Source organism: Brachyistius frenatus, unplaced genomic scaffold (assembly GCF_029030835.1).
Source record: "Brachyistius frenatus isolate BFR_SWC_R1_liver_20210118 unplaced genomic scaffold, ASM2903083v1 Contig_7, whole genome shotgun sequence".
In the NCBI taxonomy this organism is placed as follows: Eukaryota; Metazoa; Chordata; class Actinopteri; family Embiotocidae; genus Brachyistius; species Brachyistius frenatus.
In genome coordinates, this window is record NW_027210606.1 from 1856763 (window position 1) to 2000941 (window position 144179).

At 40.2% G+C, this 144179-nt stretch overlaps 8 protein-coding genes across 10 annotated transcripts in view; 4 read left to right on the plus strand and 4 right to left on the minus strand.

The window, feature by feature from the left end:
- Window positions 1–4183, minus strand: part of LOC138615727 (voltage-dependent T-type calcium channel subunit alpha-1I) — a 230881-nt gene extending 226698 nt beyond the window's left edge. Inside the window, exon 1 of the mRNA XM_069689510.1 lies at window positions 2951–4183. The gene's annotated coding sequence lies outside the window, so the exon portion shown is untranslated. The remainder of the gene's footprint in view (window positions 1–2950) is intronic.
- A 31224-nt stretch (window positions 4184–35407) lies between these two features.
- Window positions 35408–41505, plus strand: grap2b (GRB2 related adaptor protein 2b). Its single transcript, XM_069689391.1, has 7 exons — window positions 35408–35420; window positions 36340–36427; window positions 37957–38048; window positions 38905–39030; window positions 40097–40259; window positions 40355–40465; window positions 41240–41505. The coding sequence occupies exons 2-7, from the start codon at window positions 36350–36352 to the stop codon at window positions 41438–41440; spliced, it is 771 nt and encodes a 256-aa protein (XP_069545492.1). The 5' UTR covers window positions 35408–35420; window positions 36340–36349; the 3' UTR covers window positions 41441–41505.
- A 4452-nt stretch (window positions 41506–45957) lies between these two features.
- Window positions 45958–58590, plus strand: fam83fb (family with sequence similarity 83 member Fb). Its single transcript, XM_069689392.1, has 5 exons — window positions 45958–46532; window positions 50978–51145; window positions 56200–56321; window positions 56686–57422; window positions 57704–58590. The coding sequence occupies exons 1-5, from the start codon at window positions 46053–46055 to the stop codon at window positions 57748–57750; spliced, it is 1554 nt and encodes a 517-aa protein (XP_069545493.1). The 5' UTR covers window positions 45958–46052; the 3' UTR covers window positions 57751–58590.
- Window positions 58591–61355: 2765 nt separating this feature from the next.
- On the minus strand, window positions 61356–74221 carry cyth4b (cytohesin 4b). The gene is made up of 13 exons (XM_069689508.1): window positions 74138–74221; window positions 71371–71453; window positions 71144–71208; window positions 70106–70172; window positions 68945–69063; window positions 68518–68598; window positions 67401–67513; window positions 66992–67140; window positions 65715–65826; window positions 65061–65137; window positions 64610–64681; window positions 64303–64457; window positions 61356–63687 (listed from the first exon to the last, which is right to left on the minus strand). The coding sequence occupies exons 1-13, from the start codon at window positions 74154–74156 to the stop codon at window positions 63606–63608; spliced, it is 1194 nt and encodes a 397-aa protein (XP_069545609.1). The 5' UTR covers window positions 74157–74221; the 3' UTR covers window positions 61356–63605.
- A 2301-nt stretch (window positions 74222–76522) lies between these two features.
- Window positions 76523–94193, plus strand: rac2 (Rac family small GTPase 2). Of its 3 annotated transcripts, XM_069689529.1 has the most exons (7): window positions 76523–76630; window positions 84712–84783; window positions 86378–86495; window positions 87606–87668; window positions 91526–91685; window positions 92122–92255; window positions 93605–94193. In XM_069689529.1, exons 1-6 carry the CDS (start codon window positions 76596–76598, stop codon window positions 92250–92252), a joined length of 579 nt encoding a protein of 192 aa, XP_069545630.1. In that variant the 5' UTR covers window positions 76523–76595; the 3' UTR covers window positions 92253–92255; window positions 93605–94193. The 3 variants fall into 3 exon arrangements, with proteins under 3 accessions (XP_069545630.1, XP_069545632.1, XP_069545631.1); XM_069689531.1 differs by lacking the exon at window positions 93605–94193 and having other exon boundaries at window positions 91526–91689; window positions 92122–92256; XM_069689530.1 differs by lacking the exon at window positions 93605–94193 and having other exon boundaries at window positions 92122–92256.
- A 10123-nt stretch (window positions 94194–104316) lies between these two features.
- On the minus strand, window positions 104317–105857 carry LOC138615756 (trypsin V-B-like). The gene is made up of 6 exons (XM_069689563.1): window positions 105782–105857; window positions 105501–105687; window positions 105057–105215; window positions 104884–104945; window positions 104610–104749; window positions 104317–104516 (listed from the first exon to the last, which is right to left on the minus strand). Exons 1-6 carry the CDS (start codon window positions 105828–105830, stop codon window positions 104376–104378), a joined length of 738 nt encoding a protein of 245 aa, XP_069545664.1. The 5' UTR covers window positions 105831–105857; the 3' UTR covers window positions 104317–104375.
- A 16406-nt stretch (window positions 105858–122263) lies between these two features.
- On the plus strand, window positions 122264–125110 carry LOC138615753 (somatostatin receptor type 5). Its single transcript, XM_069689560.1, has 2 exons — window positions 122264–123049; window positions 124169–125110. The coding sequence occupies exons 1-2, from the start codon at window positions 122264–122266 to the stop codon at window positions 124835–124837; spliced, it is 1455 nt and encodes a 484-aa protein (XP_069545661.1). The 3' UTR covers window positions 124838–125110.
- Window positions 125111–127363: 2253 nt separating this feature from the next.
- LOC138615762 (protein CutA homolog) lies at window positions 127364–132165 on the minus strand. The gene is made up of 7 exons (XM_069689568.1): window positions 132103–132165; window positions 130626–130691; window positions 130390–130538; window positions 130041–130100; window positions 129813–129858; window positions 128794–128843; window positions 127364–127683 (listed from the first exon to the last, which is right to left on the minus strand). Exons 2-7 carry the CDS (start codon window positions 130686–130688, stop codon window positions 127584–127586), a joined length of 468 nt encoding a protein of 155 aa, XP_069545669.1. The 5' UTR covers window positions 130689–130691; window positions 132103–132165; the 3' UTR covers window positions 127364–127583.
- Window positions 132166–144179: the final 12014 nt, after the last annotated feature.

A 144179-nucleotide genomic window follows, 5' to 3' on the forward strand; every position in this document is an offset into this window, starting at 1 on the left:
CCACAGTTTCAAATATTCTGTCACAAATCTTTGGTCTGAACTGGTCATACGTGCTTGGAGAATGAGCACAGACACAAAACTCCCATTCAAAAGCAGTATGACAGGATATTGAGTTGGGATCCCGTTTAAAATGTCCTACAAAAGCCATTAAACATGCAGTTCACCACAAATAAATTAAGAAAATTGCCCCATTCTACTTGTAATAATTAGGGTGTGCAACACAAAAACATGTTGAATTGGCTTTGGCTCATCAAACACATTTTGTTCACCCCAGAGCAATAACCTTTGAGGAGTCCAGCCCTTGAGCTGCAACAGTTTTGGTTTAATGTCAATATCTGACCTTATTTACCACATCATCTCTCACATTTCAAACTCGGACATCTCAACCTCCCATTTGAAGGCCAGTATTTCAGTTGCAGTATGTTGGAGGTTTTTCCCACTGTAGGCTGTATTCATCGTCCCCATAAACCCCAAATGCAATGTCATATTAAGTATGCCGTAGCTGTTATAACATTCATGTCTTACTAGGCAATTTATACGAAAATATGTGAGCACTGATTGGTCCATACAGTTCTCTAAAAACACATCTAACTTCATCCTCAGAAGAAAATGCACAATCTTTCTATAAGGACTTTGCAAAGTAAAATCAGCCTCCGCTTTGTGTGCTTCAAGACAAGGAAATTCTAATGTGACAAATTGTGAGGGAGCAAACATGGAATAGTATTGAGAAAAAAATGACGGGGTATATCATCCATTTATTTATCAACAACCTTTATTTTGTTGCAACAGCCCAAAACAAATTTTGTAGCGAAGATGTCATTCCTATAATGACTAGGGGATGTCCGATTTATAAAAAGAAGGGTGTTCTGGTGCATGCAAAACAGGCATAGTGGTAAGATACATAAATGTAAAATGAATCCCTCTAAAAGCAATGCATCATCGACATATCAACGTTTTAAAGTCTTTTGGAAATAAGATAATGGAGGCAGTACTTACAAAGTAAACGCGTTTCTCGAGGCCACTGATTTTAACTGGCCAAGAGAATCAAGACAAAATGGGTATCACCCGTCAAATGGGTGACTGCCATTAGATAAGTGCAGTTGATTGATTCATCCCTGTCTCAAAATGGTCCGTGGCTAATCAGCTGATATACTGAGAAACTCCCACATGGGAAAGTAGTGACATTATATGTTGTTGTTTTTTATCCAAAGTGATTTAAAAAACAACAACAACAACAACAACAACAACTGGTGTCAGTGTTTCTTGCTCTAAAACGTGTTATAACATATTCAAAACGATAGGATATCCCCGAAAACTCAGTTACTGCCAAGCTGCTCAGCTAAGACAGTTGGCAATTTAATGACTTGCTTGAAGCCACCACAATAGTGCCAAGATGAAAGCCTTAGTCCTTCTCCCACCACTCCCACAAATCTCTGGGGGTTTGCACTGACAGCCTGTGGTCACAAGGCTACACTCCTCTAACTTGCACGGCACAAAACCATATGAAGGTGAAGCAAGATGGGTATAAAAGGTAAAAAAAATATATAAAAGGCATCATGTGCTATCGAGGATTTAAACAATATTTCACGTTGCTGCAATAAATATTGTCCTTATTTAATAGGCCGAGTATGCACTGGGGAACAAGTAATGAGCTAATTACACGGCCCCTTCTGATCATTCTTGATGATGAGATAAAATGTCATCCTCTGGGATTTTAATTGTCACCGTCCTCTTGTATCTTTACTTTTCAATTGGCATTCTGCAGTCAACATAAATCGTTTGGTATATTAGGAAGCCAACTGCAACCAATATCCATCTGTCCATATCTATCAGTTCATATATCCCTCTTTGTTCCTCTATTCCATACATAGTCGGTGGTCTATAATGCACTTGCGTCACTGCACAAGTGAATGCATCTAATTACGTTCATTGTATACTATGACGATCAAACAGTAATTGAAGACTACCGTCACCGGCCATAAACGGTGCACTAACTCAATATAGAAATACATTTAAATTGATATCAGATCTAACCTGCAGCAATAAACCTCATTGATTAAAAAAAAAAAAAAAAAAATGTAATAGGCTGGTTGAAATCAGTTGAAAGAGCCCCCCCCCCGTTGCCCGTTTGATCTCCTCCCTCCTCAAAAGTCAATACTGACAGGAGTGGCAACATCTGCCTGCATACAACGTTAGTGTTACACTAATCCAAGGAAAGCTCAAGCGATCAATCAGTAGGCCTACTGCCCACGGTGTCCACGGCTCTCTCTCTGTTGCTTCAGAGGAGAGAGAGAGAGAGAGAGAGAGAGAGAGAGAGAGAGAGAGAGAGAGAGAGAGAGAGAGAGAGAGAGAGAGAGAGAGAGAGAGAGAGACAGAGAGAGAGAGAGAGAGAGAGAGAGAGAGAGTCGCGCGCCCGGACCTGTTGACTCAGGGCCACGTGAAGAACATAGACATGAATTATCCACTGCGTTTATGGACCGACCGTCGTCATGTAATTAAAAAAAAGATTCAGATGACTCTCCCCTTCGCCTCAATAACCAACATGGGTTTGGAATCCCATGATAATCACATGACGTGTATCCTATACTCTATAACAGCATGCGTGAGGTATAATTAACAGTCCTTGTCAAATTATCTCGAAATAATAGTTGTCGGTTTTGTGTTTATAGGCACAGGCTGTATTGTTGGCTTTGCAGCGCGTATCATGTCTGTTTTGAATGTGTTTGTCTGCAGAGCTGACCAAAAAAAAAAAGGTTTCACGCATGTGTTAAAAAGTGCTTTACTTTATAACAATTTATGAAAAGAAACCAATTTTTTTTCGTATTCAATAGCTATCAATCGTAATATTATGTATCAGCCACATCTGATCACATTTCTGCCGTAATACTTCTGATTAAATGTAATAAAAGCAAGAGGAAATAAGAACAGAAAACATGTTGCTTTCTCCTACCTTTTCAGACATAAATGAAGAGCGCGTCTACAGTTGTTCAGGAGAAGAAAAGCCTTGTAATCCGTAAATACAGGCTCTACTTTGTAAATTCTTCTCGCCTGCTCTCTGGAACTCCAGAGCCTCTGCTGCGTCTCCGCTGGAGAGGTTTGATATCCGAACGATTCCCCTTCAAACCCAAAACAAATATCCGACGCAGAGCATTCCTGCGTTCAAAGCGCTCCCGTCAAACTTCTCCTGTTTCAGGTTTATTTCAGTTTTGCACAATAATCTGTGAGACAGTGGATGATACGTAGCGAGAGGAAACGCGCTGATGAATAGGACACCTGCGCGCATCAAACCCGGATCCGACGCTGCGCCTCGGGAATCCACGTGTTTTGCATCTCTTTCCACCTTTCCAGTCTTTTTTTTTTTTTTTTTTTTTTTTTCAAACTTCACCGAAAAAGAGGGACAGACATCGTTGAAGGGCCGAGGAAACGTATCCAAGTTTACCAGGGAAGTATGGATGTCTCCATCAGCGCAGACTGGTGCGCTGCGCCCGCAGACTGGAGAGGTTGTAGGCGGCTCTATAGGTAGCAGATCGATTTCGGTCCACCGGGAAATATCAGAAGCCTTCGGGAAGAGAATAATCTAAGAAGACATGCAAGAGTGTCTTCTGGTAAGTCCCTGTGTGCTCCCTGTAGCTCCACTTTCAATCCATGCCCCCACGACCCCCGCAAGCTTCTCCAAAGCGATGTCCTCTGATGAATTCCAGGCAAAGCAGCCTCCCTGTCGACAGCTGGTTTTAAACTACCTGCTGGACTCGTCTCTCCAAATTCGGTGAATTCCTCAACTGAGGGGCAATTACGATTTAACTGAACTGTGAAGCCAGTTAACCCCGTCGGACTAGAAGGCAGTGGAGACTCCCTGCCTGTCGCGGCTGTTTGGAGCGTCCTCTGTGCATATTTCTAAGCGATGGGGTTCATCCAGAATTTGCCCATTCGGCGCCTGAGCCCACGCACAAAACATCGACGTGATTTCATCTCAGTGAGAAAAACAAAAAATAGAAACCCTTCAATGCGACTCAACCTCTGAGCCACGGATCGCTCTCCTGTGATTCTTGCTTGATCGGAGGTCCGACAGATCGATTTAAAAAAAAAAAAAAAAAAAAAAAAACTGATGAGATTATGTCAAGTCATCAATTATTCGAGAATAAAAATGTTATAAACTTCAGTTTAATGTGGTTTGCGTTCATTTTCACAAACAACGGGCTCCGGTGTCTCCGCCGGAGGACACAGGTGGGAGGCAAAAGGGCCTTTGAGGTGTGTCGCAAAAGAATATTTTAAGTGGAAGCGTGTGCGCGCGTGCGTACCGTGGAGAGAGAGAGAGAGAGAGAGAGAGAGAGAGAGAGAGAGAGAGAGAGAGAGAGAGAGAGAGAGAGAGAGAGAGAAAAAGTGTGTGACTGGGAAGTGGAAGCAAGTGAGAAAACACTACAATGAAAAAAGAAAAGAAAAACAGCGCATATGACACGAAGATAGTGTGGCAGGAAACAGGGAGCGCGGAACAGAGAGGCAGATTGAGTGTGTGGGCAGAAAACAGATTCTCGGATCAGCACCAAGGACAGCGACCGGACAGAAAGTCGGCGATCTGGTTGCACTGGTTCACATTTTCATGTTTCAATTCACTGCAAAATCGTACTAAGCAGTCCCCTCGAGATTAGGCGAGGTATTTTTGTGACTTTTGCAGTCAAGAACGCTTGATTTTGCGGCGAATTTTCTCAAAAATTGCAGTTTTAGCGTTTTCTTACAACTGTAAGTGTGTATAAAACCAATTTAACACAGATAGTTCACATGAAAAACACAAATTCCTACTATTGCAGTCAATTCCAGTTTTCCCGGTTCTTGTGTTGTTTGTTTGTTTGTTTGTTTGTTTGTTTGTTTGTTTGTATGGGTTGAGATCTGTACAGTGTCTGCAATGACAAACCCTGCAAGCAGAGATCAAATCAATTCATTTACCTTATGACAGTTAATGAAATGTCAGCTACTGTTCTGCTATACTGCCTGCTTCAGTTTACTACCTGACCATATCGATCTTCAACATCTTTGGGGTCCTTGGGGCTTTTGGATTTGGCTAATTCAAATAAAAATCCACTCACAACATAATTTACTTTGACCCATACGCTGCACCACAAACACGATTTTTGGTATCATGACACCTAAATATAATGGGAACATTAGATCGCAAAATTCTTACAAAGAGCTGTTCTACTAGTCATTATTTGATTAACAATGTATGATATGTGATATATTCTCCAAGATTGTCCTGCAATTTAGAGACCTTAAAAGACAAGCATGGATAATTCATACAGTTCCCTCATCTTAATGCTGAGCACGCACAAGGGGAGCTGATGACTGACAAGATCACAGAGCGGATCTCTTCATACTGAAGAAGGGATGATAGTCTTGTGTTTATGGATGTTAGTCATCGTCTCCTTAATTACCATCATCATTAGAGCTATTTGTAATATTTACTTTGCCTTGCACATCATGTGGTTTCAGTCGCTTACTCCTACTTCAAAATCACTCTGCTTATGTAAATATCACTTTAGTACCGTATAATGCTATTGTGTCTAACAATTGAATAGGTACCACTATAAATTTAAAAAAAATTTTTTTAAAAAAGATAACTTCTACATCACATCTCTGCAGAGGTTTTGACAGGTTTGCTGATAAATACGAAATACACAAAATGTTAATTCACCTGCGTCGAATCTTTTTTCTTTCTCAATCGATTTTCTCTGTCCTCAGACTATAAAAATTAACTTTTTGAAAATTCAACAGACATTCCTGTGCCTGAACCCAACCAAATTGCGAGATCCTACAGCCACAAAAACTGGTATTGAGAACATTTTGAAGACTTCTTAAATTTGAGCTTTTTCCTTTAGCATTCATCATTTTATTTTTTTCTAATGATAAATGCAATATAAAAGTTAGAATAGAGGCTCATGCAACCGAGCAGCAGCCACATAAAATGTCCTACAATTCTTGAATGTTTTGCCGTTCACGATAAAGAAGTTGACTGTTTTTGCCTTCAGTATATCAATATCACAATGCAGACAATATCCAAACGGACAGGCTCAGTTGGAATTTGAATACATGGTTCAATGGTTCCTATAAGACCAAACCAGGGGCAACAACGACGTACCTCCAGCAGATGAACCGTCTCTACAGTCCCAGCACACTTACTTTACACCAAGCAAGTCTCTCTCCCTTCGTTTATCTCGCACACGGCCGCTCACAGGAACACACAGAGAAGCACAGCGGAGGCGACAGCATGGTTTATCAAAATCGTATCGGATTTCACCTCGTCCCTTGCTACTGGAAACAGAACACGGAAGGTCAAGTGCCCTCCGAGACGCTGGAGAGCAATCCCACCCAGGAGGCAAAGCAGTCGTTGAGCGCCTCGGTCACGTCCGCGCTGTCCGCTCAATGCCCACTTGTCTCTTTTTACATCAGCTCCTCATACATACCGGTGATGGACCGCAGGGAACACGATGAGGCGGACCAGTGAAATATAGCAAGCAGCATGAAACGGTAGAATACACCCTGATTGATTTTTAGCCGAATTATTCCGCACACATGCTTGTTCAGGACAAACCTACAAGGAGGGCAAAAGCAAAATAAGCTGGAAAGCAACTGGTGGGAAGACCTGTGAATGTTTAAGTGACAACAGCCAGAAAAGAAGACATCAGAAACATCTTGGGAGAGCACTAGGAAAAATTGCATTGGAGCTCGGTGGCTGTTTTTGGCATAAAAGCCAATATGTGCGATGGTGTTTGATTCGTCACACAAGAGAGCTGAATGTATCCTGATCCGATGGACTTGTCACTGTTGCTAAATTCTAGTATTAAGTCTGGTTTTGATTCATGCTAACTGTTTCCTGTTTGGGAGGCGTTGTATGTTTTGCCCAGTCAGCTCAAGTGACGCATTTGTCCTTCCAATGTTATCCCGACGCCTCCCAAGCTGTCGTAGTGGCGCTCAGACCAGTTAACTCAATGTTTTATTTTCTCTTCAATCAAAGAAAAATGCCCTTCAAGAGCTGATGCTCCTCAGGCATGTTGAAGTACAGGAGAGCACGAGGACACACACACACAAGTCAAGCAGACAAAGTTGTTGCTGTGTCTGAGGGTGTAGCCTCTGTTCCTCGGGTGGCAAGTTTATATACAATGGTCAATAATGTGTATTTCCATCACTTTCATTTAATAAATTCAATAATCATGTTATTTTCAACTGTTGTTCGGGATTACTCACCAAACGTGCAAGTCACAGGTTCCGGAAAATATTTCACAATAAAAGCACAATTGAGAAATGGAGGGTTTCTGTTCACTGGGACACTAGAGGGCTCTTAATTTGAATCAGATAGAGGAAGTGTTGAGTTTGGATTAACACATAACAGTGTTACTTGAACAGTGAAAACAGCAGCGGATCAAAATGAGGCTTCGCGTTTACATCGTGACTCAGTCAACACGCCTTAAATGTCAAAACAACAACTTTGCCCAATGTATGTTTTTATCGGCTCTCTTGCATAACATACAGTTTAGAGAGGATTGGATCTTCAAGCACTTAAATAATGTAAAAAAAAAAAAAAAAAAAAATGTCATTTCCTCACTTGGTAAAAAAAAAAAAAAGTCTCTGTCATTCTGGTGCGTTCCAGCAGCGCTACGATGGTGCTGCTGTATAACAAACTGTGTGGCTGCACTGATCTCTTCAATCAGCACAGTACAAACTCTGCATTCTTTAGGGCTCTCAGAAAAACAGTGGGAGACGTTACATACACCACCTGTCCAGCTCGTGTCTAGCACGTATGCTTTTGAGCCTTGATAAATACTGTGTTCCACACTACTTATTTCTAACCATCATTTAGGCTTATTTAATCTGGTCGCTTTATTCCCAAAAGCTACCAACAAAAAAAGGTTTGCTGGGAAATGTTCATTTGTTTGTCCAGTGATCTTGCTTCCTGTCATCTGTAATAAGCTGCGTTGACATTATGACAATGCTTTCCTAAACAGTTCCTCAAATGTTTAGCGAGGAGCTCTTCAGAGAACAGACCGGACGTTTGCAGCAAAGGCTAAATGTGTGCATGTGCTTATTTTGGGGCCTTTTGGCAGCGAGAAATGACCCAAAAAATATTGACCCTGAAGCCAATCACAAGTTACGCTGCAGGGGGAAGAAAAACACGCAGAAATCCCTTTGAAAGGAACATAGATCACAATTGCTTTGCATTCTACATGGAATGACACAGGTGTAAACGATGCTGACATGCACATATGGTATTTACATGCAACACACACACACTGACTATGTTATGGATGGTGTGTAAACAGGGTGTTTAGAGATAGTCATATATCATCTTCCATATCATCTTCACTCTGACATTACTCGCTCATAGACCTGCTGGAGTTTTTTCCTCTCAGAAAAATGAAGTAAATATAAAAAGAAGTTGACATTCCTGGCAGTTTATTTACTTCAGGGAGCTGATGAGAGCCAGCTGTTTAAGTTGGACCAAGATTCATGCAAGCCTAAATTAATGAGCATAACATTAATTACCGGTGACATTTAAAAATATTAGACAATTGGCATCAGCGACAGGGATAAAAAAAAATATATATATATATAAAACACCCATGCCTGCTTATTTTTTATGAACATATGATAAAACTGTAAATTCCAGTAATTTATGAAAATGAATCCATGATCTGAAAAACTGGATTTGGCTCAAGTTTGCTCTGCACATGCGTATAGTATGTCAGTAACGAACAGGGAAGCGGTGAGCACACATACAAAAAGGCCCCCCGAGGAGACACCCTCATCAGAATAAGGACTACCTGCAGTTCGTCCTTCATGAAGTCACCTTTTCGCCCTGCGGCTATGTGGCTGCTACACTCTGTCAGTCTGAGAACTCAACCAGACAAGGCTTTTATCACTGAAGCCTCTTCAAAACTACGCCTTGACGCACCCATGCACGCATTAAATTCAAAGCTTTAGAAATCTTCTGTTGTCATCAAGTGTCTTACACACATTTTTTTTTTTCATTCTGTAGTTAATTTTGCTAAAAAATACAAATGTATAAAACAAAGACATACTTTTGTAACCTGGAAGGATGCAGAATGATGTTGGCAGATGCAGTCGGCCTGATGGACCATTGAACAGCTGCAGCGGGGTGATCTTTGCTGATGCCACATTTCAACCCACTTGGGGTTCTGGTTCACTTTTGACCTTGATGTTGGAGTGTCATCAAGAAATCGGGCTATTAATGTCACAGAAAATGAAATCAAAATAGAAAGAAACTAGAATGAGGCCACATACAGACATGGATCAAATACTTCAATATTTAAGACAGGCTAATGCAAGATGTCAATCACAAAAAAAAAAGTTATGCCCCAATAGTTTGACCTTCCTGGCACTGAACATGTTGCCCCGCAGTTATTTATGTTTTCCAGCCACACAGAGAACTTGTTTTTATTCGACACACTACAGATGAGATTCTCTTCATGTAACGTGATTAGTCAAAAAAATAGACTTAACAATGCAGTTTGGACTGAAAATCAATGACCACCACAAGGTCCACACACACACACACGCACACACACACACACACACACCACCAAAAAGAGCCTAGGTACACACATCCATGCTTTTAAAGGTCAGCTATTCTCACAAACTGCACTCAAAACGCAGTGTCGAGCATCATAATGCACTGTTCCTGGAACATAGAGGCAAGACAGATATGTGGTGGAAAATGTCTTTTGTAACGGTTAAGGTCTGAACGACTTGTAATGGCTGGAGTATACAAGCTACCTACAGCTGCATCAAATTCTAGTGCATGGTAGTTTGGGAAATCATCCTTGCTTCTGTTTTTTTTCTCCGTCTCTTCTATCTGTTTTATTTAATCTGTGGTAGTCCTCTTACAAGTGCAGTACTACGTAGAATGAAATACTGAAAAAGGATTTGGTTAAAATGTCCGTTATCAGGATCATCCATCAGTCAAATAGAAATTACTTGATTTTCCATTTTACTCAGTAGGCGTATTGATTATTTAAGACTTTAAAATCTTTCGGGTAAGAACATGCTCCTTTATCTTTTTGCATCACTCCCTCCTTTCCAAGATCACAGGCCTCTCTCTAATCTCTAATCCTCTCATCAATATGCTGAGTAAGAAAGAAAGGAGAGTTATTTAAAAAATACAACAAAGAAAAGACAGAGATATACAAAACTACAGGGATGGAAGAGGATTTTAGTTTTAATGTGCCACTGATGACAGAAATTAAATGAAATAAAATAAAAACAAGAATTTGTCCGAGTAAGATAAACATTTTTTTTTTTTTTTTTTTAAACAGACACATCTACCAAACATGTTATGTTGTGATTTAAGGATAATCTCTATTACTGATCTTTGCAAGTGCATGTAAAGAGTTCCATGCTCATAACGTGTTTGTGCAATGTCCTCTATAGTCTATATGAGCCATTTGCATCAGGGAAAGATTATAGTCCGGGCATTAGGGTAACAACATCAGCAACAACACATTCACACCACTGTACATGTGGCACAATTAAAGACTGCAAGATTATACAAGGAGACTGTACAAGTACGTTTTTAAGAGTCACATATCATAAACAGTACATTATTTGTTTTCAAGCTTGCCTAAAAAGGCCAATATGTCTTCATTATGCATTCATTTATTGACTTATCCTCCCATGTGTTTTGTTAATAAGTGCTTTTGAGCAGATGTATTATGTTATTTCTGAGTCGAGCACCTCTACACTCATGAAGTGTGCTTAAACTAAAACACCTACTGCTTTTAATGTGTGTTCGCGGAGTGAAACAAAAACAAATGAAAAGCTACTTCAGAACTGTACAGTAGATAATAATGTACTTTTAGGCTCAGTAGTTCATCATTTGTAACTGTTAGCTAACTTTCTAACCAGCCCAACTGCAGGTTAGCTTGGTCCTAGCATTTTCTGTCTTTGAAGTTTAGGTAGCTCATAAATATACTTTAACGCTTGTGCAGGTTTTTTTTGTGACACAGATTTCAGGAAATTCAAAAACATAGCCTGCCATTACCAGAACCAAATTCACATCGTGAACAGATGCAGTGGAGTGGGGATTGTTTCCCGTCCTTGCATCTTAATCGAAGTAGAACTCGGGTTAATTGGAAACTATCGGAGCAGCCTTTAAACCAGTCGGCACTGACCATCATTCATGTTGCGCACCACAACTCACCAAGCGGTAAACAAAGAGCCTTCCCCAATGTGAGCAGAGCAACGCCATGTCAGTAAATGACTGTTGGATGCTTTCCAGACTCCTGCTTCAATTCTGCTGTATTTGCAAGCATTGCTGCAACTGTGCGTATCACTTTGCTTAACTCTGTCACCGCCACCATTGTTGGGTCACGGAACAACACACAAATTGTGAGGGACTAAACTAGTATTCTGTTTTTAAGACCAACCGTTATGTACCAAGATGAGCATGAGGTGCTGTATGAGCCACAGATTATTATAACATGGAAGTTTCAGCACAGAAAGAAAAAAAAAAAAAACCTTGTTTTTCAGTGAAAACATTCACAAAACTTTGCAGTGATTCACACATGCATTTGGATATTCTCCTAAACCTGAAATTGTAATGGTTAAAGCTGCACATGTAGCGAGTAAACAGGCTACACATTGCATAGACTAAAAGCTGCAATGTCTTGCAAGAGTCATCACAAGCCGTATTGTTTTGGTGTACCGTGGAAAGGAGAGGCCGTGTTTACTACAAATTTAATAGAGACACTGAATCTATTATTGTAAAGGAGTCCTTTTTTAATCAGTATAAAATTGAACCACTATATATTTTATTCGTTATTTGTAACTTTTGTCGTAAAATTTAGAGAACTGGACCTGTGTGCTATATGGCCGAGACGTATAACACTTTTAATTACAGTACTATCGTATTATCTCTGCTAACATGCATGCATTAGTTCCTTCAATTGCAGTAAATATTTCCACACAAACACCTGAGCTATAATCAACCATATTATATTTTATTACATATAATCTGTCATAAGGAGGCAGACGTTTGTAACTCCTGCCTGCTCCCCCCTCTGACAGTTTATGTATTCCTCTCTCTCTCTCTCCCTTCTCTGTAATGACACTACGAGACCATTAGGTAGATAATTAAATGTGAGCCTCAATCATCCCCTCGGTGCTCTACATGCCCTGATGGTACTTGTTTGTCTGTGTGTGTGTGTGTGTGTGTGTGTGTGTGTGTGTGTGTGTGTGTGTGTGTGTGTGTGTGTGTGTGTGTGTGTGTGTGTGTGTGTGTGTGTGTGTGTGTGTGTGTGTGTGTGTGTGTCTGTGTGTCTGTGCTTTGTCCATCTGTCTGTCTGTGGTTCCACAGGAGCACAGTTGCTCTTTCTTGGAGCACAGTTGGGGGGGGGGGGGGGGGGGGGGGGGGGCGACTGTTTTCTGCAGCAGGGACAAAACACTATCGGGCTGGAAACTGGCCGACCAATAAAATTAAAGAGAGATGACAGTGTTTCTGTTCTCTGCATAATCGCTATATGGGGTATTGAGGGAATTTGGATGATCTCAAAACTACCATGCAGTTACATCAATTGAGTTTTTGGGGTTTTTCTTTATTTTGTTTTATTTGTTTTTTTTTCGGATTTAATAAATACAAGAGGAATATGTTAAATGTTAAACTGAAGAACAGAGCTCTGCAATAAGTAGGTTCCTGTTTCTCTACAGATTTTAGTCATTCCAATGACACTAAACACGTCTTTGCCCAAATGCAATGTGGGTGTTGGATGTATAAAAATAAACAGCTGGTGGTATTCATTTTATACACTGTGCTGCCATGAAACCACTGAAGAAGAAAAGTGCACATCCAGATGATATAATAAAATAAAGAAGGTTATAATCTCCTCGCGTGTTGCCATTCTATGTCCGTTCAACCGAGCTTTTGACAGTACATTTGTATTTTATTGCAGTGTGCAGATTTAGTAAACTTTTGTAAAGTAAACAAAGTTTTCTTGAATTCTAATTGTCCTGTTTTGAGTAACCAGTGCTGCAGGTGCCGATGCTCGAGGACATCTAGCAAAGCCTGAGTAAAAGATGCTCAAGGAAATTCAGCTGTAAATACAGGAATTTGCCAAATCGACTTCACTTTGATTTGGACAATATTCAAATAAGTTCACCACTCCAGGATCTGTCCGGTTATTGTTTGTTGTACTTCAGTTGGGAGTGTGGTGTTTGTGAGTCACCCCTTTTTGATATATACATATATATATATAGTGTCTTTCTTGTTAGGTCAGCTGGATGTTTCAGTTTATGTTGATGTAGCCTGAGTTGAGTTCTGTTTCGTTTGAGGACCGAGAACTTTAGTGACGCATTTTTTGTAAATTGTTTCCTGTTTGTTTTTGCAGGGAGGTAAATAAAACCCCTGTTCTTTGAAAAATAACAAAGCGGTGAGTCCTCTTGCTCGACAGCCCGCTGCCTTACACAGAGGTTGTAGCGAATAAAGAACTTCACTTCCACTGATTTGAGTCAGTTGTGTGTGTGTGAACACAGTACAAAGGGAAATGCAGATTCCAAAGTCCAAGCTGACGAAATGCTCGCATACAAACAGAACTCCAGAATAATTGAACTTTTTGTTCAGATCAATGAAGATTTTATAATGTGGCAACTAGTAGTGGCAGACTGGTGAACGCACACAAAGTGATTAATAGAAAAACCTAAACCATGACATTGTCTCTGCATAGCAGAAGCTACCATGGACACTTAAGTCATATACTTTGTGTAAGTTACGATCTATTTGTCTTTATTGCAATTTGTTGCATCTGATGTTATCAATCAAAGTCTTTATGTGATATTTTGACGTTTCTCTAATTTTCAGTGTCTTTACTTAGATGGAGGGAGTTATTACATGTCTTTTAAAATACTGACTTTTTATAATCCAGCCAGGAAGGTTATTTTAGATAGAATTTCTTAAAACCATTAAGGCCTCAGGGAATACTTAAACTTAGAAAGTGAGCGGGAGGATAGATTGAGGCAGGATTCAGGTCAGATTGACCAGAGTGATATCTTTGCGGCCGTTGAGTTACAATATCATATTTTGATCTTCATCATGACGGTGTGAGAACCAACTGATGAGCATATATCTAAAGTTTACAAATAATAGATATGTATATAATATGTACATAACTAGCATTTATATCAATTTACTTTAATGTGTTTCATTTCTATAGAGGCAAATCAGAGCATAAGTCATCTCAGGGCACATAATAAACTTAAGACCTTACAATATTATACAGAGGAACCCAATAATTCAGCACATCATATGAGCAATGGTTGGAAGGAAAAACTACTTTTTAACTGGAAGAAACCGCCAACAGAACCAGGCTCAGAGGTGGACGGCCATCTGACTCAACCACATGGGGGGCCTGGGACCTCTGCCATAATGTCTCTTCACCTTCCTCTTTGAATACCGACGGTGTTCTTTTGAGCAAAGATCTTCCACACTGGAGCTACTTGGTGGAAGACTGCTGTTCTGCCGCCTCACAAATTTGTGTATGTGTGTATTCACTTGGGTCAGAAAATGGAGGTTTAAAAATCGACTGAGAGTACATGACAAACGTTGGAGTTTTTAGCCCAAAGATACAAGATATTTGTGTTTGAATGTCTGTGCGCTCAGATTTCTGTCAGGGATTTGAGACAGATTCCGTGGGGGAAACTGCACAGCCATTCAAAGCAGGCAAGAGGTATGATAAGTGAGTGCTTTGCTGCTTTAGAGTTTAGTTATTGCTGCTTAGACAATAATGTGAAAATGTATCAGGGAGGCAGACAATCATTTCTCTATGAGTTCCTTCATATATTACTGTGCTTTTTATGAGTGTGGTGGATTAGCCAGCTGCTGCCTCTGTGGCACCCAATAACTCCTTTTTGTTTCATTCTGTATTCAGCAAAATCAACAACACACACTCAACACACTGATACTTAAAAGGACACTTGTATAAAATTTTGCCCACACACATACACCACATGTAGCTTCACATTCTCCAGCCAACTGCAGACTCATCAACACCTACAGACTTGGCCTACCTGGATGTACACACACACACACACACACACACACACACACACACACACACACACACACACACACACACACACACACACACACACACACACACACACACACACACACACACACACACACACACATACACACACACTTAAACACACACGGTTAAATGGTGCTTTGCAGTAATACTGGCAGGCCAAGTGGTGAGGTTGCTATGTACTCAGCAGCACTGCATTTTTTTACTGACTGCCAGCCAATAGCTCAGCACTTCTATCAGTGTGTGTGTGTGTGTGTGTGTGTGTGTGTGTGTGTGTGTGTGTGTGTGTGTGTGTGTGTGTGTGTGTGTGTGTGTGTGTGTGTGTGTGTGTGTGTGTGTGTGTGTGTGTGTGTGTGTGTGTGTGTGTGTGCGTGCGCTGGCATTTATCATCGAACATCTGTCAACATATGCATTATACCCATGACAGCGAAACACCTGTGTTGGTACATACATTATTCATCATGTCACATGTACAGTATATTATGAAGGACACAACACACACATATGCGAGTTGCTTCATTAGTATGCACACACAATGCTGCTCTTTGTCCACTTTGGAGGAGCTGGACCTTCTCCAAGACCTGCTCCCTGGCCGTGTCGCCCAGATTAGTGGCCCCTGACTGCGCTGCAATGACAGAGAGAGCTGCCTCATCATCCGGAAGGTCCGGAGACGCCGCAGGCCTCAAAGCTCTCCAAACAAAATGAAACACTGTCCTGCAAAGTGTCTATCTCTCTATCGGCAAGTGACAAAACTTGTGCTCCTTTGTGCTTGTGGTGATACTTTAATGGCCAATTATCATGAATGCACAGGGCTTTGGCCTGATTTGCTGAGACATCTTGAAAGTCTTGGCAGTGTGCACAAAATAAGGCCACAATGGCTTGTGTTGACTGTGCTCATCTTCCTGCTCTGCTGTAAGGCCAAAATCTAGACTGACAAGGATGCCTGATGATTTTGCCTTAAAGTGCACTACCACCGAGGGTCACTAGGGGCTCGTGCCGAAATAAACCTTGAGCTCCCATTCAAAAAGCATCAACTCCTCTTATAAAATACAAAGTCTTAAACTTTTCCCACAAGTCATTATAGTGTCATTCGGAAAATTGTCTCCTTCTGATCAGTGTTCTAATGGTCCTACTAAAAGGAGTTAACACTTAATGAGATATGAGGCCTCAAAGATAAAAGATTGATTCAAACTAAAACAACACTGATGGCATATTAAGGGAATCTTTGCATGGGAGTCAACAGAATTCAAGCAGATACTTCTTATTGACTAAAACTATGAGTTTTATGCTAGCATCTTTAAAGCCATGTTTCTTATTTTCTCACTAAAAGGCCAGTCCTCAGGTGGACAATGTTGTTTTTTCCAAAAACTGATTTTTAATCCTGTTGTTTCCTTGAGAAAAGTAGAATACACTTCTTGGTCTTCCCCTTTTCTATTGTTTCTACTTAAAATATCTCACCAAAGAGTAACTGAAATAAACTCATTTCTCTCTCTATCCATAGAATTTATCTGTCCTTGTCTACACTAACATGTTACTGTCTTTCTTCCAGCTTCCTTGCCCTCTCCTTATCTGGTCTTTCAGTGCTGTAAATGAGCTGACAGACAGCCTGAAGCAAAGGGACTAAGCTCCAAGCACCAATCTGGTCTCAGCTCAAAATGTCAACCACTCAAACAAATGCACAGAAACTTTCTCCTCTCACCTTTAACTCTTCTATCTCTGTCCTCCTTGTCTCTTCTTTTCTAATACCCTTCCCCATTTTGTTCCTCCCTTCCTCTCTCACTCCTCCTCCTCCTCTGGCTCTCTTGACATTTAACAGCCTGCACTCGTTTGCTCTATAATTTCTTGTCATCTCCGGCAATCCAGTTATGTAAAGGAGGGTTAAGGATGACAGTTAAAACTGACAGGACGGTGACATTTGCTGGCCTTTTTTAATAGCTGCTGCGGCGATCATAAACACAGTTGATCATTTGACAAAGGTGAGCGATCGTTATGGGACTGGACTTTCAAACCAAGGAATTATGTATTAATTTAAGAATAAGTAAACAAGGCTACAAATCTGGCAGGACATTTGATACCAGTTTTATGAAATAAACATATGGGTCATGAGTCAATCACTTTTGTCGTTATGTCATTATGGCGTCATTCGCTAAATTCACTCCTCCTGATGAGTGTTCTGGTGATCATTCTGAAAATAATTCTATAATCAGTTCAATAATAGGCCTGAAAAAGGTGTGTGTTTGGAAGCGTGTCTGGTTGGATTGGCATTGAGTCAGGTTTCCAGTATTGGTGGACAAGCATACTGTCCTTAGGTTCTCAGTCAAATTCACTACTCGCTCCTCCCCAGCTCTTCCAAACATGGTCACTTCTGGCAACAGATTAAATGCCAGACTGGAGGTTTCAAAACAACAGTTCAGAGTCCAATCGGTAGCCATGGTCAGTTGCCGCTGGGTTTACTATCCAGATCTAATCGTGACTTTAAAAAAAAGACTTTTGTTTGTGCAATGAAAACATCCTTTAAAAATTTCAACAACTGTGTGTTTCAATGCTCTGATAAAATAAAAGTTGGTGAAACAGAAAATGTTAGCCGGGCCCTGTCCGGTCTCCACTGTGGAGGTGTGGAAACCTGTTTGCATTAAGGTTCGCTCAGCAACTCTCAAGGGCTGACCAATCAGTAACCAGTAGGGGTGGCCAAGTACAATGATGATGAAGTAGTTCCAACTTGTGGTGGTGTTAGAGTTTCGATGCACAACACATGGTGTACAGTAGTAAATGCCATTTAGATAAAGGCTACTCCAATAATTTCAAAATTAACCAAAGGACTGCACCCATTAGGATGCAACGACTGGAATCAATACACAGGGGGGTGGTACCAGACCTGAATATTTACGGTGAGTTTGGGTCATAATAGCAGTTTTAGAAAAATATCTACATTGCTCCGTCCTGCCATGGAAAAATTGTAAGATTATGTATGATTTTAGTGAACTTATGCTTAACTTGAAAAAGGACATTTAAAAAAAAAGGTAAATATAAGCATTTCTATTTCTACTTGTATACTATTATTATCAACTAAATAAGGTTCATAGAAACAAAATAAGTAATACTAAATTAGCATAATTTGTTTAGAAGCCAAAGTATGCAATCAAATTGAATCAAAGGTGCAAGTATGTACATTTCAGACTACACTTAACTTCTTAACATTTCTTGAAAACAAAAGAAAAAATGATTTTGAACACAGAATAAAATCAGTCTTCTTGAGTTCTCTTAGCTGTGATGTTGTCCTTGGTACTGGAAAGTTTAGGACATTTGAATGATTTCAAAATACACTTTTGCACCATTTCAAGGTCACAAATCATGGTTGCAGTCATCATGCAAATAATGATACGCTTTATTTAATTTCCAGATGAGAAGGTTTTTAAGTGTACAAGGCAGTGAGAGAGTGCCATTACCATCACATATTCCATACACTACACTGGACATTTAGAATGCAGTGAAATGGGCAAAAATATTCAACAACTGCCTGACTGGAATTGCTGATTGCAGATCCAATGCTGTTTTGCTTTTACTTGTGATATAAACAACACAACGATGGTTTTAGTTTGAAACATATATGGAATTGAATGTGTAAATTCAGCATTTTCCTTTTCGAATGAGCCTGCACAGTGGAAAGGCGGAGTAGGGTGGGTCTCAGGGTGGGCACTGGTGCTGTATGATGGGGGGATGGAGGCCCTGTGGGCAGGCTAACTCCTGTGGACGTACCATCTGGTGCCCCTGGCAAACAAGGGCAACAGTATGACCTGGACTGTACAGACCGACATGCTAAACATGAATTGCTCAACACACACAAAGGGAACGGGAGTGTCCATTCTTTACAAAGCGATAATAGCAATGATTATGAAAAATAAAAATGGATGTGCTCTGATTTAGCAATGCTTAAGGAGAACAAATATAGGCTTAATGTACTACAAAATATCCAGTAACCCCTTCCTGTTACACCACCAGTACTGAGACATAACAAGCAATGACCTCAAATAAGGAAATTAAAATGGGGTCTGAGTGTGTCGCTTTTTTTTAATTTTTTTAATATCTAATTTGACATACTGTGATCTTTCTGCTCTCTTTGGCTCAGTCAGTTGAGCAAATAATAGCAAACACAGTGCAGCAGACAGTGTAATCTGGCACCACTGAACTCTTCACTCCACTGACAACCAGCGAGCCTCTAATGGATTTGTAGCTCAGCTCAGTGAAATTCCTTGAACTGTTCGTCGGTGGTTTGCTCAAAGCAGCCATGAAGAGCCGCGCCACGAGTGACCAAACCGCGAAAAGTGTCTGTGTGTTTCTCTGAGAGCCAGAAAGAAGCTCGATAGAGATGGAGTGTGTGAGAAATAATCAAAGACCTGACTCTGGGCGGGTACAGGCACATGTGCGAGTGTGTGTGCGTGTGTGTGTGTGTGTGTGTGTGTGTTGTGCGTGCGTGCGTGCGTGCGTGCGTGTGTGCGTGTGTGTGTGTGTGTGTGTGTGTGTGTGTGTGTGTGTGTGTGTGTGTGTGTGTGTGTGTGTGTGTGTGTGTGTGTGTGTGTGTGTGTGTGTGTGTGTGTGTGTGTGTGTGTGTGTGTGTGTTTCCTCTCTATTCCCCAGTGTTGATTGAAAGTCAGTCCATCCACACATCTCTGGCTTTCAGCTCCAGCAGTTGCATATTTTTGCCAGACTGCAGCGCTGCACTGGCCCCTACTGATCAGTGTCGGTAGTGCCACAAAGCTCTGCCACCCCCTCTGCATTCACTTGTACAAAACATTTGACATTCATCTTCCCAATATTGAATTCCACTTTGGAGATCCATATTTAAATTATATTGAAGTATAAAATTATTTCTGTCATCAGCTTCATTTTATCTAGATGTCCTCTTTCATGAATGGCAGAGATGTCGTGAAGGAAATCAGTGCGATGTAATATTCCATACATCTAGAGCTTATTGTTATTTTTTATTTATTTTTTTCCTGCATGATGTGCTCAATTGCAGATATTTACAGAAGCCTTTGAGATTCATTTGGGGAAAGGGAAAGTATGAGTCACAAATTATGGAAAATGGGAACTCTTTTGCTCTGCAGCCCCATTTGTATGACTTAGACTGAAAATGCGTTTTGTTTTCTACATGCAAACCTCGCATATAGTATAGTTCTAATAATCAGTCAAAAGGTTTTCTAAAACGTCTGCTTCTTGCTGAAAACGGAGTTAAGCCTATACTATAATGCTATAGTGCTGAACATTCTCATATAATTGAACATCCATTTGATCGCTTGCCAAATGAGTTCGAACAATGCTGATTAAACCGACCACTGCCAGATGAATCTCTCTATTAAACAGTGTGCAGAGTTTTTACATCTGTTGTTGGTTGTGATGTTCCTGCGCTACCACATGAATGCAGGTCAGCTCTCTTATATGAGTGACCTGTCCAAAAAACTTGATTTTAACTGAATTAATCATTTTTTAACTGATAATGACGTTGAGAAAAAAAAACTGCAATAAGCTTTTAGAGCACACAGCACTAGACTTGCCCTCAACAGATTAATGAATATGATCTGATTACAAAAAAAGATTTAATGCCAGCTCTGCTAGACCTTACCACAGCCTTCGATATAAATGACGACTCTATTTTTGTTGACCGCCTGGTAAAATGGGTTCGTCTATCCTCAGTATGCGAGAGCGCTATTCACTACTTTTTAGTCCTTATAGCTTCCGGTTGGTGATGTCATCAGGCAACATAAAGTAAACTCCATAGCTATACTGACGAGACACAGTTGTACATTTCCAAAGATCCTTCAGAGACCGTTTTCATTGACTCACCTCTGGCCTGATGTCATTGACAGCAGATGCAAATCAAGTTTTAAAACTAAATGAAGACAAAACTAAAATATTTCTGACTGGGAAAGCTGACTATTAAAACGATAAGTACAATGTTGGCAACCTGGGTGCAATTTCAGACTGAATGGTCAGAATTAATTTTTAACAAGAAGCACCTGGCCAACGGCGCCCCTATATGTGCTTGACCTTTTCATTCATGCATCTCTTTTGCAGAAAAGACTTGCATTGCTGCTGTTGCACAATTTATACTTTGGCCTCTAATGTTACTGCAGCCCAGTTGGATCTACTCTGATCAGTAGAAATTGCTGATTTAAAGGATTGAAATCTGCATTGACTTTAATATACATCCTATATTTACCCTCAGGACATAAAGTTGCCTGTTTTTTCCTGCTCTGTGCCAATGAGTTGTTTTCATTTTGTTTTCTGTGTCTCCCTGTTTGTAGAGCTATTGTTTCCTATTCTCTTTGATCACACTCTCCAAACCAATTTCCTATGTCCCGGCCTATGTGGAAATACAGATTGTATTTGACAGTGTGGACCAGTTTGTTTGTTTGTGCTTGGTCTAACTGCTGCTCTGTACTACATATTGAATGATTTCCAAACTAACCCTTAATCAGTCACAATCTGTCAAGAATGGGTTGCTTGATTGTTACGTAGCTGAGTGACATGTTTACACCCTCTTCTGAAGAAGTGACATTGTTGATTACATAAATTTTGTTTCCGCACGGAAGAGCAAGAAACTCATTTACTTGTCCTCTCATCTTCTTTTTACCCCATTTTTTATCCGTCACCTCAATTTTATGTTTCCATTTGCTTGCTTTTTCTGCGCCCGATCTCGCTCTGCTCCTTGTAATTCTTTCTGTATCTCCCACTATTCAAATCAACAGCTACTCTAACAAATGTTCAAATCACCCAAACAAATCAGTCAAACACATGGGGAATTCTTAATGCTCTGTGGATGTGCGGGGTCAAAATCTTACTTCTAACAAACAAAAAGTTCTGGTTCTTTGCTGAAGCAAACTGAAAATTGTTCACATATTATTCTACTGTGTTCTTATTGTTGACAGATCCACTGAAAAGACCAAAACCAACAATGCATTGTCCTCTATGCCTTTAAAGACTGATGTCTGTTCCTCTGTGCCAAAGAGCTTTGTTGTTATAGTCTCCAACAGAGGCATTAATTAATGCTGCCTGAGTCATGTTTGCTAACAACCAAAGGGCACTAAAAATGTAGATATGATATACCCCTCTTGAGAAAAAAAAAAAAAGACAATGTGTATCTGCAGCTGTTTTTAAGATGCTCAGTGGGACCCCTTGTGGTTGGGGGCAGGTTGGACAATTCCTTGAGTATTGCAAGATTGACAAATGAATTGACAGTTTTTATGGGATTTGTTGACAATAAAATAATTTTAGAAAATATTGGAGAAAGTGTTTCTTAATGACCAAACCTAGTTTAGCACTGCAGTTTCTTGTAACGTATCAGTTTAAATAGATACGACGATTCTAAACTTTTAATACATGCTTGTTTGTTTTTTGTAGGCGATGTTACTTTAAACCTAAAAAAACACCAAAATTCAAAATATAATCATACTCGATGAATATCCACACACTTTCTTTTGTTTTGTTAAGGCAATTTGGTTTCCTGTTATATTTGGAATCATGTCTTGGGCCTGAAGTACGAAGCAGGTGCCACATAGCCAGGATCTTTTTCTGTTGTCTGGCTTAAGTAAACACAACAAATGTAATCGCGCTAATCGGTCACATGAAGGTGGTTGACAACATGATAAATCAACTCTGGGTTTCCCAATCCAGCCAGAGTGTGTTCACTTAAAAGGGGTGGGGTTTGCAGCATCTGACCAATCACAAGCATTGGCAAGTGTACTGACAGCAGAGTGACATATTTTACAAACGAGCATCAAACTATAATGTTAGACAAATACAAAGAAGTTAGACACATAATGCAGGCTGAAAGTGACACAGCTGCAGCTGTCAAATACGGGAAGGACGGCTGGCAAAAAAACATATATCACAGACCGTGTAAATGTGCAAATTAAAGGCTTTTAATATCACTGCTCCATCATAACAGCACCAGTATATCTGGCTACAATTACGTGTGTATTGCATTAAATTCACATGTTGCTCAGATGTATTTTTCAGAATCCGATTTTTTGCAGAGTACATGTTTACATACAAAGTTTCGGTGTTGCGGTGAGTAAGACAAAAACCCAGTAACTCGAAAATCAATTGCTATATAAATACAATTTTATAACAAAGAAATGCATTAGTGTAGTATGCCATGTGATACTACAAAGAATACTGATGGTTGCGTAATTGTAACACTCCATGTTGGATTTGATGAGTTCACAGATGAGCAAAACAGGATTATAGATTTTAATGTGATGTATATTTGTATAGCATGTACGACCATTTTAGCTTTATTCTTTTAGCTGTCGCCCCAGCGGTATCAAATGGACTGGAGAGGTTTGTCGGTCTGTGAACACCTTCCACAAAGACCCTCTGACTATCAGCACACCGGGCGCCACACAATTTTCCACGATACCGTTTTGATTGGTCAGTGTGCAGTGCTGTTATCTGACTTAATCCGTTATCTGGAAAATAACCTGATCATGTTAGGTCTGCAAACCTTGCTTCATCGTCCAGCTCTCTGGACTTCAGTGGACTGTATGAAAACTGATGAAACTGTCACACATGATGGAACCAGAAAAACAAAAAGTCACAACCACAAACATAATGTCATCATGCAGTTTATGGCAGACTGAGCAAAACAATATGTTCGTGTTCGATTGACAGTCCACACAACACTGCCCTCTGTTCTGTGAATTATTCAACTCTGAAGCCTGGCAGGGAGTTGTGGGGAGTCGGGTGTGTTCGTGAGTGTGTGTGGACATTTGCTCCCATACAGGTCTCTGTCTGCACAGTATCTGTATTCCTTCATCCCTCCATCTATCTCCACCCACTCTGATCCAGCCCCGATCGGTGTGTCAGCCAAATCAGATGAATATGCATGGTATTCAAATGAGGGTCATTTCAGCACTGTTTGCAATCGCAGGACACACATGGGAACTGTTGCCGTGGTGATGAGCATTTTATTAAGTGAACCGACATACTTTGCATGTCAAAAGAGAGGAAACTCTCTTGAAAATCGGTGTAAGAGTTTAAAGAACAAAGACACTCAGGACCTAAGTTTCTTTCAGAGAGGGTAAAGTAAAGTTTCTGCTTGAAGAGAAGTCACAAGATACACGAGTTTGACCCACATTGACCGATCCTCTTCAAGTATTCACTAGCTTCCTAAACGCTAAGTCCACTTTACTTGATGCAATATTTTTGTGATCCTGCAGCAGGACAGGCTCAACCATTCATTTCACAGCTGTTTAAACCTGAAATGCACCGTCACTGTGAAACACAATGATGCATGGATATGAGGCGATGAAGTGTGTGTCCAGTGCATGAATGTGAAGTATAGATTATCGTTGACACAGTCAGACAAAGGAGGTCAAACACTGTGCATCAAACTTAAACCTGAAGTCTGCCTCGGTGTAAGACCCTCGTGTTAATGAGCTTTCCTCTGTCTCTCCGAAGAAGCTGTCTGGAGACAGTTCAAAACTCTGCAGCAGACAAGTGAAGACAATTAGACAAAACTGACCAACAATTAAAAATCAACTTTGCAGCGGACCGTGCAAATAACAACATGAAACCATGTATGTTTATTCACCACACACCTCTAAATGCAGATATTCATCAGCTCCATGGAGACTGTAAGTCCACAAACATAATCCAGTAAAAAGAAGGTCAGCCACGTTTTTTTTACAGGCAACGCCACCTTTCTAGTAGTTGTTGATGAATTACATCCATCAGCGAGCTGCTGTTGTGGCACTTTCGCTGAGGAGCTTATAGACCAGATCATCATTGCCTCATCCAAAGTCAGCTCTCATCACCACGCCCCTTTCTGGCGGAAAACAATCCTGCATACTGCATTGACAGCAACGGTTGAGAAAGTCTAAACTTCTCTCCAAACTAAACGGTTTAAATAATAACGCTATGCTGAAGGGTTGCTGTGTAGCTGGTTGCACCATATAGATAGAATAATGTGAAAAACATTTATCTCAGATTTATTTTCCTTGCTTTTTCTTTAAAAAGATCCCGATAGAAAGGTTTTATCTCACCAAGCTACGTAAAAGGGAAGCCAACGGCACGCTGTGGGTTATGTCACTTGATCAGACGCCAGAGAACAATGCTGTTGTTAGCTAGCATACTGTTTGTGGAACAGGACTGAAAAGTTAAATGTTTCACTGGTAATTCGCTCACCTGGAGACTCAGTAAGGTAAAACTAGATGTCTGTATAGGGCACCTCTGATCACTGAGTGGGGTTATAGCACGAGCTTGATGCTGGCCAGGAGATTGAAAGGATATGACTAAAGAGGTATCAAATTAAACTTATATAATGGCAGGCACAGTGGACATACATGGACTTTACATGGCGAGAGTCAATTGTCGCTCATAATATTGCTGCAAGCCAAAGTTCCCCGATGTGTCGGTCTGATAAGACAATAGGACAATAAGACACTCACTAAAGACAGAAATAAAACACCCCACATCCAATTGTCCACTTCCAACAATATTTTCATCGACGTTGAAATGGTCATTCAATGGGTTTTTTTGCTGAGATATTGAATCAATTCAATATGTATTGAAATGAAACCATGCTGGGGAGAGTGCATGAGTTCATTACACTCCATGTCAGCTCAGATACTCTATGGGCTATATGGATAACATATGGATCACTAAACGGACTCCATCATAGACACAGCAGGCAGTTTTATGGGAATCCCAGCTCAAAGAGGCATCGAGGGAGGAATGACATGGACGTTTCTCAAGCTAAACAACACACTAAAGCATCACAGAATTATGGAGGTAGCTTTCAGCAAAGCTGAGGCTGAAGCAGTTATACTTAACGACATCACGAAGAAGAAGGGAACACAGGATGCCATCTATATCTAATGAAACAAAAAGTGTGGCCAATGAAAAGAATAATAAAAACTTCTGAGAGCAAAAAATATTATATCAAGACTGAGGTCGTGGCACGAAGGGTTAAATAAAGCAACACACTAAATGGGGAGACATCCATCAGGACTGCATGAATGCTTAAAATACTAAAATGAGGAAGATGGCAGTCACTGCCAGAAGTATATATATATAACTTATATAAAGTTATATAAAATAAATGATCATCTCAGAGAAAACTACTTTTGTGCTTCAAACACCAAATGCATTAAATGTATAACAGGCAACAGAAGTGATTTTTTTTTTTTTTTTTAAATACGCACTTACCATGAGGCATCTTCATAGTCGTGATCATGAAGGCAGCAATGATTTAATCCCAGCACAGTTCCTGTGTTATGTCAGTGTTGCGAGCAGACACTGCTTCTCCAAGGTTCCCAACCAGTTTCCACACTGTTGTTCAAAACTGTTCAAAACTGTTCAAAAGCGCCAGGAAAAAAAAAAAAAAGTTTGTAAATCAAGACGCTGCGTCTTTGGACACGTTGCGTCTCATCACGCAAATTGATCCAACCAACTTTTGGTCAGCTTGTCCGCTGATTTCCAAATGCCGGCTTATTTTTGAAAACCTCGCCCTCCTGGGGATGATTTCTAATGTCATCAATAGAAACGTGTCAGCAGCGGTAATCACGCAGGTTCCCTTCTTCATATCCATCGTCCGTCAAGGTTCAAGGTTTTGGATTAGTCTTTCGTTTATGGAGCAAAATTCCAGTAGGGGACTATTATAATACTGCTGCTGAGTTACCTCAATTTGCGCTCTGGCTAACAGGAAGTAAAATTAGGTCAAAAGTCAAAAGGAATCAGATCACTTGTTGGCTTTTATGTAGTCTGAAAAATAAATAAATAAAATCGGTTAGTTTTATGAACTTCCATTTTCAAATGCCTCAGGGTACTGCCCTGCTACAGTCAAAAGGTTATTTGGGACTTTCACTTTTTTCAATAGAATCCGTTAGGATTACAATAAATGTCTGCAAATCCTATACGATGATCTATCCACTCTATGTTTGGGTCTAAAAGCATTTCCAAAGACCTTATGGAAATAGCCTGTATATATTGTTTTCTGGTAGACCTAGTTGTTGAAATAGTTAAAGGTAGGCCTTTTAATTCTTAATTTAAAAAAATAACTTGTTTCTGTAGGACTGCATAAAATGTTTTAATATATTTTATTATTTATTTTAACCTTTACTTCTACACAATTTTTCAAATTCACAAAACACTTAAGGTTATGAACTTAAACGTTTTGTTTCAAGATTATATGTTTATTGTAAAGATACAATAATATGTTTGTTTTCATAAACAAACAAAGGTACAGAATATTTAGATTGATCAAGTCTTCTCATTTCTTTTAGATATAGACCTAGAAGACATCCTGCCTGGCGCCAGCGATTGACACTCAAAATGCAATGTGTCCTTGCAACATTTCCATTTCAACACGTGCTTTTTGATCAAGAACAATTTATATACCATTTTTCTTTAGGTTTTCCCATTTGTACTTTCCACCTTGATGTTCAACTAGCTGAATGCAGCAGGTTTACATGCACTGATTGGGGGATTGAGTAAAGCAGATGTCAGGACAAGAGGAAGCACACCACCTTTAATCAAATCATAGCATCTGCATAGATGAATTAATCCCAGCAAAAGAATCAGAATCAGTTCTTTTCTTCCAATGCAAAATTTTAAAGAAGCTGCTTCATGCTGATAAAACTGTGATAAAGCATATTAAACGTCATCCCGTACAAAAGAGAGTAATGGGCTGCATAGTGATTTCACTATAAAGCAAATAAAGATGTTTTTTTTTTTTATCAATCTTTATCAATGCCAATTTATCTTTCAAATTATCATTCAGAAAACTTGAATGATTTCATAGTAACTTTTTTTTTAGATTGTAATGACTTCTGATGCGAGAGGTTTCTGTATCTGGAGATTCTCTGGATTACTTGTTTTACTTGTGGAGACGATACTGTTAGATGTAAAACTGATGGCCACGCTGTTGTCTCAAAATCGTTCCTTTCTTCTCCGCTTCCTTTCACTCCCTCTTCCTCCTCAGATTTGGATACGAGACAGACTTGGCTGAGCAGAGTTCATTGAGGTAAACCGAATGAAATGCGATGTTTGCTCACAGAATATTTATCAAACCTCTGAGTCTCTGTTGTCAGACACATTGGTCTCCACCTCTTCCATGTGCACTCAGTCACTCTCCTGATTTTAAAGTCCCTCGACACCTAAACGATGCAACTGTGACTGTTGCAGAGTGTTACCACACACACACACACACACACACACACACACACACACACACACACACACACACACACACACACACACACACACACACACACACACACACACACACACACACACACACACAGTCACACACACAGTCTCACACACACAGTCACGCACATCGAACAGAGTTAACAGGACCATGAATGCAGAATGGCAGCTCTGCACCGAGCCATTCACGACTCCTTATCACCTGTTAGAACACATGTTTTATGAGCTCTCATGCAACTAGATGGGATATTTCATGGGCCTCAGCTATCTAATAAAACACAGTCAATAGGCTTCCATACACACATGCAAACACACACACATGGCAATACCTTATTTGAATAGTTACACCTGTACCCCTTTTGTTTTTCCTGGTCCTGCATAATAGGCTGCATAACAATAGATGTGCATAGAGCTGGAGGTCACCTTGGCAACAGCTCCTCGCAAGAGGCAAGTGATTATTTTGGTATATAAAAAATAAAAAATCATGCACATAAACATCGACAAGGGTACAAGGGCTCCATTCATCAGCACCCTCATGGTGGGAATGCAGATTTTTTTGCTGATTGCTGTTGCGCAGTATCACTTTTAATTTTAAGTTATTTAGATTTGCTCTCATTTATAGAAGGGGCACCAGTCCGATTGGACAAATTATCAATTCAAATCAAAACAAAAATCAGTCCAAAATATTCAGAAACATGAATTCTCATATAATATATCAAATCCTTTGATATTTTCAGAAAGGTATCACTGTGATGACATTTAGGTCTAATTAAGGGTATTTATTGAGTACACAAACATATGAATAACATGAAAATGGGATTATATGAATGTGATGAATATAATGAGATTACAAATACACCGGAAACAAACTTTCATGAGCTAATTTGGTAGTGTAATGAAAGAGGGAATATTGAAGGTAGAGCTAAAGAACATAACAGTTTTGGAAATGAATGTAGGGGTTTAATAATCTATTGATACATCATCAATTTGATCAAAGCTACCGTCCTACTATTGATGGAGGTGACGGGGCTGGAGAGTCCCGTCGTTGTCCTGCCTGTGAGCTGTGGTCGGGCCTGGGGTTCAGAGACGCGAGTTCTCTTCTGGAGACGGCGGATCTTAGAAGTTCCCTTCCTGTATCGTCGTCTTGGAGAATCCTCGTTCTTCGATGGTTCTGTCCCTCAGCGGTCCCGGCAAGGCGTTGACAGGCTCAGGAATGTCCCGGTGACTGGTACAATGGTGGAAGACGACTTTGCTCGGGTGATGTCTGGACACCTTAGAATGATAAAAAGATAGCTTCCAGGCTCAAAACTCCAATAGCTAACTGCATTTGGCCGGACGACAGTCTCTATAAAAAAAAAAAAAAATTCACTGGGAAACTACAAAAAAATGAAAAAAATGAATCTTGTAGAATGCTGGATTAACAAAATAACTGATGGCACGTGTTCTTCCTTGGCTTTAACAAACAAGGTTGTGAGCTTTGAGTTAGAGAGTTGTTCTAGTACGCTGCTTTGTAAGAAAAATATATTTAACAAAAATGAAGACTGCGGTAATGATAAAGAAGATAAAGCAGCAATGGAACAAAAATACAATAATAATAATAATACAAACTAAGACTGTGACTTAAGTGAGACTGAATCACAACACTACTAAACACTAACATTACATTAACTGCACAACACTACCTGACTCTAACTGTGACGTAACGTATCTGCTTCCAGGGCCTGTGTGCTTTATGACCCCATGGCCTGCTTCATCAGAAGATGTCCTTGTTTCACTCCACCAACCATTATTTAAACTATCGTACAGATTACATTTAAAAGTGTTTGTTCATTTGAATGAATGTTAACTATCTAATGAACAGAAAGGAAGAGAGAGGCAGGCAGAGAGAGGGAGAGGAGGAGGAGGAGGAGGAGGAGGGAAGGTGAGAATCAGTGTCCTGCATGTTGGGAGGACACTGACATCTTGTTCACATCTCCAGTTTACCAACACACACAGGGGAAAGATTGTAACATACATGATAGCATGATGAATACGGTGTTGAGCTTTATAATAGTTCAATCTTTGCTTATATAAAGTTCATGGGTTATTTTGTAGACATTCTCAACACCAGGTGGGAGAGGGGGTTGCGTGGCAGCAGGGGGAGGTTTTTTTTGCAGGACATCACACTTGGTTTACGGACATCGGTCTGAGAAGAGGTTGTAAAGTCATTTGGTTATACTGACAGAGAGACAGAGGTGATCGTCCGTCCATGTTCTTGGTCTCTCACTGTTAGAAATGCAGATTGTCATTTTGACAGCTAAAATTCCTAAAAGGTGGTAAAAATGATTTCAATCCTGCGGAAGTTTATACTAAAAGGGGGTTTATGGCCCCAAAATTAGGGGAACGTCTGTGGTCCTGAGGAGGAGAGAGGTCAGGCATCATGGCGTATTTGGATGACGGGTTGTAGAGGGGGTAGATGGCTGTTTGACCTGGAGGAAGGAATGGTTGGGTCTGTCCGCTACACTGCTTTGCCTTTTCTGTTTTTATTTACATTTGCTTTTCAGCCTGTAGTCACAGGGTGAAATCCCCCACCGAACACCACATGGGGATCTGAGCATTCATGGCAGGCCAACCACCGAGACCGACTGTGCACATCAGAGGGAAAGACGGAGACAGGAAGTCAGAGCCAAACCCAACTTTATGTCACTTTATTTATCTTTTTTATAGAGAACACTATCTCCTTCCTCTTCTCATTTTTACTTTTTACCTTCTTCTCTAACAGGCATTCAGGTATTTTTTTTTTTATTTCTGTTGAATGGTTGGATGATTTCCATTTCCAATCCCTGAAACTTAGAATTGAACTCGTCTTGTATATTTGACACACAAAGAGATGAGGCATACCGCGGAAAAACATGACTCTGCAATATCAATACTGTGATGTGGAGCAGAAAGATTTTTATTTTTATCTTTTGGAAAATCAACTGCTGGACTATTTATTGATCAAAAATAAGGAATGTTAGACATGATGGCTAGCATTGTATCATATCATATGATGTAATGTCATACCGCAAAGTGTATCACATATAAAATCAGGTTTACATGGATAAAAGTTTTATAGCCGCACAAAAACATTTTGTACATGATATCATCACATTTCCTTTTATGGCTTGATACATCCAGAGATTTAAGAAGGATAAATACGACTATAGAAATGGTTTTGCATCTTTGATGGTCTACAGATTTATTTTATCTCATGAAATAGATGGCCCCATTGTCCTATATGACTTACCATGTCAGCTGCATGGCCATCTGGATGTGCGTCTGTCCACCTGTGCAGACTAAAAATGTTCAACAACAATTGGATGGTTTGGTAAAAAAAAAATTTGAGTTATCATGACTTTATTGCTCGCCTGCCTTTTTTAGTTTTAACAACTCTCAGATTTGCTAAGATGAAAATGTCTTAACGATTCTTCAAACAGAGCTTTCTGAGCATTATAGGGGAGCACCAGACTCCTTACTCTCCAAATCTTGTAGTTATTTCAAATCCGGTCACTTCTCTCAGACAACACTGCGGTGCCCTTTTAAAAGGGCTGAGACAAATCACTGCACCCATCAGGGCAGCGATGTCCTGCCACTTGAATTCGATATCACTGCTCTCTATCTGCCAAACCAACCAAATGAAGACGTGGACAGATAACCTCACAAGAGTCTTACAGCAGTCGGTGTCCACGTGCTAAAGCCAACTGATTTAGTTGTTCAAGTACTCAAATGAAAATGCTTAGCAATTCGGGTTAATTGTCTACATATATATGACATGAATCACCAAGAAAATGCCTCAGATTTAACAGTCAAGAATGATACTGACACTGTTATTTGCTTGACATTCATGATTCATCACGTTTTCCTCCTACTGAAGAACACTTCCTGCATGCACAACATTATAGTGCCAACTCTGGAAGTTTTCTGTGATGTGGGCTGATACCATACAGTATTTGTGATATATAAAAGAACATTTTATTAACACACTATTTTAATGAACAGTAGCAGCTTGACAATATTTATTCTGCGCTGAATGCTTAACATGCAGCGTTTTTTTTTTTTCCGATCAATGACGGTTGAAAAATATTAATACTGCGCTCGTCACTGTCACCAGCTGTCCAATCCCAGTGAAGGAGAGGCGGGACAAATGCGGTTAACCACAGACGCAGTTCGCTGATTGGTCCGTCCTTCAGAGTGGATGTGCAAACACTAATACAAGCCGAGTTACCAGAGGTTATCACAGCAAAGAAAACTGAAGCTGCGAGCCACAGTCTGCTTGCAGCCAGGCTAACAGTTTGCTGCCATTGTGTGGGAAACACAATACCTACAGCAAGACCTTTTAAATTTGACATTCACAGTCCTACCACAGGTATCAACCCATTGCTACATGTTTTTATTGTGTAAAATATCACTGTAATGAATTACTTAGAAACTGGTTGGAGATGAGAAGCCAAATGTTTCCACGTTAAAATAAGATCAAGTAAATAATGAGAGATAATTTGATCTGAATTTCAAGAGCAGGACCACACCTCAAACACGCCCCTTCCGGCCATGCGCCAATAAATACCTGCCCATCCGGGATCGGCTCCACCATCAACCTTATCCTCAATACATCCTTCGACGTCCTCTTCGCCTCAGCAGATGGTCCTCACCGTCCAGCAAACCCACCAACTCCACTTTCTCCAAGGACCGAGCTAAGGCAGTTCACCAGTCCAATCGCCAACATGGAGAGTTCCTGAAAAACCATCTCCGCCGTCCTACATCTGAGATTCAGCTCGAGGAAGATCATCCAATTGCAAAGTCACCGGCACAAAGCACTCTCCCGTCATAAAGGGAGTCTCCGGGCACAGCTGTCCACCTCCAGCCGTATCCACGCCACCGACCATGCAAAACAAAAACAAAAAATCTCTCCAAACTAACTAAGCTCCGTCGCCAAAAGTCCCATCAGAAAGAGGGCCCGTTACCACCACTCCGATTACGAGCTAAAGTATTGGAACTTCTTCCAACTTCAAAACTCAACTTCACAAATCGTTGACATTAAACTGTTTGTTTTTGTTTGTTTTTTTCCCCCACAGGTGTAATCCACGGAATCATCCCCTCCGGTCTCTGCCCGTGACGTCACCACGCACTCCCGCAACTTTGGGTTGCCAGGTCTGCACCTTCCTATCCTCTATCCCCCTCACCTGCTTCTTCTTCTTCTTCCTCTTCTTCTTGGGTTTCATCACTCGTCAGACCAACCTTAAGGTGCATTACTGCCACCTACTGGACTGGAACCTAATCTTCTACAGTTCTGCCTTGTTTCTGGCATTGGGATGCCCTCTCTTCTTCATATTTAATCCCAGCAATTCCCCGTGTATTGTCTCTGGCACCAGGATGCCAGATATCCCTTCTACACTTCATTTTCCGCAAATATGTCACATTCTCTCTTTCCAAAACTCCCTCCATCATTCCTTGCCGCCAACGGAACCATCCGGTGATCGTCGCTTCCATTTCATGGGAGTAGGGGCCAAGATCAATTCTGCTCACACTCAATTGAGGTGGAGGTCCTTGCTAGTGAAGTGATGCTGTGCAAAAAAAAAAAAACAACAACTGTAAACATTTTCATTCAGCTATATCTCAGAGCCTTCGCATCTAAACAGGTAACAACAGGTAGCAGACTGACAGGTAAGTGCTGTTAATTATCATGACTGAAAGATAGCAGAAGTTCCACCCGCGCAAACAGGTTCAGCAAACCACAAATGAAGTCACCTCCTGGAGAAATGTTCTACATCATCATTACAAGGAAAACTTTATTCGTTGACAGGAACTTCCTGTTTTGAACAGAGCTGTCGTAAATGTAATATTATTTGTGTCATTTCAGTGTCTTTATTGCTTTCTTTGATGTGTTGGATTCCAAAAAGGAACATTAATTGTCGGTTTGATAAACTAAAGTAAAATCTCAAACAATATTCTTTAGAAAGCTGTTGTTGGATGGGTTATTGATGTCACGTTGAATTTTGATTCAGTTAAAAAGCCCATTTACAAATTACAAACAGTTAGCAGCATCATCAGATTTGGTTTGGTATTAATTGTATTCACTTTAAGTTTGTTAATAGCTGTTACAATGTGAGCATTTACGTGTAGTTCACAGCTCCATACAACATACTGACATTCTATGCTAACATGCAGATTAATACGGTCTGATAAACTACCAAGTGTTCGATGTTACACGCTCATGTTTAGCATGTAAAAATGTGCATGTTAGTCTGTTTTTTGCTTGCTGATGTTAGCATTTTAGCGTATATGAGCTCCTGCACAATGCAAACAGTTTATTTTTAATCTTGCTGGAAACAATGATTTGACAGATGCAGCTGCCAAAAGTATTGAACTGCTTTTTAGCTTCTGTCAAGAGGTTTGAAGAGTATTTGTTGTCAAATGATTTTGTATGACAAGTGGGAATTTGTACTTATTGTTGGTGCCATATCAAAAGTTGGGAACAAAGAATTTCAAACAATAGTAGGTTTACTTTTGCAGACCAATGTTGCCATCCTGAATGTCACACAGAGAGGGTAATTGGCCGCCACAATTCCCTCCGTCTCAGTGTAGGTGCCAGATCCCAAATCAGATGTGGGTCTTTGACTTATACCCTTTTAAAGCCAGATCATTTTTAGCAAAATGTGTTTTGAAGGTAAAGATTAGCATCCATAAGAGTTAATGATACTCCTGCATTTTGTGAACCCACTTCACACTACATGTAACTGTATTAAAAAATGAATAAATACAATAAATACATGCTTTGACTTCAGATCAAAATATTTATTTTAGTTCAGTCAATAGTTTCCCTCCATTTCCTTTGTGCTTGCAAGTTCGGATGTTTTTGTATTTGTCTTCGCATCTGAATCCGTTTCAGTGTGTGTGTGTGTGTGTGTGTGTGTGTGTGTGTGTGTGTTGGTCAGCAGCGACATGCAGTGTGTTTCAGTAGCTCAGTGTGTTTCAGGATCTCAGTGTGTTTCAGTAGCTCTTTGTGTTTCAGTAGCTCAGTGTGTTTCCTGTGAACCGACAGCAGGATTTTGTCACTTCTCTTTGTGAACTGTACAAAGTCGGCTCTGCAGGGAGACCAAAATATACATGGTGAGTAGCACGATGTTTCTGTCTCTTGAATGAGGCACATAACATGCTGACATTTTGAATTATGGCTTTGTTGACCTGCTGTTTTCTTAACCCTCCTGTTGTCCTCGGGTCAAAATGACCCGCAGCTGTGTTCAACCAGGTTCTATTTTATTTCTATATTTTTATATTTTTTGGGATCATTAGTCATCATTCTTTAAAGAAACCCTCACAGCCTCCTTGTCACCAATGATCCCAAAAAATATGTAAATAAAATAGAACTTGGTTGAACACAGCTGCGGGTCATTTTGACCCGAGGACAACACGAGGGTTAACTACTGACACACTTGACTCAGACTTCAGTGAAGGTACAACACGCTGGATTCAGTTGCACTTCTCATGAAATACACTGAATCCAGGTGAATCCGTGATAGCTTATTGATTTCATCTGTCAGGTCAATTACTTTCTCTTTTTTTGTGAAGAAAAAAAAAAAAGCTAGAAGAGGTATTATATCTCCACAGTAACTGACATAAACCCATCATGGGATTGTATCCCTCTGAAACAAATGACTAAAAACATGACTAGAAGTGCAGCACAAATACTTAAAACATATTTTTGTAAGAGCATTTATGAGATGTATATAGCTTTAAACAGTGCAACAGAAAGCAGTGACTCTGCTATCCTGACCTCAGTGTGGAGCTTGTTCCACCATTGTTTTACTAGAGCAGCACTATCTGTGGTGACTTTGGACCACAAAATGTGTTGTTCCCATGAATGTGGCAGATACAAGAAAAAAAAAATTTGACACCATTTATTGCATCATTGCCGGGTTCTTATTTGATGAGTACATTGCAGAGATGACTGCTGTTTCTACAGGTCACTAATCAGTTCAACATTTCCATTTATAAACACAAAGTATTAATTTCTTCACTTTTCCTTTAGATTTTTTAGCATGGAGGCTACGGCCAAGTACAACTTTGAAGCTACAGATGGTGATGAACTCAGCTTCCGAAGGGGAGACTGCTTGATGGTAAGGCAAGCACACACACACACACACACACACACACACACACACACACACACACACACACACACACACACACACACACACACACACACACACACACACACACACACACACACACACTAAGTTCTCCTTCAGTTTCTATGTATGTTGTGTTTCCAACATTGTAGCTGCACACCTCAGGTCATGAAAAGCTGTCGATATGAAAACCACTCAAACGGCGTCGCCTCGATATCTGGACTTCCATTCATACAGTGTGAATAACGACACTATTTGCATTGTGTTGTTCTCTGCAGCATCTTTATTGGTTTGCGCAGTGTGCTATGAAACCGTATTCTGCTGCTCAAGTTTATTTCCTATTTGCACCGTCATTGCAACAAAAGGACAATGTAATAGCAGAGACAAACACACAAATGCAGCAAACAACTGAAATTAAAGGCAGATTATTCCAAAAAAAACAGCAGTTTTCAGTCCTATCACAGGAGGGTCAAAGCAGTGTTGTGACGAACCTTCTAATCTTTTTGATTTTCATCCACAAATTAGCCATCTTGCTCTAGAAGTATTAGTTGAAGTTACAGTGACAAGACGCAATCCTTCAGCCTTCGTCCAAAGAGCATCAACCGTGTGTGTGTGTGTGTGTGTGTGTGTGTGTGTGTGTGTGTGTGTGTGTGTGTGTGTGTGTGTGTGTGTGTGTGTGTGTGTGTGTGTGTGTGTGTGTGTGTGTGTGTGTGTGTGTGTGTGTGTGTGCTCCTGCTGTAAAGAAGGTCAGGGAAGCTTTTTGAGTTTGCTGTGAAAGTGTGGTCCTCAATACGGTAGCCATTCAATTCACAGTTAAATGTTATCGACATGAACACATTGGTTTTGATCTAGCAATGCAAGGCAAGACTATCTCATGCATGCTGTACAGTGCAGCATATTTCACCTAAATACTCAGTGCACCTCATACATCTATGCAAATACATATATGAACAGCATGTACATCGTAGAGAGCAGTAAAAACAGATGGGTGCAACAGCAGAAACAAGAAAGAAAAAGAAGAAACTGCTCAGCCTCTTAAAGATTTATTTGAAAACCTCACACCAAACATGCAAAGGGAAACCACAAGCGGAAATATACAATGAGAAAACAGCAATTCAGTTTCCCCAGGTTGTCAGAAGCTGGGCCAAAGTAAAAGTGCCTCACCTGAAGACATGAGCTTTGATGAATGTTTTTTTTTATTTATTTATTTTAAATAACTACAATTATGATTACAAAAATAAATAAATGTATTTATAAATAAATAAATATTGCATGGTGCTGTAGTTTTCTTGTTTCCCTACCAGCTTTATTATTTAGTTGGGAAATCTTTAGCTTGACATTGTTGAATAAGTTCATGCTGCAGCACAAAATATAAACAAATATATACATGTATATATATATATATATAGAAATGCATACACTGTGGTATAGATTGAGTTTCAATCGTACTTCAAAATTGGCAGTATTTGTAGTATTTGATATCAACTGAATGTGTGTTGTGTGATTGTGTTTGTCAGATCCTGCAAACCTCCGGTAACTGGTACAAAGCAGAACTCAACAAAGTCGTGGGGTTTGTCCCGAAAAACTTCGTCAACATTCACCTTCCCAGGTAAAACCAACAAGTCAAGCGGAAAATAAAACTGGATAATATAGATACTCAGTCTCATTATTTTCAAAACCATACAAAAGAGAAACTGAAGTCATCATGACAGGAAACAGAATGTGTTTCAAACAATTTTTGTTTGTTATTTATTTTCATGTATCTGGCATAGCCACAGACATTATGGTGTTTTCTGTCCGTATGCATGTTCAATGTTGATGAACAAGATATCTCTCGATTGCCCTGAGGTCATTTCCACAAACCAGGCACATATGTTCACTTGGTCCCACGATAAACTGATTTGATTTTTGGTGGTAAAAAGGTCAAAGGTCACTGATGTCACAACCCTCCCCTATCGTGACCACAATATCTCAGGGAAACCTTAAGAGAGTTTCATCATCTTGCCATAAACATTCACTTCTACTCAAGGATGGCCTGTTTACAGTTTGGTGGCCAGAGGTCAAAGGTCACTGTGACTTAACAAAATACATTTATGTCCATAACTGAATAATTAATTTCCCAATTATAACAACATTTAATACGCATGTTCAAAAGGATAAAATGGAAATTGATGACATTTTATATCCAAAAGGCCAAAGGTCATCTTTCTGTGACATCATAATGTTCTGCAAAAACACGTTTCCCTGCATTATGAAATGACATGACCCTGGAAAAGAAGGGGTGGTTGTGACCTAATTTCACATTCATTGAATCGGTGACAGTAATCTTGGCTATCCACCTTGAAACTGTGCTGATCATATAGATCTTCTGTGCAGGTTTGAAGATGTGGGAGAAGCAGCAGTATTGAACTGGTTTTCATGTTTGTCTCTATTATAATATATAATTCCCTCCTCAATGACCCCAGCTGGTACCAGGAAACCGCCAGTCGCAGTGACGCTGAGGAGAGCCTGATGTCACAGCCTGTGGGGACCTTTCTCATACGAAGCAGACAAAATGCAGCAGCACCCACTGCCTTCGCCATGTCTGTCAGGTGCATTCATTGTCTGTTTGTGCATATTTAGCGAAAAAAGATGTTACCTTTACCTGACTAACTAAAAACTGTGTATTTTAGAAACTGCTCACAGTCAAATAATTAGCGGTTACAGTTTGGGTTTAGGATTAGACTCACCTAGCCCCATATTTCATGCTGATGTTTATTTTAAACACGGTCACTGTCACATCGTTGTGGCCAAGAGCAAACCACAAGACATGTCTATAGCTGTTTGACTGCACCGCTTCCTCCAGCAGATGCACTTTCTTTCTCAGAAACGTTTCTGCTTGCAATTATCTAACATGATCGTGGGATGGCATATTTTTTTTAATCCCAATGTTTACATAGATAGGACAATATATAAACAAATACAGTAAAATAGGTACAGGCTTGTCATTTTTCACTGCAGTATTGAATGGAGCCATCCCTTGGGGGTTTTCTTTTTGTTATTGTTTTAATCGAATAAGAAAATGCTCTGATACAGACCCTTTGAATTTTTTTCACCTCTTACATTATATTTTTGTGGTCTTCTGTGTTTATCTTTTGCATCTGTGTAAACAAGTAAAATCTTCTCTTTTCTTGGCTTGCCTTTCTTGGTCTGTCTCTCCAAAATGCTAAAGTCCCAAACATTATTATTATTGTAACATTATTCCATTGAAAAAAAAAAATCAATTTCTCTTCCTCTTTACATCCTATTCTTATTCACTTTATTTACATCCTGCTTCCTCCTGCCTGGCTGGTAGAGGATTGTGGTTGTTTGTTCAAGGACACAAAAGCTCAACAAGCTTTGTAAATCCAACTATAAGCTTTAGTTTAAAAAGAAAAGACATATAAATACTGCAGATAAACAAGGTGTGTAATCTGTGGAGGAATGTTATAAATAATTATGTCAGTGTTCCTATTTTGTAGCTATGGTCGGTTTGATTCTTGCAATGGCTCACATTTTTAGAAAAATGGGAAAAAAAAAACATGATTTGTTCTGCACCTTTGATAAGAGATTAATAGAAAATGGATGCCGACCCTTGGGAAATAATTGATCCTAATTTTGCTTTACCCTCATTTTTAGGCATCCAGCAGAAGTGCAGCACTTCAAGCTGCTGCGGAACAGCAGAGGGCAGTTTTACCTGTGGTCCCAAAAATTTTATTCTCTCAACCGGCTGGTGGAATATTACAAAAAAAACTCTGTGTCCAAACAGAGTCAACTATTCCTGCAAGAAACACAAACACAGGTGACGCAAATCTTCACGTACACGTGTCACTGTCGAATATTTGAACAGAAACATCCACACAGGTTTAAATGAATAAGTTATTTGTGTCCCAACAGCAAAGAAAGTCAGATAATCCACCAGATCGACCTGCTCCTCTTCCAACTTGCCCATCTCCTGACCATCTACCTGGCCCAGCACCACGAGAGGGACTCGGCAGCACTGAGTGGGTGCGTTTGTGTGTGTGCGCACACTGCTTGCTCTCTGAATGATTGTGTGTACATACTGTGTCCCTGTCTGAATGTGGACTGTTTGCCAATTTCTAGAAGGCTCAACAAATCCAGTGCATTCAAGACACCCTAATTGGGTATGTTAGCATGTGTGTGTGTGTGTGTGTGTGTGTGTGTGTGTGTGTGTGTGTGTGTGTGTGTGTGTGTGTGTGTGTGTGTGTGTGTGTGTGTGTGTGTGTGTGTGTGTGTGTGTGTGTGTGTGTGTGTGTGTGTGTGTGTGGCATTGAGCCACAGTCGTGGGGTGTTAGCACTTTGAATTTGAGCTGATGTGCATTTCCAGGTAATTCTAAAGTGCCAACTCTTAAGAAGCTGAGAATAAAAGGCTTTTTAGAGCGTGATAAGAATGTTGACACGATCTAATGAGATTTTTAAAAGTGTTTTATGAGCATTCAAAGTTGGATAATTGTCTCATCTCAAAAAGAAGTGTGTCATCCTTCAACTTCTCTGAATGCTGCCTGACAAGAATGTGAGAGGTATTTCTAGTGCTTCAAAACACATTAAGATGCCAATAATGATTTAAATTACAGATCCTTTACAAGGCATTTCCTTTTAATGCTTTAAGCCTTTTCTGCCCAATTAAATGGAGACTTGACACAAGAAATGACATGTTAAAACTTATGCTGAGCTAAAACGGGGTGAATTTGGATCATCTTGTAAAGGCCGATGCAATTTAATAGTATTCATGTGTTTGTCTGTATCTCCTCTTGTGTCCAGCATGAAGCATCATCCACGCTGCAGGTCAGAGCTCTGTACAGTTTTCAGGCAGAAGAGACGGACGAGCTGGAGTTCAACACTGGCGACATCATCACTGTGCTAGAGTTCTCCGACGAGGTCTGGTGGAAAGGCCAGCTGAGGGGAAAAACAGGCCTATTCCCTTCCAACTACACCAAACCTTTGAGAGAGAAACACATGTAGAAAAACTCATGAACTATAACTTTTTATCCAAACTTGTGTCTCATGCTTAAAAAAAATAAACCCAAAACTGAACAGGAAGTCACAAAGGCAAAAGGCTTGATGTCTTATGAAGGAATGTGTCAGCTGTCTGGGATAAAAAATGAAGATTAACTTGTTGGTTTAGGCGTGTGCGCACACAGACACTCACACACACAAACACACCTGCTGTACATGGGATTTCCCTTCAAGGAAAACATGCCACTGGTGTCTTTTAAACAAATAGATTAGAATGATTTGTTAATTGCAATATAAATGATTGTTTAAAAGTCTTGAAGTTTTCTAAAATGTATTTTTTTTTAAATTTTTTAAAGCTGAGACAGAAATCCATAACATGATGCATTTAGTTCACCTGTTTCACTTGAGAACAACAATAACATGTGTTTTCAAATTGTTATATAATATTATATATATATATAATGTTATATTTTAATAATAAACAAAAAAGGGTGACAGAATGATGGAAAGATTCTTTTATATGATGGAAAGACCTACAGGTAACCAAGTCAGGGACTTCGGAAATAGGTCAGGGACCTACAGGGAACTATAAGAATAAATAATTAGATACCGTGAGTGTCCTACAGTGTAAAGGAGGGCCGGAACCTAACTGTACACTGTATAAAGACCAGTTGCTCGGGTGAACTCCATACAAACTGGTTGGCTCACAGATCGCAAAAATGGGGACATGCTGTAATAAAATCGAAGAGATACCTCTGGAGGGAGACGTCCCGGTAACATCTGATCTGCCCGCTCCGCCTATTCCGCCTCCGGCTGCTCAGCCAGGTTCTGTCTCCGAACCCACGACACCGTCACCAAACTCCACCCACTCTACTCCAACCCCAGATGACAACCAAGAACTTTTCAGAAGATTTGCCATATGGTTAAGAACCACATCCCCTGGAAAAACCAGATCAGGTAGAGACTATCAGAATCTGTCCAATAATACCGTAAGAGATGCACCCCCTGATAGAATTACCTAATCCCCAAGCAGGAGAAGAGGGACAGGAAGCCACAGTACAAGTACATTAGCGGACATTAGGATGGCTGTGGACGGCATTCCTCATCCAAAAGAAAATTCAGCAGAATTCGAAAATCAGCTAAAATTATTGTGTCAGAGCTACCAGTTAAATGGATTTGAAATAGAAAGATGCATCAGACAAATAACAGGAGTAGATTGGTGCCAATACCAAGGCGATTGGAACCCGCTCGTAAATGGAAACCCGCCCATTTCGGTAGTCACCAAAAACATGCACCTCAGGTCAGGTTACCTGGCGCCGCGCTAGTGGCAGCCTGCTGCAGCAGCTCCCCCCTGAAAGCCCCCCTGCTGTAGCGAAGAAATTTCCCCTCGGGGATTAATAAAGTGTATAAAATCAAAATAAAAAAAAAATCAAATCAAAAGTTCAGATGGAAGCATTACTCCTTAGAATAAGGAATCTGACAGCAGCTAGAGCAGATTTTTCGCGTGTGGCAGAATGTACTCAAGGAGACGATGAGACAGTGGTGCAGTATTTTGCAAGATTAAAGATAGTGTTTGACAGACACAGTGGCATAGCACCAGAAAATCCATATAATGACAGAGGGCCCTATGCACAGCAGTTAAAGAACGCCCTTTTGAACGGATTGTGCGCTCCTATCAGCTCGTTTGTAAAGAAACATCAGAAACATCAGGTGGGCTGGCAGACAGCCGAACTAACAGACGTTAAGGCACACGCAGAAAAAGTTCTAAAAGATAAACGAAAGAATAAAACAAGAACAGCGGACACATACGTATATGAGGATGAAGACACAGAATATTCTGAAGTATATTATCGAAGAGATGATGATCAAGGGGATTTCAGAAGGAGGAAGCGCGATGGATGGAGAGGGGCTGGCGGCCGTGGGGGAGGACCACGAGGGTGGTATGGCGAGAGCTGCTACACTTGCGGGAGGAGTGGACACTGGACAAAAGACTGCAGGCGGTGGAGAGACGCGAGGGACGGGAGAAGCAGAGGAGAGGAAGACAGCTGGCAGTCGCAGACAGGTTCAACATGACTAATCACAACCACTCCAGGATCAGCTGGTGGAAAACCAGTCGATAGACCTAAAACCAGGGGACTGGGTTTTCATTAAGGTGATAAAAAAGAAATACTGGAGCTCCGCCAGATGGGGAGGAGCTTTCGAGATACTCCTGACGACCCCAACAGCAGTTCGGATTGCTGAACGGACCTCCTGGGTACACCTCAGCCACTGCAAAAGGGGGAGACCTCTGCCCGAACCACACAACACAGACATACTGGAAGCCGGCATTTCCCCTGTGGTGAAGTCTGGCTACAAAGGGAGGTGATACCAATAGGGGTGCTTGTCTCAAACCAGTGAAGAAACTAACAACACCCAGGCGGTTTAGTTTCTGGTGAACTTATTTTTGGTATATCTGTGGATGCGCCGAGGCACGCCCGCAGCTGGAGTACTATACCACCCTTTATATGCAGAATTCTACAACTGACCAAATGTGTGAGATCACTAACACAACACCGATTCCACCTACGACTGAATCACCACCCTCTTTGTTTGAGGGTTCTCCAACCTGGAGAACAGGACATGTTCTTGGACACTGGCATATGACAAAATAATGAATCCCTTGCCGGAACTCGAGAGAAGGGCAATGAAGATGATGTAGGGTCAATAACTAATGTCTACCTGAACAATACCTAACAACAACAATTGTGTGATTGTGTGATTTTCCTCATGATTCTTTTTTTTTTTTTTGGGGGGGGGGGAGGGGGGTCCTTTTTGTGTATATGTTATGTTATACTTTGTATAAACAGGAGGGATATGATGGAAAGATTTTTTTATATGATGGAAAGATTCTTTTGTTTTTTTTCCTTTTTATGTACATGTTATGTTATACTTTGTATAAACAGGAGGGATATGATGGAAATATTCTTTTATATGATGGAAAGATTTTTTTTTTTCCTTTTTATGTACATGTTATGTTATACTTTGTATAAACAGGAGGGACATGATGGAAAGGAAAGATTTGTCTCTTCCTCTTGTTTGCATTGTGGCTCCAGAAAGTCTCAGGCCCCGAAAAATGTCCTTTGTTTTCTGTCTTATTTGCAAGTGATTCTTTCTGCATCTAACTGATGACTATCTTGTGACCTACAACCCACTCTGTATTACCATACAAAAGCAGATAGAAAGGGAATGGGGGTGATGGTCTACTGTTTGTCCCACTGAATAAAAGCTGACCTACGGAGGGGGGAAGGCCCTTCTTTTCAGGACACCTCTCTTTGAGGGTTCATGTATGTGTTCCTTCTTGCAAGAATACATGTCCGATGTGTTTGATTTTGAACCAAGCCTCTTGAGTAAATTTTTCTAACACAGAAGTATTACTGAGAGTCTACAATATATTTTTATAAAAGGAAAATTATGTATACACTTAAGAACAATTCAAAGGTACTTGTAATGGAGTGCCTCTTCTACTCCACTACATTCCAAAGGGAAATATTGTTCTTTTGATTCCAAGTGTGTTTTAGATTAGGCCTTTAGATGCAAAACATATTACTTTACAAAATATCAATACAATGCTAATAGTACAAATTTGTCAAACTGGAAGACTGCTGCTTACACATCAGCAGTAATGTTCCAATAATATATCTTCTACACTGCAACATTCTTCCTACCACATAGTGTAACAATCTACCAAGAGCCATGTTAAATTACTGACATTCAAGGACCTTTTGAAGTTGAATGATCAGCCTTATTTGAACTAAAGAGTTGTGCAAAGCTAAAACAAGTGAACCATCATTTTTGTGTGATTCTTTCTGTTTTGGAAACACTGAAAAGTGAAATCAAAAGGTAATGGATCATGTACTGTCGTTTATAAACATCTGTTTGTTTATTTGCACCCCCTATAGTGAATAATGCAGATTTACTTCCGGTATTCAGGCTCAAAGTACAGAGAATATATTCAGATTAACATCGATAAACCCTTTGTCAAATCAATTGTTAACTTTGTTAGGCCTACATTTCTTCAGGAATATGACCTATCTTGTTTGACCCACGTATAAATGATCTGTTTGCTCACTTTATGACCAGGCTGGTCTGATTTTACAAGATCAACCCCTGCATGCTTTCACAACACCAGCCTTTCCCAGACAAGCCTGTGCTGCATTCAGGTTCAATCTGTCATTCTGACAGGAAATTGTAATTTATCATCCTATTTTTCAAATGGGATGATAAGAAATGGAAATAATTCATTCCAGATATATTTGAAGTTCTCTGAATATGTACAGTGGTGAGTTGGGTATGAAGATACATGCATAAAAATCAAATACGGTGTCAGAATGACCAGAATATGTAGGTTATATTTGCATACAAATATACGTAACAACGTAAACAACAACCTGCCTATTCATTCTGGTGACCTTTATTCCAACGGCACGTGAACGCACCACGGTTTCTGCGCCGGGCTCCACCTCAGGTAAGGAAAGTTTGCCAGTTTTGTTTTACCTCTGAGGTCACACATGCCATTCAACAGACCTCACTTGGTGTGACAGTTTCTGACAGTTTCCGACCTCCAGGAGGGAAAACTGCCATGGCCGAATCCCAGCTCATGTGCATGGAGGACGGGCAGATCGGAGCCAAAGTCCCGGACTCCAAACCGGAGTTTTACTACAGCGAGGAGCAGCGCGCAGCTATCGAGGAACTGCTCAAGAACGGCGACGGCGCCTTCAAAACGCGACTCAAAGATGACAAGATGAAAGACTTTCTGTCCGCCCGGGAAGTCAAACTGTTGCTGAACACTTTCAGACAGCATGGAAGCAGCGGCAGCGACGCGTCTCCCTCCAAATCGGAGGGGGGAGCCGCCGCCGCCGCCGCAGACGCGGATTCGGGGGTCCATTCAACCTACTGGCCCCAGATGTCCGACACAGATGTGCCGCCGCTGGATATCGGCTGGCCCAGCGGGGGGTTTTTCAAAGGGGTGACCCGGGTGGCCGTGCACACACACCCGCCCAAAGACAACGGACCTCACATCAAGGAGGTGGTACGGCGCCTCATCCAGGAGGCGAGCAAGGTGAGGAGGGGTCACAAAGGAGGGGCTCGAGCCAGAATATATACTGATATAATACAGGCTAATAATTCTGAATTCATGGCCCAGGTCATTTACAGGATAATGACAGCAAGTTAGTCACCTAGTCTATGGCAGTTTGGTATTGGGCTTGTAGAATTTAAAGACAGGATATCTCTGGACAAAATAGCCCACTGGATAACCATAATTACCTGGAGTAGTGGTGACAGGTGTGCTGGAGATTTAATACACAGAGATTTGGGTTAGTTGGAAAAAGGAGATGGCAACTGATTTATTGGTACAATATAAAATAGAATCTAAACTAAGGGGCACAAACCATGAAAAACAGCCCCAGATGATTGGTGCGGTGAAGATGTATCCATATACTACGGATCATGTAGTTTATGGGTTGTAACTACAACAAAGCCGCGGTCCCCTCTGCTTCATTCTACTCAGTTACATACATTTGAGTTGTTAGCACGTCTTCACACAGAAACGGAGGGCCTGAAGTGGGTCTGTGAATCTGAGCTGCCACTCGTATTGTTTACACTGGGACTGCAGGAGCTAACCTGAGTCATCTGTTCCGCTTGCTCACTGTAACGCAGTGACAGGCTCTGCTCGCCTCACCCTGCCTTATTATGCCTCTTTATAGCTGAGTCAGGGAGGACGACAGGAGCTTGTGGCAAATATTCACTCAGGGTTCAAACCTGCAGGTCAACTGGAACCTTCCTGTGTGGAGTTTCCATGTTTTGCCTGGGCCTGTGTGGGCTTCCTGAGTCCTCAGGCTTCTCTCTTCAGTCCAATAACGTGCATGTTAGGTTAACTGGTGATTCTGAATTGGCCGTGAGTGTGAGAGGTTGTCTGTCTTTATGTGATGGCTCTGTGATGGACTGGTGACCTGTTCAGGGTCAGCTGGGTCTCTTAATTTGTTCCTTTGAAATCCTCTTTTTTTTTTTTTTTTCTGGTGTCTTCCCTCCAAACTGTGTCTTTTATTTTGTGTTTACTTTTTGCATTCCTTTTTGCTCGCTCACATTCTCACACTCTTCCCTTCCCGTCTTTCTGTTTAAAAATCAGTTCATACTCCATCTCAGAAAAATCACACAAGGTCAAACTGGATCACAGGCCAATGACAGCCTGCTGCTTCCTCTCTTATATGCTGCTAATAAAGAAAGTTGTTTACAGCATGCACACCAGTCTGTACACTACTTTCCTTACTGGTTCTTCCACCTTCCAGCTTTGGCCGTAAAGCAGGTATTCATCAGCTGAGTGGTTTGTTTACCCGTTCACTTCCTCTTCTGATACATTTTCAGGATAAAAAAAACCCCTGTAAATTAACTTCATAGTACACTTATTTTCCATGTTTGTGGGTGTTTCCTAAAGTTTTCACGTAAAGAAGAAGGCAAATAAATAAACAGCAGGTTTGTTGTGTGGTTAAACTGTATGAGAGGACTGGAACATACGGACCTACTTTGTTGTTAGTTATGAGAAAGAAAATGGGCTGTTCATAAAATACCAACAAACACACACTGGAGCAACATCTTTTCACACATATTACATTTCCTCTCTTTAGTTTTTATAATTTGCTGCTGATGATCCAGTGCTGAGTCGACCGTCCACATGTCTCAGCTTGTGTCCGTGTTGTTGCCCTCTTAGGTCGACTCAGCATTTTTCTTCAGTGAGACACGGAGTGGAAACAGCAGATCTTTTCTGCCTGACAGACAAGCTTTTGTTCCACTTTTTTCCATGACTTAGCTTTTCAAAGAACAGTGGAAGTTTCAAACAAAACACATTTCCCAAACCTCCACGCTTTTGCTGAACATGTCCCAACATGTTTAATAGGACCACCTCTCGCCTCTTTGGTCCTCTTTTAATCTGTAATTCTCTATCACGTGTGATTATTGTACGGACCCAACACACAACTTGGATTATTTTTGCATATTTAACACAACAAATACTTCTTCTGGCCAGCTCTCTGTTTAGCTGATTGGTTTACGTATCTTGGCTGCAACAAACCAGACTCAAATGAATTTACATTTAAATATTGCAGCATTATAAATGAGGGATCTTAATGTGTGACCGTGTGACCTTTTGTGTCGTGCCACAATGAGGCCGAAATGTCCACTAGATGCATATAAATGACAATAAAATGATATCATGATAGTTTTACACTTTTTTACTTTTGCTTTTAGAAGGAACTTTTAAATTGAGCTTATCTGATGAGCAATTTAGCACAAACTGTGTTGGGCACCAGACAATGAATCCCTTTTTAATGGTAGATGGGCCTTTTCTAGTATTTTTTTTTCATCACTTTTATTCCAGGATCAACCCAAGATATATTTTGGAAATTAATTTTGATGAAGTCAAACTGCCATATTAGATGATAGTAAATCAAAACTATTAATTTCATGATTTAGCAGAAACTCTTGGAGAATACACAATAGACTCTATAGCCAATCATATATTGCCATCTTGTAATCCCAGTTTTATGAATGAAATTGAACCGAGAACCATTCATCAGCAAATGTAGGTGGTAATTACAAAACATATTACATTACATTACATTACATTTAATAAGTGCATTTCAACCATGAGAGTACAAATTCAGAACAACAAGAAACAAGAAAATACAATTTTCTTCAAGATAGTCAAACTTCAAAGTTCTATCAGTAAGTGCCATTGTAAGTGCTACTAAAGTTCTCCTATTCAAGGTAAAGTCGGAAGAGGTGTGTTTTTAGTTTACGGTGGAAGATGTTCAGAGTTTCTGCTGTCCTGATGTGGTTGGGGAGCTCATTCCACCATTTAGGAGCCGGGACGGCAAACAGTCGTGATTTAGTAGAGTGTTTATCTCAGTGAGGAGCAACAAGCCGATTGGTGGAAGCAGAGCGGAGGGAGCGGGCTGGGGTGTAGGGTTGGACCATGTCCTGGATGTAGACTGGACCCGATCTGTTCACAGCACGGTACGCAAGTACCAATGTTTGGAAAAGGATGCGGGCGGCTACTGGTAACCAGTGAAGGGAGCGGAGGAGGAGGAGGAGGAGGAGGAGCAGCGGAGTGGGAGTGAATTTAGGAGGTTAAAGACCAGTCGAGCTGCTGCATTCTGGATGAGCTGCAGAGGTCAGATGGTGCTAACAGGTAGACCTGCCAGGAGGGAGTTACAGTAGTCTAGATGTGAGATGACCAGAACCTGGACCAGAGCCTGGACCAGAGCCTGGACCAGAACCTGCACCTCCTCCTGATGTTGTGCAGCATGTATCTACAGGAACGTGTTGTTGCAGTGATGTTGGCAGTAAGAGAGAGTTGACTGTCGAGTGTCTCCGAGGTTCCTAGCAGTCAGGGTCGGGGATAACACAGAGTTGTCCAAAGTAATAGTCAGGTCGAGGGTGGGAGAGTCTTTCCCTGGAAGGAAGAGCAATTCAGTCTTGTCGAGGTTAATTATATACATGTTGTTAATGTTTTATATTTAAAGGTCAGTTTGCTGATTAAAAAAAAAAAAATCCCAAAGCTTATCAAAATACTAATATTGGCATTAAATATATGCACTTAAATATGGAAGATTTTGGGTTGGTTTGGATAGCCACATTATTACACTGCATGTAGAAAAAGAACATGGATACATTATGAATGTAACAACTCCACTTCCTGAGCCACAGTTGACTTTTGAAAATGCCATTTAAAAATTGCAGGCAACTAACAAATATAATTATTAATTGGTTTGGTTTATGAAATTTGGGGTTCAGTGTCGATCTCCAAGGACATATTGGCATGTGGTTAGCTGGACTTCGGGATTAAACCGACAACCTCATGATTAGTGGGCAACCCGCTCTACCATCTGAGCCGCAGCCTTCCTTTTTCTTGTTTAACAAAAAAAAAAAGTTATGTAGAAGTTTACAAGACGCTATAGCTTTAGATATTTTCTTCTTGTATCTCTTTATAGTTGATTTCAATTAAGAAGTGACTGTTAATGCAACCACAGTGCTGTTGGACACTGTGGCTTTGTCCGAAAACTTGTTCTTGTTATGTTTGTGATGTATTAATGAAATTCATCTTTAGTATTTTCAGCAGGTTTTAACGGTCTCAGTTAAAGGCTACAAGATACATTTTACAGCAGTTTTGTTCTGCTTACATCCGGCTCCTAGAAATTCTTCTATTGGGTAAAAGTGAAAGGAAAACTAATCCCAGCACGGGAGCCTTTTGGGAGTGGCTCGACAGACAAAGGCAGATTTAAGTCCTAAATTCCTCAACTGATCTCCTGTTGTTGTTACAAAGCTGTATCTGTATGATCTGACAGCCTGACTGGAACACAGCAGGAGGATAATACAGTGGCTTCCTCCGCTCTTGTAAGACTGGCATCTTTCATCAGGCCTTACAGTCCTTACTCTACCCGCCCCCCTGCATGTTTCTGTCAATCAGCTGGTGTTGCATTTCCAACAGTTCAGCTGTTTTTGTTGCAGGTCATAGCGATAGTGATGGACATGATCACAGACATCCAGATCCTGCAGGACCTGATGGACGCAGCCTCGCGTCGCTCTGTGCCCGTTTACATCTTATTGGACGACCAGGGTGTCCCACACTTCCTGGATATGTGCACCAGGCTGCAGATTGGCTCACAGCACCTTCGGGTAAGACTGCACCGAACCTCAACGCATTTTACAGACGAACAACTGCTATCATAAGATGTTTTATTTTTTTCTTTTTTTTATAAATCAAATTTATTCAGACCATCCACCAAAACAAAAAATAAACTAAAAAAAAAAAACAGTTAGCTGTCACCTTTTATACTATGTCACTTTCTCTCTGTGGCCAATCAGGGAGGGTCTCTGAAATAAGTGTCACTTAATTCCAGGTGGAATTAATCTTTCCTTATTTTAGAGCTACATGGCACTCAATTGCACTTTTAGAAGAAGCATAATAAAAAACAAAATATATATTGCAAGTGACAGTGCTTCTTTGGGAATGACTATTACAGCAGAGAGCAGAACAAGCATGTGCAGCTTCTGCTCAGCACACATACCAGCAGAGAGTAAAGTGAATTAGCTGCAAATTGGGAGTGGGTGAGGTAAGGCATAACAACATTTGATAATCGAGTTTTATGTAAAAATTATAAGATTCTCCAATTCTATCTTATTTAAAGTGAATCTTTTTTTGGTTCCTTTCAGTTATAAACTGAATATCATGGGCTGTTTGGGACAAACCAAAGCATTTTAAAGATCCATCCATCCATTATCTGTATATACATTATCCTGAACAAGGTCACTTTTGGTCAAAGGCAGAGTTCACCCTGGACAGGTCACCAGTCTACCACAGGGCCAACACATAGAGACAGACGGAAACAAAGACCATTCACACCGAAGGGCAATTCCTAGAACCACCAATTAACCTGAGGTTCATGTTTTTGGATGGTGGGAGGAAGCTGGAGTACCCGGAGAGAACCCACGCAGCCACACGGAGAACATGCAAACTCCACACAGAAAGGCCCAGAATCGAATCCTGACCCTTTTCGCTGTGAGGCGCCAATGCTAACCACTGCACCGCCCCATTTTAAAGATCAACCAGCTAATTAATAAATACTTGAGAGTAATCAATATTAAAAACAATCATGATTTACGGCTCCAGATTGTTTGATACAATACATTAACTTGCGTAAGTCTTTGCTAATAATGGGTGGAGATTTGGGAGAGATTTAATCATACTAAATTGGACTTATGCCACAACCTGTTGGTAAAGCTTACCTCCACTACAGCAGCAATGCTGATTCTAACCTGCAGTGATATAGATGACTGTCAGTAACAACAACACAAACAAGTCTGTGAGGGAGATATCAACACTGGCATTGCTCTGAACAAATCCTGATACATCCAACTGTTAATGCTAGATATAAATAAAATAATAAATAAAAGCTCTAAAGGCTGGTAAGTGATTTTGTTTACCTTTTTGTGATCTGCAGGCACAATTGACACTCAGCATGCATCATTACAATTCATATTGACAGATCAGTTTGTGATGATTGTATCTACTAAAGATATGCTGTTAAGCCGCTGATTGAAAAGACGTCCTTCCACAGGCAGCCAGTCGGAGGTTTAGATGAACTGATTTCTGGTTTCTGTGTTCAGTTGTTGTAGGCTAAGATGGCGCCGCGCTAGCGGCAGCCTGTTGCGGCAGCTCCCCTCCCCTTGTTATTAGTATTATTAGTATTTGTTTAAGCCTTTCTCCTCTTCGGAATTTTTTTTTTTTTTCTTTCTCTCGTGTGTTAAGTTAACGGTCCGTAATGGACCGTAATTTTTCCACGTTTCTGGCTGGGGGCTCTGTTATTGTTTACTCTTGTGATCAGCTGATCGCGCTGAGTAGCCCTCTACTGCTGCTGCCCGGAGCGAGGCCTGAGATCCCCGTTGAACTTCGGAGAAGATGGCGGGGTTGCAGAGCTGGAGCCAAGCTGAAGGCGGAAAGGAGGAAATATAAACCATCGGTACCGGAGATCTTAATGGGGAACGTGAGGTCGTTGGCCAACAAGACGGACCAGCTCGGCGCGCTGGTAAAGACCCAGAGGGAGTACCGGGAGTGCAGCATCACGTGTTTCACCGAGACATGGCTGCACTCACATTTCCCGGACCACAGCGCGGCCGTACCCGGCTTCAGGACTGTTCGGGCGGACAGAGACGTTGTTCGGAGCGGCAAGAAGAAAGGTGGAGGGATTGCAGTCTATGTGAACGAGAGGTGGTGCAATCCCGACCACGTGTGTGTGAAGGAACGTTTCTGTAGCCCGGACATTGAACTTCTAGCCGTGGGGATGCGCCCGTATTGTTTACCGAGGGAGTTCACGTCCGCCATTGTTATCGCTGTTTACATTCCTCCATCAGCTGACGCAGAGGCAGCAGTGGACACCATCCACTCCACGGTGGCTAAACTACAGACTAAGCATCCCGGTGCATTTTTGGCAGTTACTGGAGACTTTAACCAGTCTGGATAAAGTACTGCCAACTTTTCACCAGTATGTGAACTGCCCCACCCTGAACAATAAAACTCTGGACTTACTGTATGCTAATGCCACGGATGCTTACAGTACTACTGCCCTCCCCCCCCCTTGGTAGATCAGACCACAACTTGGTCCTGCTGACTCCCAGGTATGTCCCCCTGGTGCAGAGGCAGCCTGTGACCACCAGGACTGTGAGGAGGTGGACACAGGAGGCTAAAGATGCCCTGCAGGACTGCTTTGGGTCCACGGACTGGATCAGAATACATCAAATTCTGTGAACACTCCACCGTACCATCCCGGACTATAAAATGCTTCCCCAACAATAAACCGTGGATCACCAGTGACCTGAAAGTTCTTCTTAATAAGAAGAAAGCAGCCTTCAGGTCTGGGGACAGGGAGGAGCTCAGGAGAGTGCAGCGCCACCTGAAGGAGAAGATGAGGGAGTGCAAGGACTCCTACAGGAGGAAGCTGGAGGCCAAACTCCAGCAGAACAACGTGAGGGAGGTGTGGACCGGTATGAAGGAGATTACTGGGTTCAAGGGGAGAGAGAGACAACCAGGGGGAACCTGGAGAGGAACAACCAGGGGGCTCCATGGAGAGGGCCAATGAACTAAACTGTTTCTTCAACAGGTTTAGTTCACCGCCCTCATCTGTCTCCTCCACACCTCACACCTCCAAAACACCTCTGCTGCCTCCCCCCCTTCCCCCTCTGCCCCCCCTGGTGAACTGCATAGAGCCCTCAATCTCAAAGGGCTCTTCCTCCATCGACACCTCGACCCCTCCCCCCTCCACACACACACACACACACACACACACACACACACACACACACACACACACACACACACACACACACACACACACACACACACACACACACACACACACACCCCTCACCCCCCTCTCTGTGACAACTAGCCAGGTTAGGAGACAGCTGGAGAGACTCCACCAGCTCCAGGCTGCAGGACCTGACGGCATCAGCCCCGTGGTCCTGAAGACCTGCGCCGTCCAGCTGGCTGAGGTCCTACAACACCTCTTCAACCTGAGCCTGAAGCAGGAGGAGGTCCCGGTGCTGTGGAAGACGTCCTGTCTGGTTCCTGTCCCCAAGAAGACGACTCCATCCGGCCTCAACGACTACCGACCGGTTGCCCTCACATCTCATGTGATGAAGGTGCTGGAGAGGCTGGTCTTGGCCCACCTCAGACCGCTGGTGAAATCTTCTCTGGACCCGCTGCAATTTGCGTACCAGCCTCGTGTGGGAGTGGACGACGCCATCATCTACCTGCTGCAACGAGCTCAGTCTCACCTGGATGGAACCGGTGGATCTGTGAGAATCACCTTCTTTGATTTCTCCAGTGCATTCAACACCATCCAACCACTGCTGCTGAGGGAGAAGCTGCGGGTGGTGGGGGTGGACGCGCCCACCGTCTCCTGGATCAATGACTACCTGACAGGCAGACCACAGTTTGTCCGTCTGGGCAGTGTGCTGTCTGATACGGTGGTCAGTGGTACTGGAGCTCCACAGGGAACTGTTCTGTCCCCCTTTCTGTTCACCTTATACACAACTGACTTCCAGTACAACTCAGAGTCCTGCCATCTGCAGAAGTTCTCTGATGACTCTGCAGTGGTCGGATGTATAAGGGACGGACGGGAGGACGAGTACAGGGCAGTAGTGGAGGACTTTGTGGAGTGGGCGGGAAGGAATCACCTGCTCCTGAACGTGGCCAAGACCAGAGAGATGGTGGTCGACTTCAGGAGGAAGACGACGGCTCCACAACCGCTGAGAGTTCTGGGAGAGGTGGTGGACATGGTTGAGGAGTACAAGTACCTGGTGTCTCCATGACAACAGACTGAACTGGAAGACCAACATCAACGCTGTCTACAAGAAGGGGATGAGTCGACTCTTTTTCTTGAGGAAACTTCGATCCTTCAATGTGTGCAGCATGATGCTGGAGATGTTCTACCAGTCTGTTGTGGCCAGTGCTTTGTACTTCGCTGGGGTCTGCTGGGGGAGCAGCATTGGAGCCGGTGACACCAACAGACTTAACAAGCTGGTTAAGAAGGCCGGCTCCATCATCGGCTACAAACTAGATAGTCTGGAAAAGGTGGTGGAGAGGAGGACGCTGAACAAACTATTGTCCATCTTGGATAATCCTGTCCACCCTCTCAACCACCTGCTGCAGGGACAGAGGAGCACTTTCTCTAAAAGGTTCCTCCAGCTCCGCTGTCACAAGGACAGATACAGGAGATCATTCCTGCCCACTGCCATAAGACTTTACAATAACTCACCTCTGGCAAAATCCATCACAGTACAATAACACTGTTGACTGTGTTTCTTAGTTGCTTGTATATAATATATATAGATATATAATGTACTGTATATATACTGTATATACTGTGCATTTTCTATTTTCTATTTATATTTTTTACTGCTATTTACTGCTATTTTATTTTATTGCTTTTCTATTTCTATTATATTATTCTATTCTATTATTTTATTCTATTGTTTCTATTATTGCTTCTGTATGTATGCTGCTGTGGCGAAAAAATTTCCCCTCAGGGATTAAAAAAGTATATACCTACCTACCTACCTACCTACCTACCTACCTACCTACCTACCCTTCAGCCCTACCGTCCCACCCTCTTTCTGCTGACTGTCGTTTCTCGGTTCACAGCCTGACTGTGACCCTCTTGTCGTTGCAGAACATCAGAACCAGAACACTTCAGGGAATCGGCTTCGGTTTGTCCTCCGGCAGACTCCCCGGTTCACTCTGTAATAAATACATGCTGGTAGACGGAGACAAAGTCATGTTCGGCTCCTACAGGTGAGGTCTACATTTTACGTTAGCAGCACTTGACTTATATTTCATTCATTTTTGAAAAAAGAAACCATGTGTGCATGCATTCAAAATACTGTACTTACTCAATTCTGTATTTCGTAGAATAGTTAGGGAATTCAACTACATGTTTTAGCATCTTCGTAAAAGATTTTGATACTGCTAGCATGGTAAAAACATTGATAGATAAAACTACTACTAATAAAAAAAGAAATGGTCAAAGCTATACAAATATGACCTAAGTCCTTGTTGCAGTAATGGTTTTAAATTTAGCTGTAAAAGTAACGGACCAATGAGGTATCATTGAATATACTGAAGTTGGTAACTGTTGTAAATCTCATCTCTGTCCCAGTTTCTCCTGGTGTACGTCTCGTATGGACAGAAACATGATCACTGTGATGACTGGACAGGTGGTGGACTTCTTTGACCAGGACTTCCGGCAGCTGTACGCCATTTCTGAGAAGCTGGACCTCTACAAGGAGTTTCACGTTAGCCCGCCTACTGCCAGCAAGACCGCCACAGTTCGTTCCAGAGCAGAGTCCAAACGCCCGCCGTTACCAGCGACCACGTCCCGCTTTCAAGTCAGCTTGGGGGATTCACGGAACGCCAACATCCAGGTGCCTGCGCACAAATACTACAACCCCAAATACTCACTGGTGTTTTGGGATGCTACTCGTCCCACAGGATCTCTGCCTGAGGCAGGACCTAAGCAGGGTTCAGTTCTGGCTAAGGTTCCTGAAGACATGGGCCTGATGAGGCCACGATTGGCCAGCAGTGATAAGCTGGACCAGCTGAGTCCACTGCCCTCAGAAGCCCCGAGCGAAAGCTTCAAGAGCCCAAATGGAGTCACGCGGGACAAAAAGGGGCGGTTGACGTGGAAGATGAAATTCCACGGGAGGAAGTCTTCCAGCAAGCTTCCCGTTAACAGCGTTACGTGCCCTTCACCCACAGAAAGTCATCCGACAGATGAGAATGACGACAGTTTTGAGGTGCTTGCGATGTCTCCATCCAAAGGGAGTAAGAAGCCGTCCAAACTGGGCCAGCGTACTGCGTCTCAACAAACTGTCAACACAGCACAGGACAATGAGAGTAAGTAACAAATGAAGGACATATTTATGAAGCAAAATGATTTAATCTAGTGGTTCTTTGTGGGCTTTATTCTCTCAAGAGGTTCTGAGATGGATCTGAAAGAAAGCTCTTTTTTTTTTTTTTTTTGTATTTTTGAGCAAGCCAATGAGTAGAGGTCAACTGCTCTTTGGTTCTTTGTTATACTGCAGATGTATGGTTCATGAGTGGTAAAGTCCACATATCTGCTCTCCCTTCGCCAATCTTGTTTTTATAATGGTGTTCCTCCTGTTTTTGTCTTACAGGTGTTAAAAATCAACATCCAAGAAAATCAGCATGTATAGTGTCCTGAGCTGCAGCGGCTGGTCTCCGACATTCTTCAAATGGATTATAAAACAACTTTCTTTACACTAACGTTACATTTGATTGGACAGTATTGATAAAATAAAGTGTTTTTATCCAGCACCCAACAGAAAGACCAGATGAATGTACAGTCCTTCAGGTACTAACATATGCAGTTTAATGTTTAGTGCTGAATGTAAAATTAATGATCATAATATTGTGAGATGTATGCTGCCCTGGTCGGGTGCAGAGAAGTGTAATATGATATTCTATACTGACCACTGGCATCTTATTTGCTTATTTGTTTGGGCTTCAGTTTCTTCCTTACTAGACACTTAGTGAACGCAATATTCAGTGTTTGGCTGTTTAAATAATACAAATATAAACTTCCAGATGGTGGTGAGACACATTGCAGGGAAGCAGAATGAAAAACCTCTGATCAGGGATTATTTGACACTGCCACACATGTCCACCTGGTTGAGAACCACTGATCATGAGCAACCTAAAGTGGGACATTGTCAGACATTGTATGATTTTTACTTTGAACTCTTCCTTATATTAAACTGAAGAATTCTCCGAGCTTTAGTCCTCAAATACACAGAATAATTATCTATAAAAGAAGATGAGAAGTCGACCTTGGGTCAATAGATGGGTACAACATTACACTGCAATTTATTGTGTCCTTTTTTTTTTTAAATGTAGTTTTATTTATCTGTAAATAAATGTTTGACATACGAATAAGTGTGGGATCTTTATTTCTTTGTGTTTATTAAATGGTTACAGAAAAGGAAATCCTTAACATTACCATTATGTTTTAAATATTTAAATTGTCCAGTGATTCTAGACTGAAAACAACCAATTATAATGTATTCCTACCATAAATAAATCTATTTATTTACAATCTAAGTCATAGTTAAGCTTTTAAAAAACATGTCTGTTGGATTAGATAGGAATTTGCACTAATTTAGGAAACTAAGGGAGGGAGATGATCTTCACAGCAACACACAGAAAACATAAGGAATAACATGAAAAGAACAGTGTTATATAAAAATATATTGAACGTGGGAGGGGCTATATGTTTGTGAAATCCGATGTAAGCTGTTTGCACGACTGTTTGACCATGAGGCGTCGCTTTGACTGCAGCTCCTCCTAGTGGTGACATGCAGTAGTGCTCCAACACTTAAGATGATTGCACTTCACAAACTGACCGCCAGCTGCCTCCCTCTGCTTCTCTTTTCTGGGCGTTTGCTAACAGCTTAGATCTCACAGAGGAACCACAGGCCTGATGGGAACTCAGAGGTTGACTTGCGGATGGAGGCGGGGAGGTGAGAGAGGTGGGACGTTTGTCAGAGGTGTGTGTTGCAATACTGAAACAGGAAGTCAGAGCTGCATCAGGAAGAGGTGTTCTCACACTAATATATAACCTAAATTTACTGACGCATAGCAGGCGTGACGACATGCTATTTCCTGGGATACTTATATCTCAGTGTTTATCCTACAACACTGCAACTGTTTGTACTTCAGTTGACATTTTTCAGAATGGAATTGGCCTTTTTCACAGCAGATGTCTTGACTTGTTTTAGCAGGAAATGCACAGGTGGCTTTAATAATACTCCAATCACACCTGAAGTGATTGCACGAAACCATTTGTTTTCAGGGTACTGGTTTTGTGCAGAGTGGTTCATTGGCAAGGGTCATTTAAACACTTACATGGAACTTAGTCATTTTGAATTTCATTACAGCTGTGTCTTTCTTGCCAAAACAGAATCAAAATGTCTGCCATTAAAACGGTCAAAATACTCTTGTCAGGGAGAGGTCATCTCATTTCAAGATAAATTACACCAGCATTGAACCTGCAGGTGCAGCAATAAACTATAAACATGCAAAAATGAATCACTAATAAGAGAAAAAGCTGACATAAACAATGAAGGTTTAAAATGTTCTAACGGGGTTATAAATGTCATGAGGTTGTAGGAACATTTTATCAAATGAATATAAACATGATAGAAAAAAATACTGCAAGATACCCTTCAATCCAAGCCTGTAATTGTAGGAAGAAGCAATCACAACAGGTTCAATTTTGTAATTTAAAGGTGAAAACATACCAAAGATCAAATCAGGTAGGACACAAATAACTAACTGTTCCAACAGCATTTCATTACTGCATATGTGCAGTTAGGACATGCTCCACACTGAAACAGTCAAATTAACTAGATAACCAAAACCGTTATTTCCTCTTCAACCAAATTTTCCTCAGTATAAAAATCACAAATGAACAAGTCCACATTTAATAATTTAAAGCAACTGAAGGTCTCTTACATTGGCTGATGTTAACATGTGACTCTACCATCAGGAGAACACTAAATGACAATGATGTGAACAGCAGAGATGCAAGAGAGATGTTCCAAAAAGAACATTGTGACCTGTCAGCAGTTTGACAGATCAAAAACATCACAAACTTACAAATCCACATTTAATGTGAAGTAATCATTTAAAATTGTTTTATTATATTGTAACACCAATAACAAGTTGATATATCTAAACAACATATGATAATTTGTCAAATGAAGAAGGCCATAGGAGAATGTACAGTGGGGCTTGAATGTTTGTGAACCCTTAACCCTGCACAATATCTAAATAACATCATACCATTTTTACACAAGTCCAAAAGAAAGACAACCCGATTAAACAAATGAGATGCAAATACAATACTTGGTCATTTATTTATGAAGAACATCATCCAATATTACAGTATCTGTCATAGGCAAAAGTATGTGAAGCTCCAAGATTACTATTATTGGAAGGTGAAATCAGAGCGAGGTGTTTTCAGTCAATGGGATGACAAGCAAGTGTGATTGGACCATGTTTTATTGAAAGAACAGAGATTCATCAAAGACTGATCTTTCCAGCATCTGTTTGTTGTGAGATTTCTGAGAAGCTCAGAAAAAAAGTTGTGGATGCTCATTAGTGTGGAAAAAGTTATAAAACCATCTCTATAAAGTTTAGACTGCACCCATTCACAGTCAGACAGATTGTGCACTAAGAGAAAACGCAAGACTTTGCGCTCACCAGGGATGTGACCAACAAAGTTAACACGAAGGTTTGTAATAATCTGCAAGATCACAGAGGAAGCCAGGATAACGTCTAAGCAACCGAAGGTCTCTCTCATGTTAAGTTGTGAGTCGACCATCAGGAGAACACTAAATGACAATGGTGTAAACAGCAGAGTTACAACGAGAAATGTTGCAAAAAGAACATTGTGGCCTGTCTGCAGTTTGACACAGATCACGGGAACAAGCCAGTAGGCTGTTGGAAAAAAAACATTATTTTGTGGATGGATGAGACTGGAATGAGAAGCATTATGTTGGGAGAAGGAAAACACTGCATTCTAGCAGAAGAACATTATCCCATCTGTAAAACATGGTGGTGGTAGTATCATGGTTTGGGCCTGCTTTGCTGCTTCTGGGCCAGGATGGCTTGCCATTATTAATAGAAAAATGGCTTCTGAAGCAAATTATAAAGGAAATTGGCAAGACATTTGTCAGTGAACTGAATCTATGAAAACATGCCACAGCTTGTCTCGAAGAATTTTTTTTTTTTTTAAATCCTCTTATCTTTGTATGTCCAGTCTACGAGGTGGGGGGTAACCTGGTAGTCTGAAGTACAGAAATGATAGATGTTTTGTTCCATTTTCAAAGAAATTGTAGGCCATGCAATGAGACAACCAACCTAAGCACATAAGTCGTTCAACCAAAGAATGGTTAAGGAAAAATAAAGGATTTTATGAATCGAAGTCCTGACCTTAATCTAACATAAATGTGGAACAACCGGAAACAAGCAGATCATGTGAGGAAATCACCAGCATCCTAGAGTTGAAGATGCTCCAGAACAAGGAAGTAAAATGTCTCCAAGCTAATGTGAGGACTGATCAGTTTGCAGAAACATTACTTTGCAAATATAGCTGTGATAGGTTAGCCTGGTGCGAACCAGAACCCAATTTCACTCTGTGTGAATATATGGGTCTGGGGATTATCCAAAGAGAATCGTTTGTACATGTTTGGGCGCATACCTCGGGTTCATTTTAACCAATCAGCTCGCGCTGAAACCGGCCGACACTCTGCCACCGCTGCAACTACCTACCATATCCACCAAAGTTTTTTTTCCTGAGCACAGCATGTTTTTAAAGTCGATTTTAATGAACGCTAGCAGCGTGATGAGGGTTTATTCTGCGCTGAGCGTTCAGCGTTTTTTTTTCCCGGTCCCCGAGAGTTGCCCTCTTCAATGTCACCAACTGTCCAATCACAGTGAAGGAGGGGCGGGACAAATGCGGTTACCCACTGATATTGATCGATGATCGGTCTGCCTTTCAGAGTGGCTGTGCAAACACTAATACAGGCCGAGTACCCAGACTGTATTCACCGCAAAGAAAGCTGGAGCAGCCAGGCCAGTGACAGGTGGCCACACTAGAAAATAAAATGTTCACATACTTTTGCCACTCACCAATATGTAATAGTAAATCATTTTCTTCAATAATTAAAAGACCAAGTATAATGTTTTCTGTGATATTCAATTCATTTGGTTCTCATTATGCGCTTTTAGGGAAATTATGTTGTTTTAGATGATATTTAAGGTGAAACATAACAAATTCTAAAGGGTTCACAAACTTTTAAAACACCACCATATGCCCTGTCTTAGTTTGAAAAAAAAGCTTGCTAAACGTCTGTATGTGATATCGCAGTGAGCCAAAAATGTGGTTTTGGTGTTTCACCCAAAAAGAACAAGCAAGGATAAGAATGGACATAGAAACAATAAATGTGAGGAAGTGAGGTATGGCTGGATGGTTTCAGAGTGCATTTGACTGAAAACACAGCTGCCAACGTGCTTCTTAGAATTTAAAAACAGGATCCATTTTACATGTCAAAAGAGATCTGAAGACTTTTTTATCAAATAATTATTCCCCGAGACAAATACAGTACTGTACAATGGTAGAATATATAAGGTACGGTAAAAGATTTCTTTCAATTATTACAATATATACAAGCCACTTGCACAAAATCCGACATAATGTATATTTGTATTTTTTGCACTGTGCTTTCAAATGAAGTGACATTAAAATAAAATTGCAGGCCCTTGCATGTCTATGTCGCTCTATAAAGTACAAACAACTGATGGAGGAGTATAAATCCCGAAAAACATATTTACATACTTAAAATGATTTCTCTACAAAATTAAGAAATGCATAAGCAGGTATATTCAGATGACACCTGACCAGGCAGAGCTTTTGTAATGAAATTAAAACGACCCAGTGAATAGAGCCACATCCGTCTATTTACTTGTGTCCATTTTTGAGCCTGTGAGAACTTAAGCTGAGAAACAACATGCCCGTCACCTTTTGATAGCATTCACGAAGCCCTTGAGACATCACACGCTTGATGTGTCCTCCTGACAGTACACGAAGCAACTTCTTATGGCTGAAGTGATAAGAAAGTGCAGTACATACACAGCCAAATAAACAAAATAATCTGTAAACGATTCCAGTCCACAACATTGACTGGCACAGATTGAGATGTCCCAGGCATCGGTTTTCACACAGATGCCCTGTGGCTTGTCACGTTGATACTGAGAGCATCAGCAATGAGTCAGTGAGGTTTTGACCTTTGACACTGTTTCTTCTCAGTCTGTGAAAAGAGAAGTAGAAAGAGAAGTCCCTCTTTTAGACTCAACGACCGCTGACAGTGTGTTTCTGTCAAGGCTCCACTGTCTTTGCTCGGTTGTGTTGCAGGGTGTATGAAGCAACTTAAAGTGGAACAGAATCCCACAGTGGTGCAGTAACATAAATGTCCATGTGGTGGGGCGTCGCACTGCTCAGTCCTGAAGAGTCTGGTTTATCACCTTCTTCTTACGGACCGAGACCAAGTCGTAGAATGGATCCTTGGTGATACTGGCTCTGTTTGAAGTAGAAATGGTTGTCATTAGGTTAACTGAGCAATATATGTCTGCATGTACTTGTACAAATCCCTTTTTGAGACAAAAAGCAAGGCTGCGTTATGCAAAATGTTAGCATAAAGACTTGGTTTAAGGTTAAGGTAGAGTTAGGTTTAGGTTAAGGTTAGGGTAACATTTAGACAAGTAGTAATTGGTTAGGGTTAAGGTTAGGGTACCCGCCCAGGTAATTCATTTAAAGTCAATATCATGTGCATCAACATGACTGACTATCTGACCCCATAGTTTATCTGGAAGCGTTGGGCCCAATATAGTTCAGTGAGTTGGTGCAGAGTCTTTTTTTCCTTGTTAAATAGAATACCCCACTGAGCTTCATAAAACCCACCTGTACTTTTGTTCCCCCAGATGACCAAAAAACAAATAAGGTTCCTGGTTAGGATTATAATTTGAATTATCATTATTGTTTTGGATAACCTACACACTTGTGGAAAAAGTCTGGCTTTTTGTTTGGTTTTGTTCTGCGGTTTGGTGTCATTTGTGTTGTTTTGGCCACAGTTGATCATTTTCAGGTTAGTGTTTACTGATGTATGAGAAAAAATGTCCGTGTATGATGTCTGACCTGATGGCTTCGATCCAGGAGTCTCTCTCTTCGGCGCTGGCAGCACAAATGGTGTAGGACTGATGTTTCCCCTCCACCACCCTGCCGTCCGTCTCTGTTTTACAGGCTTTAATCTTCTGCCCTCGACTGTTGGGGTTGTACAACTCCAGACAGTACTAGACGACAAAAGACCATCAACATGACAGCCAATCAATACATTTATCAATCTGCCAGCTTTCAGTATTTACACAAAACCTCGACAATAAATTGAATTCAGTTAACGTTTCAAACATGTTTGTGTTGACAGGAACAGCAGACAGGATCTTACCGGTTTGCGAGGATATGGCACTTCTCTCACACAGAGATTCTCTAAAGGGATAATGCCTATGGGCTCTTTGTCCTGCAGACAGATTAAAAAGAGATGGATTGAGTCAGGTGATGGGAAGACGGTAAGAAGGAAGAGCTGAGAATAAAAATGTCACTCGCGTCAAGAAAAACAGGAAAGCAGAAGTGACAGAGAATCATGACCTGAAGTATAACAATCTGAGACCTTCTCTGAAAATAAAAACACATTTTGTCGATCAATGTCCAAAAATAAAATATAAACTCTACGTAAAAATGAAAGGTCCATGACTCTTGTGTGCATACATACATATTTAAGATTAAAACAATTTTTTTTTTTTTCTTTTCTGTGCAACACAGGAATGGGCCAGAAGAATGCTGCGGCTTGAAAGTCTTTCAGAAAAAAAGGTATATGAAGAGCACTGTGGGCGCCTTACAGTGGTGAACTCAAAGTAGTAGAGGCAGTTGTCAGTCAGGATGAACCATCGTCTCTTCCATGTCTTCACTCGACCTCCTGAAATACAGAGAGAGCAAAAATACTGACAGTTATTTGTTGTGGTTTCAGTTGTCAGTGAAGGCTGGCTAAACAAGCTAATCCAAATGCAACATTTAGAGGTTGTTTGTGAGAACTTAAAACAATAGCACAACCAATCAGGGACATTAAGTTTTGTTCTAAGGACAGTTAAGCGCCCTGAGTTTACTTTTGTTGTGATTTGGCACTGGATAAAAACAATTGAATTGAATTGAATTGAACTCAATTGAATTTACATTCAATTCAAATGAATTGAATTAAACAAAACTGAATTGCATTAATATTGAAATGAATTCAATTGAATTAAACACAAATTAATTCAATTCAATTGAACTGAATTGAACTAAACATTATTTAATTAAACCTAATTGAATTGATATTGAATTGAATTGAAATGAGTTGAATTAAACGTAATTGGATTAAACTAAATAGAGAATTGAATTGAACTGAATGTAATTGTCATTGAATTGATAATAATTACACATCACCTCTTTGTAACTGAGTTCAAATAAATCTTTTTTAAAATCTTTTTACAACGTGTTCTTGAGAAGGAGTTTACCAAGTTTGAGGAGCCATCCTTCTCTGTCAGGGTTGAAGAAGGTGTGAGTCAGATCATTCCCATCATCCTCTGGGATTTTGAAAGGCTCATTGCGGATGCTCTCGTACAGTTTCTGAGTGGGGGAGGGGTTTGACTGTTAAAACGATTAAATATACCAAACATATGCAACCCGTAAATGACCAGTTTCAGTCAGTGAACACAAATTGTCAGCCAAAATCTTTTAATCAGTTTGAAAAATAAAATAATAATAACAATGACACCCAAACACAACAAAATGCGTGTGATTTTAGTTACATATGACACTGAATCAACTGTTTCCAAGGTAGACTGGCACAATGGGTGGTTCACATCTTTACACGAGCCTATTGTTAGTTGTGACTGAGCTGTCGGAGGAGAGTAGTCACGAGAACAAGCTGGATGTGATGTGATGGTGTTTCTGTGGCAGATGATGTGGTCACTGTGAAATAGTGGCATTATTTTCTTAAGCAAGAAAAGTATTTTATGGTTTTGCTTTCATTTTCCTATTGTACAGTGTCTCACACTGGCATTCATTGTTTGAATTCAATTTACCATTTTCTACTTCATTTTAATTGAATAAAGCAGAAGGATTACCTATCGGGTATACCTTGAATAATCTTACCATTTATTTTTTTTAACTGCAATATGGACACATTAAACGCATGATATTTGGTTCTATGAAAAGTCTACACCCCAGTATCACCCCGTAAACAGACCTGTAATTAGAAACAACAATGAATTTATCCTACTAACAAGTATTGTCTGTGTTGTCAAAGCCTCATAGTGTATCTTCTTCTTCTGCCACGAAGCTCCAGTCTAAAAATTGTTAAAAGAGCAGCAGCACTGTTGCACAGAGGGACATGGTCCTACATTATAATGTGCATGGGCACTGCCAATTTTCAGTCAGTCCCAAATACAAGCTACAGATACAGTGTGCTGCCATACATATTCATAGTGCCAAACGTGTATTAATCTGCAGCTGGAAAAAGTCCTCAGCAAATGCAGTATTTAATCCTGTTTAATTATACACTTTACAATCTTTAGTGTCTAACTGTCAGTGAAACAGTAAAACTGTAAATACTGGATGACAGGTTAACACGTGTGGTCTTTACAAAATGTGCCTCTCCATCGCATATATCCACTGTAGGGGGCTAATAATCAGACTCTCAAGGCCAAACATTGATGATCAATTTATCTCCAGGAGCTGATATGTCAGCTGTGTTACCGCTTGGACACTGTGACTGGCTGAACGTTCTTACCGAGAGCAGATCGTCAGGTAGATTTTCTCCGTTATTGATGCCTCTGTTCATGGAGAAGAAACGCTCCAACGTGGTTTTGTCCTTCACGTTGGGATTGTGAAGGCTGGTGTTCAACATGATGATGGCAAATGACAGGATGTAGCACGTGTCTGGTGGTAAGAGGAAGATCGACACATACAAAGAATAAGAAGAAGCACGACATTACATTTACCATAAACCTTTGAAAAAATACAGAATCAGTGAGATAAAGAAAAAACTAAAGAGAAGAGAAGGGAAATGAAAGGCAAAAAGGCAGAAGCAAAGAGATTATTTAGTCATTTATTACATTCACACCTCCCCCCACTCTTCAGTCACGCAAACTCGGTCCAGACAGGAATTAGACACATACTCTACATGTAGTGAAGCTTACCGGTCGACTGGAAGACATGAGTGTTGCAGTCACAGTAACGTGTGGCGAAGGCCTCCATCATGCGGTCAATCTTCTGGGCTTCACCAGGTAGACGGAAACTCCACAGAAACTGTCTGTCACAGACACACCACAATAACATCTCTGCATTCAGTTCATACAGGCTCATTTTGGCTTGTGATCAGTAGATACACAACATGTCTGGAGTCCACACTTCAGTACAATTCTGATGTTCCTCTTCCTTTTACTTGAACATTTATTTATTGCTACTTTAGAAAAACATAATATTGTAGCATATTGGTTATGTCACAGTGCTCAGCAGCTAATAAAATACTCATTTCCAAAACTGACTTTTCCTTAAAAAGAGCATTCCAGCAATATAGAATAGCTCTTCTATGGAGTTAAAGGACTCGAGGGCAACATACCAGTTTTGTAGCGGCACATTCATTGTGGTAATTTCATCTAAATAATACATTTTGCATACTAAGATGCTAATGTGAGGACGCTACCATGTTTACCATGTTCACAATTTTACCATCGCACGTCAGCGTGTTAACAATGACGGGAAAGGCTGCAGCAGATGCAGTTGCTTTGCAACTTTCTTTTTTCGTATTTTTACATTGTGGTATTGATCACAGTGAAAAATGTAATCTACGTCCACCAGTCACTGAGAAAGGTATCTGAGTGTAACTTTCCACCGCTGTTGACATTCCGCAGCAACCAGCAGCCTCGCATAGCTCTTGTGAGAACTGACTGAAGTTTGTGGCTTGTGTTGGGGCCGGTGACAATTGTGATCAGTATGCAGTAACTGACTGCATTCTGGATTATGCAATCATATTACAAGTGTAAACAATATTACTTACACTTTCTTGATCATGAAAATATTTTTTGATTAAATGTAAAAAAAATGTATTGTGTTTATTTTATTTTGTGTGATTACTTTTGTCAGTTTCAAATTATTTCAGAGAAAATTGTGGGTTTTTCCTTCTTTTCCCGGAAGGGTACCAACAAATTCATCCACGACTGTATATACTGTAAATGTCCCTGCTGATTCAGTTGAAGTTTGGTTTGATGAATGATAATCATGTGATCGACATAAGTGAAGATAAAGTGAGCTGACCTGAGAGCCTGGACCAGGTTGAGGTCGGAGAACTCGTGCAGCTCCACGAAGGCCTTCAGCGTCTGAAGGTGGAGCTCCTCCCTGTAGGATGGAGTGGGGAGGAAGGCAAATGAAACCAAAGGAAGTCATCCATCTTTTCCAGATGAAACCAGCATTCGCAGCTCACCATCCTGTGACTACTTTTTTTTTTCTCTACATGCCTTCACCTCCTCGATTTTTATTCCACGTATCCTCTTAACTTCCTCGTCTACTGGCTGTTTCAACATCCTATCATGCTGTCTCGTTTGGCTCTCTGGCTTACTATATCACAACTCTCTCATTTATGCACCTAATATTCTATTTTCTCCTCCTCATCATCCTTGACCCTCTCCAATTAGGCACCCTCCTCTCTTCTTTGACTTTCATCCTCATGCCTCCTCTTCCTCACCTTTCTCCAAGGAATTCTCCGATGGCTGTCTTGTTGAGTCCTTCCTCCTTGTAGAGAAACTCAGCGATGGACTGAGCACTTCCATTCAGCAGCTTGTTCTCCACCAAGTAATGGATACCCTGCATGAAGGGAGTATTTTTTACAGGAAGTATACCATTTTTGCTTCACAATATTTGTTTTGTTCGATTGGTCTTAGTGCTCCAACAGGTAAGTACGTTTTACTTTATGAAATAGTGCGGGGGAAACATGCAGTAACACATAAACTATCCAGGGTGATCAAAAGTGTTGAGTGTCACAATGATCTCATCTCCAGTCAGCAAAACAAAAGTGAGCTCATAACTTCTGTAATTCCAATTCCTTAAAACGGATTTATCTTCCTCTTTCTGCTCTGTCACAGACTTTGGAGAGGAAAAGGAGGATTAGAAATACATTTGCCGACGCACATCCACTTTTCTTCACAACCCAAAACCGAAAACCAATCCATACAGCCGCAGACTTTTGACAATGAAGTCACGCTATGAACTTATTTCTCACATAATCTAATGGAGTCCTGTCTATCATCTGAATATTAACAATTTCATACAAGTTTGAAGGCACATTAGTGTGAATAACTTAAACATATTCAAGCGTTTCAGTCATCTCAAATATGCACTTTACCAAAAAAATAAATTTAAATATGCAACACCTTGGTAATGCTTTTGCTTTGCATTTGTTGTTGCAAACCTGCTTTGACTCATAACAGTGATGCGCTTGACCTGACAGCAAAACCACGGAAACTGTGGGTCGGTGATGGAGGTTCACAGACTCGGCACCTTTAGTAAGAGAGGAAGTCTGTATAGTGACAGACAGAGCTGCTCGCTGAAGGTGCTCAAGTTGAAAATGTCAGAGTTTTTTTTTCAAACCCTTCGAGAATAGCAAAACGTAATTTCTTGTCAAGCATCATGCTGAGCAAGATGCTTTAACCACATGTTCACTTTGTGTTGATATTTGGGTCTCAACAGACACACACACACACACACACACACACACACACACACACACACACACACACACACACACACACACACACACACACACACACACACACACACACACACACACACACACACACACACACACACACACACACACACACACACACACACACACTTCTGAGCTCACCTTTTTGGGGTCCATGTTGAACTTCTTCTTTCCAATTGAGAATTGTTTGCTCTTCTCTACAGTTTTACTGAAAAAAGAAATGTATTGATTTACTTTTCAACAGGGAGCCATAGTCCCAATCAAGTAAAGCCTTTGTACCACCAGCCCAGTTCATATTTTTACTACAATTGTTTAATAGTGTTTGAGTAACGTCACATCCTATCTTTGTAAAGATAGAACAAAACAATGTATCCAAACATATCTTATTAGAATGCAAACATGTAACCTTCCACAAGGTTTTGAGAGGAAACCCAAAAAGGGTAACCACTAATGGGATTGATCTCAGAATGTCTGCTCAATACACAGCCACAACCAACAGAGTTCGTTTAGTTCAAAACTATAAAAGTCAAGTTATCATCATTTTAAAAGCTCGCTAATAAGCACACTATATTGTCTTCTTTTAGAAAAAAATGTCTCGTTTTATTGTCCCTACTAATTCTCTTTAATAATTAGTATAAACAGGAAACAAAGACCAAAACCCTTTTTGGTTTATCAATTACTTTTAAGATCTAATCAAACAAATAGCAACATTATTTTTTTTTTAGATATTTTTTTAAATGAGGACAGGTTATCTGAGAAACATCAACGAATCATGTATGAGAATAATTATTGTGAAATAAAGTGGTGAAAACGCTGCCCTGGAACTGGGAGAAAATGAAAAGCTACTGTGAAACTGAAACGTGACCACAGCACTGATCACGCCAAAGCGTGTAATACACCTGTCAGACCACTAGAAGATAATACTGGTGTTCAATTTTGCCTCACCTCAATGTGAAAAGTATGCGCATATAAGAAGTCTCAAAGAAGGAGGTCATATGACACAGTACAAAGAATGATAAAGTCAGAGTAGCGATGGGGTAGTTTGACAGAACAACAACAACAGGACTGTCAAACTGTACACATGTGTTCAAGTCCACGACAAAGCAAACGTTAATATGTCTTTCTTTCAAGTAATGTAAGTAAGTTACTGAGATAATGTGAAGTTAGACCAAAACTCACTTTTCTTCTCCAGACTCAAAGCTGTGTATCTCTGCCATGACGTTGTCTATCTCCATCTTTAACTTCTGGACAAGATGAAAAAAAAAGTCTTTAACATTTGTTTTCGTAAAAATCAAAGCAGTTGTTGCTTCTCTTAGTGAACGTCAAAACGTAATACACTAAGAGAGCATTTTTTTAGTGATGGAAACATAAACGTAAACATGTTGTGGTCTGTGTGAATGCACTACCTGGATATCATCCAGCAGGTCCTGCTTATACGTCTTGATGCTCTCAATCTCCATCTTCTCATCTGCTGTGAAATCTGAGGAAACTGTAAAAGATTGAAACAAAAGATGTCAAACTGATTCCCAGTAATTTAAGTTTCAACAAGTCAGTTCTTCAAATTGAATGATCGCCCCACATCTCATATTCAGTTGAAATAGGAACTATATTTTGATGGTCGTTGTATATTTACTGCGACTTCACAATTAGATCTGCTTTACTGTAGAATTAATTGAATTTCAGTGTGTTGTATATTTAAAGACAACCACAGCAGAGGGAGTGAAAGTTTCTTTGGGAGACATGTCAGACAGTTGTGGTTTTCTCATGAATGATATCTGTCACCGCAAAAATATTAATACATTTCCATGGATACATATTTAAACACAGCCTCCTCGTTAAGTTTCCATTCTGTCAAACATTAACATCCTCACCTTCCACATTACAAGTCATGTATGAATCATAAAAAAATGAATAATAATACAAAGTTTTGTCATGATTACTAAATACAACAAATATCAATAACAGGAGGTTGCTAGGTAATAGATGTTTCATGAAATTACACTTTCAGGGTTTAGATATCACTTCCATATGGACACTGCATCACCAGAGCTTAGTTCCCTTCAACCTGATTTTGTAGAAATGATGGCCAGAGGCCCTTTTACACCTGAGAATCAGTATATTGTGCACAGAAATTTTCCATTTTCAATTTTCTGTCTTTGAATTGTGACCTTTGCCCCCCCAGAATTCATGATAATTACTCACAGAATTCAAATTCGCTCTCACAATGGATGCCAAATTCTCCAAACGTATCTTCTTGTTGTATAAGGTTGCTGTAAAAAATGTCCCCTTGGCTCCTTTTGTGCCACATGACGTTACTTTGATATAGACTAGGCTTGTAGCTATCTCTTAAACTGAGGAAAAGTCTACTCGCAACCCCTCCTCTTCAGTCATGATGTCAGTGTGAACAGAAATTGGGCAGAGTTTGACTTAAGAGCGACTCCTCTCACAGAAGATTGATCATTTTAAGGATTTTTTTTTTTTGGCGCCCAAAGAGGTGACGGCATCCAGTACTTTACAAGAACATTTTGAAAAATGTTGAAAAAAAGAACCATCACTTTATGAAGTTGTGTTTCTTATTTGTTGACCCCTCAGATATTCAGAGTGGTCTGAAGCCCAGGTTAGGAACAGCAGACTGGGCCAGAGTCTCTGGAAGCTTCTCATCTATAGTGCTAGGTCTTATTGTGTCAAAATCATGCTATTGTCACATATAGTTTACACAAAGCCAATAGAAAGTAAAAATGATACTGCTCTGACGCATTCAATGTCAGCTTGGAAGAATAACAAACGTATCTCAAGAAGTTATCCAGAGGAATTTACAAGTTGTTTTTAAAATAAATACTCAGTGAAGGACACTGAGTGCAAAAGGATTGCAAGCACACTTAGTGTTTGTCTTCCAGGCTCAATATTGTAGCAGCATTAGTTGTGGATGAAGAAATGCTCCTCAGATCACTCATGTTGCAGCATCCAAAAAGTACACTGACCTTGTGTTTGGCTTGAAAACAGTCCTCTGCCAGCTAATTATGATGTTATTATACTGTCTTCTTATAATGAGAATCAGCTTTGATTATTGAAAGCAGCTCCAGGCAAAGCTAGCAGGCCAATTTAGGCGAGTAAAAAGAAGTTCCCATGAGAAAAATTTAAACAGAAGTGATATAAATATATTTCCTGTCAGCATGGACGATTTTAGAATAATTTCTGACCAGGTTATGAGCTCTGCAGTGCTCCAACATAGTTTTGTATCAAAGATAAAATATGCATTCAAGTTTTTATTCTGATTGAGAAATGTATCTTTAAAAAAATATAAAGTTAACCAAGTTTTAACTGACAACACTTCCTGTACAGATATGTTAGATGATGCTGTGACCACAGGACTTCCACTTCCCCACCCTTCCTTTGCACTTCTTGTGCAATAACACTGGCAAACATACGTTATCACACTGCGCTCATTAAAATAGGTTTTAATCTGAAAAATAACTCCATAAATGTAGTATAAGCAGCTTGACGTGAATACTTTAAAGGAGGATTGTTTAGACATCCAGCCAAAGACAGGAACTTCTGTTTTTAGTTTTTATATTATTATCAGTGATGAGTGTCTCTTCCCCATTTCAGTTAAAGACCCGCTCAGTGTGTGATGCGCATCGCTTAACCACAGGGTGCAGATGGTAATGAAGCCATACACCAAGAACTGGAATTGTGCAACCAAGGCCTAAATATTAAAACCCAGCTGTTCTCACAGTGCACTGGCCAATTCATGTTTAATGTACAGCTATTTCTAAATTATAAGTGTGAGAAAGTAGACGCTGCTAATGCACACAAAACAGCTGTGACACTAGTTAAGATTAAACGTGGAACTGCTTTTGTTTAATTTGTGTCGTGACCTCCAGCTTGTTGATGATTGTACACATATCAAAAACATACAGGGTAATCAAATACCTCATCATATGTAGGAATTCATTAAAAGACATTTATAGTAGGTAAATGACATAACACAGGTGGTAAGTTCATAAACTAATGTCCCATCGCTTATCTTAAAATGTCTAATAATAATTTTTGAGGACATATTGAAAATACAATACCAACAAAAGTTTTAAAGTCTTTGTATAAATCTGAAATTAAATATTAAACATCACAACTAACAATAAAAAGGGAGAAGGAGAAGAAACCAGGACTTACCCATTTGGCAATCAGTCATTTATATCCTAAAAATGTTTTTAAAAAAGGCAACACCCAAATAGTTGAGTATGGTCAAGTGGCAATATCAAGATAAGCAGGCTGCCGCAGCACACAGTGCACTAATAGCTGAATGAAGTGGGTGTTGTCTTTTAACCCCACCTCTTCCCCAACCATCACCGTGTCAAGCTTACATGAGCACAAAGCAGAGAAGGACAAGCAGACCGGCCTTCAAAATTAAATGTTTTCTTAAATGGATTAATCAATGTCCTGCAATCATGGTGGGTCACTTGGGCCATTTAAAACAAATATATCTATAGGTCTAAGGTCAAACAGTCGTGGGCAAATGCAAATGTAAAAACAAAAGAAAAGAAAAGAAGGACAGGTTTTTGTTTATTTACTTATTTTTGATTGATATTAAGATTTTTGCAACGCTAACACATTGGTCCTTGTTACAATGTTGAACCTTCAAGTGGGCTTAAAAAATATAGTTTTGAAACTTGGTTGTTCAATGAACCTTGGCTGCAAAACAGGCCAGGAAGTGAGTTTTGACACCCAAGAATCTTGTCACATGGTGAGGTAGGCACTGAACCGCTGACAACCATCAACCCTGCTGCCGATTCGGACAGAAATATCTTCGTCATTTGCTGCTACACAATAAGACAATAAGACATTTTCTTCTCACTGCAAATTAGAGACATTTATTTTGAAGATGATCTCACCCTCGTGCTTATTGTGGTTTCTTATTGTGATGTACTAACAGGCTGACTTGACAGTTGATGAGAGAAGTCATGCGTGGTTAACAGCTGTCTTTTGGATGCAGCATCCTGTCACCGTAAACTTGTTTTACTGGGTTGCGGTTGAAACTAATTTCAAACCCACATTTAATTTAGGATATGCAGTTACTATAGAAACATTAACAGGAGAGAGTAGCTTCAACACTCTAAGTCATTATAACTAAAATTGATGCACCTCCAACTTCTTCAATGGGTTTTTAATGAGTGATCTTACAAAATGCATAATTTGTTTTCCTAAAAACAAAAACACATTCGGATTAAAATGAATTAAAATCAATAAATGTCCTATATCTAATAGTTGTACAAGTGCTGTGCAAGCAAAGGGTTTTCAATCTGCTAATAACAAGAATAACACTGAAGTGTCATCTAGTGGTGACAAAGCAATATCACAGGTATTATTAGGGCATGCACTTTGAAGATGTGTCTGTGTGGCTTACAACATATTTTCCATTTATTTCCATCGTCTATCATTTTACAGATAGATGAACACATTTTAACTTAATGATGAATTTCAAGGTTTGTGTGTAATTGCATTACACATTAGTCTGTTTTACAATGTAGGATTGTGAGGATCAGGCTACCTGTTGTTGACAGATGTCAGCCTTTATAAATGTAAATAATTAAATATATTAAGGAAGACTGGATTTAATTTTGGGTTTCGGTTGAAGTAGGCAAGTAGTGATTAAGATTAGGTTCAATGTGAGTCTCCAGGAAATGAAAGAAAGTCAATACAACATCCTCTGAAGTAACGGAAACAAGACTATGTGTGTGTGTGTGTGTGTGTGTGTGTGTGTGTGTGTGTGTGTGTGTGTGTGTGTGTGCGTGTGTGTGTGTGTGTGTGTGTGTGTGTGTGTGTGTGTGTGTGTGTGTGTGTGTGTGTGTGTGTGTGTGGGTGTGTGTGTGTGTGTGTGTGTGTGTGTGTGTGTGTGTGTGTGTGTGTGTGTGTGTGTGTGTGTGTGTGTGTGTGTGTGTGTGTGTGTGTGTGTGTGTGTGTGTGTGTGTGTGTGTGGGTGTGTGTGTGTGTGTGTGTGTGTGTGTGTGTGTGTGTGTGTGTGTGTGTGTGTGTGTGTGTGTGTGTGTGTGTGTGTGTCTGTGTGTCTGTGTGTGTATGTGAATTTTAATGTGGTTTATTGATAACTGTTGAAATAAAAATGTAATCCAAAAAGTGTTAGCTAACCTTTCAACGTGTGTTTGTGAGTGCTGCGTCTGTATGCAACAAAGTAGGAAGTTTACAATAAAGAAGTTGTTACTGCAACACCTTCCCCTTTGCAGCCTTTCACAGTTCGCATCTATTGCAGAGGCTTTTTAAAGTATCATTCCCATCAAAAGTTTTTTTTTTAAAATATCATTATCATAAAAGTTTTTTTTTTAAATATCATTATCATAAAAGTTTTTTTTTTAATGTATCATTTGCATGCGCTCTGTATAATTTATGTTGTTTAAAAGAAGATACAAAAAAAACCAAAAAAAAAACCAGGAAGGAGAGATGAGTGCAAAAATGACGAAAGGGAGACTGAGAAAGAAAAGGAGGCAGCACGGGGAGGGGAGGGAGGGAGGTGTGCAACAATTTCCTGTAGTTGCATGCTCTTTTGCGTCTCTCAACCTTCCTCTCTGAGTCGGTTTCTGTTAGACTGAAGAGCACAGGCGAAGCCGAGCGGAACAGGATGCAGGCTATCAAATGTGTGGTCGTGGGAGATGGGTACGCCATTATTTCACTTTACTTTACTTGTTATAAAGCTGCCTTCTAGCGTTGAATTCTGCAGTGTTGGCTCGACGGATGCATGATGGAGATGTTTAGCCCTAGGCTCAGAATTTAGAGCTATTTGATAAAAGGATGGAAGATCAGTGACAGTTAGATCGACTTCCGCAGTGACGTGGCTGTGTGGCATCGTGATCTTAAAGAAAAGTTGACTGCGCTCTTTAGCTGAGTGGAGAACACAATGTGTGCGCTGTTATATGAACATCTTTAGGTGTGTGTGTTTGACAGCACTGATTCACAGTGAGGGCGCTGGAGGAGCGGTGCAGGTCACAACATGCAGGGAAATGCTTTAATGCAGAAAACTCAGAGGAAAGAGGCCTTGCTGTAGATAGAAATCTGAGGAATGCTAAAAAAAGAAAGAAAAAAAAGAAGAGTTGTTTATGAAACAGAAAAGAAAAGACAAGAAAAGAGACAGAAAGACACAAAGGATCTATTTAGAAAATTAGGCCTCATTTCAACTTTTCAGTATTTAAAAACCTGGTGAATTTATTCGGTGTAAAGGCTGAAGTGTGCTCTTTCACGAGAAGTTTAGATAATTTGTCATATAGCACATCAGAAAAGCTAACTTTTTACACATTTGTTATCCTTAAAGATGAGGCAAAAGGGCTGTTTGTCATGATGAAGGAAATTGTGAAGCGGAAGTACTATACTTGTTTCTCCTATACATCAGTAAACAGTTAGAGAATACGAACATGCACAGGTAGCACAAAGGTGCTGCAGCCGGATTTCCTTGTTAATGTTGAGCTTCCTGGTTTGAGACACTGATTTAAAATTATAGTGAGGAAGCGGTGAGGTTGAAGGCTATTATCTGTGTTTACTTATGAACTGTCCCTCTACGACAAAAAGGCTCACTTTCAGATTTGATTGGCAGGTGAGCACGCCGATTAAAACAAGACTCGAAGAAAACAAAAGTAGCAGTAATTTCAACAAACAGCAAAGAATGACATTTGTCTTTGTGGCAAAACTTTGCAGTGTTTTCAGGAATGAAGACTTTTGTCTGTCTGGAGAAAAAGAGGCACCAGTGTCCCACCCAGTCAAAACAGGGGGAGGAGGCTGGTGTGGCGGGTTGAACGAGGGGTGTTCAGTTAGCTGCAATCTGCAACCTCACCTCTAGATGCCACTTAGTCCTACACGCGGCTCCGATACATTTGGACACAATTTTGAAAAGGGAAATTGCAATCCACTTGCAACAAACATGTTTTCTCAAGTCTAAAAACAGTTGACTGACAAGCTCAACTTAACAGAGGTTCTAATGAATCACAGCACTGGTCTGGACTGTTGTCTGGAACTTGACCCTGAGATTTCAGTCACTCCTCTCCCCTTTGTGTTTTTGAAAACAAACCACCAACACAAAGGCAAATGGTGCAGTTAAGCTGATAACATAGACAGAAAGAGTAATGTCAAGGCATTTGACGAAAATAGTTAAGTCCAGTTTTACACTTGTTGTCACCTGAGCAGTCACTACTGCCAAAATATTGCAAATCTTAAAAAAAAAATGTCTCTTTAAAGTGTCTGAGAGGAGTTTCGTCCAAACAGCATCTCTGAAAGAATGGGCAGTATGTTGGCCTCATGACAGCCAAGAAGCTGTCACTTAAAGCTCGTGCTCGTGTCAGAGGTACATTCTGCAATGATTGTTCATTTTTTGATCAACTCTGCTTCAACCTAACAATGCATTGTGGTGCAACACCTGTGTGTTTTCTGTACGTAGCAGCAGCTTGGGACTCCACCTATTTCACAGGGGGTAAACGTTGTGCAAGTGGACCTTGCGAAGGCCTTTTAAGAGAATGTGAGCAGCTGCACTGTTTGTGTGACTTGTGAACATGTGTTTTGTTTGACTGAGTCAGATGTCAAAAAAAGATATATGGCCCCACTTAACAGACATAGAAGAGGAAGTTGGTGTGAGGTTGTGGGGACGTTTTCTGTGTGAGTCTCATTTATACTTGATCTCCATTTGAATTTATAACTTAACAGCACTAAACTCAAATGTAAACCCCTCAACAAGCCTCATTAGTTAAACATTAACCTGCAGTGCTTTATTTGTGATTCTAGCTAGCTCTAGCTCTTTGCAAGCTGTTTATACATTTTGATCTTTGAGGAAACAAAGAACCAACGAATCTAAAAGGGAGGATGCTATGTTGGCTTATTAGCTGTTTTGCACCATCCACCTTTATTGAACCATAAAGTGCTGCTCCAAAAGAAAGAGTTTTACAAATGTGAAACCTCCATGAATTCAAAATACATTTTTAAGTTGCAATACCATGAATAAGCACTGGGAAAAAGTGGCAACAAAACACATCTTAAATGCACTGTGTATTTTACACTTTTCAAGTGTTTTTTTTTTTGCAGTCTTGATGCCCAGAAGAAGATATTTTTGAGGTTTTAAATGTCAAAAACCATCTAAATAGTTTTATAACTCATGGTAACAGGTCAGTGTGTAGGAATTACAGGGAGCCATTTTGCTAAAAATGGAATATACTATTCATATTTATTTGTCATTGGTGTATGATCGCGTGAAAAACCTATAAAATTGTTTTCATCCCCTTCTTATCTGCATTGGGAGCAAGTTCCTGTCCCAAGTTCGACCACCATGTTTCGACAGCAGCCCTTAAGGGACAAACACGGGCTCTAGGGATTCCCTTTTGCATTTATTGTGAGTTTTGCGCTTATCACAGCTTCCCCTACAGGGAGGTTAAAGCAATGGATATTCAGGTGATTGCAGTTGCACACACACACACACTAATGGAGCTCCCATGCAAGGTGATTGCTTGCTATCAGGAGCAATTCAGGGTTCAGTGTCTAGCCCAAGGACACTTCGGCATGTGGATAGCATGTGGACAACCTTACAACTAGTGGGAAACCCGCTCTACCATTTTTCAGACCCAGAAAGATACAGTCCATGGCTGAATCCTACATACGACTCCTTTAAGTTTTTCTCTTGGGGACTCCACCAAAAACAGGCTGTTTTGTGTCTGTGTCTTTAATGTGCATTAATATCAAGGAGCCTCTGTTCTGATTGGCTGATTCTTTCCTTAGTTACATATCCCCTGGCCAATTACAGGTGTTCTCTGGACTTGTAGTTTTCTAGCTCCATGATAGACTTACTGGTCGACATTTTCTTCCACATAATTGGTTGTACAGATGTGCCGAAGGCGGACATAAGCATGAGCTTGTGACATCACAAACTTACACAAGTCCAAACCGCACATTTGCTGAATATACGCTGAGTGTATGTTTGCATGGACAGAGAATTCTGTACCAAGTGGAGGGATTAAGGGGTGTCTCAGACAAAGATGGAATAAAGTAAAGAAACCGAGTTGTCATGAAGGTTACAAAGATCAAACAACAGGCTATTGAGAAACGAGGAGAAAAAGTTAGAAAGATGCAGTTGAAAAAAAAGAGTGAGGTTTAGGGAATGAGAAGGAGAGAAGTGAAAAGTTGAAAGAGAGAAACAAAGACAAAGTAAGAATTTGACTTTGAAGAATTTGCCAAGCTAAAACCGGATAATGTAGGAAGTGTCAGCAGGGGAAAGAAAAGCTGATGGAAAACCAGATTAACAACAAACAGACAGAGAGAGATCTGAAGTAGAAGTCCTTTTTTCTTCTTGATAGCTCAGTTTGACTGGTTCCTGTTTTCAGCTCTAACCGATGGTTCTGAAACAGATCAGTTCCTTTTTTACTCACACAGCCACAAAACACACGTGCACACACTTGTACTTCTATACTTATGAGAACCTACACCGACAAAAAAAAAGTCCCTAGCCCACAACCCCCACCTTTACCAATGCAACAGGCCGTACCCTTAACCTTTGCATTTCACCATAACTATCTTCACCATAGAGTTAAAGAAGGCCTAACCACCGGAAACCTGACTGCATCACAGGCCTGTCAATCAAATAGACACACCCCTAAACATCCCGCTTTTTGAGGCCAAATATATCATTAATGATGGAATTATTTTCAGATGGACCATCAGAAAACTAACAAGAAAAGAATGATTTTAGCTGACAACACCAAAATCACTGATGGAAAACAAAGCAAAAGTTTCCTCTGCCTGTCAGAAGAAAGCAATTTACTCAGTATGGATATTTGATTGGGCTAATACAACTTACATTGGCAAGATTTACCGAGCTAGTCATGTGAGATTTTATGATCTCGTCAGACTGTGAGTTAAAGGAGGTTAAAGAAGGCTTTAACTCTGACAGTAAAACCAAATTTGAAACCTCCGACAACCATTTGGAGAAGTGACAAACAGAAAAAATCAAACTCAAACTAGGCCTCACAATGATAGAAATACTCTCTCACACACACTGCCCCCTTTCTCAGTTGCTATCTCGTTTGCTCATACCACTATTGAGTCATCTTGTTCCTCCTCAAAAATCCAACGTATGTAATGATAGACTTTTTTTTTTTTCTGATGGTCCATCTGAAAATAATTCCATCATTAATTATATATTAGGCCTCAAAAAGCGGGATGTTTAGGGGTGTGTCTATTTGATTGACAGGCCTGTGGTGCAGTCAGGTTTCCGGTAGGTGGACATATATGTCCCCGGAGATCGAGTCAGATCCACTGCTCGTTCTTCCCAGCTTATCCAAATATGGTCACTTATGGCTCAGAAATAGTAAGATGGCGACAAAAAATATTGAACTCCAGGCTTCAGAATGGCAATTCATAAACCAACGGTTGATGTCACAGTTGATTTCCACTTGGCAGTAACTCAGAGGCATTTTATAATCATCATTTTATCCAAGTAATCTACGGACATCACAATTACCATTATGAGTAATGTTCTATCAAAATTACTGAAAATCATCCATTTAATAAAAATAATCACGTCTGACTTTTCAGTGTTGTACCACAAACGAAATTCCATTGACTCCCATCGCTTGCTCATGGGAGCAGACGTTTTCTGTGGCAGATATTTTCTTTGCCATGATTATGAGCTGTAGGGATGCTTCATAATTGCAGGGACTGGAGAACCGGTCAGGAGTGAAGGGAAAATGGATTGAAAAAAAATACAGCTTAGTTCTTGAGGAAAAACATGATTCATTCTACTGGAGATTTGAGGCTGGGATGGAGGTTCACCCACTAGCAGGACAATGACCCTAAACATACTGCTAAAGCTAAAGGGAAATGTCTTGGGATGTCCCAGTCAAAGCTCAGACCTCAGTCCAATTGAGAATCTGTGGCCTGACCTGAAGATTGCTGTACAGCAACACAACCAAAACAACCCATCCAATTTGCAGGAGCTGGAGCAGTTGTTCCTGGCTGAATAGGCAAAACTCCCAGTGTCTGGACCTGCTAAGCTAATGGAGACATACACCAACAGACATTCAGCTCTAAATAACACAAAAGGCGGCTCTATTATTATCTATTATCGTTTCTAGTACAATCAACATATTTTGCACCTTCAAAGTGATACCCATGTTTAAACCAAATCAAATCAAACCCATTGTTGCTTAACCTATCGATGATGGTGCCTTAGAAATGCATTAATAAGAACTGTTATTCTAAATAAACTTGACATATTTTAGGCACCCTTGCACCTTGGTGTCTTATTTTTGAAAGAGAGATCACTCCTGACCACATCCTTTTACATACTTTATCACGCTTTGTGCTTAGTCACCTGACCTCCTTCTTCGGCCCTGGTCTTATACATACGTGTACTTTGTGTGTACAAATGTTACACTGACACTTTATCCTCTAGTTGACTGTGTTTCTTGGTTGTTTGTATATAATATATCATTGTTGGCTGTTTGTATATAATATATATAGATATATACTGTACTGTATATACTGTGCATTTTTTTTTTTTTTTTTTTTTTATTTACTGCTATTTTATTGCTTTTCTATTATTATCTTATTGCTTCTGTATGCTGCTGTAGCGAAAAAATGTCCCCTCGGGGATTAATAAAGTAACTACCTAACCTAACCTAACCTAACCTAACCTAACCTAACCTAACCTAACCTAACCTAACCTAACCTAACCTAACCTAACCTAATCTAGTGGACTGATGGGTGTATTACATGCTTTGCTGTGATAGCAGGCTGAAGAAAGACAGTGGTTGTGGGGGGGAAATGTTATTATATGTCAGTTAATGCAGCAAACTCCATCTACTGATGGAGTATATGAGATGCAGTTTAAAGCTTTAGAAAAGGTGAACGATGTAATCTATATTAAAATGATTCCATCAGTGAAACATGTTTTTTTGATTTGCCTTTAAAGCCAACTATTTAAGTTTAAGTAAACAACAGCCAAAAATAAAGTTAAAAATAAAGCATCCATAGATATTAATCATCTTTATGATAATCAAATCCACAGGACTGTATTAATTTGGTTGGATCAGATTGATTGGCAGTGATGCCTACTGTTAAATTCTGATTGGAATGCGCAGATATTTGACTTGAAGAGCACAGAAAAGAAACGTGCAAGTGCAGACATATTTCATGTGGTACGCCCTTGTATGCTGTGTGTTCTTGTGGCTGTTGAGAAAAAGGCTCCTGAAACTTGAAATGCAGTGAACTGATTATTATGTAATTATGTAACCCATTATGATGGGTTACATCAATTTTAGGCATAATATGGATTTTCTGAGTCACGCCTGCTCACAGCCTGTATGTGAGCAAAGTGACCAGTGAGACAAGTGAGACAATGACAGGCTGATTACTATAGTGTCACTATATAGAAGGACATCAGGAAAAACCCCTGCTAGAACATTTGGGGATTTAGGTAGCCAAGCTTTTAATTACCTATAGTTTCAGAGGGCAACTTCGCAGAATCTGTTTGATGAAAGCAACCAGGGCACGAGTTCTGGTGGTGATGTGTTGTTTTTGAAACGCTGACAGCAGATCTCTGGAACAAAATAAGAACCTAGCTAGTTGATACTTGTTGGATCATCTCCTGCACGCTGTGGATGTTGAGACAAGCTGCTCCCTGTTCTCCTGTAATGAATCTAATGTTTGTGTCTCAATTAAAACCACAAAAGTGATCATAAACACTGTTTACAATATAGTTGTTCCATGCTGCACGTTAAATCTTTGCAGTTCACATTACAGACATGAAAACATGATCTATACTCAGAGAGGTGAGTTTGTCCTACATAAAAGTTGTTGCACAATGAAACTAGGCGAGCTGCTCCTGGTTGAAACATACTGCATTGTAGGTGATTGTTCATCTATTTGGAAAGTTCTGAGTCACAGTTTAAAGCCGCGGTGTGACTAATATCTGCCAGTGTACATGTTGCATCATTTCCTGTCAGTATAACAGAGGAACGTACGTTGATTTCTTAAATACAATCTCCAAAATGGAATCAGGTACACTAATACATGTGTAGCACATACTGTAATGCCTGCCAGTATCACGACGAAGCTTGTACTACACCTGTCGGTCCACCAGAGGATTCTGTGATACTCTGTTACATTTTGCCTCGCACAAACAAGAAAAGTACACGCATATATGACCATGGTTAAAAACATCATGTCCAGAGTGGTTAAATGGAACAAACACAGGACTTTCACCAAAGAGAATGGTGTTTGAGTGAATAAGAGACCAAATGTCAACATGGATTTATTTGAACTAGTGTCAGGTATTTAACATACATAATGCACGTTAAGTCACTAACCGTATTTAACTCAAACCATGATTATATTTCAACCCTAACCAAGCAGTTGTGGTGCCTAATCCTAACCTAATTTTAACTGTGTCACATTTAACCCAAACTATTATCTTTTCCTACACGTAACCATGTGTTTTTTGGTACCTAAACCCAGGGCACCTTATTTGGAAAGTAAAAACACGACACTCACGGTGTACTCCTTTGTGGACTGTCAGGTGTGTTACACTGTTGTTGGTATTGCTGTACTGTACATCGGTTTTGTAGTAGTTAAGTGGGATATAACTCCAGCTCCCCGTAAAGCTTCATGAAACTGTATTATTTATCTAAAGTCAAATTTTACTCCCTGAAAAATTGTCATTGGCTTTTTCCTAATATCTCTCTCTATGTGTTTTTACTTGTGTGATTTAGGGCTGTGGGTAAAACATGTCTTCTCATCAGCTACACAACAAATGCCTTCCCCGGGGAGTACATTCCTACTGTGTGAGTACGACTGACGCACGAACGCACGCACGCACGCACACACACACACACACACACACACACACACACACACACACACACACACACACACACACACACACACACACACACACACACACACACACACACACACACACACACACACACACACACACACACACACACACACACACACACACACACACACACACACACACACACACACACACACACACACACACACACACACACACACACACACACACTCTCTCTCTCTCTCTCTGTGTGAGGCTACAATATACAAATACATGCACATTTATTTGTGAGCTCTCATGCTTTTGTAGGAAACATTAGACTCTCTGTATCTTTTTCCGAGTAATAGAGATGCACACTCGCGCTACAGTACATCTGTAGACGTGTGATGGTGGCGACACAGACAGGTTTGGGCTGGCAGCAGCCTACAGGTTAGGAAAAAGAGATTTTTGCCTGCTCAAACCTCAACTAGTTATAGCAAATAGAAATAGAGGAGGAGATGAAGAAAGTAAGTGATAACCCTTCTCCTTTCCATGAACAATTAATGTCGCTGAGCCCCTGACAGTAGTGCTTTATATAAGTACTTAAGTGCAATTTTGAGGTACTTGAGTATTTTATTTTCATGCTGCTTTATACTTTTACTCTACAATATTTCAGAGGGAAACACTGTATATTTCACTGCACTACATTTATTTGGCAGCTTTATTCACATAACAAGATTTTTATAAAAACAACAATGAAGTGCTGGTAAAATAGAATTATCTGTTATAAATTAAACTATCAACATATATAAGTATAGCTGAAATTATTACTTGATTGGCAGAAAATGAACCAGAAACTGTCTTAATAATTATTACAGTCATTTTTGTAATGCTTCAAATTGAATGACTCCAGCCTCTCAAATAGAATGATTTGCTAACTTTTCTATTCATTATTTAAATTTGAATTTTCTTAAGAAAACTTTTTTTTTTTTTTTTAAATGTTTTGGGTTTGTAATTTCCCTTTCATGAGATCTTATAGGATTAATAACATTACAGTGAATTTAATTGAGGAGAAACTATTTGCAGCAGCAATTGTAGTAGGTCACGATGGAAGTTATGGAAAGAAACAGACAAATTGACAGATTGAACTGTAGTGTTTCACAGTAACCACACAGTGGCAGTGTTGCTTAAATATACTGTGTCTTACTATTCATTACTTCTGTTTTATGACAAAAAAAATAATAATACCTGTAACGCCTGTAACTGACTATAATTACAAATAAAAATGGTTTAAATTGTCAGTTTAGGGTTTTTTTTAAAAAATTTTTTTTTTAAAGGGCTGTGATGTGATCAAAGGTATTTTCAGATCAAATACCCAGACAAAGTTATTTTTTCCCTTTTTCCCCACTGCTTTCTGGGATATAAAGCTTTGTCTCTCAGATCGTATATGTTTGAAGTCACATTATAGGACCCTGCCTTGATTTGACGGCATTTCTATGGCAAATATAAATCAAGCGATTGATTTTTTTAAATAATCCATTAAATTAAAGAGTGACTCGCTGACCACTTGATTGATTGCTGACCTTCTCTGCTTCCCATAGATTTGACAACTACTCAGCTAATGTGATGGTGGACAGCAAGCCAGTCAACCTGGGCCTCTGGGATACAGCTGGACAGGAAGATTATGACAGGCTCCGCCCACTGTCCTACCCACAGACGGTATACAATTAAACACACACACACACACACACACACACACACACACACACACACACACACACACACACACACACACACACACACACACACACACACACACACACACACACACACACACACACACACACACACACACACACACAAAGTTCATTAGAGAACACAAAATCCATTCTGTCCCCAGCTGTGAAACCTTCAGTTTAAATTGCAGCTGTCAAACCCATATACAATACTGCAGTCTGTTTGAGCTACATGCTCATTAAAGTAAAAGACAGGAACAGAGCAGAGAGCAGATGTTAAGGAGGAAGGTGTGAGAAGATCAACAGACTAAAATCTGACACAAAATACAATAAAGATCTGTTAACCATATAATTTGAGACTTGGCTATTAAGGTACAAATAGAAGCAGAAAAGCAGTAAAAATAAATATATTTGATATACAAACATACCAGAATGTATAGTGTGACTGGCTTTGGGCAAAGTACGGTGATCAATACTGTTGGTGATGTTTGGTGTTGTTAGTTCTTCTCTGAGACTAAATCAACAAAGAAGTGTTTAGTATGCTATTCAATTCATCTTAAAACAGGAATTGAAGCAGCAATTTAAAGACCCAAAAGCAAAAATATCCTTTTACTTGTATTATTATCCTGAAACACAGAAAATGTGTTTGGTTGTTGTATCACACTGCCTGACAAAAAAAACATTGTACATCTGATTTCAAAATAAACTTTAGAATTTGAGCTACACATTTAAATTTGTTTTATTTTGGGACCTTGAAAATTGTTTGATAGTTTTGTCATGGAAATGGTTCAGATGTTCAACTGCACATCAACCACATGTAAATAAGATCCTTTTGGTCACATGATCAACACATGAAATGTGGCTAAAACTTTTAGAATAACCAAGTGAAAGAACATCTTTATATGTTTGTTGTTGTTTTTGTTTTTTCAAATTAGCCCAAACTTAGTTTGAATCAAATCTAATATGCACTGCTTGATTTAACCAGGAAGCTTCTCTTCATGTGGTATTGTTACACAGGTGTAGAATCAAATCCACAGTGAACAAGTCCAACAGCTAATCTATTCTCCCTTTTCTACATTGTCTTTCAATCCAGGATGTTTTCCTGATCTGTTTCTCCCTGGTGAGCCCCGCATCCTACGAGAACGTCAGAGCAAAGGTGAGTCTCATCTCTGTGACACATCATTCATACCTTTTTAGATGTCCCCAAAATATAAAAACAGTTTTGATTAAATCTAGTCGACCTGACATAAAACCACCAGTTTTACATTTTGTTTTTTTTATAGAAACAAACAGTGATATTGTTGCTGTTCTTTTTACCACATATGGTCAAGTTGAATTAAAGAGGTGGAAAGTGGTGTGCATGTGTATGCAAGAAAGAAAAAAAAAAGAATAGAAAAATAACCAGGGATAGGAGGAACTGTTACTTTGTAAATGACATGGAGTTGTCAAATATATTACTTAACGCTGTACTTTAGTCTGACAGGTGCAGAATGAGGGGGAGTAAACGAGTGCCACCGCCACCTGAAGTTTTAACAAACTGTGTCTATTTAGAGAAGCATTTCTGTCATCAGCACGTTGTATAATGGATATATGTTAGGTCAACTTATATTACAGGTGTACACACATTGTTGAAGGAATGAATATATATTATTACAATTCTGAAATCAAAGATTGAGACATATTACGTAACAGAGAAAAAAAAAAAAAAACGGAATATTAAACAAAGGAAAAATGCTATGTATAAAATGAATATTACTGCTTGATTATGATGTTCCTGTTTTGTCTCACCAATAGTTCAATCTAAATATATTAGATATAAAGAGACAAAAGTTACCTAAATTACATTAAAAAAACAATGATTGTATTAATCAGATAGGAGCCAATATATTGTCTGTCAATTTATGAAACAATCATTCAATCTTTAGTTTGTTTCATCTAAATTTAGATTAACCTCCATCCATTCATTCTTCTATCCATATTTTACTCCTGCTTATTTCTGTACAGGGTCATAAGGGTTAAATCGTTCCGTCCTTCAGAGTCAACACATTGAAAAGAACCCAATTCCAGGAAGATAACAGTGCTGTCATGTGAAGAGCTATTCTGGTTTCCGTACTGTCATGTATTCACCATTTCCTGCTTTACAAAAGCGGATGTGTGGTGTGATGTCTCTTAAAAACCACTCAGTGTTATACAACTCCATAGATGCCCTATGAGGACACAACTGCAATGCAACGAAGGAAATGGCATCAGAATTATGTAGGTTTAATCATTTACTTTCCACTTTGAACATACCATCCACTTTAGATCCCATGTGAGTCTCGATAGTAACAAGAGTCTAAAGCAGCACTACAAACACGACACCTGCTATTGTTGGTATGGAGGGAAATTCAAAGAAAGAACAGGTTGTGAATTATATGAAGCGACGCTTGGAAGAGAAGAGTTAATTTATAATTTTAAACAAGGAAAACATAATTTATTAGAATGTATTTTGCACCTTAAGTATGATTATGACAGCAACAAGGAGGCTGTATGTTTTGACTGTCACTGCTTGCACTAGCTGTACTCAAAAACAGTTTAATCCAAGTAGTCATTATTGTGACTGTGTGTTTCTGGAAGCTCTAAAATTTGGATTTCGTCTTTGGCATAAAATTCCACTTTTAAATGAAAATAAGTTTCTGGATTGAAATGTATCAGTAAAATGTGACTAGAGTGAAAGGCTAAGTTTACTTCTTGCTTTTACCTCTGGAAGACGATGTCTTCCACAGACTTCCACAAAAGTGAGTATTAAGATAGAACCACCATATGTTGTACATATATTTCATAAAGGAAAAATTGTACTCCTGCACTAAAGGTGCAAATATGTGAATGGACACTTTTGTGACTGAGTATAAAAGTGAATATTACTTTCCTTTACCAACATAAAATAAAAATGGGCATACAGTTTGAATGTTAGGTTGGTCGAAGAGGTAAACTACCTGTTTTCAAAATGCAAGTTAAAATTTGGGATTAAACAGGTTAGACATCATGATGTCACAGAGAGTCTCATGATTTTAAACAAACCTGTCTCCCTTCACATTCCTTCCTTCATGAGTTTCAGAGAGCAGTTTGTTTTTGTGCACAGAGGTTAACACCTATTGACAGCAAGGCCCCCACCAGCTAAATATCAAGAAAATAAAAGCTTAATGACACAGTGGAGGTCAGATTAACCAGCAGGGAGACAGGTTCACTTTTCGCTGAAACAAAACTGGCCATAAAGAGCATAATGTTAGTGGCCAACGAGGATACAGAATTACACAAACATATCCCTCTTGCCTTTTATCACTGGCTTCCTTATTGGCTAAAATGAAACCAGCGCTCACAATTTGTTCCCTCTCAATGGTGAATAATGAAATATTGGTGGTGGTTGATGGTGGTGTTTTGGGGCAAGTCAACTCAAACGAGTCAGAGTCAAATCTGAAGTCTGTTATACGAGTCAAATCAATGATTGGGACAAGTATAAGATACATTTGAGGGTCTTTCACAGCAAATATTTGAACTCAATCGAAAACAAGTCCAAGTCATGTCTTACGACATCGGAGACAAGTCCTGCATTAGAGACAATTCCAAGTCAAATCAGAGGTGTTTCAGAAAAGGTCCAATGGCAAGTCTTGAGTCATTCCAGATAAAGCAAAGTCAATTCTGAATTAATTCAAGACGATTCCAAGAATTCAGCCTCTTGCAAGTTCAAACCTCAAGATTACAGCTCTGTTGTAAAGTGAGGTGGACCTGGTTACGACTTTCAGGAAACGTTCAGAAATATTCATGTGATAAATTCAGATTCCCACTCGACACAGGAACTATTGGCTGTGACCAAAACTATTCCCATTTCAATTTGTTCCAATTAAACTTCAGAAACAGTGACTAAATTGGATATTGGGAGAAGGAAACTCAAGAAATTTCAAACGGGTTTAATTTTTTATTTTTTTTGTTCTGTTATGCACAGCAAGACATTTAAAACAAATTGAGTGAGGGAAGCAACAGTATTCACCAGGTAATACCCATACCCCCCTTCCCCCCTCCCCCTCTCCCCATGCCAATCAGCTAGCCTGTGAGCGAGTTACTTCACTAAGCTGGATGGATATGCCAGTCAAAACCTACAACAATTACTGGGCTGTGGGCACAATCACAATCGGTGGTGCAGTGGTTAGCACTGTCGCCTCACAGCAAAAAGGTTCTGGGTTCGAATCCGGTCCTGGGCCTTTCTGTGCGGAGTTTGCATGTTCTCCCTGTGCTTGCGTGGGTTCTCTCCGGGTTCTCCGGCTTCCTCCCATCATCCAAAAACATGCACTTCAGGTCAGGTTACCTGGCGCCGCGGTCGTGGCAGCCTGCTGCAGCATCTCCCCCCTGAGAGCCCCCCTGCTGTAGTGAAGAAATTTCCCCTCGGGGATTAATAAAGTGTATAAAATCTAAAAAAAAAAAATCTAAAATCTAATTATTTTAGCAGATATCATCTCTCATTGCCGTACTGAGGAAAATGGATGACAAGAGCATAAAAGATGCAGAAGGGAAAGGGAGGGAGGAAAAAAAAAAAACGAGGTTTAAGAGGGAAAGGGAGTGGTGAAGTGAGAAGGGAGAAGCAAAGAAGAGATCAGAGGTAATGTAGGGAGGAAAAGAAGCGACAATTATGGGCACCTTTGTGAGAGAGGTGTGAGGCAGCCAGGACCGGTCTGGAAATAAATTTGATTGACTACATGCAAGTCAGGGCTGAAACCTGGATTGTTGGATTGGAAACGTGCAGCCTACAGCAAACCCCAATCACACAAGTATCCCAGCATTTCATTTGCATTTAAAAAAAAAAACTTATTTCATGACAATTTAAGAAACCTTTCATTCACCTTTTTACCCTTCCTGGCTTCAAACCTTTTCCCCACATATCCCTTCACTCCCTGTCGTTTTCCTCGTCTCTGACACTTTTCAAGTCTCCCCATTTTCTCACTTTTTAATGTTGATTTCCTTTACTTTGTATTTTACTAGTGGTATCCAGAAGTTCGCCACCACTGCCCCTCCACACCCATTATCCTGGTGGGCACCAAGCTGGATCTGAGGGATGAGAAGGAAACCATCGAGAAGCTGAAGGAAAAGAAGCTGGCGCCGATCACCTATCCACAGGGCCTAGCTCTGGCAAAGGAGATAGGTCAGTCACACGCGTAGTGTTCTCTCAGGGTTGGTTTTTAACTTTGGCAACATGTCCATGTGGTGTTTTTTATATTCTCAAATTTCAAATTCTTTGTTTCCCCAAACTTCAAGTAGCAGCTGATAATAACACATTTGAACATTGCTTTGGTGATTTGCAGGTAAAATGATGTCTAAGTGTATGCTAATTGGAGTGAAGCACATGTGTTTGTTAGTAATTTAACTTCCCTACTAGTGTTTCAGCTGCTCTTCCATCACTGTATGTCCACATGCATATTCTGTCCTGTATACAAGATTTCTACAAAAAGAGCACTACAGCTTATTGATCACTATTACAAGTGAGATGGAACCAAAACTATTTTCTTCAGCCTTTTTTCTTGTCTTTATGTTGCTATTTGTAGTTTTATTGATATGCGTGTGTGTCCTTGTCTGCCTAGATGCAGTGAAGTACCTGGAGTGCTCAGCCTTGACCCAGCGTGGTCTGAAGACTGTGTTTGATGAGGCCATCCGGGCCGTCCTCTGTCCCCAGCCCGCCAAGGTCAAAAAGAAGCCCTGCTCACTGCTCTAAATGGTAAGACTGAAGTGAACACACAGGGAGAAAGTGAGAGGGGAAGGTCAAAGAAAGAGTGAGAGAGGATGGAAACAGCTGAAAGATGTACAGTACTACATCATTGAAGGAGAGGAGGAGGGTCGTTATCTTTTCCTGAACCTGAAGTTACTTATGAAAACCCTTACAGAAAAATCAAATGGATTTCACACGTGCAAAAAAACTGTCGATCACATGTGACCACATGCACATGTGATTTTGTACATGTGAAACGTATTTTGGCCATGGAAAACGTGTCGTTTCGGAATGTTTTCATGGTGTAATGTGTGAATATTGGACTACATGTGACACCTACGTATTTTCTCACGTGAAACCCAACCTTGTCCCTGGTGAAATCCATGGAATCGCACATGAAAACCATCAACCTGCCACAAAAAAAAGACATAACAAATATGTGATACAAAACAAGCTTTAATTTTAAAACATGCATTGACAAAACTTTCCATGCAAAGGATTAAAATTCCCCAAACCATCAAGGCCCTTTCTTCTCTCTCTGACAATCCCCCCCCCCTTTTTTTTTTCCTGTGATGGCGTGGTGTATGTTCTGTCTTTACACACATTATTATGTATTTTATGTCATTTATCAACACTACTGAACCTTTGTGTTTGTTGGTGCTCACATTACTGCTATTGTTGAAAATGTGTCTGGTAACATGTGTTCTACATGAGGTCACAATGTGTCCAATGTTATAAACATGGGAACAAAGGGATTTTTCCGTAAGGGAAATCTTGATCAAATGTGGAGCAGTAGGAATTTTCTGATCACTATTCGATCATCCAAAGGCTTCTCCTCACAGATACAAAACAAAGAAAAGAACAACCCATTTGATATGTGAAATTAAAAAAATCCTATCAAACATGTGAGTAATTATTTCCAAGCCTTCAGGGCAGATTTTCAATTTGCCGGGAGGAGGACGGATGCAATGAGCCTGAAAACACAGCAATAATTTGACAGACAACTATTCAAGCTTTACGCCACGGGAGATAAATTAACAGCCAAAACAAAATAATTCCCAACGAAAAGAAGGACCTAATATTGAGTTCCTGCCTTCTTAAAATTACCATCATAATTACAGTACTGATTGTATCCTAGTGGCATTTAATATTCAAAGGTTCAGAGAGAATTTAAAGACGAGAAAGCAACATTATTTTTCTTTACTAAATTGTTTAAGACTGAATGAGTAACTTTGCTGCTAAGAAAAAAAACAATTAAAAACAAACAACATTTTGTTTTTATTTCCATGGCAGTATTGCATTTTCTTGGATCTCCTACAGGCACTGCCATTTTTAACCTGTGATTTTTTTTTCTGCAGGACCAAAGACATGAAGACTTTCCGACTGCTGGCCCTGGGTTATAAGATGAAGCTTTTAAAGTTCTGTTATATCTAAGACAAAACTAAAACTACATCTCCACTAGATACAAAAAAATAAGAAAACAAATATGTAGCCTTTGTTTACAGTAGTAAACGTCTCTGTACAGCATACTCTGAGACTTAAGGACATTATAGACTCTGCACCATACAAGGTTATTCTGTTAAAAGATATGATATCAGTTTGTAAGAATAAATGCCCCAGTGTCCACTCTGGAGATTCACCATATGAGTTTAAGTATAAAAACAGAAGCAGCATCCTATCAGAATACCTGCATACATCTCATTGCCCTTTTTAGGATTAATAATGTGTATAGAGGTGTTTTGTGAAACTTAATAATAACATTTGTTACTGGATGCAAGTACAGTGTTCACATAAGATTGGTTCATACTGTGTTTATGAGTATTATTTAGAGAGTAAAGAACAACGATATAAAATACAGATTAGAAATGTAGGGTATATGTGAGCAAGGTATGTTAAAGAATATTAACAACTGTATTATTTGTATTAAAATAAAAGTCATTTGAACAAGTGAAAGATTTGCTGAAAAAGAGTTATGTCTTTGACATGCCTGTTTTGACTTTGGTCAAACACGCAGCTACCATGAAGATCAAATCTGCAAGCAGCACCAGATATGCATCATCATCTACATGATTGCAGCACTGAAATGAGTGAGCAGAGTGTGGATGCTGTGTTGAAGGCAATGCTGATGTATCTGATTGCACTTCTACCATCTGTCGCCAGCATCATCTGTCTCACTTTCTAAAGGGCAACCCACTAGGACAGTGATATCAATCTAATTTGCACTGATTATTATTGGCTGACTGATTAATGGTGTATATGGGGTCATAGTCACCCCCTCTCCAGGTGGGAAACATCGCTCATTAGTTGCGTTTGTGTGCATGTGTGTCAGAGAACGCAATATCATGGATAGCTAAAGGGTTAAAGACAGAATCAAACGCAAAATGGCTTAATTATCTTGTTCTGAATGTAATGGAATGTACCAATTAGTTTGAGATGCATTTCTTGCAACTCTTTAAAACCCACACAATATTTTTTAGCTCGATGTGTGAAACTAACATTTATTGTTTTAGATTTGTGCTAACGTAAATTTACCAACATTCAATGCAGTTCTTTAATACTTTAATGGCGGGCAATCAAAATTGTCAGAGGGAGTTCCTGTTGCACACAAACTGAGTGCAGCACCAAAACTAGCAGGTGGAAGCTATAATGTTTGTGCTTAAATATTCCAAGTGACAGAGCTAGATTTACATCTGCCCCTGTATTAAATTCACCACAGTTAATATCCTTTTCACCCAATGTTTTCCCCTCACAACGTCAACTCAGTTTTCGCAGTCTGACCCTGGGGGAAGAATTGAGGGTGCATAAACCTGTCAAAGTAAACCCACCTGATTGTGCTTCTGACCCTTTTCAGTCTTGGACAATGACGTTCTGCTTCTCTTTTTCATTCTGTGAATAACACTCAAAACACCTCGCCCGGCTCATTACTTCATTGCTGTAGTCTTTCTGAAGCATTTCAAAGTTTTCTGTTTCCTGAGTTAAAAAAAAATACAAATTCTGTTCAAGTCCATGCCAACATATAAAATGCCGATGAACCAGTGGTCACAAACCTGCATGTAACTGTAGGTTCGTTTTCAGGGAAGCAAGATTCAACTTTTTGCAATCGGACAACAAATAATGCAGTCGATAAAAAACACTTGTAAAAGATAAGTTAAGGGTTGTGTGTGTACGATTTATGAAGATCTGTGGCATGAACAGAATATACTATTCATAATTATGTTTTCATTAGAGCATCATCAAATGAAACCAAGAATAATCGTGGCTATCTTAGAATGATCCCTTAATCACATTATAGGAAGTAGGTCCTCTTCCATGGAGCACACCATGTTACACTGCCATATTTTTACAGTAGCCAAGAAGGGACAGAACATGGCTCTAGAGGAACATTTTCCCATTTTTCACGTTTTGCTGCCACCGTAGATTCTCTTAAACTATTTGCAGGAAAGGTTCAATTGGTTGCAATTTGCAACTTTACCGCCAGATGTCACTACATCTTACATACTGTTTGTTTAGATGGATGAGTTCAAATGATGTACTGCTGTGGAGCAGCTGAATGCTTTTGACACCTGTGCACACTCAGTGTGCAATATTATAAATCATTTCGTCTTTAGGTATAATGTAGGGAACCATCATGCCATACAGTGGATAATGGATTGAAAGAGAAAAGAAAGAGAATAAACTTATTAAAAAACTTATTGAAACTTGAGGTGAACAATTATGTTACAATCCGCAGACAAAGACTGTCCGTTTGTGCTCAGACTGCTAGCTAAATGTAATACAGCAGGTGTCTGCGGGTAGCTTTTGGTGCATCTTCTTTGTCCCTGCAGATAATCAATTTGTCTTTATTTCCACCCTAAAACCTCTCCAGAGGCTCAGCGAATTGTCAAACAGCAGCCAGTAAAAGGGCTTTTAAACCTCAGCCGTGAGGTAGGCAGCCTTTTCAAACCAGATTACGCCTGACTTGATGATTGCAAAGAATTTAGGGCTGACAGCTCAGATTAGGATCGGTTCGCTCTTGACTTGACAAGACATTAACGTGCTCTATCATGGGAGGCTTTCTGTTAAATGTGCAGTCAGGTTGAAAACAAAAGGTCACAGTAACAGGTCAATAACCTGGTTTTGGAGTAAAACTGCATGACAACCTTGATCAGTGGGTTGCTTGTTTTGTTATTTAAAAACATCTTCCCAATCTCAATTTTAGGATTACTAGCGTTTGAGCAAATCTTTTCCCTCAATAACACCTTCAACACCCTGTGATGAACACAGCAACTATTTTGAGTTTTTGAGTTGTCAGAGCAGGACAAGCACAGGTGTTGCCAACAATACTGATGCTATTTCATAGTTTTAGCAGTTATTGCAATGCAGCAATCAATAATGTGGGAGCTACACGTGTTTGATTGGTCAAAATAAAAATAAAAAAATCAATTTAATTTTAGGTTGACTTCACTCTGGCTTTTATTTGGCACTCTTACACCCCCGCCAGTTTGGAAACTAGATAGTGAATGGGTTTAGACAGCGTTTGTTTGTAGCTAAAATGTATGGCACAAGATAAGATGTATTCATCTCAAAGTAAAAGGGAATATTTAAAAAACTGTTGTACAGAGTTACATGTTCAATGGATGAAACCAGGTTCTTGCACTTATGCCTACTGTTGGTTTGAAATTTCAGGCACTGCAAATACCTAAGATTTGAATAATGTGGCAACAGCAGGAAAGAAGAAAGCAGGGCAACTTTGTCATGTTCATGACTTTGGATCTTTACCACAGGTATACAGTTGACACAGACTTGGGTGAAGATGTGAAGAATAGTGTGTCTTACTGTAAATTCACAGATTTTGGCCCTTTAGGAAGATGAATTGTAATTCTAACAAGTACCAATTGGATTGAGCGATTAAACAACAGTTTGAACAGTTTCCGCGAGCTGAACGTGGTTGTTTTGATGTTCAGATCAATTACATCCTCCAAAAACGATATTGTTTCGCCAACATTAATCAAGTTGGGTTTCACCATGTATTTTGGTGACGAAGCAGAAAGGAATGACTAAATTCTGTGTTGTTTTGAGAAGGGTCAATTTGGGCATGAAGACAGGCTCATTTCCATTATGTAAGAATAATTACATAGATCAGGTGGTGTCTGCCAAATTTGTCAGCAAATTTACTTGTTTGAAGGATATCAACAAGTTTCTACATCCAAGCACACACAATACATTTCTGCATCCATCACACCATCAGGTGTTCACTCCTAATGTGATACCCTGAAGGTTAAAGTATGCCACCCGCTACCAAACCCGGTTGAACCAGAGACTTCATGACGAACAGTGTCGTTTTTCAAAGGGCTGTTTTTCAGTCATTATGGTGTCATTCAATCCCTCTGATCAGTGCTCTGGTGGTCCATCTGGAAATCATTCCTTAATTAATTAGATATTAGGCCTCAATAACCAGTATTTATTTAGGGGTGTGACTGGCTATAGGAGGGCTGGCATAGCGTCCCTGGTTTCTTTGTCAGATCGAATCCGATCCACAGCTCACTCCTCCCTACTTTTAGCTCCAAACAATCAAGAGGGTAACAGCCAAAATGCCAGTAACATGAGCTAATACCAGCTATAACAGAACTTTATAGACAGATATATCAGAATCTGAAGCATCTCACGATCAAAAAGCTTGAGATTATGAACAGTTATGTCACTCATTTATTACGTGGCCCTTGTTAGTGTGATGCATATCATGGCAATGCGTAACTGAAACGGCCACATTCAGGACACGCACTTAAAACAGCAAAATGTTATATATACAGAGGATAAGAAGAGGATATAAAGAATTTCATAAAGAACAACTTAATCATATTTCATTACATTATAAAAGAATCTGGATTAATGTAGTACTTTAGAACATATTGTTTACAGTTAAACCTGAGAGCGTGTGCTGTTATGACTCTTCATCCTGACTTGCAGATTTAACAAGGAGATTTCATGTAAACACAGACGGAAAGCCAAGAAAAAGAATCAATCGGGTTCATTTTGAAACTGTTGGCACAGACTTTAACCAGTTTCCATTGACCACCACATGTGCTGAAAACCTTCGGACACCTCTGCAACTATATTTAGAAAATAAATGCTTGACTCCAATATCATCACATTTAGCCACCAATACTTGTCATCGATTGGTCCGCACTTCACAGTGGCTGTGCAAACGAAACGGTAATGCAAACAGGGTTTCCAGATTCTGATCATTGCAAAGACTGAAGCTCTGAGCAATAGTCTGGTGGATGCTGGTTAGTGTGCAATAGGTAAAATATGAAATTTGAAGAAATATAGCCAGGTGAAGTAGTGGCAGGAAGGTTTTTGGTACGGTCCCTGATTGATATGATCTGATGTGCAGCTAAATCAGTGGCAGTTGCTTCTTTTATTTTGGTCGCGCTGTCGCTTTAAGAGCAGTGAAGCGTAAGATATGCGAGAGCACAGCTCACATGAGATGTAGACATGGAGAGCGTCAAATGCCCGGGAATTAGAGGCTTCTGACGCTGAAGGGAAACACTTGAACGACGGGTCAGCGTAAGTAGAGGGAGAAGTTGCTGATAAATGCTGAATCACCTCATAATTGGGTTTACTAACTGTTGTAAACATCGTATTGATGTGACAACTAGTGGGTTGCCTCGTTCAGAGGGGAGACGGAAGCTGCCATGAGTTCCAGGTGTCGGGTCCGAGCACACAGGCCGCGCACTGGAATACCAGCGCGTTAAAGATTTTCTTTGAAAATGTTTCTGTTCCTGTAGAAGTTAACGCTATCTACATATCTTCGAGAGTTGAACGGCACGAGACAGATGCTTGACAGGACGAAGCCACTACTGTTGTTTTCTATGTAGTTTTTCTGTCTAGTGTTTCCTTAAAGTAGCGTTTCCTTATAGTGTTTTTTCTAGTTGTCATTCCTGTTATATTGTAGTCATGAATGAGTGAAAAGCAATTGTTCCATTTTGATATCACAGATATTGTTCTGTAAACTCAAAATGTGCCACATTAGCACTGTGCTCCAAGAGTACAGTCGGGGGAAATGAAAGACCCACAAAAAAAGATATCAATTTGTTTGGTGTCCGGCCTCATCATCTTAACCAGGCCACATATGTAAGGACTCTTTGATGAAAAGCTCCTATTGTGACATCATCACTACAAAGTGGGGTAGTGATGAGCTATACAGGAACATCTCCCTGATAGAGTCGAGACACTGCTGGTGTAGCAGTGGTAAAGAATGATGCTGAAGATCTGGATGGATGTGATGTGGAGCAGGACGACTGAGGAGCTTGTTGGAAGGACACTGGTCCTGATGAAATGGTGAATGGGGTGGAAGAGGGATGCATTGATCCGACACTGTAATGAATGCTGACAGCAGCAGAGAAAAGAACAGTTTTGTAACGACAACAGTGAAACGACTGACGATGATAGAGGCTGTGGTAAGATCTACTTGTCTTAACAGCGAGAGGCCAAGGAACAGAGACAAAGAGAGAGAGAGAGAGAATGTAGATCGATAGTATAAGCATGAGCGAGTCTTCTGATTGAGCTGCTTATCAAGAACAAAATATTCCCTAAGGGTTAATATGGAGTGGCGTGACACCCAGGAAGTCACATGCTACAAAGGCATGAGGCTAAAAACTCTCCAATCCATTATAACAAGAGACCGATTGATATGTTGTCTTGAAGGGGGTTTTGTTAGAATTTTTTAAATCAGCTAACACACAACATCTGGCTTTTACACTTAAATCCAAGTCTGTTTCAAAACTGCAAAATCTACACACTGTCAATCAACTAAAAGGGTTAACACAATTCTTTACAGATGATTAATGAATGAATGAGTTTTTTTTTTTTTTTTTTAAATCCAGAGTGATCAAAAGTAGAGCCAAAGCAATTGTACCCCCCCTACTTATATAGAGAGGGTTTAAATGTGTACTTACCAGTGATCACAACATTGTGTTTAACATAGGTGCTGATGTTGATCAAGCGATGCAACTTAACCTTGAATTGGCGTTATTATATTAATCAGCGATATGAAGGAATAGGAGAGGAAACCCTTTTAGCTGAAGGTTGCTCATTTATTCATATGGTGGTCATCTATTCAATTTTCCTTTGGTAAACAACCGGATGTTGAAATATTGTCAGTTAAAGCTTAACTATAGTGATGTGACTCAAAAAATATTTTACCGAAAATGTTTACTTAAGCACTGTGAAACAATATACAGTGAACATCTCCTGTATAATAAATGTGTTTACTGTTGACCTGAAATCTCTGTTTATTATGGATGTTTACTTATTTGAATTCACTTGTTAATTTTGTCTTTAATCCACTGAATGTAAGAACAGACGTCCGTGAACCGCGCTGGGGTGTTATAGGCATGTAAATCACTACTTTTGATGACACCATAAATCTTGTCCTTGTACATCACTCCACCACCTGAGTCACCCTGCGAGAGAAAAAAAAAAACATAGTTAATGTATAATTTTGCTCCAAAACATCTCATGACAAAGAGGATATCACGTTAGGAGCCATGCCAACTCACAGCACACGTAGCCACGTTGTTTTTCTTGCCACAGAACCAGTGTTATGGCACGTTTGAAAAACAGACCTAGACGGGTCACACTTGGCAACGTACATTTTTGCACATTGGAGATTCTTTGGTTGACCGGGTTCTAGAGAATAATCAAAACGAGAACACAAATGAATTGTGTTCCATCTTATACTTATTAAATTGTATGTTAAAAAACATAATAATCTGCTTTATTTCCAGAAATTGCAGATTTTTATTAACAAAATCTTGTAACTGTAAAACGGCTCTACCTGATCGACTGTACTGATTTAATTTACATCCACCAAAACCCGCGAAAAAAATAACAAGACGTTATTGTCCAGTTATTATTTCTAATGTCCATCCATGTATTGTGAGCATAAAATACATCTAAATAATTTGTGAAATGACCCTTAAAGGGTCTCATATGATCACATGTATCACACATGTTTACCACATGTTGCACTATGAATACATGGGGAAAATATGTGGATGTGTTTTCACGGGAATCCACATCACACATTACTCTATGATATTTAGTGGTGTGCGGATCGATATAAATATATTGATGCTTCCTTCGATTCTTTGCGTTTTTTCTTTAGTATCGATTTTCTTTTTAATAGATAGATATTTAAAGTCAGTAATTTGGTGTAAATGTGGATTTAAAATGTGTGTCCATGTTCAAACTACTGGAATTCCCCGCAATCTTAAAACTATGGGATGCTGTTTCAATTAGATTGATACAAATGAATGACAGCTAAATATATAAATACCACAATAAATAAAGCTAAGAGCAACTTTAATCAAATATTTCTCAGTCCTGATGCTGTTTTATTTCTGATTACTCTGTAAATTTGAATATCCATTTTAAATCAGCTATTTATTCTATAAGCAACAAACCTTACCTTCTAAATGTCCCTACGAGCAGCCATTGATGTTCACTCAGTCTCATTTGTTCTGACAGTTGACAGATTATTTCAAAGTGTATTGACTGATTTATATATGTATAACAGCAAGTCTCAGTAACCTATCAGTTCCTCCTCTACTACAGTGTATTTTGGGAGGCTGCATGCGTAGCTTATTATTTCCCTTTTCTGAACACCTAAAGCAAAGTATCGCACCGGTATCTATGCTTCCTACCCCCATTTTACTTGGAATCAGATTGGATCAGAAATCTGTGGTATGGCACCATACTCATGATATTTTTCCAAAACACATGTTTCCCATTGGCAAAATTTCCCATGTGCATAATCACATATGTATGTGGTCACATGTGATCACAGGAGTTTTTGCACAGGTGAAATTCACATTTATTTTCTGTAAGGGTACACAGTATACAGTGGTGTGAAAAAGTTTGACCCCTTCCTGATTTCCAATTCTTTTGCATGTCTGTCACACTTAAATGTTTCAGATCATCAAACAAATTTAAATATTAGTCAAAGATAACACAAGTAAACACAAAATGCATTTGTTAAATGAAGGTTTTTATTATTAAGGGAGAAAAAAAAAATCCAAATCCACATGGCCCTGTGTGAAAAAGTGTTTGCCCCTCCTGTTAAAACATAACTTAACTGTGGTTTATCACACCTGAGTTCAATTTCTCTAGCCACACCCAGGCCTGATTACTGCCACACCTGTTCTCAATCAAGAAATCACTTCAATAGGACCTGCCTGACAAAGTGAAGTAGACCAGAAGATCCTCAAAAGATAGACATCATGCCGAGATCCAAAGAAATTCAGGAACAAATGAGAAAGAAAGTAATTGAGATCTATCAGTCTGGAAAAAGGTTATAAAGCCATTTCTAAAGCTTTGGGACTCCAGCGAACCACAGTGAGAGCCATTATCCACAAATGGAGAAAACATGGAACAGTGGTGAACCTTCCCAGGAGCGGCCGGCCGACCAAAATTACCCCAAGAACGCAACGACGACTCATCCGAGAGGTCACAAAAGACCCCACGACAACATCCAAAGAACTGCAGGCCTCACTTGCCTCAGTTAAGGTCAGTGTTCATGACTCCACCATAAGAAAGAGACTGGGCAAAAATGGCTGCATGGCAGAGTTCCAAGACCAAAACCACCGCTGAGCAAAAGGAACATTTAAGGCTCGTCTCATTTTTGCCAGAAAACATCTTGATGATCCCCAAGACTTTTGGAAAATACTCTGTGGACTGACGAGACAAAAGTTGAACTTTTTGGAAGGTGTGTGTCCCGTTACATCTGGCGTAAAAGTAACACCGCATTTCAGAACAAGAACATCATACCAACAGTAAAATATGGTGATGGCAGTATGATGGTCTGGGGCTGTTTTGCTGCTTCAGGACCTGGAAGACTTGCTGTGATAAATGGAACCATGAATTCTACTGTCTACCAAAACATCCCGAAGGAGAATGTCCGGCCATCTGTTCGTGACCTTAAGCTGAAGCCAACTTGGGTTCTGCAGCAGGACAATGATCCAAAACATACCAGCAAGTCCACCTCTGAATGGCTGAAGAAAAAGAAAATGAAGACTTTGGAGTGGCCTAGTCAAAGTCCTGACCTGAATCCTATTGAGATGCTGTGGCATGACCTTAAAAAGGCGGTTCGTGCTGGAAAACCCTCCAATGTGGCTGAATTACAACAACTCTGCAAAGATGAGTGGGCCAAAGTTCCTCCACAGCTGTAAAAGATTCATTGCAAGTTATTGCAAACGCTTGATTGCAGTTGTTGCTGCTAAGGGTGGCCCAACCAGTTATTAGGTTTAGGGGGCAAACACTTTTTCACACAGGGCCATGTGGGTTTGGATTTTGTTTCTCCCTTAATAATAAAAACCTTCATTTAAAAACTGCATTTTGTGTTTACTTGTGTTATCTTTGACTAATATTTAAATGTGTTTGATGATCTGAAACATTTAAGTGTGACAAGAAATCAGAAAGGGGGCAAACACTTTTTCACACCACTGTATATTAACTTGACATGGTGTTTTTGGGTTATTTATAAACTCATTTAACTCTGGTGGCTTTGTAATAGTTTGGTTTTTGACACTATTTTACTTTAAAGTCTACGGCGAAGGTCATTTGTTTTCCCCCAAAAAGCCAAAGTTGGCAGATGTGCCGGTCTAATCTATAAAGACTGTTCTGAGGATGTTCTCTGTTATATCTGTCATTTCTTTTTGCATCTTGTAACGTGTTAAACTGTGTTTTTGTCACACAGGTAATTTATGCAGTTGACTCCTGCTATGTCTTGTCACAAGGCATCTTCACAGTGAGAGTCTGACTGGCTTCAAAGACAGTCAGAACCCCATTCAAATCAAAGTCAACACAGAAGTGCAACACTATATATTTACATTTAACACAAAATGAACATGTGACTAAAAAGCCATTCGTTGTTTTAACGGTGATCTTTTTTACCCAATCAATGAGTTAGGATAGAGATGTTAATGTTTATACACAATGATCTAAAAAAAAAAAAAAAAAAAAAAGTGAAACAAGCTACATTTGGACATGTGAACATCTTAAAGGGTAAAAACAAAAGACATGACATAAGTTTATTGTTGATCTGAAAGCTCAGAATGTTTATTATCGATGTCTAGTTATTTCCATGAACTAGTTGATATTGTCTTGAATCCATTTCATGTAAGAGCAGACATCCTTGCACCGAGCTTCTAAGGCACAGGCAAATTCACTCCCTTCTTCAACGACACCATGAATCCTATTGTTGTATATCACTCCACTACCAGAGTCACCCTGGGAGAGAAAAATATACAGTTTGTGTCATAATATTGCTCCAACAAATCTGTTGATACAGAGGACATAATGTTTAGAACCAAGCGAACTCACGGGACATAGATCCACGTTGTTTCCTCGGACACAGAACGAGTGTGTATGTGGCCTGATTGGCAAAATGTTCAGCACTAAAGCATTGGAACATCGTACGACATGCATGTTTGCACACTGGAGAGAGCTTGCTGTCGGGCCAACTACAGAAAAATGAAAACAAGACCAGTAGTCAATAGTGTTACATCATATGATTATTCATTCAAAGTGTGTCTTAGATTTCAAACAGTAACATAAACATAGTAATTGTAAAATACTCAGTCAAACACAGCCTTACTTTTTTTACCAGTGGCATCTAATGAATAATAACCGTGGCCTGCGACCTGGACTTCGTCACCGCTAGAAAATAACAGAAACTCTCATATACATAACTCTTCTTGTGAACATGGATGCAACCCTAATAACCAATATACTGAATAATTCTTAACTCATTTCATGTTATGAACTCACATGTTTGGCTTGTTTGCACAGTCAGGGAGAGGTACAGGTATGATGTTCGTGGGGCTCGGCAACTTCAGGAGCATGATGTCATGGGTCTTAAAGATGACAGGTCTGGCTATGATTTGCACTGTAAATCCTGGACCGGGATGCACACCCAAAGTTGCATGCCTAGAAGAAAGAAGAGGAACATCCACCTCTAGTTTTAATGCATATCCATGTAAATAGACAGCTGTGAGAATGTAAAACCAACCAATTAAAGACTTTAAGCAATAAATAAAAGGGATTCACTGCAACATGCAAAACAATGCCAACTATATTAGCAACATTTGTTATAAATGGTGTGTAAACAGCATAGTTTCACACAAAGGCATTACACTGTAGATTTGTTTTATTTTTTTTGTGTGTTCTGGCTAATTCATGCTTAAAAAATGAAGTAAACTGTGTTTTTCTTACATTGTGTCACTCCGGCAGTGAGCTGCAGTTAGAATCCACTGTTTATGGATCAGAGAGCCGCCACACACACCATGAGTTCCAGCAGCATTTTCTGACAGTTTGACATGGTAATGACGCTCCGTTGATTTACAGTCTTTACCATTGTAAACTCTCTTCTGCAGATCCACCACAGTGCTCACTGTGACACCTGAAAGAGAAGATCCTCCACTTTGAGTTACAATAACAAAGAAAGAAAATGTAATAAATTGTAAGTAGTTTGTAAACAGCAGTTGAGTACCCACCGACCCACAGCACAAGGAGAAGAATCGTGAGACGAGCCATCCCTGTCATTGAATCTCCAATGACTGAACTAGTGTGACAGCGGTGCCTTTTTAACTGTATTCATGAGCTACGCCTATTGGCCTTTGAATCACCAATACCGTCATTAAGGTTTATCAACACAAATCCATTGGTCACAAATATGTGCACGATCATGCCAAGTCTTGATGACTTGTCAAATGTTCCTGCCGACCCCGCTCTGCACCGCATGCAGCATCCTGAAACTCAAAGAAACAGTTAATGCACAGAAGACCAACCTGTTCAAAACTTGATTTTTATTTTTTTTGTATATTTGTGCATTTGTGTTAGTCAAGATCTATTTGGTTTGTCAGTATATGAGATCCTAAGTGGGAAAAAGAGGTTTTCCATCTGTTCTTAATATTTGCTTAAACGTTGACTATCTACTTAAAAAAAAAAAAGCTATCAAAATGTATATCAACCATGTAAGACTAAAATGAACAAGAACAAATATCAATTCAATGATTTGTCCTTTTACTTTGTGGAATTATGGACATATTGTTTTACCATTTTTGACTGGTCATCCTGACGTGCAGACTGAACATTAAGATGTCAGCGGAAATGCAGGAGGAAGACCAAGTAAAAACACTCAAGTCACCTGCACAGCAGAAGTGAGGAGCGGACGAAGTGTTTGGAAAGACAGAACATACTGTAGATCTTTTGAAATGTGCATAAAAATGGCCACAAGTCTTTCACTGTCAATACAACTTTTTCACAATCTACATTTTTACAGAAGCAGGAAAAGCCCAGGTGTAATTCATACTTTTAACAAGGGCTGCCTTTCATTAAGGTGAGCCAGGCCACATGTGCTTTATCCGCCATGATTAGTCACATGGCTTTAAAAAAAAAAAAAGGTCTGTATGGCTGTGACTAAGTTGCAAAGTGAGTACTTTAGCCATAGTCATTTTTTTCATTACAAATCATGTTTGCTTAATCATGTACTTTGAGACATAAAGTAAAGTCATGCTTATTGATCAATTCTCTGTACAGAATCTTCAAAAACAACTGTGACCTGTTCACTTTTTGTACATTTGAAAGTGTAGATTTAATTTTAAAGCTATAAAATGAGATGTTTTCACATCAATTTACAGTAAGTAACCTGTAATGCCCAACTGGACTTGAAGGAAGGCCTTGGTCAGGGAGAAGACCCAGAACCCAGTAACTGGGCACGGCCCTTCTCCCGGCATCTCAGACTTTCTTCCTGTCAAGAGGGACTTTTTCCTTCCAACTGCCACTCGTGGGAATTGTTGAATTCTTTGGTTCTTTTCTACGTATAATGTTGTAAACTTTGGTTATGGTGACCTGTGTAAATTGCCCTGCGAGGCATTTTGTTGCAATTTCGGGTTATATAAATATATTTTAATTGAAATCTAAATTGAATTCGTGCCACCATGGTGGTGGTGGTGGTACTTTAATGCTGTGGGAGACTTCTCAGAAGCAGGGAGTCGGAGACTGGACAGAACTGAAGAAAGATTAAGGCAGCCGGACACAGCGCGGTCCTCGGAGAAAAAAACAAAAAAGCTCCTGCAGAATGCAGCAACCTGAGAAAGAGGAGACAGTTCACCTTTTAGCCTAATGGTAATGTTGCAATGGTTTCAAACAACTTAAACATTTCAGCAAATAGAGGATTTCCACAAAATGTTGAATTACTGTCCATGTTGGGGAGGAAAGTTCTGGCTGAGTGCAAAAAAATGGTTCTGAGTTGCAGACTTTTGTGAATTTGTGAAATGACCCTGAAAGAAAAACACATACGTTTCCCATGTTTTCCACATGACAATTCGACATGTGTGCGCCGTGCACGTCACGGTGTTGCGCAACAGGAGCAGTCTCGGGACTTTCTGATTTCCCCTCGTACTTTTCTTTAGACATCATTACAATGTCTCTGGTGTTTTCTGGGTATGTAGTTCTCGGCAGGCAGGCCACACACAGTCAGGTTTAACTTTAGCCGTGTTGCCTCCGCGCTGACAAGAACATTTGTGAGAAAGTGTTCAGCACTTAAATGATGGAAAGATTGTGCCACATTTGTTTTGTCTCTGTAGGATCGTTTTTTGTACTTCTAAAACATACTCTATTTCTTTATGAAACATGATGTATTGTGTATCCGTTTGATACATTTTGTATTTGAAAAAAAGAAAAAAAAAAAAGCATTCGCTTGTTAAAAGTGTTTTGTATTGGCAAACCGCACTGTTTGTTGATGAACCGTTGGACATCTGCGAAATATTTGTGGTTGGTTTTGTTAGTTTTGCCAGCAATGAACTCCGTAGGCCAACTTGTTTTCTTTACATGAAACTTGTGAAATTTCTGTCGAGTTGTACACACAATTGTACTCAAGATTTACCTCATTTGTCATTATATCAGACTGCAGATGGTACACCCCGGACAGGTTATTGGGCCAACACAAAAAGGCAGACAACCGTTAACGTTCATACCTACAATTAATTTAGAATCACCAATTAACCCAGTACGCATGTCTTTGCACTGTTGGGAAGCCTGAGCACTCAAATAGATCGCACACAGGAACTGGGAGAACTTCACACAGTAAGGTCGTAGCTGACTAGCAGGTTTGAGGCCAAAACATTCTTGCTATGAGGCAACAGTGTTAACCATTGTACCACCATGACATCCCTGTCTTTTTTTTTGGCAAGAAAAAAGAAACATCAACCAAGAAAACAAACTCATGTAATGGAAGGAGGAAGATAAAAACATAATAGGGAAAGTGAAGAAGAAAATGACTGGTCCTTGAAAGTTTGAGATGTTTCATAAATGTGCCGAACTCCGCACAAAAAAAAAAATCATAGCGTTACTAAACTAAAACTGCCACAGAACAAGAATTATAAACATATTTCAATCATGAGAAGGTAAATAAAAAGTATAGTAGAAGAGCAATAAGACCAATAAAGTCAAGAAATCTGCATTGATGTTGTATTTTGGGTCATATCGGTGACAGCTATGAGCTCGCGCTGTTTTTGAATCCTCATCATGATTTGCAGATTGAACATCAAGATTTCTGAAACACAGAAGGAAGACCAAAGAAAAACACTCAAGTCACCCTCACAGCAGACGTGGGGATGGAGAGAAGTTTGAAAAAAGACAGAACTTACTGTAAACTTTTGGAAATTTGCATAGAAATGGCCACAATTTTGGCCCTTTAATGTCAATAGAACTTTTCACGGCTGATATTTTGACAGAAGCAGGAAAAGCACAGGTGTAATTAATAATGTAAAATAAATGTTCCAGATGTATTTCAACTTGTGCTTTTCTTTGAAACGTGGTGAAAACTGAGGAAGGGATGAACGCAGTCAAATACAGAGCTCCTTGCTGAAAACGCTCAATGATGAGACAGGCAGATTTACGGGACGTGATACCATGCAGGTAAACTGACGGACTGACGATGATCTGGAGGATGACCGGGGTATTTAACCCAGCTGGAGGTGATCAGTGGAATGAGATCCAGCTGGATCTACTGGAGAGGGCCGGAGGAGGGTACTGCAGGAGAGACGAAAACAAAACACAAGCACATGGCAGACCACAACAAACAGACAGGGGACTGACAGCACACACCAGGAGAGGTGATCGGGGGGAAACAGAGGAAAACACACTAGAAATAGTCCTAACAGTATTCGGGGGGGAGGGGAGGGTGATTCTTAGCAGCTTACTGCCTGTGGGTACAAATGAAGTCAGGAGTCACTGTAAACAGCAGCGGTCAGATGGGAGTTATCATTACACCCTGCATTTTTATTTCCTTAATTTTCCTTCCTAGTCATCACATATTATCTCTTCTCTACTTCACTGTGCAGGTTATATGCAGAATGTTGTAACAGATCAAATCTCCATGCACTTCACAACAGGAAATGTACTCTTGTCTATGTATTGTAGCCTATATTCCAGTAAATGTTTATCTTAAAATATAATGCCCTTAACTGTCTGGAAAAGCATTTCATACATTTCCAAACCATGTTTTCAATGCCTGAACTCAAACTAACAAACATGGATATCATCTTTAGTTTCATAATTGTGAGCCTGTTGTAGACAGGTTGAGGAGTGGAGGGTGGAATGCAAACATTTTCTATCAGTGGGATTTTGTTTGCTGTGGCTCCAGAAACCAGGGTTAGTGAGGAATACAAACCGCTGCACCATGTTTCAGTTCAGTGGGTGCAGATGGAGCTCTACTCAACCACTGAACGATCAGGTGAATAAATATTTTTTAATGAAATGATTGTAGTGATTCAGGACACTGAAAATAACTTTTTCCGGTGATATCCGCTTTATCTCTCTATGATGAATACTCGCTGAGCTATTGCTTTCATCAGGTTCTAAGCATTAACCCGTGTCACAGTGCGCACAGCGGATACAGCAGCCTCAGTGACGACAGCCTATGCGTCATTTATTTTTAACCATAGTTACTCGTGAGGAATCACTTTTGAAAAGTGTGCCTTTTCTATCTTCCACCTCAGACACTATTGTTTAAATTTCCGCTGTTGTGGAATTTGTATTTTGAATTTCTGTTGCCATTTCTGTCAACTTCTCTTCACTCTCTCTTCACTTCTCCGCTTTCGTCATGACTCTCCAGCTCTCGACAAACCGATGTCCTTATATGGATGAACAGGGGCGTGTCAGTATGCTAATTGAAGAGCGTGGACACGTGCCTGAAAATTGAGAAGGATTCTGATTCACTAACACACACAAGGTGGTGAGAACAAAATTGGCCAGTACGCCGTGTCATGAATCCCGCGGTGATTTGGCATGCACACTCACTTTGTGCGCAAAGTAAGAACATTTCTAAGCACATATTAGTGAATGAGGCCCATTGTGAGTACAAAGTAGAACGGCAGGTAAAATATGTGACTCTTCCTTAACCTGTTGGGACCAAGCGGCATCCAACAGTGACATCACCCATTGGTTTGTGAAAGGTTGTTATGAAGCCTCAAATTCGGATTGTGGCTAGGTAGGTAGGTAGGTAGGTATTTACTTTATTAATCCCTGAGGGGAATTTTTTTTCGCTACAGCAGCATACAGAAGCGCCATTTTACTAGGTCAGAGCGGTTTGAAACCATTTTTGGACGAGCTGGGGGGAACAAACGGTGGATCTGACTCAATCTGATTGGAAACCCGGTGATACTACGTCCCGCCCACCGATAGACGCAACCTGACTGCACCACAGGTCTGTCAATCAAACAGCCAAAAAACAGGCCTTTGAAGCTTATTTTCTAATTAACGATGGGATTATTTTCAGATGGACCACCAACAAACTAATAAGAAGGAGAGAAAAACGGAATTACTTGTGGAAAAATGTATTGACTTGACTAGTTGAATGGGAGTCTATGGAGCCGGGGGCTTTTTGGGGACAACCTACAATCTAAGCTACATCCATCTTTACATATAGTAAATGGTTGGGACTTCAATGGTGAAGTATCTTTTCTTCTTAGTGTCCTATTAACAGACAGGTGTTAGTCTAGAAGTAGAAATATATTGTCCGTTATACTGAATTCCTTTTATCTAATGAAATGTATTTCTTTCAGACTCTCTTACATGGCTAGTTCCATATGAGCAATTTTGGAAGGTTACTTTTGAAATATAATAGGTTACAGATTAATTTCCTTGTTAATAATGTAATAAGTAAAGTAACCATTTTAATTACATTATCAAAGTTATATAACTTGTTACAATTGTTAAATTTGTAATTACTTTTCTAACAAATGTTTTAAACTGGGCATGAAAAGCTGCAAGGTCTGAAAAAAAAAAAAAAAAAAAATGTAACTCATCCAGTGTAAGCCTCCCAACAGAACTCAACACTGATTACCATCACACTTTCTGTACACTTCAAAACATCTGTAATATAACAAATTAAGATGGAAATGTTTTGATATTAAAGCACAACCATCAAAATAAATCACAGATATGTAGGTCACAGCTGACTACAGTGAAGGATGATTATTTTAAAAATCGTTCTAATTTTATCTGACAACATGGCCAGCCGCCTTGGTGTGGTTGGGTAGAACAATGCGCACTGATTTGAGAACCAATCAAAAACAAGTCTCAAAATTATACTGACAAGTGAATGTGTGGAAGTAAACAAAAGACATTCCCATGCTACAAAAGTAATATTATATTATAAGCTTTTTACTGAAAGAAACACCTTTTACTGAAAGTAACACCTTTGTAATGAGCAACATTTTGAACAGTAACTGTAATTTGGTTAACGCTTTTTTCCCCCTCTGTAACAGTAACAGATTATACTTACTTTTATTTTACAATTTAATTACGTAACTCCATTACTCCACTAAACATGGTATGCTTGTACTAATAAAATTAACAAATACTGGCAAATGTTCACATTTGAGAAACTAGAACTAATGAAAATGTATGTTTTCTTTATTTCCGATAGAACACGCAACACTATCTGCAATTGTCTACAGAATCAGTTTTAGGGTTCAGTGGGACATCTGTGGCTCTGTAGGGTGTTTAGAGGACAAATGCTTAATGAGAGTCCTCGCAAGCATAGAAACACAGACGTGTGTGTGTGTTTGTGTGTAGGGGTGGTCGCTGTTTTCAGAGCTCTCAGCTCTCAAACGGAGCTCTGCGACGAGCGCAACAGTTTACAAATGAACTATAATTCAGTCTGAGAAGGACACTATTCATGCAGCTCCAATGAAAAAAACTATTGAGGTGAGTATTTGTTTCTTCATCACGTTTGTTTAAATCTCTGGTGGTGCTGTGTTTTCTGTCTTGGGTGTGCAGGGTAATTTAATTCCTGCTGTCCGCTGTGGCTCAACACATTGGTCAATTTAAGTTAATTACATATTTCCTCTGGTTTATCACGGCACAGATCGTGGACAGACCCACTCTCTACATTTTTTTGCAGAATTTGCCTTATGGTATGAACATAATAATGGAAAAACTTTAGCCTGCATTTTAATAGCAGGCGTAGGCTGCTGTTGTCCATGCAGTGAATGCATTCACATATCAGTTTAAATCTCATAGTTGGATTTTATACAATGAAATTTGGATTCACTTTATCAATGGTCAATTAAAAGAAACAGTTTCTGTATCTGTATTAGGATAATTATTTACTTCCATGTCAGGTATCGTTTGTTGTTGGGAGTGATTGCTACTCATTGTTGAGAGGGAGAACAATTTGACTCCATCTTCCATGATTTGTACCTTGAGTAGAAAACGTGTAAAAAAAAAAAAAAAAAAAAAAAAAAAGGAAAAGAGTGTAGAAGGAAAAGTAAAGCAGAGATATACGGCAGCAGAATACGACAGGAGTTATCAGGCCATTTTAAGGGTGACAAGATGACTGTGATTTTTTTCAACTTTCTTTTTTTTTTTTGCTTCATCTATTTCTTATAAAATACTTAATCAGTCCTCTACAAATCCTTCAAATAAAACAATCTCTCAGGTGGCTGAAAGCTCACTTAAGTTGCTTGAAGGGGTCAAAAGCCAAAAAGGTTAGGAACCACTGGAATTGAGGACCAAAAAGGAAGGAGAGGTTGCAATCAGAGATGAGGAGTGACAGCAAGATAAATGTGTACAAAAAATGGAGAGGAGAGAAGATAAGAAGATTTGGAAATAAGATGAGATCATGAGAACAGAAGGGGAGAGAAGAGAAAGATGGGGGAAGGAGGGAGAATAAGAAACCAATTGTAGCACATACTCTTCATTCAGTGTTTTAATTTCCACAGGTCTTTTATCAGTTTGAGTTGCCACCTGTTACTGAAGTAAAGCTGCTTCAATTAATGGGCTGCAGTGAAACAGAAACAAAATAAATAAATGAACCTCTAATGACCCTTCTTTCTCTCTGTGTTTCTCACTTTCTGTTATGGAAACAGGCGCTTTTAATTTAATTGGTCAACATCCACTCTACCTTTTAAAGCTTTTTAGTCTGTTCTTTTCATCTGGCCAATTTGGCATGAATTTGTGTGGACTGCATATGTGGGAGGAGATAATTGTTGCTAATATTATGGTTAGCAGGACTGGGGCATTGCATGTCAACATAAATACACCTAAAAGTACTGTATTCCCTCCTGGAAACTATTGTACTTCATGTACTCTGTGCTACTGCAAAGTACTATGTTTTGTTATCTTTTTAACTCTTTCCCCTCAGTCAGAACTAAATGACTTGCTTGAATGTGAGCAGCCCTCTTTATGTTTATCTTTGTGTCTATGCATATGCGTGGTTTGGGAAAAAAAAAAAAAGAGGGAAAAAAAAAAAAACTGTTTTGGTACCATGTTTGCTTCGGCACGCCTTGATCCACATGACAAATTTCTGAGTATCGATCCGGCTTTAGTCAATCTGCCAGCTGTCCTCTTAATGAAACCTGTGAAGACAGAAGTGGGGCCGGCATGCAGACTGCATCCACCCCCTGCAAATCCGTTAATTGAACAGCAACAGAGGAAGTATAACCCCTCTGGGAGTAAGACTAATGGAAGGCCATGTTTGATGGTGTATTTTTTTTTCCCACCTACATTTCCTTATGCGTGAGTAAAATTGTTAATAAAACATTCTTGTCCTTTATCTCACAGTTAAATAAGCCCCCACAAGAAGATCACTACGTGCTTCAAATACAAACACAAAACTTTTGTTTCTGCTCCCATTCTTCATGAGTTGAAGTAAATGATCTGAGACTTCACCCGTGCACACGGGAGATTTATTCCTCTGAAGTTTTGCCCACAAATTTGTTAAAATTCGCGTTAATAAGCACTTCATCTTTGCCAAGATAATTCTACCACCTGACAGATGTGGCACACCGAGATGCTGATTAAACACAATGATTATTGCCCGGGTTCACCTTGGAATAGTCACAATAAAAGGCCACTCCAAAATGTGCAGTTTCATCACACAACATAACGCCACAGATATCACAAGTTTTTAAGAGCGTAAAATTGTCATGCTAACTGAAGGAATGTCAACTACAACTGTTGCCTGTGAATCGATTGTTCATGTCACGACTGTAACTGCCTCAACTGATCAACTCTTAGGAAAGAAGACGTGTCACACCGCATGAAGCACATTGTGGTCACATCAGACACTAAAACCCCTCCCAAAAATAACAAAGCATGTATGATGTAGTCATGTATGTTAGTGTGCATAATACTGAGTGAAATCAATGTAAAACTGTACATTTTAGAGTGGCCTTTTATTGTGACCAGACCAAGGCGAACACGGGCAATAATCATTGTGTTTAATGAGCATCTCTGTGTGCAATAATTGTGCTGTTTATTACTCATCTTGATGGGTCACAGCTGTCAGGTGGATTAATTATCTCTGCAGAGGTTCAGTGCTCATCAAAACTGATTTTAACTCATTTGTATACACAATAAAATATCATATAACATCATACCAATATAGAATGTTTGTTGTTGTTTCTGTGTAAAATCTTCAGTTGTAAAGTTAGTAGTATACAAAAGCTATCAGATAAATGTGATGGAGTAAAACTTACGACATTTCTCTTCATCCACTATCCAACTTGAACAACAATGGGTGCAAATTCACAGATGCAGGTGTTTGTTTAAGGTTCTTGTGTGTGAATTCTTAGACAACATGCATGTCTGTTTCTGTGTGTATTTGTGTGTCCATGTTTTGGATGATAAGAACGCAACCTTGTGTGGAAATGGTGGCTTTTTGGAGCATGACAAACATCACAAGTCAGTGGAGAAATAATCCCCTCATATTTTCCAACAACATCAAACAATATAGAAAAAAGCTGATGTTCCTGCTTAAACACTGCTTGTGTCTCTCTGCTTGGATTTTAATTTAAATGTAATTTATTTTAAAATTGTGAAGACTTCTAAGTATATTTTGGACAACTTAACAGTTTTGCATATGGATAGTAGCAGCTCCATTTCTCAGTCCATATGACACTGAGTTGACGTCGGTCAGTCTTCTCTGTGACCCCCGACCCTCCACGTCCCACCCGACGTAGCCTCGAGGCCCCACCTCCTCCAGTCACAGCACCCTCCTCATTTGTAACCAAGCGGTAGCCAACAGTGAAGGGCAGCTAGGTAGCCATTTGTTTGTGAACGGCCGTTATGGACCCTTGATTTAGGATTTTGGCCGGCGACATCCTGCTAGTTTCAAGCGGTTTTGAGCCGGTAGTGAACATCTGTGGGAGAGCTGGGAGGGAGCGAGCGCAGAATCTGACTTGATCTGATTGGAAACCCGGCGATACTGCATCCCGCCCACCGATAGCCGTAACCTGTCAATCAAACAGACACGCCATCAAAAACACAGCTTTTTGTCGCTTAAATTCGAATTAACGATGGACCGCCGGAAAACTAATAGGAAGGAATGACTAGCTATCAAAACCGAAATAACTCGTGGAAAACAATGTATTGACATAGAATTTTATGGGACTAATTGAATGGGCAGTCTATGGAGACAGAGGCTTTTTGGAACCAACCTCTGGTAGTGGTGACCTTGTGGTCTCTGGAACACATTAGCAGGTTGTTGTTTGTATTAAGCTTTGGCTTGAACAATTACATCAATTGAGTTTTCAGTTTGGTGAAAACACCTCTTCACCCCCAGTATCCAACATGTAATCATGAAGAGGCCTCTCATGCAGTCAACAACACTGTCAGCGTGACAGTGTTGACGTCTTTCAGAAAATTCAGTCATTGAAATGTATTCAAAGGCATGCTCTCCGTCTTTTACGCACTCCATTATCAGTGTCAGGGGTTAATCGCCACCAGAAATGTGACAGGTTAAAGCTCAATTGATATTTGGTTGCGCCACACAGAAACGTTGACTGAAAAGCTGTAATTTCTGTAAAATCACGGCTGTGGTAGCAGGAAACTGATGTTAAAAGGGTGCGCCACGAATGATTATGTCTCAAGTGACAGGTACGTAACCGCTGTGAGTTTAATGTAGGTTCTGGAAAATGTCAAACTTGGTCCTTTGAAAGGGTGGCAGCTAAAGCTTCCAGCAGGTACACTGAATTCCACAGAGTATCTAATAATATTAGGGTTCAAACCCTTCATCCAGTACATCTCTGAATACACTACTTTCAGTGTAGCTTCTGAGTAAGAAGTGAGTAAAATGGAAGTTTTCAGCAAAGTTGTAGTCAGATAGTTCAACGTAAGAATCAATAGTGGAGAGTTGGATTGTGCTTCCTTGCTTGTTGCCAAGGTGCAAACAAGTATGCTGCGAGCACACATTCAGTGCATTCGGTCAAGAAACAGTAACCATTGAGGTGTTGTGTCACTGAGCATAGACCTTTAATGTTTTTTCCCATCTGACCAGGGCTTATTCTAACAAATAGGACATTATGTTCGACCAACAAACCATGAATCTGATAAAAAAAAAAAAAACATGCTGTGGGTGGGGTCAAGCTGGATTTCATCCTCTATTTAATTATCTGAAGAACAGGATGGAAAACATTTACTGCCTGGCATTCCAGATGTTGCTTCAAATTCTGGTCACATATGCTGACACTGCCAATTTTGAGTTTTAATGAGCAACTGAACTTGCATCGCCCCTTAAACAACATGAAACTGGTGACAAACATTTTTCTCTGACACCTAGTCTGACATATAGTACACTCAGCAGATGCACACAACACAGATTGTCTATACACACCTATACAAATGCATGTATCACACATGACACCCTCTCACACAATGCTCAATGTGGCCTTTGTATCTGATGGTAAAGACTGCAGACTCCTCAATCAGCATATATTCAGACTCCCCTTTATCTCCTCGATTTGCTCCACGCGGAGCCTTTTGAGCCTTGTCTTAACCTTACATCACCATAGCAACATCTCCCAGGATGATTTTCTTACAGCTGGCCATACAATGGTAGACAAAAGAGGTGATGCTTTTTGGGAAGAAAGATTGTCTCTCTGCTCGTATTGTGTTCATCAGCGATTAGGATGAGAGGCTTTTGGGAGAGGGGAATCAGGAGGATGTGGGGAAGTGTGTGTGTGTGTGTGTGTGTGTGTGTGTGTGTGTGTGTGTGTGTGTGTGTGTGTGTGTGTGTGTGTGTGTGTGTGTGTGTGTGTGTGTGTGTGTGTGTTATCCACCAAGCTGTAAGAGAGTTCTGGTCCTCAGTGGGATAGTTTGTGTAAAAAGCTTTTTAATGTACCTGTAATCACATGAAATTGATCAAAAGATATCTCCGGTTCTGTCTGTGTGTTCATGCAACCATTCAAAGTTTCCATTTGCTCTTTCCAGAATAAACTACCTGCTGGTTCAGGATCATTTTCAGGGCGTGCTTGTTATGATTTCTGATCTGCTTAAATCCCCAGCTTGCTTTGCATTTTTGACTAAATCTTTAATAAATCAGGTTTTAATCACACTTTCTTTAAGAACCAATATTAAGCAGATGCTATTTTATTTGGAATTTTTTATATATATATATATATATATGTATATATATATATATATATAAATGTAGCTATTCAAATATAATGTATCCATACTTTGTCTATGGATATCAGTTCTATAGCAACATGTGTCCATAGCATTTATATGGCGTTGGGTCACAAGGCTGGATCAGAAAGCAATTTACATAAAACAAAAGAAAGACAAAAAACACACTAAAAATCTGACTCATGCATAATCATATAGCAAGGTTAAGAACCCAAGGTTCTCATGTATACATAAATATCTGTGTCCTGGAAGCCCATGTGAGCTTCCCTCCTTTATGTGTATGCTGCTTGAATTAAATAAGTCATTCATATGTACAAAACGCTTTTGGTCACTATCAGTGTCCAGATTGGTTAATATTTACAAAGTGGATTGCCATTTTAAGTTGGAAAGTAAGTGTAAACACAGGATGGTGTTTGTTCACTGATGTTAAATATTCTTGCGAAACCACCCACTCCATGACATCATTGATTCCATGGGATTGCTGTGGCGTAGTGCTCCACTTAATCTGATATTGATTGAAAACAATCAATGACTGAAGACAACATATTAATTGGTCTCTTGTTTTAATGGATTGGAGAGTTTTTAGCCTCATACCTTTGTGGCATGTGATTTCCTGAGTGTCGCGCAACTCTATATTGGGAAACTGAATATTTTGTTCATGATATGCAGCCTAGTGAAAGTTCAATCAGATGATAATGTCATGCTTACCGATTGACATTCTCTTGTCATTTTTCCTGTGTCCTACTCATCACTTCAGTTGACTGAAGGTGTTCCTCCCTCTGTTAACTCAATCAGATGTGGCCACAACCTCTGTCTTCAGCATCATTCTTTATCACTGCTCCACCATCAGTATCTAGACTTCATCAGGGGGATTTGCCTCTACAGCTCATGGTATCTTCAACATTTCCCTGTTGCACAAACTATGTCAAATAAATCATGACTAATCTTTAAAGCTTTGCCTTTATTAGTGTTTCCAGATTGAAATTAAGTAACATGTTGTTTTAAAAGCTTAAAAACAACCCTGGATCGCTGGATCAGTGTAAGACCATCATCATATCGGCATATCAGCATATTGGCCCATCACAGATAAATCCACATATATATTGGTATTGGTGTTTATGTTAGCTCATATGCACTGATATGAAAACCTTTCTTGAATAATATTATGTGGAAAAAGAGGTTGAGGGGAAGTTAAAAATGTGTTCCATTTATGTTTTTTTATACAGTTATTTATGACTATCAAATTCCCAGTAAAGGTTTAAGTGTATTGACATCAGTTTTGACAATAAATTGTGAAACAGCCTACCTACACCTCACATCTTTGTCACAAGTGTTTTAAGCACATTTGAAGAAAAATCACAAGACTAAACATCAGTATCAGCATCGGCGCCAATTATGTTTTGGTTGGGCTCTATAGATAGCAGATGCTCCTAACACACACACACACACACACACACACACACACACACACACACACACACACACACACACACACACACACACACACACACACACACACACACACACACACACACACACACACACACACAATTAAAAAATGTCCCCTCGGGGATTAATAAAGTAAATACCTACCTACCTACCTACACACACACAGTTTCAAAAGGAAAAAAACAACCTACACTATTTTATTAATATATTTATTAAATTAAGGTATGTGTGCAAATACTCATGTACTGTATAGTGTAGCAATAGTAGGAGTAGCTCATCAGATTCACAGCATATACCAACCCGTGGTATTTACATTGACTAATTGAGGCCTTGACTTCAAGTTGTCTCTCACGTTCAGCCTAGAAAGGATATGGTACAACTCGCCGGTTCTTTGCTACAGAAGAAAGATTCACGTGCACCAGTATTTGAACATGTGTTTCACCAGAGACGATGTCTTGGAGGTGTTGGTCAAGCTGCCCTTCAGCTTGAAATTAAGCAAACAAAATCAAATGCCTACTTCTTCCTTTTTGTTTGTTCAATTTGTCTTTAGTATTAAAACTATAAAGGAACAATAAAAAAGCCTTTTAAACACACTGCATACATATACATATATATATATATATATATTGTAATCCATATTTCTCACTGGTTTTAATCTCTCATGACACTGCCTGTGTCCTGTATCAGTGTCTCTTTTCCCTCCGCCCTCAAATCTGCATTATTGCACCTAGCTCGAGGTTGTGGAGGACATGCCTCTGTTATTTTGTCTCCATAGGTCAGTACATTTTGTTCCACACAGAGGACCAATTATCAGCCATCGCTGTCAGGGATGAGAATGTGCTGTGTGTGGCATGATGGTTATTAAGAAGCTGGGATGGCTTTATAAATAAGTCTTGTACTAATAGAATGAAATACATGATGGTTTTGTTCCTGTGCTGGCTTGTTTTTGTTGTGACAGAAGGAGGGCTGTTAAGTTGATTAGTAGTTCAGTATTCATAAAGCCACTCAGCTGAGATCGGACCAAACTTTGTTTTTAACTTGTGGCTGTTGTCTATACATCAACATCAGTGTCTGAAATACATTTAATATACCTTTAATTATATATTCTTTCTGCCTTCCTGTTATAAATGGTATATACACCTTTATTTATTTAAATTAGTGGTGTTGTATTTTTTTACTTTATGTATTTTAAAGCCATATTTGGACATTTCGGAAAATACAGTGACTCATTTTCTTGTGAGAGTTGGAAGAAAAGACCGTGAGTTCTTCTGAAACGTAAAGGCGGAGCCAGGAGGCAGTTAGCCTAGTTCAGCATAAGAAGGGCGATTAAAAAGTTCCAAGACTGTCCCTGTTGCATGGTGATAGAGCACAGGGCATCCATGTGCATCGAGCTCGATCAACATCTGCACCTGTGTTACACCTGGTTTTGCATGAGCATTTGCAATTTCAAGATGGCCTTGAAACTGGTGTGCACTTCAAATTTTGTGCCAAATTTTTGTGGAACAGAAAAAGTTTAGGGAGCCCAAACCTGTAAGTAGGGCGGGCGGGGAGCTACATACTGTTTTGTTGCGTGCGAGAAACTAGGCCAAAGGTTTTTCCTCGGAACGTCACAGCACAACTCGGGGTTGACAGTCTTCCTCCGGGGGACAAATTAAAAAACCCACAAATGTCAAAGAAAACTCATCTGCTTGTGCTCATGACCTGACGCAACTTTCTTGGGTCCTTTCTTCATTGCCGCAACTCCAAGAAATCACTGCTTCTATCCAAAACATGAACAAGTAATAACCGCCTCAGTCACATGTACACTTCTCTATGGACTCAACAAATACGATGGATAATGGTGCTGAGTAAGCTCTGGAGGAGCGAGGAGGCAGAGTTGGTTTCCTTTATACAGCCAGGCCAGCTGTTGCCTCATCTTTACACTAAGCTAAGTTTAACTAAGAAGCTGTAGGATATAAGTTGATATAGCATGGACAGATATGAGAACGGTATCTTCCTATCTATCTCTGGTCTATGAAAACGTTGAAACTATTACAAGTATATAAAACGATTCTTTTAAATTGTCACAAATTAAGCTAACTGTGCAACTTAATTGAGGTTTAGACTTTTTGAAGGTCATGCTTTAAACTTTGGACTTTGCAACCTGTTATCCTTTTCTGTCAGTATTTGTGCTTAACTAAGCTAATTGCCTCCTGGCTACAGACTAATACCTCGGGTTAATTAAGTAGGAGCAGCTTTTTACCAATCTGCATTGACCACTACATGGCTCCAAACTCTGACATTGTTGCCAGTGTTTGAACTACATTGAGAAACGCTTGACTTCGATGTGATCACACTTAGCTGCCCACACTGGTGGCTAATTGGTCCACCGTTCAGAGTGGCTGAGAAAACCCAAATGCAAACAGGGTTTCCAGACTGTCATCACAGTGAAGACTGAAACTGTGTTTTCCAAAATGTTATACGACACCTTAAATGCCTGCAGTGTCTTATATAGGATTTGTGTATAACATGTGCTAAACTAACTACCTTTGCTTTTCTTTGCAGGGCTGTTGACCTGTCATTGATGGGATCTCACCAACCTCTGTTGCCTCATATTGCTTAACGCCTCTATGGAGCTCATCCAGGCCACCCAGGTTTCTTTGCTGCATCAGGGAGCCCCCACAGCAACCTGGAGCAACAACTCTGGCATCCCCTACTCCCATTTCCTGCTCCTCTCCACTCCCTCTGAACCGCTTCTCCCTATAAACCCAACCGATGGTTCTATTCTCTTTAACAGCACCTGTCAAAACTGCACGAAAAGTAAACCTGGATCCCTCCCTGGTTTGGCCGGAATCTTCATCCCTCTTATATACGGGATAGTGTGTGTTGTTGGCTTGGTGGGAAACACTCTGGTTATCCATGTTATTGTCAACTACACCAAGAATGAGTCAGTCACAAACATTTATATTCTCAATCTAGCCATTGCAGACGAGTTGTTTATGCTGGGTCTGCCCTTCCTGGCGGTGCAGAACGCTCTGCTTTCATGGCCCTTTGGCTCTCTAATGTGCCGTGTCGTCATGACAGTGGATGCCATCAACCAGTTTACCAGCATCTTCTGTCTGACTGTGATGTCAGTGGACCGATACTTGGCTGTGGTGCACCCCATTCGGTCCACCTGGTGGCGACGGCCCCGTGTGGCTAAGGCTATCAGTGCCACAGTTTGGGCAGGGTCCTTTGTAGTGGTGCTGCCGGTGGTTGTGTTTGCAGACGTGCTGAAAGATTATGGGAACTGCAGCATCGTGTGGCCTGAACCAGCAGAAGTGTGGAAAACTTCTTTCATTGTGTACACTTGCACTGTTGGCTTCTTCTGCCCATTGCTGGTCATCTGCTTGTGCTACCTGCTGATCGTAATCAAGGTACATTTACAGCGACACAGATATGATTAGTTGATTACTTTCCCCATTTCAAACAATGTAAAACTGAGTGTAAACACTACCCTCCCTGTTAATACTCATAGATAAATAATGTAACAAATGTATTGATGTTAGGAGGACCACTTTTAATTATGTACGAATTGTTTCTGAGAAATTGGGTTCTGTCCATAATTTTGTGGACTCAAAATACAACACTACTTATGTTCCTGGGCTGCTGTTGCTATGGAGAAGAGACCAATCAGAAGCACAATTGAGAGTGGTAGTGAATTCAAAACGTTTTACGTGAAATTTGTGAACAAAGCACGCTGCCATAATTAATCCAAATTTCTCCTTTTTTGTTTCCTGCCTCTTCCTTCCTGTTTCTGAAAGATATTTATAAAAAGTGTGATGTGCACTATTGAAGTCCGCGGTGAAATTACAAATGCCCACGTACCAGTGGTCACAAAAACTAAGGTGCTGATGTTCGTCAAGCGACAAAATTTGGCACACTTACTTACAAAAGTTATTGCTTCCTCCTTCTCTATGCGCATCACTGTTCTGCTCTCCTTTCACAGGCAACAGGAGCTGTCTCAGAACTTTTTGATCTCCGTACCTCCCATTAGTTGAGAACATGCTCCTCGAAACTCAATTACAACAGCAAGTGCAGGTTTTGGAAATAAGTGCATTCTTCTCCTGTTGTCAATGTTCTGTTAACACTATTTCTGCAAACACATTGGTACACAATAATATCCTATATAATTACACTGCTCTCTGCTGATATTACAAATCATGCTGGAGGGTGCTGGTACCAAGGCAATATACAATGGCACACTGAATTATTGAAGTCAATTGTTGGCTGTTTTTATTTTTTTCAAAGCACTGAAAAATTACAAAACAATTTACAGCAAAGTGTTTCCGGGAGAATCTCCACAACAGGCGTTTAACAGATTCAGTTGAGCTAGAGGTTGCACCTACCTTTATATTGGGCTCGCAGCAAAATTCCCAGACAGGGATATTTCAGATTCTCAGCACAAACAAAGGCAAGATACTAAGAAAATTACTAGTTTAAGTGTGTTTAAAAACTATTATAAAATCAGTTCTTACATTTCTTTTCTTTTGAAGGTCAGAAGTGTTGGAAAGCGGGCGCAGGCCACATCTTCAAGACGCAGGAAATCAGAACGTAAAGTCACCCGGATGGTGGTGATTGTTGTGGCGGCGTTCGTCCTCTGCTGGCTCCCATTCTACGTCCTCAACATCCTTAACCTCCTTGTGGTCCTGCCTGGAGACTTCAGAGGGCTCTACTTTTTTGTTGTTGTGCTTTCGTACGCAAACAGCTGTGCCAACCCCATACTGTACGGATTTCTGTCGGACAACTTCAAGAGAGGCTTCCGGAAAGCCCTGTGCCGCACTTCACGCAGAGTGAAGAACAACGACAGGGTGTGCACTGAGCTACAGCGACCCACCGAGGAGTGGGGCGGCATCGTGCTCCGACCGCAAAACAGCGAGAGCGTCAATGTGAAAATGAAAGACTGCGGTGAAAACGAAGAAGAGGAAACCAATGGGACCGAAGGGGCCATGCAGACGAGAGAAATGTGCAAAACGTCCCAAAATGGAAACCACAATGGGGTAAAAGAGGTTTCAAGGACACAAGTCGTGCACAGGGCCGAGCTGGGCCCAGGCTCTAATTCTGCTGAGTCAGTGTCCTCTACGGCCAGTAAAAGCAGAAACAGCGGGTCACAACCCGAAGAACTGCTGGACCAAAACTCTGTACTTGATATCAGCTATCTGTAACAAGATGTTGGCATGTTTTTAGTGGATTTGAGTACTAGCCATTTATGTGACTATACAATGCGAAAGTCTTTGAACTTGGTTATACCACTAATATGTAACAATCTGTCGGTACCATTCAAGTGCTTTTGCCATTGTGTGAGTATAAAAAAATGTACTTTAACAAACCGTAAGAGCAGACATGGTGTTAACAATGTTGGATTGAAATGAATGGAAACCTGAAAGGTAGAACAAGAAAATTGAATTACCATTTCGTGATTGTATTTCCACCACCTAGTTTCCATCCATATTTGCTCAAACGCATATAATAGCTTAGGGAAGCTTTGAAGGACTCTTTATGTGTTCACATGTCAACAGTTGTAGTCATGACAGTTGACAATACTTCAAATATGTTTCTGCAAAGAAAATACAAATTCCTTGATCATGGATGCTCCGCACACATCTTCCACCCAACAACACGGAAGATATATAATCCTCATAATGTCAAAGTGGACACCCAAGATTAGTGTCACCAGTTTAGTATCCGAACAACTGCAAAATAAGATCCCCATGTCCCCTTCTGTTCCAGACGTATATCATCGTGTTCACGAGAAAGGTACGGTTGTGAGGTTCAAGTAACCTTTGTCCACAAAAATGCAATCAGTTAATCTTTGATTCCATGTGAATATTTATACCACATTTTAAGAAATTCCTTCAAAGCGTTCTTGAGATATCGCAATCAAAAGAAGAGGATAGACGGACAACCCCCAAAAAACAAAAAGCTATGGCTATCACCGGCACAGAGGCCTGAAAACACAATAGATGTTTTGGTTGTTTTAATTTCTCCGTCTTAATCTTGAGAATGTTCTGCTAGCTATGGTCCCTTTAAACTGACAGAACACTATCTTTTACACCACGGTCATCAGAGACTGGTGTCACCATGTACATCTGGGTGGTCCAGGGTGGCTTCAACAACTTGAACACGTCTTGTGCCACACGCCTGAACATCCATACATGGAGCTGAACATGAACACAATTCAGTCACTATATTTCTTCAGAGCAGCTAAGTAATGACATTTCCTCATTTGAAGGTTAACTGACAACTTGCTTAAGCTCACCACCTGTGTTTGTTTCTGTATGTCCCCGTCTGCTCCTCCTCGCATAGGTAGCGCATATTAAATGAAACATTCAGATGTAAAGGACAAGATATATTTAAATCTTTTGACTTCACGTATAATTACTTCTGTTTGTGATGGATACAAGTACACATTTCCCTTTACTTCGCTTTTAATATACTGTGTGTGTTCGGTGTCCTTTTTTAGCAAAGGTCTTTTCTTTAAAGGTCCCCTCCAGACATGTTTTAATGTGTATATAAATTACTAGACATTGAATAATAATTTGTGTCTGATTTTGACCTTCCCACAAAAAAACATGCAATTTTCTTGTACAAATCCTTAAATGATCTAGTATTATCTTACATCCACTCTTTTTTCAAAATTCCAGAATCAATGAATATGCAAATGTATTTAATTTCAAAAGTTGAACTGCTGGACACAAGATGTCTCATACAGTACTTCACTGTAGAGCCCATTCTCGGCACACGTTCACTGGAGCCGTCAAGTTTCCACATCATACTTTTGGAAGTTTAACTGGAACAGATTTGGCTTGTGATGTCTCAAATCAAGCTTACTGGCCCGCCCCTTTAAGTCTCACTTATAGTTAGCAGAGGAACGTTGGACTGTCAACAAGTTAATGTGAAAATAGCCTTCAAGTAGCAAACTCTGCACAGACACCACGCTGCACAGTGAAACTCAATAAAAACAGTATTGGAACAAGAAAAACAACATTTTGAGTGGAGGGGGACTTTAAAGGTGCACTACGTCATGCACAGTGACAACATATATTGACGCAGTCAATATATAGAAACTGGATCAGTTATGATGGTTAAAATAGTAGATTTGTGTTTTGTGGTGTATTGTGAACTCTATATTTCATGTCTTATAGATGTATGTCAAACCCCAGAGTGGTAGGTTAATACAAGGCCGACTTGCAACAGCATTGCTTTTTTTCCCCTCAGTATTAAGATGTTGTATTATGAGCCATGTTATCAGAGCTCAGGTGAAGCACTAAAGCCGAGTGTAATGTGGTGATAGTGGGCTGAATACATGTTTACAGATAATGTTGATAAGTAAATACGAGTAAAGTGAAACCTGGTGTTGTATGCAACCATGTGACTTAAACTGCTGCACAATGTACATGTATGCAATATGTATATGACCTGTAATGTATGTTACTGTTGTCACATTGTCATAACATGTTCACCAAGAACTATTTAAAACCAATGGCGAACAGTCCTCTGCTTTATTTCTTAAAGTGACCTTCACTAACCAAATAAGATTTTTTTTAAGGTTTGAACAAGTGAAAGCTGAAGCAGTTTATTCTGCACCGTGTTAACTATGAACATGACAGACCAATGCTTCCCTCTAGAGGTCAACACATTAGAGGGAACACATTAGTTAAGTAAGGGGCTCAAAACATTGCTGCACCAAATTGTAATAGAAAATATTTCTTTATTCATTTGGAAAAAAAGAAAACAAAATTCACACATTTAGCATTTAGGCTTTGTTTTACCTGATTTACCTTTCATGCAGTTAATAACAGATTTGAACGTTAGTGTTCAGAGTGTGTTTAACCTGTTGAAGCACTGGATGTGTGTTTGAAAAGACATTTCACGTGAAATCGGATTCATTTTCACATCCATCCACCATGATTACTCCGGTACGATGTCTCCTATCCACTTGAGGTACGGCGGGTTGCCCTGGTCGATAGGCAAGCTGATGACTTCTGCTACCTCATAAGGATGGTTAGAGCTGAAGAGGACAATAACAGGGATCAGTCAACCGAGTTCGCAGGCGGGCACGCAGAACATATGGACACCGGAGGGGTGCACTACGAAGCAAGTTCAACAACACCCAGACTTCCTCCGTCTGAGCTGGCTCGACGAAGCGGAAACTCGCAGTCGGAGATAATCGGCACCACGAACGTGGTTATCAACGTTCTTTGTCAACCCAGCTCCTGACCAGTCACGAACATGGACAAGTGCACTGACAGCAGAGCGACATATTTTGCCAACAAGGAGCAAATTATAGTAATAAAAAAAAAAAATGAAGTTAAAAGTTAAACACATAACTGAGCAGAAAGCAGCACAGCTGCTGAATGCTGGAAGGATGTGCTGCTATAAAGTCTCTGACTGTATGAATGTATAGCTGAAGTTGAAAGGCTCAATAATATCACCTGACCATAATGTGCACGAGAAGATCTGACAATAATTAGATGTACTCTCATGACGTGTATGAGGTTTCGGTCTCATCATTTCACCTGCAGCCCCGAAGGTGTCAAACAGACTGAAGAACAAACGAGAAATAAATGTAAAAACATAATTCAAAGCGGTAAGTAGGGTTACTATCAGATCTTATGTGCTTCAATCAGTCTCTGTTGTAGGATGATATCAGTAAAAAACACTATGAAATGAATCTATATCTTATATACAAATCCCAGGGGACACCAAAGAGCTTTGTCTGTCTCTGCCCCCCCCCCCGCAGAGGACCGTCTCACTCTCCGCGGGATCTTCTACGACATGGTGGTGACATTTTTCCGAGAACTGATCGGTCAGTAGGTGGTACTTTTTGTAAGTTCTGGTCTGATGTCTCGAACATAACCTGCTCCGGGCCAGGTCAGGGTCGCAGCATAAGTTACCACGGTGATCGGGCCAGGTTAGAAGAGAGTGTCCTTCTGTCCACTGACAACCCTGGCTTTCGTCTCAGCATAGCCCGCTAACCCACTTATTTCGCTTCGTAGTACACCACTCTCTACATCAAGTCATACTCTTTAGCTGAGTCACGGCAGATAACGGAGCAGACGATCAACACTTAGGATGGAGAGCGAGGGGATTTTTGTGGTGAGATGAAATGTAAACTTACCGGACATATTCGGCAAGAGCAGGCACCTTGGAACTCCTTGTTTTAATCATCTGAATGAGGAGAGACGCTCGGTCAAAACGACTCACTTCATCAGACACTTGACGAGTCACATTCTGAGTCAAGAACCGGCTCACTCGTCTCTCAGAGATGGAGGCCACGAAAGAGCAAACCAACGTCGGTCACGGTTCAAATATACGGAACAGCTGTCTGACATGTCTGGTGAGGGAGGTTGGAGGCGCCGTTACGACACATTCTGTCAAAGGGAGCACCTTTGGAAACACCCTGCAATCTGTCCTAAATGATCAGAAAATGTGTCTCCGTTTGTCCTCGTCATTCCCAGTTTCTTTCATGTCACAATTATCAAGGCCGCTGAGCTCCAGGGAACCCTCGGCTTCAGAAATGCTTTTAGACTCTTGCTCTGATCTATGCTTCGCCACAGTTTTACTGTGGAGGTCTGCAGGGAAATGCTTGGACTTGATGGTTTGATGTTTGTCCAGACCCGCAGTGTGAATTGTGGGATCATGTATACAGAAGTGCGGGCCTTTATAAATGCCCCCCTTTCCCCCCCTTTCAGTTATAGTTATTATTCCAGCGAACAGGATGGACCCGACCACGGCTTGGACTTTCATATCGAAGGGTCTGAATACTTTTTTTCAGTGAGAGAATGCAGCTTTTCATTTTGAATACATTTGCAAACATTTCCAACAACTGCTTTTCACAATGTCAATTTGATTTATTGAGTGTAGACTGCAAGAGTAAAAGCCAAATCTATCCATTTCAATTTCAATTTAAATGCATAATGTCATCAAGTGTGGTCAGACTGAAGCGGTGTGAATACTTTCTGCAGCAACTGTAGCTGTGCTGAAAGTAATCGCAGTTTTGGTCATAGATGGAGCTGTCGCAATTATAGTGTTTGAAACAATAACAGCAGTGACAGTATTTGCCTCTAAGTTGGATTTTATTGCATTTCTCTTGAAATTGGACAGAGTAACATTTCACCAGACGTAGCCAGCACTCACCAGAAGCACCTCGTTGTCCTCCTCGATCTTCCCCTGCCATTCGTATCTGAAGGAGCAAGACAGGTCGTCATTTCTACAGGACAAAAATCACGATTGATTTCACATCCTGGGATGTCCTGCCTGACAGAACCCTTCATTTATAACGTGTCTGTCAAAAAACACCCAGTTCACACTGAAAACGTTGACACAGACGACACGACGGTGAAAAGCAGCTGTTTCAAGACTTACATAGATTTGATTGCTGGGACAATGTTGACACAAGCGGCTAGCTTCTTTTCCACAATACCCCTGTGACGCGGGAGAAAAGAATAAATGATAAACTGATTAGTGCATCCAACAAGACGGAAACAAATACATCATGCTGTTGACTGAAGGGCAGCAATGAAAAGCTAAGTTTGTCTTGCAAGGTGATGCAGTTTATGAGCTAAAATGATTTCCTGTGTGAATGTGACATCTTGTTTTTGCCAGTGAGGGCGGAGACGTGAGGAATGGATTTTCAAAACGACGACTTTACATAATCATGCGAAAAGACGGAAACGTGTCAAGAGCACAATTTAAATGTTGGTGACTGTCTGACCTGGCCAAGTCTCGAGCAACCGTGTCATTAGGACAGGTGACGAAAGCGGCGGAGTGCGTGCCCGACGTGTACGTCTCGGTCGCCATGGAGAACGCCCTCAGTCCGACAGTCCTCAGCAGCTGGGACATAAACACGCTCAGGAGCACGGTCTGCGAGGAGAAACCACAGAAGGAGAACATTGGGAAACCATCCCACGTGAAATTCAAGCGTCGCGTCCGCGGCGTCTGCACACTCACCGGGAGCAAAGCTTTGAAGGATCCACCGTGGACAGTCGCTGCACCGGGAAGTCCAATGCACATCGCCTAAGTGGGTAAAACAGACAAGGAGTGGTCAGCAAACTGAAACACACACACACACACACACACACACACACACACACACACACACACACACACACACACACTCAATGCTGCAAAGCTCTGTGTTAAAACAGTTCTTTGCACCTAAAGCAGATTTTTCTCTTTTCAGATTATGACAGCTGCTCTCCGTGGTCATAAATATCTCCACGTCGGTGACTCAAATATTTATGTTGCCGATTTCTTCAACTTCACTACATTTGCGTATTTGGATCAGCATGCGTGTTGCGTTTACACCCGGTTTAACAATAACCCGCCTGGAGATAGAGGACACGGGACTGTCAGATCATATCATAAGTGGGACTTATGCAAGTTATTAATACTGTCCAGCTCTACTTTTCAGTTACTTGCTTCCTCACTGATGAGAAAGCAGCTTTGTGAGCTTTTCAATAATGATTCCCTTTCATTGAGATCATTTGAATAAGGTCTGCTTGTCTACTTGAAAATGACTTTGGCAACTACAAAGGTCAGCTGTAAGTTTCAGAGAAAGACAGCAGCTTTGGAGACATGAAACATCCATAGTTGGAAAAAAAAAAGAATGACGGAGCAAAGATGGAACAAATCACATCTGCAAGTCCTCCATGTGTCTGTAAAGGACTTCTGAGTCCGATATAATAACACGCTCACAACCGCGGGACGTTTTTTATTCCCAGGATGTATTTCTGCCCACGAACACCAGATAGATATTGGAGGTGGCAGACAGATTTACAGTTGAATGCAGCCCATCCCAACGCCTCAGCTGCTGCTGCTGCTGATTGATAAAGCTTTTGATCTCAGTTCAGTGACAACGTGAAGTCAATAAGAGCCTTTATTTCCACAAGTGTCACCTGCCCTGATGTCCATCAACCACTGATGTCCATCAACCACTGATGTCCTTTAACCACTGATGTCCTTTAACCACTGATGTCCTTTAACCCTGCCACATCACGCGCGAGTGTCCTTCAGCACCACATATCGGAAAACCATGCAAGACAATAGAGTACAAAATAAAACCAGGTGTAATAATAAGTTATATTCATGTTTGCTGCCAGTCACGTGTTTGTTATATTTGACCTCACGTTTACTTTCATATATCAGGTCAGTCGTGTTGGACACTTTTGATTCCGTGAAGTGTTTCAGAAAGGTGTTTGGTGTTTGGTGTTTGTTGTTTGCAGGACAGTTTTTTTTCCTGCAGTTGAGCTGTTTAACTCGTAGCTATAGCATGGGAGAGCTAACAGTGACGTCAGCTGTTTGTTGGTCGCAGGCAAAACCCGCCGACGACTTCATGAAAGAGCGACACGAACTGACTTAAACACGTCCGCTCACGTGTTTGGTAGAAGCTTTGACAGCTGCAGCGGGTGACATGTTCCTACTTTACCTTCTGACAGCTGCTTGCTTCAGCCTCTGCCCAGCGAGCGACACCCTCTGCCGTAAACTGTGACGGCTGGATGTTTGGGCAACTGTCGTAAATCAACGCTGAGCTCTCAGCGTTTAAAAACGGTCTGCAGCAAAAACCCGCATGTGTTTGATGACCCCGGTGTTTCAGCGGGTGTCAATAACGCTCCCTGTGAATGATAAAGAAACATAAAGCACAAGGGAATAGTCAACTTGATGTGCAACTGTGCAGCCTTGAGTCTACTGTATAAGTGCATGAACAATACTTGTTACTAATTGTTTTTAATGCCAGTCAGAGTATAAATGTGAACAATATAAACTGCACGGCCACGCCAACTTTACTTTGCTTTAATGGCAGTTTATTCTTAGTTAATTGCAGTTTATTGGCTGATATTGTAAAGTCTTGCTGTAAGGATTTGAATGTGTTAAAGTGCCATGACATAACCTGTGTTGTGATTTGGCGCTATATAAATAAAATTGAATTGAATTGATATTTTTGCTGAGATAATCATCCCCTGATCAACTGGAGGGTGGCAAATCGTAAACCAATGGAAGACCTGGCTGGGTTCACGTTACAGCTTTCGTGAGAAACTTCAGTTTAAAGAAAGTTTACTGCGTAATGGCTGAATATCCACTGGACAACAGAAATGCTCACAGGAAATGTCCACAGGGATGGATACATATGGGCATAAAACGACTTAGCAATAAGCTCTTTTAAACAAATAAGCTTTTGCACTTCAACAAAACAAAACGGAACAAAAAGAACATTGCTTTAACTGGACCAGACAAACGGTTACTATATAGTCTAATTAGGACTTTGCAGAAAAAAAAAAAAAAAGGTCAGTCCTGGAATTACTGCAGAGGGTCCTCTTAAACAATAGTTTCACACAGGATAGTGTTCAATTCACAGCCAATGCAATTTATTTGTTTGAACTCGACACACACACAAGTATTGCGCTCGCACCTGTCTATGCACAAACAAAAAACATACTTCAGATTATTTATTTTTTTAAATAGCCTATCTTTACACTACATGTGACTTTTATTAACGACAGGGTTCATTTAATCGGAAACATATATTTTTTTTAAATTCAGCCAAACCACTGCTTTAACTATTAGGTTTTTTCTGCAAGACCTGGGAAGGTCACGAGGCCCAAAGCAGAATGAGATCGATAATAAGAACTCAATGTTGATCCTATCTGATGCACGTAATGAGGACTCACAACATCAACACTTTAGTTTTTTAACCATGCAGTGGCAGTGGACAACCATGTGATGGCAGCTTTTATACAGTAGAGAAGACAAGGATATTCTTTACAATTAGCTCTGTAGTTCTAACACACACACACACACACACACACACACACACACACACACACACACACACACACACACACACACACACACACACACACACACACACACACACACACACACACACACACACACACACGCGCATCGGACAAATATCATTTGTGTGCACAATCAAAGACATAGCTGGCACCCTGTTGACAGGAACTGATTTATTGTGTGTGTGTGTGTGTGTGTGTGTGTGTGTGTGTGTGTGTGTGTGTGTGTGTGTGTGTGTGTGTGTGTGTGTGTGTGTGTGTGTGTGTGTTTGTGTGTGATTTCAGCGCACAAGACAGAAAGCCACTCTGTTTGATAATATCCACCACCTCCCTCACACTCTCCTGTCTTCGCCCTCATCCTTGATTAAGGAATGAGACGAGAGAATGTCATACATACTAATGTCCACACACACACACACACACACACACACACACACACACACACACACACACACACACACACACACACACACACACACACACACACACACTTGTACACGTACACTCATGACAAGACACGTTGAGCTGTAGCTGATGTGAGAGCTCTACCGCGCGGACACACATAAAGACGAAGCGAGAAGCATTAGAAGAGCTTGTCAAGCTTTTGCAAGAGCAATGAGGAGCGATGGGAGGAGAAGGGATATGTTAGTGGTGGTTGTGGGAGGGGAGGGGGGGCTTGTTCCCATGGAAACTGTGCAGTCAGCACATCTGTACGTGTTATGCGCTGTCTTCTCTCATTGGCATCCTGCGGCCTCTCCCCACCACAGCTGGACATGACAGCATGTGCTCACATGTACAAGTCACACACACATACAAATACATACAACTGTGTGCCTTGACCCCGTTGCCATGGTGACAATAGAGCCCTCAACCCATGGGATGTTATCTTAGAATATGAGACAATGCATATGTGTGTGTGTGTGTGTGTGTGTGTGTGTGTGTGTGTGTGTGTGTGTGTGTGTGTGTGTGTGTGTGTGTGTGTGTGTGTGTGTGAGAGTGAGGGAGAGAGAGAGAGAGAGAGAGAGAGGAGATCAGACATACACACAAGTTGCTACCAGCACTGAGCAACTGTTTTACCCTCTCTGTGTTTCTTCACCTGTTTCTTTATCTTCTTCACTTCACTTCTTTTTTTTTTTTTTTTTTTTTTTTTGCTCCTGTCTTTCTCCGTCTCTCCCTCTGTTTCTCGCCCCCTCTCCCTGGAAGCATGAGGAGAATCAATATGTTTTCAATTTGCAGCAGAGCCTTCCTCCTCTGCATTTTAATCAGTCTCCACTGGCCCTTTAACTTCCAGTGAGAGAGAGAGAGAGAGAGAGAGAGAGAGAGAGAGAGAGAGAGAGAGAGAGAGAGAGAGAGAGAAGTGGGTAAAGGCGGACTTCAGCCGAAAGACTTTTCAATATGGAGCTAAGATGTCAACTTCAGATTCAGTGGAGCATGTCCTGAAGAACATTTCTTTGCCGTTTCACTACAGGCCATTTGAGGCGAACTCCTATGAGAAGAAGTCCTGACGTCATATCAGGCCTATTCACTGTTCCACGAGAACTCAGTGTCGTCTCTCATTGGAGGTTCTTTTCTGTACTCTTTCTGAAAAGTGAAATGTGTCTCTCTGCTGGTTAGCCCTCATTTTCCAACACCACACTCATGTGGAAAATGTGAAAGAATCACATTTTTACATTTTTAAATGTTCTTCGGACAACCTAATATGGGTTTATGAAAGCAGAATTGGCCGTGTGAGGGTTAAAGAAACACTGTCCATTGATAGTGTTTCACTGCATCCATAATAGATGGTTTTAAACACCGGCAACAGAATTTACCTTGCATGAGGAGGTATCTGTGATTGCTCATCTTTGTTTTGCTCTACACTATCTGAATGGGCCCAGACAGAATTGTACCACTCATAAGCAGGCTGATGCCCAAGAATGAAGAATAATTGCTGCTTATACAGAACCTTATAATAACGGTAACTCCACACGGGGACCCACTGTGACATCATCCATTGGTTTGTGAACCGTCGCTTTAAATCCCTGAGTCTATTTTGACCGTCTCCATCTTGATTCTTCTGAAGCCAAAAGTGACCACATTTGGACGAGCTGTGGAGGAGTGAAGGATCACGAGGACACTATGCACGGCCACCTGTAGAGGTAACCTGACTGCTCCTCAGGCATGTCAATCAAACCCGGCAATCATCCCTCTCTTTAAGGCCTAATATCTAAGTAATGATGGATTTCTTTTCAGAGAGACAACCCGGACACTGATCAGAAGGAGAGTATTTACTGCAGCTAATGACAGCAAGTTGCTGATTTTTGAAAGAGGTCTGCGGTGCAGAGTTTATTTTTGTTGCCAGCACCCAGTGGTCCTCGGTGGTATTGCACTTTAAGGTATTAGCTTCACATCAAGAAGATTAAAACACTATGTTACAGCTGGCACAAGAAATGTTTTCTGTGTGCATTACTATATTGTATATTCCTACATGTTGTAGTGTTATTTTAGATCCCAATGCTTTCAGTTGTCTATTCATGTATTTCTATATGTTGAAGTTGGTGGGTGCAATGACATGTCCTCTAATTGGACATTTTCTCTTTTGTACATTCAGTCTTTATAGACTCCTGTTGCTATCTAATGCCGTAACAAATAGATGTCTCCACAGGGAGTAGTCATTATCACATTTTCCTCCCGTGCTTGGCTCCAGGCTCCTGGATTCATTAGGAAATATCATGTCTGAATCACTTTTCATGAAACAGATAATCTGGTTCTTTCATTAACACAGTGGGGAAAGTCCATAATTTGTCCACCATAGGGATATCAGACATAGAATGTCAACAACCATGAAGCTGGTGACAATGCAAACTTTGACTCAATGTCAGCTAATCAGAGTGGATGTTTGTTGCAGACAGGAGGGTTTGAACTCAAGCCCTCTGATCAGAGGAAACTGTACACTTACTGACGGCGTGCACTGACTTTTTCCCAGGAGTACACAACAAATACCGAATGAATGCTGCCACGTGGTGTTAATTTGGAAGCAAGGAACACAAATACAAAGACATTTTAAAAAGTAAAACACATTGGGCCTGATTTACTAAACGCTTGCATGTGTAAAATCACGTGCAAACTCCACACCCCCCGCAAAAACATATCCTAGCAGATTTACTAACAACGTGCAGTGAGGGTTGCGTCTTTCAAATGCGCAATTTAACACACGTTGTCCATTTTGCATGTTTGCCCTCATGCATATGTAATATTGGGCGTTTCGGCTTGAAGTTGCAAAATACTGTGAGGGGAAATGCAAATAGAACAATTTAGCACCCGCAAAGATATTTACTAAACATGAAAGTAGAAATAGGAGAAGTGACTGTGTGTATTTTAGTACGACTGAAAGGAAGGTATTAATCAGATGTACATCAGGAGAGACGGATGCTCTTATTGTGGTGAGAAGAAGACGCAGAGAAACCAAAGAATACGTAGAGAACGAGGTTTTACATCCTTGGAAACATTTTTGGAGATGACAGACGCAGACATTATTAAGACATTATAGTCGCTCCAGAAATGACATTTCTGAGTTATTGAATGAACTGAATGATGATTTACAGCCGATAACAAGGAGGAGCCACGAAATACCAGCAATTAAAAAACGTCTTACGACTCAGCATTGTCCTGCCTCTGGGTCGTTCCAACGTATCACTGCTTGGATATCCTGCCCAGTCCTGTTATTCAAGGTGAGCTGTCACAGGTCCTGAATGTGTCCCGCAGAATTCACAGGAAGCTTCATAAGGTTCACGAGCACTCGTGAGACACTGAATGAAACTAATTCACCAGCTCATCACAGAAACATCTGGACCTGCTGATCGGTGTTTGTTACAGGATCTCATCCACCGTCCTGACGTTTTATTTGCCGACGTTTTATTATCAAGCCTTTTTTTCGCCTTTTTATTTTCCCACAATATTGACTTTCTTGTTAATAATCTTCTATATATTGTTTTGTTCTTGTTATATTAACATGTCTTAATTTCTATGGGCTTAGATTTCCTTTTCCTTTTGCGGTTGCTCTGTTTTCTATTGTTGGAATCACTTTAACACACATAAACCCCTCATTTAAATACAGCGATTTGCACCTGATTTCAATGACGCAATTACTCTTAGTAAATCACCCGCAAAACGAGTGCAAAAAAAATGTGCAAACTTTTGGAAGGAACACGCAATTTAGTACCCTTTATTTGAGCTCTAATTTAATGTTAGTTTAGCTGGTAGTTTTTGTAACAATTTGTCATGAACCCAGAGACAAAATGAAATATGATTTGCTGTTATAAGATTCATCATCCACCATGAAATGCTCAACTTTGGCCAAGTGTATTGGCTGTACGTTTCATTTGTTGCTTATCTCTGCAGAGTTTTATAATGAGACGAGCATCGAGTTCCATCTTTCATCTCTTGGATAAATCAGGTTAACAAAGATTTTATCCCATGCAAAAATACTGGATCCGTGTTTAGTTTGGAACACTAAATCCAAATATGTTTTGAGAATTTCTCTATCATCCGTAGTTTGCCTTTTTGTTCCAAGATACTCACTTAGAATAGCGATGACAAAGACAGTGGAGCTGGTGTGTGCAGACTGATGAAAACTAAAGGAGGATGTTCCTGAGCCCAAAGACACTAAAGGCAAAAGTCATACACTAACCTTGTAGATATTTTCAGAGTAACAACGGCCTTATTTATTAGGAAGTAATTGGGTAAGTAGGTTAGAATTGTGTTGCCCAGAGTAGTAGTCATCCTGTGGGTTTATGTTGTGGAGATGAGGTTTATTATAATTTGTTTTAACTCCGGTATTTTTGATTGTACTAAATATTACAAAACTCATGACCCACGAGCTTCAAGAGGTCAGGAAGAAGTACAAATCAGACCACCTACAAAATATCTCTTTGTTGCAGTTGTGAACAAATCACGGTGCTCTTCTTTGCCATCATCATCCATGCTGATGAACTGATTTAAAATGGAATGCATCAGGTATCTACTCAGTGTGATTCAGCAGCACACACACTTCAGAATCCTGAAGATTGTTTGATTTCTCTACTCACTGTAGATGTTTGTACTTTTGACTTGAACCGTAGAAGATATTTTCTCCCACAGTTGCTGATCGTTTGTACTGATGTGTCAGTTCTCACAGTTTTGTGCCTTGGAAGCACTCCAGCTGCTGGTCACCTGACATGTCCATGCAGAAAAGGAATTGAAAAGGAATTTTCTGGAACCCAAAATAACTCCCTATGCAACTCTGAAGCACATGAACAGACATTGTTTTCATGACAGATGGTGCAAGCATCAATGTGCAGTAACTGTAATCAAAGTAGGGGAAAATAAAGACAACAGGTGACAGCAGATAAGAAGGTTATCTGTGTATGTTGGTGACAGGTGTGTTACCTCAGCATCATCAAGACTTTGGGTACCAGCCAGCATAAAACATTAAAAGAGTGCCAAGAATACACGGACAGATAGAAAACCCAAACAGGAAGTCAGAATTCAGTTTAAAAAAAAATTGTGGCGATCAAATGGAAAATGGAAAAAGGGAAGAGTGAAAAAGAGAAAAATAAATCTTAATCGGGCTCCCGTCTTTCTCTCTCGCTGTTCTCCTCTGCCCCCATTAACACTGACTTGTGAAGAGGGAGGATCACCCTGGGACCTCCCTCCTTCACCCAGGAGATGAGAGGAGAGAGAAGTTCACCTTAGTAACAGCAGGGTCTGCGAGGCAATACCTTGGAGGACTGAAAATCCACAGCAATTAGCCCATCTCTCCCTTTTCCCTTCATCACACTCAGTCCTGCATTTATGTGCTTATTTAAATAGCACCCATGGCTTAAGGATGGAGGCATACATGTTGTCTGGTGATTAGCTTTTGACCCACAGTCCTGACCTTGAATGTGAGGCTTTTTATAGGTGATGAGTCATTCATCATCTGTAAAAATGCTGATTACGTTACGCAGCACTCCAGTTTAATTGTTAATTCATGCATGAACATGTCAGGCATAAATAAACAAGCATGCAGTTTCCACACACTGAAAAAGGAACTCATGATTTCTTTATTTTTGCTTTTGAGGATTCAGGAACCTCCAACAAATATAGGCCTGAGTGCAACCCCAGGATTTGTACGAGTGTTTGACCCCGACTCCGACATCTGTTTAGTTAGAAAACACTAAAGGAAATTAAAAAAGTGCACTTTATACATTGATAGTTTCACAGATAATTGGGTCAGTTTTATGTGTGTGTGATGAGGGTGAAACTGTTTTACAGTTTTTACAGTATTTACAACTGAACTGATTCATTCTGAATACATGATCAAAGCCGTTGCCTGGCAATTTAGGTTCTTTGAAAAGAGAATGCTTTTCTTCTGCTTTCGTTTATGCGAGTACTGTGAGCATGTTGCTGTTTACCCCTCTGGTAACAGCTTTTGATAACAGAAGAAATGGATTGTGACCGGGTCAGGTTAATGTGAGGAGCCAACTGGAATAAAGGAGGAGGATGAGAATAAAGCTGTAGCTTGTAAAGTGTAATATTTCCAATACAATAACACTTTCAGCAGATTCCACATAAATTCTGACCCATTTTGATTCAGACATCTCAATGATGCTCTAAATTGTGTTAAGAGTAATTATAGTAATGTCTGAATATGAAAGTGGACATGGGTTATTTAAATGATTCCACTTTAAATGTTTCCACCGTAAATGAGAAAAAAGTGTGAAAAAAAGGAAGTGGAACAAAAACCTTGAATTTAATTTTACGCATTTTTTTCCTCCAAAAGTCCAGTTTGAGAAGAAAAACTTTCAAGAAGAGAGGTCAAAAAAAAAAAAAAAAGGAGAGAAAGAACAGATGGACAAACAGATGCAGCTATATCCATTCTGAGAGGCTTTTCGGTGTCTGTTTTTTCCTCTTCACTACAGCACGAAGCCCTTTACATCAGCCCTGGCAAGAAGTTTCTCATTGTTCTCCCACTGAAAACAATGAATAACCAGTTTGTCCTCTATGGAGTACTGCCACAATGTGAGCGTGCTCTTAGAAATATATTAAAAGCTGTGCACTTTCACGTCTTTCCCCCTCTCTTGTATGCCTCTCTTCCTCCCCGCACATTGCTAATTCACCAGCCCACCACCTCTCTCTGTCTGGCTGTGACTTTGCTGGTGGCGGTGGAGCAGAACAGAGGAGGAACTTTCGAAGTAGGCCAGGTTGCAGCAGGTAACGCAGAGTCATTCATGCAAACTGGAAGCTCGCGATGAGAGCGAGAGGAACAGGACACCCTGGCTTACCCTCAGGCAACAATGGGGGGCAAAGGGAGAGGAAGAAGGAAGAAAAAGAGGAGGTAGATGAGAAGATAGAAGAAGTGTTCGGGGATGTAACAAAAAGAAATAAATGAATTGTGTGTTCAAAGGATAAAAGAGAGATGAAAAGCGAGAAAAGAAAGAAGCTGCATTAGCCTTAATTAGACATGTACAGATAGGACTTCTGTATCTGCATGTGTCTGCAAGATCTGTTGGGTGTAAAATACTTAAATATTACCATAAATTACAATAACACTTTAAAATGAAATGTAGTCCACATGCTTGTGCACCCACCTCTCACACATTCATACACAGATGAGCCAAAAACAAAACCGTTTACACCAGCATGATTTCCTTCAGTTGAATGGAACTGCTGTGATCGATGCAAAAGTAATCTCTCGTGGATCTCTGATAAATTTTGGCGCACTAATTTAGCTTAGGTTCAGGTCCCAGGCTGATCTTTAAACGGGTGGACACATTGTACTGTTTTAATTGCCTATTTGAGAGCAGCAAAGCAATCTGGAAACAACATTCACATATTATCACCCAACCCAATATCGTGGGGAAACGTGAGATAGCCACACTTTGGCCTGTCTAGGCGTGAAAGTTATACGTATATAAATGTCACATGTCGAAGGATTATGTGACCAAGGTCCACAACAGAGGGATTGCGACCAAGTACAAAGAATATTTTTTGGCAGTATTAGTACGTTGTAGGGTCGGCTTGGTGGCATTATTCACAGTTTGCCGTGTGGTATGATGGGGTTTGAATGCAGGACGTTGCTGTTTCCTGAGTAGTGGTTTGTTTTCCAACCCCAACCATGTTGTTTGTCACTAACCCCAACAATGTGTTTTTTGCGATAAGTTTAATTTTCTCGTAAATCACATGCCTCGATGCATGCAGTAGGTTTTTATTTTCATCCACTACAAGAAAACTTGTAACATTCACGCCTAGACAGGCCAAAATGTGGCTATCTCATGTTTTGCTGTCGTGGACAGGCGTGTCTATTTCACGCTTTGCCGTGATACCGGATTGCATCACCCAGGGGAAAAAAAAATCTGTCTTTTTAGCTGCTACATGTTCCCAGTCCTCTTTATCATTAGGTTTCTTTAACTGTGGGTGTGGGGGGGGGGGATCTTGTGGGTTTCCATTAGTGACCCACAGTACAGGAGGTGATTAGGATAGGAGCTACCGGGTGAAGGGGCAAGTACTACTAAATGCAAGGGCCATTATTGATTATGTAAGGAGGATGTTGCCCGTGTTGAAGGTGATGCATCTGCTTATCAATAGAGGCAGAACAGCCAGTGGGGTTTCTGTGGCCCAGGAGGAAAAGGTCTCAGAGTTTGGATGGCAAGGTGTTGGTTTGTACTTGTTATTCTGGTTCTTTTCAATTCCGTGTCTCAACAAATATTCCTGTTTAAGACATCAAACAGTCTTCTGAGGCTCCTTCCAGAAGTGTTAATCTGTATATTTTCTGCAAATTGACTGTAAATATTCAGGACCTGAATGAGGACTGGGATGGAAAATGTCCACCATGCATCACCTTCCACCTTCTAAACAGTGGATGTGGAAAATAAGTTGATGAGTTGTTTATGCAGAAAAGTAGGAAATCAAGTGAGCTAAAATGAGGTTTAACTCGCTTCTGATCGTGTGCATAAAATGACTTGATTTGATTTAAATTCTGATTTCAGTGGTAGGCATTGATGAAAACTGTGAGGCCGAATCAAATTCAGCTGTGGACCGTAAAACCAAAACAATTAGCTAAAAGGCAGTAAAACATTTCTTAAAACAGAGCAAAACATCAGATTTAGGTGATTATTCTCTGTGCGCTCCTCAATAACAATGACTTGATCCACTGCATAACAACACTGATTAGTGCGACTTTAAACTATAGACTACTTTTCTGGGAAGATGTACAGAATTACAACGTAAAAGCACTGCGATGTGGTTCACAATCAGTCATGCAGCCATGATTGAGTAGATGTACAACTGTGTTTTTTTTTTAAACTAGCTGTAGAAGCAGCAAATGATGTACCTGGCACCCCCTGCTATATTTATATGCGTATGATTAAGAAAAATATGTTTGGAAATTTTGCTCGTCTGCCATTTTATGTTAAAGGAAAAATACGTGTCTGTGTCCACAGCCCGGATTGCCACCATGATGTGAAAGGTTGAAAACCCAGACAAATGAATCATTAAGTGACTTCCTATCGTTTTGTTTTTATTTTCATTTTTTCTGCTAAAGGACATTTTGGTACACAGCTCTACTCCCCAACAGATATTTGGTGCTGTACTAAATATGTTCCTTGACAAACAAAGCTTTGATCAAGAGACTTGGTAAAAGTCTTTTAAGATGAAAATACCTAAACAACTGACAAACTGGTGTCAGATGCTGCTTGCGCAGAGCGAGTTCATAAGACGCAGCAACAACAATGCAGTAACAATGCCGTGCCGGTCATGATTAAGGGATTTTCAGTGCCTCTCTTCTCGTCTCTGGCCATCAGTAACCAGAGTGCAGCAGGGACTTGAGGCTGTGGCTGGATGAGAGGAGAGGAGGAGGAGTAGAGTAGAATGTTAAACATGTCCTCTAGACCCCAGAGGAGCAGGAGGAGGAGGAGGAGGAGGAGGGAGGGCGGCCAACATGGCAGACTGTTCGCTCTCTGACTCTCCCTTCCTCTCTATGGCTCTGTCGCTTTTCCCTCCGTATCACTTTCTCTCACTTTCTTCCTCCCGCTCTATCATCTCTTCTTTGGATATTTTTTTTAATTATTTGGAAACCGTTCATACTTGTCATTGTGTGTGTCTTCCTTGATCTCTCCTTTTTTGTTTTTCACTCTGATTGGAATTCGCTCTGTGTATGAAATGGCATTAGGCTTAAGGATTTGCGTCACTAAATGAGGTAACACTCATTTGAAAATGTTCAGCCTGTTCTTTTAGAATGATTGACGGTGTAACGTCAGGACACCTTGCCGTACTTCCTAAATTATTTGGGAAACTTAAGCACCACCACTTAAGCAAATCACAACATCATTTTATATATTTCTGGACAACGACCTGACAGGCAGGCTTCTGCCCCAAAACACAGCATGCTGCAAAGGTTATTGTTGTCAGACTTTGTGCATTTTCACGAATGAAAGTCTGAGTCTGTGCTGAGGGTCACGTTTTTCTTACATTGTGAACATTTGATCTCAGTGTTGTCAAATTAATACCGTTCTCTGTTTGAACGGAGAAAAATGTGCGATAAACCAATCAGATTTGGCGATGATCTTAATCAGCCAATCATGCCGTACCTATCAAATTTGACATCTGTTCTCCTCTCTAAGCCAGATGTCATCTCGGGGCCTGCTGCTGCCGCCCTACTCCACCCCATTCACCTCCAGTCAACTCATCCAGGCGGTGCCCATCAGAGTCCACT

Coding starts and splice junctions, on each gene's coding strand:
- LOC138615762 (XM_069689568.1), bottom strand. CDS start 130,688: ATGTGCATTGGACTTCCCGGTGCAGCGACTGTCCACGGTGGATCCTTC. Junction 130,101..130,389: donor GTTGCTCGAGACTTGGCCAG/GTCAGACAGTCA, acceptor CCCGCGTCACAG/GGGTATTGTGGAAAAGAAGC. Junction 127,684..128,793: donor GCTCTTGCCGAATATGTCCG/GTAAGTTTACAT, acceptor TGTCCTCTTCAG/CTCTAACCATCCTTATGAGG.
- fam83fb (XM_069689392.1), top strand. CDS start 46,053: ATGGCCGAATCCCAGCTCATGTGCATGGAGGACGGGCAGATCGGAGCC. Junction 46,533..50,977: donor TCATCCAGGAGGCGAGCAAG/GTGAGGAGGGGT, acceptor TTTTTGTTGCAG/GTCATAGCGATAGTGATGGA. Junction 57,423..57,703: donor CACAGCACAGGACAATGAGA/GTAAGTAACAAA, acceptor TTTGTCTTACAG/GTGTTAAAAATCAACATCCA.
- grap2b (XM_069689391.1), top strand. CDS start 36,350: ATGGAGGCTACGGCCAAGTACAACTTTGAAGCTACAGATGGTGATGAA. Junction 38,049..38,904: donor GTCAACATTCACCTTCCCAG/GTAAAACCAACA, acceptor CAATGACCCCAG/CTGGTACCAGGAAACCGCCA. Junction 40,260..40,354: donor TGCAAGAAACACAAACACAG/GTGACGCAAATC, acceptor GTGTCCCAACAG/CAAAGAAAGTCAGATAATCC.
- LOC138615753 (XM_069689560.1), top strand. CDS start 122,264: ATGGAGCTCATCCAGGCCACCCAGGTTTCTTTGCTGCATCAGGGAGCC. Junction 123,050..124,168: donor ACCTGCTGATCGTAATCAAG/GTACATTTACAG, acceptor TTTCTTTTGAAG/GTCAGAAGTGTTGGAAAGCG.
- LOC138615756 (XM_069689563.1), bottom strand. CDS start 105,830: ATGACAGGGATGGCTCGTCTCACGATTCTTCTCCTTGTGCTGTGGGTC. Junction 105,216..105,500: donor CACTGCCGGAGTGACACAAT/GTAAGAAAAACA, acceptor TCTTTCTTCTAG/GCATGCAACTTTGGGTGTGC. Junction 104,750..104,883: donor AGATGCCACTGGTAAAAAAA/GTAAGGCTGTGT, acceptor ATTTTTCTGTAG/TTGGCCCGACAGCAAGCTCT.
- rac2 (XM_069689529.1), top strand. CDS start 76,596: ATGCAGGCTATCAAATGTGTGGTCGTGGGAGATGG. Junction 76,631..84,711: donor TGTGTGGTCGTGGGAGATGG/GTACGCCATTAT, acceptor TGTGTGATTTAG/GGCTGTGGGTAAAACATGTC. Junction 91,686..92,121: donor AGCTCTGGCAAAGGAGATAG/GTCAGTCACACG, acceptor TTGTCTGCCTAG/ATGCAGTGAAGTACCTGGAG.
- cyth4b (XM_069689508.1), bottom strand. Junction 70,173..71,143: donor TTTGAGTCTGGAGAAGAAAA/GTGAGTTTTGGT, acceptor TTCTTTTTTCAG/TAAAACTGTAGAGAAGAGCA. Junction 69,064..70,105: donor TCAACATGGACCCCAAAAAG/GTGAGCTCAGAA, acceptor CCCTTCATGCAG/GGTATCCATTACTTGGTGGA.